The 130,377-nt window shown below is 34.2% G+C and overlaps 6 protein-coding genes and 1 long non-coding RNA gene across 10 annotated transcripts; 5 read left to right on the top strand and 2 right to left on the bottom strand.

The window, feature by feature from the left end:
* Nucleotides 1-8,172: 8,172 nt before the first annotated feature.
* LOC136271238 (cytochrome P450 4F2-like) lies at nucleotides 8,173-13,636 on the bottom strand. Its single transcript, XM_066070807.1, has 6 exons — nucleotides 13,496-13,636; nucleotides 11,383-12,075; nucleotides 10,726-10,827; nucleotides 9,535-9,714; nucleotides 8,533-8,870; nucleotides 8,173-8,397 (listed from the first exon to the last, which is right to left on the bottom strand). The coding sequence occupies exons 1-6, from the start codon at nucleotides 13,553-13,555 to the stop codon at nucleotides 8,316-8,318; spliced, it is 1,455 nt and encodes a 484-aa protein (XP_065926879.1). The 5' UTR covers nucleotides 13,556-13,636; the 3' UTR covers nucleotides 8,173-8,315.
* A 3,629-nt stretch (nucleotides 13,637-17,265) lies between these two features.
* On the top strand, nucleotides 17,266-27,509 carry LOC136271237 (tripartite motif-containing protein 2-like). 4 transcript variants are annotated; one of them, XM_066070805.1, is made up of 6 exons: nucleotides 17,267-17,377; nucleotides 17,490-17,673; nucleotides 17,989-18,095; nucleotides 19,320-19,388; nucleotides 23,888-23,988; nucleotides 25,209-27,509. In XM_066070805.1, exon 6 carries the CDS (start codon nucleotides 25,243-25,245, stop codon nucleotides 26,917-26,919), a length of 1,677 nt encoding a protein of 558 aa, XP_065926877.1. In that variant the 5' UTR covers nucleotides 17,267-17,377; nucleotides 17,490-17,673; nucleotides 17,989-18,095; nucleotides 19,320-19,388; nucleotides 23,888-23,988; nucleotides 25,209-25,242; the 3' UTR covers nucleotides 26,920-27,509. The 4 variants fall into 4 exon arrangements, with proteins under 4 accessions (XP_065926878.1, XP_065926877.1, XP_065926875.1 ...); XM_066070803.1 differs by lacking the exon at nucleotides 19,320-19,388; XM_066070806.1 differs by lacking the exons at nucleotides 19,320-19,388; nucleotides 23,888-23,988 and having other exon boundaries at nucleotides 17,266-17,377.
* A 16,012-nt stretch (nucleotides 27,510-43,521) lies between these two features.
* Nucleotides 43,522-45,198, top strand: LOC136271924 (tripartite motif-containing protein 3-like). Its single transcript, XM_066072517.1, has 2 exons — nucleotides 43,522-43,668; nucleotides 44,128-45,198. Exons 1-2 carry the CDS (start codon nucleotides 43,522-43,524, stop codon nucleotides 45,196-45,198), a joined length of 1,218 nt encoding a protein of 405 aa, XP_065928589.1.
* Nucleotides 45,199-56,764: 11,566 nt separating this feature from the next.
* LOC109620964 (tripartite motif-containing protein 2) lies at nucleotides 56,765-69,381 on the top strand. The gene is made up of 2 exons (XM_020074431.3): nucleotides 56,765-56,832; nucleotides 66,738-69,381. Exon 2 carries the CDS (start codon nucleotides 66,772-66,774, stop codon nucleotides 68,452-68,454), a length of 1,683 nt encoding a protein of 560 aa, XP_019929990.3. The 5' UTR covers nucleotides 56,765-56,832; nucleotides 66,738-66,771; the 3' UTR covers nucleotides 68,455-69,381.
* Nucleotides 59,020-61,405, top strand: LOC136271858 (uncharacterized). Its single transcript, XR_010709857.1, has 3 exons — nucleotides 59,020-59,551; nucleotides 60,775-60,906; nucleotides 61,307-61,405. It is a non-coding gene; the product is annotated as an uncharacterized lncRNA (long non-coding RNA).
* A 6,790-nt stretch (nucleotides 69,382-76,171) lies between the features above and the next one.
* On the bottom strand, nucleotides 76,172-113,496 carry LOC105346067 (F-actin-monooxygenase MICAL3). Its single transcript, XM_066070887.1, has 31 exons — nucleotides 113,377-113,496; nucleotides 109,940-110,245; nucleotides 109,560-109,767; nucleotides 109,159-109,272; nucleotides 108,200-108,298; nucleotides 107,336-107,850; nucleotides 106,683-106,888; nucleotides 106,050-106,168; nucleotides 104,563-104,713; nucleotides 101,795-101,991; nucleotides 101,524-101,621; nucleotides 100,925-101,002; nucleotides 100,506-100,706; nucleotides 99,933-100,125; nucleotides 99,495-99,583; nucleotides 99,068-99,149; nucleotides 94,146-94,353; nucleotides 93,870-93,902; nucleotides 92,627-92,644; nucleotides 90,501-90,676; nucleotides 89,988-90,292; nucleotides 89,446-89,760; nucleotides 89,285-89,401; nucleotides 86,257-88,303; nucleotides 85,555-85,610; nucleotides 84,687-84,897; nucleotides 83,483-83,579; nucleotides 82,177-82,250; nucleotides 80,748-80,813; nucleotides 79,498-79,612; nucleotides 76,172-79,027 (listed from the first exon to the last, which is right to left on the bottom strand). The coding sequence occupies exons 2-31, from the start codon at nucleotides 110,192-110,194 to the stop codon at nucleotides 78,907-78,909; spliced, it is 6,564 nt and encodes a 2,187-aa protein (XP_065926959.1). The 5' UTR covers nucleotides 110,195-110,245; nucleotides 113,377-113,496; the 3' UTR covers nucleotides 76,172-78,906.
* Nucleotides 113,497-115,956: 2,460 nt separating this feature from the next.
* On the top strand, nucleotides 115,957-119,351 carry LOC109620966 (tripartite motif-containing protein 2). The gene is made up of 2 exons (XM_034478086.2): nucleotides 115,957-116,022; nucleotides 117,998-119,351. Exon 2 carries the CDS (start codon nucleotides 118,011-118,013, stop codon nucleotides 119,295-119,297), a length of 1,287 nt encoding a protein of 428 aa, XP_034333977.2. The 5' UTR covers nucleotides 115,957-116,022; nucleotides 117,998-118,010; the 3' UTR covers nucleotides 119,298-119,351.
* Nucleotides 119,352-130,377: the final 11,026 nt, after the last annotated feature.

Below are 130,377 nucleotides of genomic sequence, written 5' to 3'. Positions count from 1 at the left end.
GCCTGAACGCTATGATTTTTCTCGATATAAATTTGATTAGTTTTTAGTATTCGATATACTTGAGCAAGTTGGTATTTATGACAAGAATTTTTCTTTATTTATATGATATATTACAAATGTATTTCAATCTAATTAAAATCGAACTTCCATCCGTTCCCCATTTGTGATACGTTGCGTAAAACGTGTACTCAGTGACAACCTGGAAGCAGAGGTAGTTTTAATTTTGATTAATCTGTTATTATAAGTATTTGATTTTTGATAATGTAATTATTAAGATAGATTAAAAGAATTGTTTGACTTTAATCCGATATATTTTTGTTATTTCGGCGATCTGTCGATAATTTTAACAAGCATCTCAAGTTTTTTTTTCTATACCATGTACTTGAATTGAAGTCATTAAATATTTCTAATCCATTTATAATTGCTGTGAAAAATTGCCCTGACTTTATTTCGATATTTCTTTAGTTTCCTTTATCGTTGCCTTGATTCTCGACTAGTTGTTATTTTTACCAGCATCTTTCTTTTTCTTTATTCATAATTCTTATGATCATTCTTTATTGCGTACTACAGTAGTACTATTGCAGATCAAATTCCCCTTGTGAATAGACGATATAAAATTACAAGCACTTAATGATAAGATAAACAATAAATTTAAGATTAGAAGTCTTGAAATCAACTGTTATATAGTTTTTGACACAGATTTTTAATCATTTAAATATTGATTCTATGATAATCTGCACTTGTTTGTATTCACAGATCATACCTACATGTAACCCGTCATCGCTTCTCTTATCTGAAATAGTCAAAATATGACTATCAGATTTTGTTTTTCCGTTAAACTATACATGTACATGTATAATATTTCTTACGATATGAACACAACTGGATATACACAGCTTATGGTGGTATATTTCTGCCATCAACATAATTTAAGTCAACATAGCATATCACGTCAAGTCGTGATAACTATAGCATATCACGTCAAGTCGAGATAACTATCTCGTCAAGTCAAGAAAACTTTTTTGTTTCTCAACTAACTCCGACTTCTATTTTGTCTAGTCTACATAAGCTATTATATTTTGTTGTGATAACTATCTCGACAAGATGAGATAATCTGTCTTGTATCTTGACTAAAATTCTTTATATTTGCAAATGCTGCCATCCACAAAACGAGATAATGCATGTATAACAATTGTATAATCGTATTTCGGAACTTATAACTCATTATTCCCTTATAAGTTTATAGAAAGGCATTTGTGCCGAGTCAAAATGAAGTATACCAAATTGTTCGTCAATTAGTGTCTGGTTAATTATCTTTTAGTTGATCTTCAGTTGCATATACATATCTTAATCTGTAATTAACAGGAATATATAAATATGCTGACTTATACAGCTTTAGGCACCTTAAATAAAAGACATTTAACGCAAGGTTTATATTGAATTACATGTTAATTAAATTAACTCATGCGATTAAAGATTAAAATAATACTTTTCAAAAACAATATCCATCAAACTATTTCTTATGTTTTAATTAGTAATAAAAACAAAACAAACAAAGACAAAGTAGAAATCCACAAAATACAAATGTAGAACCAAAAGTAAAAACATGTTTATTTTATAATTCTTACCACAACACTTTCAATCTCAAAGTAGTTTAAAGTATTAAAGACAGATCAACTTTATAAATATGATAAAATGACGTACAGTGTGTATTAATAGGGAAAAAATCAGCATATTTATTTATTTGTAAAAAAGACTTAAAATTTTCATTAATAATCCTCGATATAAATCAAAGGAGTCCTTAGTAATGAGTTCCAAAATTCCATTATCAAATATCTATTCATGACTTTTATTGTTGTGTGAATGGCAGTATTTGCAAATGCCAGGAATTTTAGTCAAGATGGAAGATAAATTATCGAGAAAGCTATCCCAACAAAAGGCGGTTTCGATTAAGAAACTAAAAATTTATCTCGACTTGATGAGATAATTATCTTGACTTTACGTGATATGCCATGTTGACCAAAAATTATGTGGATGGCAGAAATATTCCACCATAACAACAAGTCAATAGCTTTTAATGGCGATGTTTATCATTTTGTTGGACAAGTGTCCGCTCTTCACTGTATGCATGCGATTTAGCTGAGGTTTTACAAATGCTGACTTACTTATGTTTATATTTCATTTACCTTTTCACTCACATAGTTGTTGTAAACAAGACACTGAAAAATACCCGGTAATCAACAAATGAATGTTAAAAGTGATTGTAAAATATATTAAGAATTCATCTAGTAACAAAGGTAAAACGACAGCAAGGGGAAGAAACTCTGATTGCCAGAACACGAGTTGTAATCATGCAGTCGGAAGGAAAATATTTGTCAATAATTTTAAATTAGAACACTCTTTTAAATAAATATTTAAGAAAACATAGAACAAAAACGTTTTCTTTCGATAATGTTCTTCTAGCTATGTAGGAGGAACCAAGTAGCACGCATGGCGAGATCTGTACTGTTTGACAGGCGAAGCACGTGGAGTCCTGAAATAAAATCCCATTACCAGCTATTCGGGAAATAAAGTTGAAAGTTATTTTATGGAATGCGTGTACCTTTTTTGTTCAATGCCTGCATTTAATGCTAAGATTTTGTAATAATTGTCGGCTCCTGGCTCTTTCTTGTGTTTTAAAGGGACATGGTCACGATTTTGGTCAAATTCTATTTTTATGTTTTTATTATTTACAATGCTTTAGAAATGCATTTCTAATGATCAAATAAAATTTGAGAGTCATTCGTAAAGTTATAAGCAAGATACAGGGCTCACAATTCTTTGTCGTGTAAACAAGGCTCGTGCCCTGTTTTTTGTTTACATAGGTTCAATATACCAGTAAAAAATCCCTTTCAAGCTTATTTATCTATCTTTTTATTTATTTTACGCATAGATTAATAGTTCCTAACGTTTAAAACATTCGTATTAGGTTTAAAACTGAAAATTTTACTTCAACATTCAAAATGTAAACAAACACTTTGTTTATATAGCGAAGAATTTCAAGCTCTGTAAGTCGCTTATAACTCAACAAATGACAATCAATTTTCGGTTGCCTATTAAAAATGCCTTTCGGAAGCATTGTTAATATCAAAATCAGAAAAATATTTTTTGACCAAAATCGTGACCATGCCACTTTAAAGAGGATATGGCAGTGATGACGTCATTGCTTGAGATTTTAATGTGTGATCTTTGTCAACAGAATTTTGATCATACATGAAATGAATTACATGTTCAAAGTTGTTATGAAAAAAGTAGCTTTCGCTATATTGGTAAATGTTTTCATAAAACTCTGCAAACACATTAACAATTCCATTTGGTTCTGTGTGGCTTTCTCCGGTTGCATCACAGATTTCGGGATAGAATCGAGAAGATCTTGGACGTCTTTGCTTAATGAGTCTCCAAACAAGTCGCAGGTCAAGTTCAGCGGCCTCGCCTATTTCGCGATAGACAGACTGAATAAAGATTTATATTTTTTATCGTGAGCATTACTGAATGTGCGCTTATAATTGCGGTAGGCATCGTGTTGCATGCCTCTTGTTCTGCCTTCTTGCATCTAGTTTCGACGCATGGCTCGTTCTGTTGCATGGAGTTCTTTAACAGCTTTTCTCCAGCCAGGCTTTGTATATGGGCTAACCCACGATGAAGGAATACAAGATAAAGCTGAAGTAGATAAAATATCTATCAATATATGATTGTAGACTTCAATGTCATCTTTTGACGCAATATTGACATCGATTAGCTTTTGTACATTGTAACTCGATGTTGGTGCGTAATTTCTATTCCAATATGGCTTCACTACTGCCTTTGTGTCATGCAAGAACCTTGCAAGTTTGTTCCTTTGGTATGTGTTTCTGAATTGCACACGACGGATGACAAATTAAATTACATCAAAAGAATAGTTATTTAATAATACTTAAAGAGCTAACACATTTCAATGTTTACACCCAATATATTTTCAGGGGTTTCACGCCTGCCATTTCCTGTGTATAGGTACCGAATTTTATTTGTTGTAAAAACAAGGGGGTAACACATTGAAGCCATGAATTTAAAAAAGGGGTTCTTGAATAGATCGTTTTAAAGTGTCACCATTTCTGGACTACACGTGTACCTTGTGTTTTGGGACAATTAAGACGCAATCTGCGGATTATCTTATAGTGTGAAACTCCTGCTTGTAATTGATAGTAAACAAATAAATGATGAAACAGTAATCGGAATAAACATGTATGAAGTTTTTGAAAATTATAAAATATGGCCAGATTTACTATTGATCAAAAACTTTTATAATTTTTTTCTGGGATTGAAAATTATAATGTTACAAACATGCTAAACTAACCAATAACACGAAAGCTATGAACATTATTTATTTTCTTTTATAGTAATTTATCAGTTGAATAAGAATTCGGCAATAAAGATTTATTTGAAAACTAATTTTCATGTGCAGTTTTGTATGAATAAAAAGGCATCCCGCATTCCCAAAGGATTTTCTGAATTTTGTTACAATGTATTTGGCAATATCCCATACTCTAAAATGTTAGGAAATCTAAACGATGCACAAACACAACAAATTCTTAATAAAAACTTTGATTTCATTTTTAGATACTATCTTAATATATCCCAATTTGATACCCTTTAACGTAGCTCGCGGTTTTGCTGACGTCACAATAGGAATCGACGTAAAGAGTTGACCGTCATAGTAAACTCATAATTTTTTTTTTAAATGACAAATGAGATATTTAGAAGTATAAAAGAAAATATTTTAAAAAGCTTATATGCGGTTTATGACTGTTTATACAAAGATTAATTTTATAATATCAAGATCTGAAAATTTAAAGATGTCACATACATTGTCACATTTTGTTCTACAAAGATAAAGAATGAGTGTGCGTTAGAACTCTTCCATTTAAAGTCATGTTTTTAAAATAGAATGTATGCATTAACTTCGCTTTTTTTTTTACAAATATAACTTCCGTAATCTGTACAATTATGCTGTACAACTGATTAAATTCTTAAATTTCTTTTGGCTTGAGATAACTGTTTTATTCGATTACTTACTTATAATGTCAGTAGATGCCTGGCATTTTATTTTTGCATTGATTGACTCCGAGTTCCATAAAAACAAAAATAGCAATATTCTGTATCTTTACAGCCTTACATTAATTGCATTTGATAACATTCACAATAATGTCTATTAAGCATTTACATGTTCTAAAATGTGTTAAACAGCTAGTCTTGTCAATAAATGCATTTCAATTTTGGTGTTCTAAGAAGTAAGGAAATGATGACGTCAGGCTAACGTCGTAATGAAAATATAAGGTTTTGAGAAATCTTTAAAATCTTTAAAGTTTTTTTGCCAAAAATTGGCCGAGAACACATACTGATATTTTTTTATGAATTAATTCATAATTATCTCCTCTGTTTTTGTGTTGAGTATGATTAATTTCGTCTGAATCGTTTAAAAGTTTTGAGCATAGTTTTGTAATGCGTTTTTCGGTTAAAATTTGCATTTTACTATACATTTCATTGAAATGGCGTTGCTTGATTTTATTAATGACACTGTATTTGAAACACGATAACATTGTTACCGCGCAGACGAATCTTAAATAAATTTTAGAAATAAAACTATAAAACCTATGGATCACGTGGACAAATTTTCAAGGTAGGTTTTCTCACAAGCACGTAAACCCGCGAGCTACCTTAATCAATAACATGACGTAAATTAAAATGCCACAATAAATCTTCGGACACAATTATATGCACCCATTGATCTCTTGGTGAAGGTACATTATATATGCCGGTGTGATTTATTACATACACCTGGGAAGCGAAGTTTCGTGGGATACTGGAAGAGAAGTGTATTGTAGAGCGACCGATTTCACTGAGCGACGGTGTTCTAATATAAAAAGAGTGTGAACATTGAACACATCAAAACTGATTTTGTAATCAGTAGTTTATCAAATGATTATGAAATATGTAAAAAGTTATCTAGTATATGAGTGAATTGACAAACAAAGCTACGTGTATGCTCTGAATTTATAACTGAAAGGGATAACCTGAGTGCTAACTTGTTCAATCTAAACAAATATCATAGATCCCGTGCCATAGAGTGTAGAATGTTTTATCAAGCTCTTCTATGCAATAAATTAGACAGGGTGAACTGTTATATAATGACATCAACCTGTTAACTCCCTCAAAATCTAATATCACTTATTAATATGTCATTATATCGTAAAACGATATTTTCTTCTATATTACATTTACATCTATGTAACATTTACTTCTATGTTACATTTACTTCTGTTACATTTACTTCAGAATATATGTTAAATTTACTTTTACTTCTATGTTACATTTACTTCTATGTTACATTTACTTCTATGTTACATTTACTTCTAAATTACATTTACTTCTTTGTTACATTTACTTCTATGTTACATTCACTTCTATGTTACATTTACGTCTATGTTACATTTACGTCTATGTTACATTTACGTCTATGTTACATTTACTTCTAAATTACATTTACTTCAGAATATATGTTAAATTTACTTTTACTTCTATGTTACATTTACTTCTTTGTTACATTTACGTCTATGTTACATTTACGTCTATGTTACATTTACTTCTAAATTACATTTACTTCTATGTTACATTTACTTCTAAATTACATTTACTTCTTTGTTACATTTACTTCTATGTTACATTTACTTCTATGTTACATTTTCTTCTCTATGTTACATTTACTTCTAACCATTCAGGATTGTGAAAGGTAAACTAAAATTTCATAAGTAAATGTAACTTTCTCAGTTTCTTTATTTACTGCTGGTCTGTAGCTCCCGGTCTGAAAAAAAAATGGATGGACAGCCACGGAGCTACGGTTCTGTATATGTTAAAAGGTTTCAAGTTACAGCGCACTAAAATTGCACAAGTTTAGGATGGATTGAAAGAAAATGCACATTAAACAGAATAAAAATGCACAAAATACAATACCAAACGTCTACCATGAGTTTCAGGTGTACAGATTTGAAGAAATATAAAGGTTTATAAACCCGTACATGTAGCGGTGCCTTTTTATGAGCGATGTGCAGTTTTAATTGAATTAATATAGCCATTGTAATGGATTCCTTAGTGTTAGAGGAAGTCAAACAATCAAATTACAAGAGACATTCTTCAAAGTTTGTGTGATAGATATGCCCCCTCCGGATCTCTGTATCTCTTGTACCGTTAGAATTCAAGCCCACATTCTAAATATAAATGTTACTTTGACCAAACCATGATTTATGCTCTCTTAAGTTTAAGTTAGTAAATCATACGGGGATAGCAGTTGCTGAAATTGGAGGGAAAAAATCTATGCTTATGTATGAAGATAGTTTGCCAATGCTCTTTGAAATACCTATAACATTAACGCATAAATGTATTCCATGAAGCTGACAGTTCATATCACATGCCGGTCATTTCTTTAAAAGGAATACTTTATTTGTACTTTTTACCGACAATTTTACAATTATAGCGCCTTTGAAATGAGCAAATGGCATGGAATCAAGATTCAGATAAACGTGTTATAGCCTGGTTCTCTGGACTATTCATAATCACACAGGCACCAAGCCTTCTCATGCGCAAGCAGAATTTTCCCCCATAGCATCCGGTTTAACCTCGCTTAAATATTTTCAGGGTCCACGCAAACAGTAATGTCTCGGTTCAGATGGTTCCTAACATAAATCAACAGGTCAGAAACAATATCAATACCTCACATAATCACTTTGTTTAGCTAATAGCTGTATTTAGCTAATATGCCTTAATTTTAAAATACCTTGATTTAGCTTTTATAGTTTTATGTTGCTATTTTGAATAAAATTAAAAGTTATCAAACTTAAAATGTTTTAGGGTGATGTTTGATCATTTTTACACCTTTGAAATTTCAATTCCTAACACTGACATTGTCATAGAGAGAGAAACTTTAGTACATTGCAACATTTTAACCGTGAACACATTTTATAACGATACGGTATAGTGAACCATCTTCAATTATACGTATAAAAATGAAAGCAATAAACGACAATTTAGGTAATAAAATAAATTTGATATTCAGGACCATGCAAGGGTAATACAAGCTTTGAGAAATGTTTGACAAGTAATTTAGATAAATATAAGGAATGTGCTTCCGCTGTGCTTCGGACTAACTTAAAGTTCAAAATGCGGAATGCATTGTTGCAAATTAACTCGTGAATTGTATGGCATCCCATTAGTATAAGAAGCAAGTCATCTTCTAAAAGTCCCTATCATTCTTCAAGCAGCTCTACATTGACACAGTTCCTTACGCATAAATTTCCACCAACTTTATTACTTCCGTAGCCTGACATACTGTTTTGGAACACAAAGAGATGTTGAAGCACATCGACAAAAGATTTGATGCACATAATACAAATTTACCATAAGATTGTGATTCAGAATTTAATAATTTCGATCATAAGATATGAACAAATAATTCATGTTTACCTTATTTCAACATTTTTATTCTGTGTAGGAACAACTCTAAATAAAAAGTCTTTATCGGGATGAACCACAGCGTGTGCCCAGTCCACTACGAACTTCAGTTCCGGTGTCTCATGCGCATGCTCAAATCTAAATTGGTACAGCATCATGGCTATTGCGAGTCTCAGTTCTAACCAAGCCAAATGTTGTCCGATGCAGACGCGCGAGCCTGCGCCAAAAGGGATGTACATGTTACCGGAAGTTTTGATGTTGTTCAGGAACCGGAAGGGAAGAAAGTCTCGCGCTCTGTCCCAGAGATGAGTGCTGCGATGAATTCCCCACGTAAATATGATGACATCAGTCTAGACAAGCAATCAAAATATGTTTAATGCAAACCAAAGAAATATACCGTTCAATGGCTGTCTTTTTTTTTAGTTATCTAAATTTATAAAATATTTTTTGAATTAGCTTATATCTATCTTGAAATACAAGAGTTCAAGTGATGTTTTAGCCTTATGGAATACCCGTGGTTTTGATTTTGGTTGTATAAGAAATGACTCCCACGTGAATGTACATTCGTTATATTCGTTTACAATAAGGCGGTTCTTTAGCGATTTAGTAGGTTTCATTTTCCTTTATTTGAAAGAACTAAACATTTAAGTAGAATTGACAAAACGCAATAACATTATGAAATAGATATTGTAGCGGGAGGGCAGTGTTGTTCACAAATAACAGAACTATGTTGGTGTTTGATAAATACATTATTGATAAACAGTTCAGGATCCTACAAAACATATACTTGACAATAAATAATTTGCTTATAGGAACATTGATGTATATCATGTCATTTTTTAAAACCAATCTACAATAAATACTGTTTAGAGTTATTTCACCTAATATTTGATAAAAATATATTCAATAATTTTCAACAGTACTGACCAAAAATTACAACAATAAACACCCTGTCACAGAACTAGTATTACTTTACTTATCACTGATTTCACTCAAATGCTGTAGTTTACATACGTGTTGATCCAGATGAATATCACCGAGGGTAACCGGTTCGTAGTTTTGACGGCTGATGAATGGCGCAATTGGGTACAATCGGAGCACCTCGGACAGAAAGCTTTCTATCTTAGGCAGCGGAGTGGTGGGGTCCGCCATTACCGACTCAAGAAGCTCTTCCGCTTCCTGTCTCAACTCGTCCTGCATAGTGAATTGCAGAGTCCTTGATAATTGTCAATGTCAATTAAGTTGACAACGTACATTCATATATATAATCATGAAATCAGAAAAATCCGTATCCTGAAACTTGTTTCAAATAATTATGAAGCAGTTCCTGATATTGACCTGCTCAACTTTTTGACTTGTGGATAATTAACCTTACATCACGGTATGTGAACATAATTACCTAGCTAGCCGTGATAGGTTTCACTGTACGTGAACATATTTACCTAGGCTAACCTAGCTATCCGGAAAAGGCTAAAATGTACATGAACGTATCTACCTAGCTAGCCGTGAAAGGTTTGCTTGTACATGAACGTATTTACCTAGCTAGCCGTGAAAGGTTTGCTTGTACATGAACGTATTTACCTAGCTACCAGTGAAGGGTTTACCTGTAAGTGAACGTATTTACCTAGCTATCCGTGAAAGTTTTAACTCTACATGAACGTATTTACCTAGCTACCAGTGAAAGTTTTACCTGTACATGAACGTATTTACCTAGCTACCAGTGAAAGGTTTACCTGTACATGAACGTATTTACCTAGCTACCAGTGAAGGGTTTACCTGTACATGAACGTATTTACCTAGCTAACAGTAAAAGGTTTAAGAGCACTTAAACGTATTGACCTAGCTATTTTTGGGCGTATTTACCTAGCTAGTCGTGAAAGATTTACCTGTTCATGAATGTATTTACCTAGCTACCGGTGCATGAAAGATTTATTTGTACATGATTGTATATACCTAGCTATCGGTAAACGTTTGAACAGTACGTGAACGTATTTACCTAGCTAACCGTGAAAGTTTAAACGTTTTTACCTAGCTAGCGGTTAAAGGTTCAACGGTACGTGAACGTATTGACTTTTGGAAAGTTGACTTTTCCAAAAATTTAATATTCTTTGAATGGTTAAACTGTAAATATGCCTGAAAGTGTTGACTGGTGGATTGTTAAACTTTACGAGAAGTAAATGGCTCGTTGTGGGTTTAACTGTATACCTGTAAGTGAGGATATTTGACCAGTAGGTACAGGACAACAGGTATTGTAGAGGCTGTCGTCTCAGTCCCCGCCATCAGAAACAGCTTCATGTTGTCCTTAGCCTGACAAAGCAAGTCAGTCTTATACATCTCGTTTAATACTGGTTAGCGATAATATATTTAATCATTTGAAGTTGTTTAAGCTCCTGATGCTAGAAAACGAAGACGTGCTCACTTGAAGTATTGTTCTTAAATTACCCAGCGGAGAACGTTTATAAAAGTGAACTTACAAATTACAAGTGAGCTCATCGTAGTTTTATGGCTTTAATAGGCTTGTTCCTTAAAGAAATCGTCTCAAAAAGCAAAACTAATGTATAAAGGGTTTTTTTTGCCGCGTGTTATATTCGCCCTTCTACACTTGCAAACGGTTTCGCCCAGTCTTAAATTCGCTTGCTGACAATGAAGGCAAAATGGTGAAAATAAAACGGGGCCGAATATTTCCCTGTATACTGTATCAAATTTGTGTAAAATTGAATAATATTGTTCAAAACAATTCGATATTTGTGCTTACAATTATTACGTTGCTTGAATCTTTTATTGAAATATTTCAAATGTTTTGAGTTTGATCGTTTGATTATTGTCAATCATTAGTTTTTGTTAAAAAGTTACTGTACGTACCTCGTTAAATCCGCATGCGTCGTGCAGAGACTTGACCAATCGTTTGCCTTGGATTATGTCGTCATCAATGTTCAAAGCCTCTTCCAACACCGCGTGAGTGATGTAATCGAATTTTGTGTTTGCTTCTCGAAATTCATCGCCATCTGGCGTTATTTCTCCTAAAGCGTAACATCTGTGTAAAATAGTTGTCATCGCCCGAATCATTTCCTCCTGTTTCTTTTCTAAACCGTGAAAATCCAACTCCAGTAAAACATGTCCGACAATGTCTAAGGCCATCCGAAGAGACCATTCTGTGACGTTGACTACGCCGTTTGTTTCACCTCGGAATTTTTCACACATTTTCTGTATGTCACCCATCATAATGGCTGCGCGCTCTTCAATAGACGTCCTTCTAAACAGCGACGCAATGGCCCTCCTAGTTTCGGGACTTTTCTGAGACGACCCTAGGAACGTGTTCTTAAGAGGAGAATTTTCCAAATAATGTTCCGCCCCTTTCTCCAATTTATAAATAGCATGTTGAGCAAGTCGAGGATTGAATATGTAAATTTTACTCTCAAACTTAAAAAGTCCGTAATAAAAATAGTACTCAGAGAGGAACTCCAGCTTCGAGAGTTTATCCCCTCCGTACCCCAGGGTAAGTAGTGTCACGAGCAATCCCCCGGGCTCAGGAATTCTGTTCTTTTTAAGTGGAATCTAAACAAGCAAAAAGTAGCCAAATTAACAATGAATTCCCTGCAATATTAATATTGTTTACTTTATTTCTCAATGTTTATTTGTATCTTGGGTCTTTCCTTAATTTTTTTCTTAAAATTCAGCAAAATACAAGAACTCTCATATAATTAAAAGTATATGCTTAGTGTGGTTTCATTAATATTCAAGGGTATCAATTTTCATGGATATAGTAAAAATCAGTTTCGAGGATACGTAAATTCGTGGCCAATGACCCTATCAATACAACATGTTAATAGATATTGCATTTCAATGAACATTAAATTTCATGGATCAACTTAAAAACGAAATCCACGAAAATTGGTATTCAACGAATATTGATGAAACCACAGTACTAGTATCAGGCACGTTGCGTCATATCTAATTAAAGGGGGCAATCACGTCCAAAATATTGTTCATTAACTTCTTCAGTCCTCTTAATCCTTATCCAGAATATCCAGAAAGGGAGGCGGAGGCACAGTTATTGCGTGGTATCTTAAAAATGGATCTATCTGTTAAAGTAAGTTTCCACTCAGCATTACTTTGTGTAAAGTAATGGACATGTATTTTCTCTAAGTATGACATCTTGTGTTTAAAAATATCCAAACTTTCATGCATTTACTGGTTTTTTTTTTTTTTTTTGCTGGATAGACCCTCTGCATGTTCACCCCATTTTTTGTAGCACGTTTTCAGCCGATTTCAATATATTTTTTTCAGTTCTATTGAAATACATTGTTTTTTAAGCATATAGTAGTTTGAAATCAAGATCATCCAAACAGGCAGAAAAGTACACATTGCTTGCTGGTGCCATATTTTTAACGCGATATATATTCAGTATAATTCTTTAATTTTTCAATAATGATAATTACACGTTTTTAATGCAGTCAATACAGAATGTCAATCTATGGTAGGGACCCCCCTTAAGCAAACCTATAATTCTTATCACTTTAAAAACAAGTGGGGAGAGGGGTTACAGTTTGTTCAAAATCAAATTTAATATAATTATCTACATGACCGTATATTTAAGGAAAAAAGATGATTTTCTCTAAAAATGGATTAAATTGTGCCTTTCGGGGGTGGGGGGGGGGGGCACAAACTGTCCCAGCTGTTGCAACGTACCTGTCCCGCTTAATAAAATTGCGCACAGAGATTTTCCGTTAAACTAAATACCGAATTACATATTCTACATGACAACAGTTATCAAGTCTACATATATATAGAGCAATGTATTATTCATAAATATTTAGCAACGCGAACATCTCCTTAAAATTCAACCTTGAACAGGCATATCAACACATACGTGTAGAAGTAGTGTTATGTAATATTCTACGATCAGTGTGGTAACTTTATCCATCTTTTTCATCTGCAATATTCCACTTTCTCAATCAGCCTTAATCATGCTTACCAATTGAAATATCCACTTTACAACCCACAAAAGAACTTTGGCTGCGTTTGAAAAGGCCATCTCATTTGAGAGCGTGCCGAAGTTATTTTTACGGTCCACCGCTCATATCAGTACTATAGTGTCTGCTGGTCAAACATCCCCTTGGGTAAATCCCGCCATTGTTTATCTCTGTTATCAACCCGGCCTGTCTTATCACATTGTCCGCTATGTCCACTTAGTACGTCACAGTCGCTTGATAAGACTCTCTGTACTGATAAAATTTACACAGTGCTTCGATAGAACTTCACACCTTAAAATGGCATCGGATCCAGCTCTCGTGTCTACGATTGCGGTCACAACGTACGATGGAATTTTTAAAAACATGTATGACGAGAAAATCAGGGACATGTTTACGGATATTCGTGTAAATATTTCGAAGGGGAATTGGGAAAAAGCGGATGACATTCTGATGCAAGCCCTGAAAGAGTCAGAAAGAAGTCCTGGGGACAAGAAAACACTGACGATACTAGCAGACGAAATAAAACGGTACCACGCGCAGAGGATTCACCCAGGGACGATCCAGAAGACAGAGGCATCCTGGGACGAAATCCGTCGAAGGCCCATATCTAGGATTGACGTTGGCCATTTTGAGCTACCGCAAGGGGTGTTTTACCTTAATGTCGCCGTGCCCGGCTCTCCCAATCCGGTTCAAATACTAGGCAGGAAGGTCCTGTCCGACTTCTGGGTCCAAAACAAGATACCCGAGTTATACTGCAGTTTCATCTCGGCCGACATGATTCTGGGGCTCTTCGTGGATCAGAGGATTACAGAAAACAAAATTGTCGTGCATTTTTTTCCTTTCGACCAGGCCGAGAAACGATACCTTATGAACCAAGTGATGAACAATTCTTTCGGACTTCCAGAGTTGATTTTTCCGTATCCGCTTTTGAGGCAGACGACACACGAGGAACTCTGCTCCCCGCCTCAGGGATGGGAAGTTGACGACGCCTTCGACGTCATGCTTGGGTGTGGAGAGGAGAGAATACGAGAATACACTATTAAGTTCATGCAGTCCGTCAAAATCAGGAACGCGAGGCTTTACGATCCAGCTTGCTCCACCGGAGTCTTCCTGTCTACGCTCAAAAAAGCGTTCCCCGACAGTTACACCATCGGGCAGGACCTTAGCAAGCAGATGGCCAACATTTCCCGCCAAAGAGTTGATGAGGTGCATTGTGGGAATGCAATGGAACCCAAAATCGAACCAGGATCGGCCGATTACTGTTTTGTTCGGTTTCTAAATTCGGAGGTTGTGAAATCCACTGAGGCCGAGACACTGCTAACAGCGCTTCTCCCAACAGTGAAGAAGGGAGGGTTCATTATTATATTCGGCCACACCCCCGTGCTTCTGTCCTCTGCTAATTATAGAGCAATTCCAGACTTTGAAGTTGTTCAGTGCATTGCAAATGCTGTAGACAATTCGGGAATTTTTCAATATTATGTTCTAAAAAGAGTGTGAACATTGAACATATTTAGTGTTATAATTTGATTGAAAGTTATTCAAACTATTATAAAAATGTGAAAGTTTACTAAAAATTAATTAAAAACAACAAAGAATGCTTTATGTTCTGATGTAATAACTTACAAAGAAATTAGCTGAATTTGGACTTTTTCGAGCTGTACAATTATTATACACTGTAGGTCCCGTGCGATACAGTGCAGAACCTTATCAAGCCCTCCTTTTCAAATAGATTAGGCAAGGTGAAAGTTTACATAATTAAATTCACCTGTTTATTTAAAAACGAATTATTCCCTTCCTTGTTCCTCCAATCATTTTAATCATCTTTAGATGTTACTTTCTCTTTGTGAATAATGGTCGATTTGCATTAAATACGCTACTCACCGAAGAAAGACTGCATATTAGGTAGTAAAAAACTAATAAAAAATTTAAAAAAAGAAAGAAAGATATAAAAACAATGTATAACAATGTTATTTTTTAAAGTCAGTCACAAAATCAATTATAATTTCTGTCAGTCCACGTTTTTATCCTAGATAAACAAAATAATTAAAAGAAGAGTGGGCGTCTCTGTCGTATGCCATGTAAATTCTTAAAATATGTAGTTAGCAATCACGATCTCCCAATAGACAAAAAGAAATGGTATTTAATATTTCTTGGCATAATCACCGCCATGAACGAACCGTATGGTGTTATTCTTTTAATCAGTCTCAAGCTTACTAGCTGCTAATGATTGTAACTATATAAGTTTTATCACGAAACTTGATAATCTACAAGGGACATGCAAGTATCCGCGTCAATTTATGTGATTTTCTTGAAATTCAATCCTATTACATCTGGGAGTAAATAATTATATAAAAAATATTTAAAGAAGATGGGGGAATAAGGTAGCGCATATGCCCATTCTGTTTAGTCGTGAAATACCATTTTGAATTATTTTTCCCCAATTAAATCCATTCAAATATATTATAATACAAGTTTGCAAAAGCACATTATATTCAGTTTTTAATATATCTAACAAATGATACGAAAAAAAAAATTGCCTTAAATTTTGGTGGTATCGAACCCCAGAACATAAAAACGCTAGATAGATATGGTTAGTTTATGTCAGGTGCTCTAACCACTGAGCCATTTCAAATACGAGAAAGAAGGCTGTTTAAATGCTATGGATGACTTTGGCCACGAATTTACGGACTTGTATTGTTTTTTCAAAACGTTCAATCGTTGGGATACAAAATGATATTTCTAATGTTCAGTGGGTCATCTCTCCCTGTTTTTGTTGATTGAAATCGGTTTGTTTTCCATTAGACTTAATTTAGACTATGCGAAAAATATGGAGCACAGACCCACTCTATGAAAGAAAATGCCTTGAAGTTCTAAAACATGACACTATTTGCAGGTTTTAATGCGTATACGCCTGTTTGAGTCAAATCCAAGTATTGAACATATCTATAGGTTACAAATCAATGATATGTTAAGTATATATCATTTTAAATGATTTTAAAAAAATCAGATTTATTGATATTTTAATTTTTCAGTAGCTTGTCCGACCGTGTATGGGCATTTTACACGCCTTATCCACCCATCTTCTTTAAACCTGTTTCACCCAAGAGTGTATACTTGTATATATATACTTGTAATGAGCTACGGAGACACAATTAATATTTATAAATAAAATGAATTATAACTCTCGCTGTTTGACTATATCAATAATTTGGAAAGTTGTTGTTAAAAAAACCCAACTCACTATAAAGAATAATTATAATTAATTTTTGTCATCACTTCATTTTTGTATTATATACATACATGTATATATACATGTACATATCTTATCAAATTCTTCCTTACCAAATATTATTTTCGGATGATGAAGTCACACTAGATATATAAGTAAAATATGAGAACATACGATATGTCACTGGACAAAATATGGTAAAAACTTCAATTTGTTACAGAGCCTGGTTGAGAATAACATGTAAATTAGTGATGTCTTCAGAAAGGCCATGTCACGAGAGGATTAGAAATCTCCTTTCATATTGTATAAAAGACAAAAAAGCCAAAACGACGGGACTCTGATCTGCCCCGTCCAGTATATCTTATATACATGTAGTAGAAATTAAAATCGTATTATACAGTAAAATGGATAAAAACACAGTCTAAATCAATCTTTAAACTATGACATACACGGATCCAGAATTTTTTCAGGGGTGAGGGTCCAGCAAAGGATATTAAAGTTTGCCGGGGGTGGAGGGGAGTGGGGGTGGGGAGGATCTAGGGCATATCTTTGGTTATCTTACAATGTTAATTTAAGAAATTTGATTTTTTAGGAGGGGGTTCTAGATCCGTGCATGAAGGAATAACAATTCTGCTAACAACTATAATATGGATACGTACGTGCAAACAGTTTTTTAAATGAATGTTATCGCCCTAGAATTGTCTTAATGCGACTATTTTCGGTAGAAAATATTTATACTTTTAAATCTTATTAGCTTATTTATTCAGTCATTCCTTGGAAACAATATTACCACAAAAACGACTAGGGAATAAAGTTAGGAAAATGCCAAAACGGTTTGACAAAGTGGACCGAAACTTCTCGAGGCCGAATTGACCTGGGCCTAAATGTTTAAGCGGGTCACAAGACACTAGGAACGCCTGCTTGGAACATTGAGAGCAATATTCCATAGAGGTTTGTTTGTTGTAGAGCTATAGGCCTATTTTGTTTTTAATCGGTGTGTAAAGTACAATAGATACTTATATTATAAGCTACAAGTATTTTTTAAAATAAGAATTACCTTCATTTTAAAGATTTATGACGAATGATGAGCTTGGGAAAGTTTAGTGTTGATAATGTTGACAGGTGCGATAACTAGGCCTACTTTTGGCTTTCGGTGTAAAAGAATCTTTATAAACCATTTTTGTCTCTTACTTGAATTTTTTTTCATGATCATGATGATAGGCCTCATATTTAAAAATCGATTCAAGTTCCGATTTTTTGTCATAGGTAGTACAAGTCACCAGCAGTCTGCTGCACTGGTCACCTAGCCTGAGGGTGTGGGTGAGAGTGTTCCATAGACAGATACAATCCTAAAAAGTGTTTTACTTTCTCAGGTACCTAAACCTTTTGTATATTATTAAAAAGAAAAAAAATATTTAATGAAAAAAAGTTGAGGCTGCAGTATTTCCATGTAACGTGCGAGTACCTTTTATCAGGTTGGGACCAATCACCCAGACGGGATATAATAACCCGTTTGGGATATGATAGCCCAAATGGGATATAAATTTTAAGTGCAAAAAATGAAAATTTTTGATTGTTGAAATTTTTTATATAAATCCGCATTAGAATAGATGACATGCAACAACATTTGGTAAACAACTTTTTCTGGAACCATACTCTTATGGAGATTGATCCCTCAGTATATCCAAAACTTCTTTGGGATCAATCTTGCAAACTATACTGGCGTGCGACTAGTTCTCGCCAAGTACCATTTCTTGCCAGTACATTGCGACGTCATTTTATCAACAAATAAAATTATAGACGAAAAATGATGTCACAATGCACTGGCGAGAAATGGTACAACTGGTTGCACGCCATTGGACAAAAAGAAAAACTTCTTAACCAAAAGTTGGTGCATTTGATTCATATTAATGCGGATTTATATCAAAAATTTCAAAATCAAATTTTTTTTATTTTTTGCACTTAAAATTTATTACCCATTAGACCCCTTCACGATAACTGCGGTACTGCTATCTTGCAGGGCAAAATGATATACTTTGACGAAATTTCAGTATGTAGATAATTAAATGACGTAAATGAAACAATTGACGTTACGTCATATTTCACCAAACTATGTCATTTTGCCCTGCAAAAGAGCAGTACCGCAGTTACCGTGAAGGGGTTATTTGGGCTATTATATCCCAAATGGGTTATTATATCCCATTAGACATTTTCACGATAACTGCGGTACTGCTCTCTTGCAGGGCAAAATGATATACTTTGACGAAATTTCTGTAGGTAGACAATTAAATGAAGTAAATGAAACAATTGACGTTGCGTCATATCTCACCAAACTACGTCATTTTGCCCTGCAAAAGAGTAGTACCGCAGTAACCGTGAAAGGGTTTTTTGGGCGATTGGTCCCAACCTGATTATTGCCTAAAAATACACACATTTTCTCTATTACTCTCTTCATATAAGCTGTCATGTTAAAATTTCTAGGCAAATGTCTGCACTGTTCATTCATTTAATTTGAGGAATAATTTTTTTTTTATTGTCATCAATATCTATATACTTCTGGCTAAAAATTAAACCCTATTAATAACTTCGATTTACAGGAAGTTTGAGTACCCATTATTGCCGCTCATGTTTTTTCGTTATTTACCATGTAATCAATCGGAAAAAAGGTAAAAATTTTAAAGAATCTAACAATATAAGATAAAATTTACGAACATAACATAAAAACATATATCATAGAAGTAATTCAATCATATTATAAACAATATTCTTTTTGATGTCCCTGCGGCCACATGCACACAAATGGAGGAACATCATTTTAAATGATTGTGCATCACATGTCTTGGGACAAATGATTAAAAATTAAAGAAGTGTATTGTTTATTAATTTTATTGAAAGGTTATTTAAAATAAGTTTTAATGTGTCCAGTAAGGCCAAAAAAAAATATGTGTGTGTTTCCTATTTCATCAGATTTTAAAATAGGGTAGGTAGGTCGGCTTTCTTAATACTCATTACCACAAATATATTATATAGTAATTATTAGTTCTATTTTCCTAGTCAACTGACATACACATGTAACAGTGGACAATGATAACGTAACTGTAGGTGTTGAATTCAGATACAGAGGAAATTCTGGTTGATCAGACGAGGCCTGAGAATTAAATCTTTTCAATAATAAAAAAAAATGAATACATCATTAATGGTTTAAGACTAATTTTAAAAATTTCATTTGCAACTGAAATGCAGCATTTTAAAATCATATTTATAATGTGAATGATTGTTAGGCCTATTCAAAGACTTACGATGTCTGCAGTCTCTACACCCAGAAATATAAAAAAAACTTTGCCTCTGCTTTTTAGCTCACCTGAGCTGAAAGCTCAAGTGAGCTATTCTGATCACATTTTGTCTGTCGTCCGTCTGTCTGTCTGTCTGTAAACTTTTCACATTTTCAACATCTTCTCTAGAACCACTGGGCCAATTTCAACCAAACTTGGCACAACGCATTCTTAGCCTAAGGGGATTTAAAGTTGTGAAAATTAAGGATCACGCCCTTTTGCAAAGGGAGATTATTAGGAATTCATGAAAATTTTCGAGAAATTTTCAAAAATCTTCTTCTTATGAACCATAAGACCAGGAAAGCTGAAACTTGTGTGGAAGCATCCTCAGGCAGTGTAGATTCTAATTTGTGAAAATCATGACCCCTGGGGGTAGGGTGGGGCCACAATGGGGGTGTCGAAGTTTTACATAGGAATATACAGAGTAAATATCTAAAAATCTTCTTCTCATGAACTATGATAAGACCAGTTAAACTGAAACTTGTGTGGAAGCATCCTCAGGTAGTGTAGATTCTAATTTGTGAAAATCATGACCCCCGGTGGTAGGATGGGGCCACAATGGGGGGTCGAAGTTTTACATAGGAATATACAGAGTAAATCTTTAAAAATCTTCCTCTCATGAACCATAAAACCAGGAAAGCTGAAACTTGTGTGGAAGCATCCTCGGGTAGTGTAGATTGTAATTTGTGAAAATCATGATCCCCGGGGGTAGGATGGGGCCACAGTGGGGGGTCGAAGTTTTACATAGGAATATACAGAGTAAATCTTTAAAAATCTTCCTCTCATGAACCATAAGACTAGGAAAGCTGAAACTTGTGTGGAAGCATCCTTAGGTAGTGTAGATTCTAATTTGTGAAAATCATGACCCCCGGTGGTAGGATGGGGCCACAATGGGGGGTCGAAGTTTTACATAGGAATATACAGAGTAAATCTTTAAAAAAATTCTTCTCATGAACCATAAGACCAGTAAAGCTGAAACTTGTGTGGAAGCATTATCAGGTAGTGTAGATTCTAATTTGTGAAAGTCATGACCCCCGGGGGTAGGATGGGGCCACAATGGGGGGTCGAAGTTTTACATAGGGATATATAGAGTAAATCTTTAAAAATCTTCTCCTCAGAAACTAATCAGCCAAGAATGCTTAAACTTGTGTGGAAGCATCCTCAGGTAGTGCAAATTCACAGTTATGAAAATCATGACCCCCGGGGGTAGGGTGGGGCCACAATGGGGGGTCGAAGTTTTACATAGGAATATATAGAGTAAATCTTTAAAAATCTTCTTCTCGGAAACTAATCAGCCAGGAAAGCTGAAACTTGTGTGGAAGCATTCTCAGGTAGTGTAGATTCAAAGTTGTGAAAATCATGACCCCCGAGGGTAGGGTGGGGCCACAATGGGGGTGTCATTTTTACATAGGAATATATAGAGTAAATCTTTAAAAATCTTCTTCTCAGAAACAAATCAGCCTGGAAAGCTGAAACTTGTGTGGAAGCATCCTCAGGTAGTGTAGATTCAAAGTTGTGAAAATCATGACCCCCGGGGGTAGGGTTGGGCCACAATAGGGGGTCGAAGTTTTACATAGGAATATATAGAGTAAATCTTTAAAAATCTTCTTCTCGGAAACTAATCAGCCAGGAAAGCTGAAACTTGTACGGAAGTATCCTCAGGTAGAGTAGATTCAAAGTTGTGAAAATCATGATCCCTGGGGGTAGGGTGAGGCTACATTTGGGGGGGGGGTGTTAAAGTTTTACATAGGAATATATAGAGTAAATCTTTAAAAATCTTCATCTCAGAAACTAATCAGCCAGATGATTCTTTATAATTGTTAAGACTTTGGTTCCAGGACAATTCTTAGGCCTCACAAGAAGGTGCAGAGTTTGATGTAGCTTTATATCCCATATATAAACAATTGTAAAGGATCTTTTTGAGAACTGCAATACTCAACATGTGATATGACTATAAAATCATCCTGTTAGAAAAGGGACGAATGATTATAAACATAAGAATATCCAGGGGGGATTTTTTTTTTATATACAGGATCTACATGTATTATTGTACATTGTCCAGATTGTTTGTATTATGAGTCCATTAAGCTGATTTTATCATACCTATTGCTCCTCAGGTGAACGATGTGGCCCATGGGCCTTTAGTTTCATGTACATCTTTATCTTAATTTTTAACACATCACTGACCTAAAAAACTATTTATTGCATTGATAATTAAGCTAAAATAACCAAGGGTAACTTTCATCCATGCTGTCAATCTGCACTTAGAAATCTTTAAAACACTTTGATAAGCGGTGTTTTCTATTGAATTATTACAAGCGTTTTTTAAACTCTGATTTGTAAAGACTCTATTGTTTAAACCAATCACGATTGGTAATCTGGATTTGGAATAAAAAGTGTTAGGGTCGGCGCATAAAAAATGGGGTCGGTCGGAAAAATGGTAACACACATATTTTTTTTTTTGGCCTAAAAGAAATAATCTGTGTGAAAGTTAATAGCAATGCCTTCGATTTACACCGCAGGTTTGTGTGGATAAATCTTTGATCCGCTTCAGTTTGCAAACAAAATGGCGTCTTGCAAGCAAGCAGACGCCCGGTTTTCTTTTTTAAATATTATGTAATAGAAACGGTATCTTGCTTATTTTTTGTCAAATATCATAACACGGAGGTAAATATTCTTCGAATTTGCACCTAAACAAAAAATGCCCTGTCATCAGCGGCATGTGTAAATGTAATCACAAGGATACAATTGAGATACGTTTTTATAGGCTTACCTTTGTTAAGGTGAGCTCCGAGATGTTTGATGTAAAAAAATTTCATTCTCAACTCTTATAGTGTCTTGAAAATTATATTATTTATTTTTTTTGGTTTGTAGCTAAAAACAACGAATAGATACTAGTGGAAATCTTGCTGTTTTTATAACAATCGGCAATAATGGGTACTCACACGTTATATAAGTAATATAACATATTTATGACATTCTGCTTCAATATAAAAATATAAAAGGGAATGTTGATGTATTTCATCCAACAACGTTTCAATATTGAAGTCAAAGAAAAAAAAGCATTAATGCAAATGATAGTGCAAAACAGTGATGATTTACCTATTTCAAATAGCTTAATAAGTAAACTAAGTTATTAAAAATCGATTCAGCTATTTTAATTAAATACATAATGAGGCATTCAAACTAGAGTATAAAAAGTCTTCATTATCAAACCTGGATATTTTCATAATGTCAAAAAAAGAGTTGCAAAACACATTGCAGCATTTTTACAGAAAACACTTGTCGTAAGAAAGGTTTTTTGTTTGTTTGAAAAGAATGATTACATCTATGTTAATAAATAATTATAAATGGTTGAACTGCGTTTACGTTGTTATAAACAGTCACAGTGGTAAACAGTATGTGTGCAGTGGTACATTGTAGCTGTTAACAGCATTTTTATCATACACAGCCCCCAAACTCAAAGTAATTTGTGTGCTACATGTAGGTCATAAGGTTGAAGGTTACGGTCAGGGTCAACTGATTTTGATTCCTGCAATATCTTGAGAACACTCTGCCACTTGAGTAATGTCAAACTTGTTACACTTGACCTTTATCGAGCAGATGACCCTTGTAATGACTTCAAGGTCGCAAGGTCAAGGGTCAGTCTTCTCTGGACTGTGAAGTTTGTGGCTGCCACAGTATCTTGGAACTGTTTTGCTCAATGCATTGTGGAACAATTGCCTGTTTTCAATGTTACGTACATTATGTGGCATAAATGAATAATGAAATATTGTTTTAAAATCATCATTACTCATTAATTTTGACTTTTTCTCCTTTTATAATTTACATAGGAGGAACAGCTATAGAAGATAACTTTAGAGTAGAACCCAATGATCATTTCTGATTTGAAATCAGTACAAGTATATTGTCAACAGAATCTATAGTATTGAAGGTTTGTATGTATGGTATCAACAATACTTGTTGGCTAAACAGTGTTTATCAGATTGTACATGTTGTTAAGGTGGTATGGAACATCTGTCAATATTAATTTGGAAAAAAGTACATTATAATTGGAATACTCCCACTGGTTAAGAATTTTCAAATTCTACAATTATATTAAACCAAAAAATAGGTTTCAGAAATATTTGGAGAGGTAAAATTGTAAAAACCCTCACCGGGATTCGAACTCATGACTTACAGATTCATATTAAACCCTCTCACCCACTGCTCTACAATGTTAGGTAATAATATTTGGAAAAGAAACTACTTATATGATAACACTTGGTTTTATTGCTTATTTCGATAAACAATATGAAAATGTCCCTTACCATTTTCAAAATAACCGATATTTTCTATATTATGTTGCGTCTTTATTTACATTATCTTTTTTCCGAGCATGTCATTTAATTGACCAAATCCTTTCAAATGATTAGTCAGCTTTAAGGTCACAATTGTATAACGGTATTAATCCAAGATAACTATATGACTAAGAAAACTATTTTACTACTACTCCCACAATGCATTTACTCAGTCTCCTTTACATATAACATCTCTAAAATAACTCCTCAATCACGTGCATAATTCACTCCTAATAATAAAATCAACTCCTCTCTTTAAAATAACTCCTCACTATGTTTCAAAACATAAATATATTTACAATTTATGTCAGAAATGAGGAGATACATGTAATCCGATATTAATTATCAATTAAAGATTAAATATTAAAGAAAGAAATAAACCAGATAAAATTAAAATAATGGTAGCTTTGCTTCACTTGCACTATAATCACAGTACCCATCTCAAACCACATTTTTTCAACATGTTCAATATACAGTCGACATTTTTAATCATAGAAAAATTAATATATTTAATATGTGGTAAAATTTCATGCAAAATTTTTTATTGAAATATCGAGGGTACAACTATTTGGATAAAAAAGTGTGTCTCTTATAAATCATTCAAATTTATATGAAATTTAATCAAACTTGTTCAATTCATTATTTTAATATTTGTGAAAAAGAATGTTTTTGATTTGAAATAAAAAAAAACGACAAAGAATATCTTATCTGAATTCTAAGACAAGATCGTCAATATTAATAGAGAGAATAACAACAAAGGCTTTTAAATGATGATCCTGTTACGGTGGTTAATAACAATGCACATGTATTGCAGGCTCTTCCATTTCCTACTTATAAAGGACTAGACCATGGACCCTCGACGCAGTGCCCAGGATGTGGTGCGTTGTGATGTGTGTGATACCCCTGTCCCCCCACTACACTGTGACTTCTGTCAGACCAATCTCTGCAAAGCTTGTGTTGGGGAACATATGCTGGACATATCAAAAAAACATCAGGTGGTGCTGTTTCAGGACCGAGGATCCACTCCAAATTATTCTAATTGCTCAGAGCATGTCAAAGAGATGTGCAGACATTATTGTGAACAATGTGACATTTCTCTCTGTGTTTATTGTACAGCCACTGGTACTCACCAAAACCATAACTTAATAGACATTTTTAGCATCCTTAAAAGAAAGAAAATAGAATTACAAGAAGATCTAAAAGAATTAGAGAAATCCCTCTCTCCTAAATATCAAGAGATTGTAAACAGTCTCACAGTTCAGAAAGCCGATCTGAATAAAAACTCCCAAAAGTTGACAACAGCAATAGACAAACATGGAGAAGTCTGGCACAGAGAAATAGACACCATTATACAGAAACTGAAATCTGATCTTGATGAAATGGACGCCAAACACCTGGCTGTCTTAAACAAACAGGAAGATGAAATTACACACACCATTTCTGAAATCACACAGAGCATTGCAGATCTGAAGAAGTTACTGGACTCCAATGATGTCAGCCGTGTCTCTGCCTACAAATCCAGGAATGATGAATTCAGAAGATTGCCTCCTAAACTCACAGTTTCTCTACCAAACTTCACCCCTCAGAAAATTAACCCAGAACAACTTTACCAACAGTTTGGTTCCCTGTCAGCATTCTACATTACAACAGAGGAACATGGCTACACCATGGAAACCTCAGAAGCTGGATCCTCTCCTCTCAAACCACTGCTTGATGAGCCACGGATCATCTCCGCCATACAGACACGGTATGGAGACCCTCCTAAGTATCTAACCAATGTTACTTGTCATAGTGATGAAGAAATCTGGACGTGTAGTTATAATAATAAGATGATGAGTCTCTACAACCTGCAGGGGGAACTAGTGAAGTCAGTCCAAACCAAGTCAGGGAACAATCCACGGGACATAGCAGTGACAAGGAGTGGGGATCTAGTTTATACTGATTACAGAGATAGAACTGTGAACATAGTGAAGAATACACAGATACAGACAGTGATCAGACTACAGGGGTGGAAACCTCACGGTGTCTGTAGTACCTCCTCTGGTGACCTCCTGGTTGTCATGGAGAATGATGATAAACAAACAAAAGTTGTGTGTTACTCTGGCTCCACAGAGAAACAAAGTATTCAGTATGATGACAAAGGACAACCTCTCTATTTATCTGGTGACACTAAATACATCAGTGAGAACAGGAACCTAGATATCTGTGTGTCAGACTATAGAGCCCATGCAGTAGTGGTGGTCAATAAGGCCGGGAAACTCCGGTTTACCTACACTGGTCCTTCCTCTACTACCAAGAGATCATTCTATCCATACGGCATCACAACAGACAGCCAGGGTCGGATCCTGACAGCAGACGATAACAACCACCGTATCCACATCCTGGATCAGGACGGACAGTTCCTCCGCTACATTGACAGCTGTCATTTACAGTATCCATGGGGTTTATGTGTGGACACCAGAGACAACCTCTTTGTGACTGAGAGGATCACAGGTAAAGTGAAGAAAATACAATATCTGATGTAAACATACTGTGTGTGTATTATATGTAAACAAACTGTGTGTGTGTATTATATGTAAACATACTGTGTGTGTATTATATGTAAACATACTGTGTGTGTATTATATGTAAACATACTGTGTGTGTGTATTATATGTAAACATACTGTGTGTGTATTATATGTAAACATACTGTGTGTGTATTATATGTAAACAAACTGTGTGTGTGAATTATATGTAAACAAACTGTGTGTGTATATTATATGTAAACAAACTGTGTGTGTATTATATGTAAACAAACTGTGTGTGTATTATATATAAACAAACTGTGTGTGTGTATTATATGTGAACAAACTGTGTGTGTGTATCATATGTAAACAAACTGTGTGTATTATATATAAACAAACTGTGGGTGTGTATTAAATGTAAACAAACTGTGTGTGTGTATTATATATAAACAAACTGTGTGTATGTATTATATGTAAACAAATGTGTGTTTGATATGTAAACAAATTGTGCATATGTAATACATTTAAACAAACTGTGTATGTATTACATGTATATTTAAACAAACTGTGTGCTTGTATCTAGCCAAGTATATAAAATTATAGACAATACCTTTTGTGCTTTAATACTGGTAAATTGGAAAAAAAATGTCTTTTTTTTTAATTACCTGCTGGTCTGTAACTCCTGGTCTGAAAAATTTATGATTGACGACATGGCCGTGGTGAAGTAATCTTAGACTGAAGTCTAAACTTGAACACTGTCCTATTCTCTTGTAAATAAATTAAATGCTTTTGAAATGTTTCTCAGTATTACCTTGATTGTTACAAATTTTTAGCGTAATTAGATGATATATAATTATTTTGTGAATGATAGAAATTTAGATTTAAGTCTAATAATGCCTCATGATCCCGGGGCCAGGCAAGTACAGTTCCATGATTTGTATATAACTAGACAAATCAAGAAGGAACCTCTTTGTTCACCTTAGCTATACATTCAGTTTGGTTGCTATTTACCCAGTAGTACGTGTAGAGAAAATTTGATTCATATACTTAATCAATACATAAAGGTTTAAATGATCTGATAGGACAAAAAATCCGGGGATCATTCATCTGATAAATAGATGGTACATGTCTAGTACAATTATACAAGCAATTGACATCCCCGGGAACTTAATGTGGCCATTTTGAAGGGTTCGATACAACATCTGGGGATCTATTCACAAAAAATCCTACGTTTAATCGTTGACGTAGGTTAGACGTAAGATTTTTGCCTGAGATTTTGCTTATTCACAAAATATCGTACGTGTGACGTTACGTCAAAAACAGTCGTAAGTTTACGTCTACTATTGGGTTGACGTAAGTCTATAATTGATATGCTTATAGTTGAGTTCTACGTTCTTTTTGTCATAAGCAAAATTAAGAGAAGAAACTCCTATTTGATAACGCGCTATGGTTTGCCATGAAAAAACAGTGCCGGAGATCCTTTTGTATACCGTATTGCAAAATATGTTAATGGTGGTTGAAATTTATATTTCTTAATCTTATTTGAAGCTCGATTATAATCATTCAAGTATATAATCCAAAATCACCATTAAAAACCTTACACATATTGGAAAAGATATATGTTACGCGACAGCAATGCCGGTGTAACGACGAAAAGTGACCCCCATAGAATATTGACTTCGTTGTAGAATATTTGGATTACATAATAGGAATTATGGCCTGTGGGTCATTATTCTCCATAAGAGTTGTAGAAAAATGATCGTGTAGAATATCGACTATATATTATTATTATTATTATTATTATTATTATTATTGTCTTTAGGGTGGATGCAGGGGTGGTGCTGGGCCGGGGGGGGTTGCCTGTTTGATACTAAATTGTTCGAATAACCAGCTTGAGTACGCTTTTCCGATCACCTGTTATTGCTTATCATCGTTATCTTAGTCTGTCATTTAATTTTTCAAATCAAAAAATGAAAGATATAGTCATGTTTAGTTAATTAAAGTACATTGATTAAAAAATGTTTCCCTCACATTAAATCAAGGCAACAGAAGAAAAAGACGTACCTTAGAGAAATAGATAGTTAAAACAGGCGCAAATCTAGGAGAGACAAAAATAAAAAGGTTAGGGTAGTTGGAGGGAGGGGAAGGAATGACATATGTTGACATTATCAAACCATGACTGAAAAGGTATGATATCATTCTGAATGAATATAAAACACGCCCTTATTGTATGCAGAAAAAAACAGAAAGAAAAAAATGGGTGGGGAAGGGGGGGGGGGTGTCCGAGGGATAATTATATTTGCCAAGGAGGGAGGGGGGGGGGGGGCTCTAGGCCTATTATCGGTCAATTTGATGAGAGAATTTTAAAAGTTTGAATTCCCCCACTCCTTAAATCCACGATTGAATGTATCATCCTATTTTGATTTTTCTAAGAACAATTATTTTTTTTGTTACAACAGGTTTACTAAGAAGAATATATGTTAGACAAATACAATACTTGATATAGTATAATAATACAGTCAATATAAACGTCATAAATTCCAAAACTTCGAATTTAGAATTGAACAAATTTTTAAAGAAACAAAATACTTTATAGATGATTCTGTGTGAGGTTGAAATCGATCTCTATTGTAATCAAAATTAAAATGTACTTGCAAACTTCAGTATATAACAGTGATATCAAAACGCAAACTAGCAATGACACTAAAAAGGCTTAACGTGCAACACTGACTTTAACTCCTATTGAATACAACCGCGGTACTTACATGTATAAACGACATCTGAATCTAGCAATTAATATCGGCATATTCTGACTTAACATTAAACTCTCCTTTGATTTAGCAAAAACATGTATGTGTTACAGGCTTTTATACTCAATCTAGAATATCTAGAAAAAAAACAGCGGTTATTTTATTAATATTCTTGAAAAAATGAACTCTTAACTGGGTGTTAATAAAGTATATCATCTATTGGGATATTTTTGCTGATAAGTAAAAAATGAAGTCATAGTCAACATGTTGCATACAGAAAGTCCGGAAGGGAAGTCCTTTACAATTTAATTGAGGCAAAATGTATGATATGTTAGGTAAAAAGCATTCAGTCTAATACATGTATAATGTTTAATAATTTAAACTATATTTATTCTGTGAAATATTACATGTAGATAGCATAATATAATGTCATTTGTGAATCACTGCAAAATTGCATCCTCCAATAACTTAAGCTTGTTTCAGCGATGCGTTAATCGTTACCTTTTGATTAGAGTAAAGTTTCTTGCACGTGTTGTTTGTATATTTAGGAAACACGTTTTCTCCTATGGGGGAAAATTTGATATAAGAATTTGAACAAAGTAAACCAGTTTGCGACCTTTCGTGTTTGTTGGAATACACTAATTGGTCTCTGCAATTATTTTTTTTCTCAAGTAGAAACTTTTTGATGTTTTTAAGCGAGGTCAAAATTTGATGGGGCCATATTTCATCGTGTAGGGGTCGTAGATCTACAGGTCTGGAATGGTTTTCTACTGTAGAAAAAGGACCCTACTTGTCATAGCTATAGAATACTGACTCTGGGTCAGTTTTCTCCGTAGAATTTTGACCCCCGGGTCAGTATTCTACAGGGTCACTTTTCGTCGTTACACCGGGTATATCAAATCAGTATTAGTTAAAACTACGAAAATTATTTGATACTATAGGCGTTTTCTTTTATTCCTACAAATGCATTAAATCAGTTAAACAGTAGTCATATGCATACATACTAATTAGATATCAGTATGTAATGTAATCAGCGTACTACATATCATGCATGGATCGGGGGGGGGGGGGGGGGGGGGTCCGTCTGGTCCCCCTAAAAAAATATTTATTTAAGGTAGACCCAGCCTTTAAGAAATTTGTGTCTAACCTTTTTTTTCTTTGAAACAACTTTTAAACTTATGAAGCTTATGCACAAAAATCCATCATGTTAGGTCATATTTTTAATAAAAATCTAATGATAGTCATGAACTAAATAACCGCTTATTTACTTTTCTACAGAAAAAAATATGAAAGAAATATTACATTTATTCTTCAGACGACCTTTAAAAAATTCACAATATCAAAAGGAAAATTATCAATGGACACGCCGACGTGGGTAATAACACTTAGTAACTTTATTATCGCTGAAACAGACAAAATAAACCGGCATATTTAGAATGTACATGTAGCGATAAAATCAAAGTGTTTTTGACAGTATTTTAAAATTGCCACGTTTTATTACAAACAAATTCTGCAATAGATTTTTTGGAAGTTAAAAACATGATATATTTTACTATCATACAGAATTAAGATTTTCTCACATGCGTCTGACATTCAAAATTTTTCTTTTCACAACAACATTATTCCCAGGAATATAATAACACTATTATAAAACAGGGAAATATTTTATTGTAATACATAAGAAATATTTTTAACGCCAGGCACATGTGGATTTTCTTTCTGTCGATAATTGTAAACATACATACATTAAAATAGGCGTATGGGAAGAAAAGAAGTAACTTCGTTATATACGTCTGTGCTCAAAGGCGCTATAAAAGTTCCGCGAATGTAAATGAGCGAAAATACAGCGTGACGTCATTTTTCCACAATGCCCACTGCGCATGAGCATTGTCGGTAACAAAGAACTTAGACGCACTTACGACTATAACTGACCTACAGTCGGTTCAAGCATATCTTTTACAACATACACCATAGCATAGCATAGCATTGAAATCTCATAGCATAGCATTGGAATCTCATACCATAGCAGACAATCTCATAGAATCGCATTCGTCATATCATACCATAGCATAGCATACAACATTATTTTAACGTGGTTTTAAATGTTTTTATTTGAAAAAATAAATATTCACACAATAGATTTGTGGTAAACTTTGACTTCTTGTTTTTTTACTTCGAAATGTGTGGAACTCTTCTGCGTATGGAGGCGTTTTTGTTCAAATCTCATAGCATACCATAGCATAGCATAGCATACCATATCATTAAGCCCTTTAATTTCCATTTCTCATAGCATAGCATACAAATCTCATAGCATAGTATACAAATCTCATAGCATAACATTAAAATCGCATACCATAAAATTGTAAAAGATATGCATGAAATGACTGTACGACAACGTTATTATCTTACGACTGCTTTTGTGAAGAGCAGCATAAACGTAAACGTACGTTTGTCGTAAGTTGAAAGTGTAAATGTAGACGTACGAATTTTTTGTGAATAGATCCCCACTTTGTTTTTATACCCCCGCAAACGAAGTTTAGGGGGTATATTGGTTTCACCCTGTTCGTCCGTCTGTCTGTAGACGCAACTTTGCCCCCCCCCCCCCCTAAAGAATTTTTTATTACTGCATGGGACAGTCTGAAAATTTGTACACATGATGAATACCATCTGAAGATGTGCACCTGCAATTTCTTTAAAGATCAGACAAGATTTAATGACTTTATGATAGTTTTCATTTTCCTTATTCTATATATTGTGCACTGATGTTGAAAAGTAAGGGAGGTAATCCTTACAAATTTTATTAAATAATTAATAGTATTAAAACCCTCTAATATATATTTATATAAATACATCCAGATGGAGGTTTTTTGTCTTTATGTCTTAACTAAATCTATTTTTTTTATAAGTATTCTATCAACTGACAATGCAAAATTTTTGTTTGTCAATGATTAATTCTTAGAAGCTAATAAGAACATCAAAGACAAGTGTGGCTGAATTCATTTGTCCCAAGGGGGCTATTATCTGAGTCATGGTTTAGATGGAGCATGTGTTAAGGGAAAATTGATAATCTGTAACATGGGTGGTGATTTGGGCTATTTTAAAACTGTTTCATGTAAACCAAAAGTTTCTATCAATTAATAAAGAAGTTAACTATTTTCAGAAGTTGTTTGGACCAAGTGCGTTTGGGGTCAATTTCGGCCCCATGTCCAACTTAGATAATGTTCCTCAAAATACTTTAACAGAGGGTATATTTTCATAAAATCACCAATTTATAACTGTTTAAAGCTTTGTTTATGTTTTACTGAAATGTAAATGCAGTATACTTTGCGATAACGTAGCATCATTTTGACGTTGCTCTATGCAACGTCATGAGCAAGAAGACTACGTCAGATTTTCAAATAATTCATTTTTTCATGTTATTTTTTATATTAAATATTTACATTTTTCAGTGTCGTTGCCTGTGATAACACTGCGTATCTATTTTTTACTATTCAGCCCAATAAATTCAAATAACATATAATTGAGGCGCATGCGGGGTTTCCTTATTTATATTCAGATATTTAATTGTTTAATTGCTTAAAATTATATAAATGTTATTAAAACCGATTTGGCTGACTTTTATCGATGGCGTCGCGTTCAATTCTAACAGCTACTTCGTGCATAAAAAATACCCGCGCCTTAACCACAAACTTTTTTATCGGTGGATTCTGCTTAATGCTTGGTTGGCTGCTGGTTCAGACTAAATTATGCACGACAAATTATCAGAGAATGAAAAATTCACCAGGTTACTCGTGTCCGTCGAACTGGGGTATTTTTCGAAAGTGTACATACTTGTGACAAAACATACATACGGTACATATGGCTGAAGCTCTAGGAAGAAAATATGGGGAGGTAAATATAAAGCTACAGTGCATATGATACTTACGAAAAAAATTGCAATTTACAGCACAACAAATACGCTGGTTTTAAAAAGATTAACATAATCACATTTTGTGCAAATAATTTATTTTAAAAATTATTCAGTTAGTTCTTCTGTTAATAATTGTAGCTTTACTTGCCCCAAAGTTTCTCCTATTAAACAACCTTAGGCTTACTCGGAAAGCGGATCAAAAACCGTCGTTTTTATGCGTAAACAAACCAGTGAAACCACGCAACCGTATTGAGCTGGTGATCGATGGTGCAGAGACAAGTAAAAATAAAAAATCTGAGGTAAGTTGTTTGGGGATACTTTCGTATATATATTTACACCGAATATGGAAGGGCAACGGAAGAAGAAACGAATCGGACACTTTCCTAGTGAATACGCATATGTACATGTACATACCCCATCCAAATAATATTGCTGATACAGTGTGACCCCCTCCATAATATTGCTGATTTCTACAGAGTACTGTATTAAACATATTCTAATGCTTGTGCCCTCTAAATGAAACAATTGTTTTTATTTGTTTGTGAAGGGGTTTTTGCTTAGTTGCCCCCCCCCCCCTTCGAAAATAATTAAAGAAAAGTAAAGTTATGCCCTTCCCCCAATCTAAAATTATTTTCTTCAGGCGTAAAAAATATTAGGATCGTCCGCTAATTATAAGCGACTCTTGTTGAGGATCATGTTGAATACATATGTACGATTTTTATTCACATAATTTTCTTAATTTTCAAACATTTTTATCATTTCTCAATGAAAAACTTTTGTCTACGATAAAATGAAAAAAAAAAATGTTTTATTTAAATTTTTAGTCACAAATATTAATCAAACTTTCTATTTGAACTTACCAATATCATTTAAGACATTATATAAACTATGTGTCTATATTAAACGTACACAAAATACACTGAAAAAGAAGAATATTGGATTCCCCCTTCATTATACATATTTTGCATGTATCAAAATTTCGATCGTTATTCTTTAAAATCATACAGTACATAAAATGATGACTATGAAAGCAGCAAGTGGCCATTAGAAAAGTAAACGTTTACATATTGACAAGCATGTTATTGAATTTAACTTTTGATAATTATGATATGTACTACAAATCAGATATCATTTAAGAGAGTCGATTTAAAGAATTAAAAAACAACAACAAATGAAAACTACCTTTCAAAAAAATTACCCTGTCTACAATTCAATTGATACATATCAGTGATTTCATTTGACAACTTCCGTTTAATTTACTCTTCAACTAGATCTTCGTCTGACTCAGACTCGTCTACTGGTTCCGGCAAAACTGAAGCGTCATCAACGAATCTTCCCCAGTCTTGGACAGATTTAAACGATCCTTTGTAGTTACGGAGTCCTATATACCAAATAACTGCCGCGACGTGCGCACAAACCCCTACCACTCGGGCCCCAGCTTTGCACTGACAGTACCAACCCGTTATACTTGATTCATCAAAACGAATCCAAAGCAGATATGATTTCGCAGAGACATGTCTACTCTGAATTTTGATTCTCAGCAGATTCGGGTCCTCTTTGTGTATCAAGATATTGCTTCCATCTTGAAAATGTTCCGCCGCATAACTGCTAGCAAGTTTAAGCTGATACACTCCACACGTTATGTTGCGAATATCATCCTCATCCAAATGAGGGAAGCCCAAGGAATCGAGATCTTCAGGATTTCTCCACATGGCTACTCGTGAGTGCAGTTTCCTGGCTTCGACTTCCTCCTTAAGGTGGTTCACTTGTTTCGCAAGGAACTGCATTTTGGCTGCAACAGCCATATCGGCATCTCTGTCACCTGCATGAAGTTATTAATATCATTAATACATGTATTAATAAACGTTTGATATTTACTTCAGTGATAAAAAATATCTATCATGCAATCTTTTAAAATCGTATGTATGTATTACATATACGAACCCGAAGAAAGTGGTGGGTAGTATTTGTTTGATATGCTACAAACAATTTTGACGTAGTCACCAATAAATGGTATTTGGCTAGTGGGTAGAATACAATCAAGCAGTTTCCATCGTTTTATTCTAGCGTTTGCCGATTCAACAACCCATCGAATCTAAAAATAAGTAGGAAACGTATTAGTACATGTACTTAAGATATGACTGTAAATTGGTTTTCATAGTTATTGCATCAATCTCAATATACCTTTGTTACAAGTCGACTTGTATTTGCATCTGGAGTAGACATCTGCTTCTCCCCCTTTTTTATAAAAGCTGGCATGATAGCCTGAATGCCAAGTTCTTCCAGGTATGCAACAGAATCCCTGAAACCCCTATCAATAATGAAGATATCGTCTTCCCCAACCCACTTCAATACATCCTCCCTGTTTGATTTCATGATGTGCTGAAGGATGGCTGCATCGTTGTTTCTTGCGAGATAGGGTCCAATTACAGAGATGTAATAACCGCTTGTAGATACAATCACCATCGGCTTTACGAGTGGTCGGCCTTTATGCAAACTGTAGGATTTTCTTTGGAAAGTGAAGTTGGAGCTCTTTTGAATGTATATATATAGGTACCATCCAGCACTAGTAGGGCTTGACTTCCGGTTCCACCAAACAATGATTCAGCTAATGGTCGTGTATGATGTTGAATAACACTTTCTCTTGATATGTGTTGAAAACCAAGGTTCTGGGGAACAAAGTTTTCCATTAATGCCCTCCGCACTGTATGAATAGCGCGACGGATGCTTGCTTTGGAGACGTTGAAAATGGTTGACAGGATACTGTTGCAAAGGCCGGACTTCATCTTCACAAGAAAAATCCCCAGGCTATTCCTAGCGCTGCGTACAGATGTATTCTTAACACTGTCGCTGATAGGTCGTTAAAGGAATTCTTGCTAAGACCGGTAAGAGTTGTGTACTGTTGATCACTGAAAGCATTTTCTCGGTCAAAATCAATTCGAGATGTATCATATCTCAAAGCAGTTTCTCGCAAATACAGTAAAATGTCGACGATGGAGCTCCTGTTTAAGCTTGATGTTTGTGAGAAAACGGGAATCTGTTTCAGAGCATCTGAGGTAAACCTGCCATCCGGAATATGTTTACTACAGCACCTTGAACCGTATGGAATAAGGATTTTCTGATGCAGAAAAACAGAGTTTCTCTCACTAGTTGGCACAACAATTAGTTTGGGTCCGGGTCGTTTGCAAATGAAACAACGGGCATGGCTGGTGGCGGACGAAGGTAGCGGAAGAGTGACAGAGGGTGGACTCCTGGCGTATCTGGAGGAGCTTCCTTGTTGTTGTGGTGAAAATAACGTATCCTTTGGCGCTGTGTCTTTTTTCTGTATGTGTTTCTTAAGCTTTACATGGCATTTAATCCGACATGCAGTGCAAAGTACATCTTCATCAGACGGATCGGACACACACATTTTCTGCACCAATTGTTTCAGTTCTGCTGTCAGTGTTCGTCTCTCAGTTGGTTTTGTTCGCTTCCTGCATAGAATACACGGGAATTCCCGTTTTCCTGTGCCTGGCATCTGTTTGAATGAGAACAATCGTTATTACATCGATTGCCAGTTATATGCAATTTTATTCACGACATTGACCACAAAAATAAACAAATTATGTAATTTATTTTATTGTGAACCTAATTTATAATTCCCCATATTTTCTGTCTTGAAAATTCTGACACACTGTATATTTAAGGACATTTCTACACTCTTAAATATCATCAATATTTATTTTTATCCCGAAAGTTAGCACTCTCTTGTTCATTAGTTTTCCTTCAGCAGTAAAACAAACTTTAAAACGAAGAGTGTCAGTGACAGTGATTTAAACCATTATTTGCTATCAATAATGAGTTCATTGTACGATTGAAAAATGTAGTGAATGAAAATAATTTTGCCGTAAACGAGATCTGATAAAATTGTGTTCGTTATAAATGTGCTCTACTGTAACTGTATTTTTATTTTCGAAAATTGCTATTTTCCACTATGTGTTCAGTTATTGGGGGGAATACACTATGGATGCCATCATGGGACCTACATTTTTTCTCCAGTGATGTTTTAGCTCTCTCTCTCTCTCTCTCTCTCTCTCTCTCTCTCTCTGTAATGTTGTAACTATCCTCCCAAATGTTTACGGACCAAAGTCAGGGAGGCATAAACACCCCAAGTATTTTTGATGCATCACAATTTAATTTTAGCATCTCTTGAATTATAAGCGACACCTCAATTAATAGGCAAACATATTTATTTTCTTTTTCCGTAATAGGTGAATTGTATACAGGTCGGATAAATGAGAAAAATATTTTTGTTATTCAGTAATTGAAAATACACAATTTATATTTGAATCATTGTGAATGTTTATGACCAAATGAATTCCACGAAGATGACTGAGCATGCAGCCCAAATCATGCATATAAAATTTTCTTTTGAAAACAAACTTATGAGCTATTAAAGGTGTATTTACTGGTTATACAGATAATTGGAACTTGTTTCACAAAAACGTCACTCCATTGAGAACGAACCTATTAGTTGTCATCGTATAATGGCTGCCTTTACATTCAACATTTTAACTGATCGTATGGTTTTCTTACACAATTATGTTTGTTTAATTAAACAATGTCAAATGCTGAACACAATGTACCGAGTAAAATTTTTGGGGGCTGAATTATATGTAGTTTACTGATTTTTTTTAAATTGTGCTTTACACACTTAAAGAAAATCCGGATGACACGTAACATTTCCTTAAAAAATCGCTTCGTGTTGTCTTTAGAACAATAAGATATTCAAACAAAGACCAATTCTGACCAATTATTTATATCTTGTGTAATATCTGCTTCCTGTGTAAAGTGATGAGCAGCGTTCACGACCGCATATGTGGGTAGACTTCCAGCCCCGGAGGCTTTCACACCTCTAAAAATTAAGTCCTGTTCGCACCTGAGATTTCCCACCCGGTAAAAATGTTCAGCCTTTAAAATGATTTTTGATTTTTTTCTTCATTTACTGAAACCAGTATATTGGTATATTGTATCATAGCAAACAAGATAATCTCTCTCTCTCTCTCTCTCTCTCTCTCTCTCTCTCTCTCTCTCTCTCTCTCTCTCTCTCTCTCTCTCTCTCTCTCTCTCTCATGAATTTTCTAGTGCTAAAAATTGAGGCCCGGAGTCAGAGAGGAATCAGCACGTTAAAATCCCCTTATGGCATCACAACCGCCAGTTCCAGCATAGATTTTATTAACTTTTCTACGACTACATATGATACCGCATTGGCGGATTCAGAAGGGGGGGGGGGGGTTCCGGGGGTCGGACCCCCCCCCCCCCTTTATCTGGGACATATAATTTTTTTTGAAAACTTGTAATGCCTATTTAAAGGCAATTGTCCCCATTTATAATATAAATACTGTAATTATTTCAAATAAATACTTTTAAAATTGCTAATTGAAAGAATTTTTTTACAACGCACCGTAATTTATATGTACATGTATTTCTTATATGAAAAACCCTAACGATTTTTTTTATCGAAAAAGGTACTCCCCATCAGCATCCGGTGCTCACATCTATGAGTAAACATGTGGAATTTTTTAAAAAAATTAACTAAGCAGTGTCGCTAGAAACACAGATTTATAATAACATCTACAATGTATTGTCAACTCTATTTTTTATGCAAGTTAGGCTATTTTTCTGGAATGCTAGCTATACCGTACCTTCATACCCACATGAAACACAAAAGAAAGCCCTTTTTTGTTTTGTTTCCAAGAATCGTTCAGAATTTAAACATCAATGACATAATTTTTTTTTTTACCAAAAATTCATTTTTATAATAGCTTTTCGTAATAAGTCTGAATTATTTTTCGTTTCTTAGTGTTCAAAAGGCCTTGTTTATTGACAAATAATGTATTTTGCACGTATTAATTTTCATCAATTGGAACCCCCCCCCCCCCCTTTTCAAAATTGCTGGATCCGCCTCTGATACCAATACAATACAGTCAGAAAATGATATACATGTACATGTAATCTCTCTCTTTCTCTCTCTCTCTCTCTCTCTCTCTCTGTTCGTTATCTTCATATTGCTTTTTAAGAAGAATACTTTGTATGGATAATATTGTGATCGTTTTCTTTTTTGAAAATAAGTCTTTAATTCACGAATACCTCTAAATGAATTAATGCCAAAAATCTCAAATTGTATAAAAAAAAAAATTAGAGTTTAACAACAGAGTGGACAGAGTGCAACTTGGATCGTACGTTCTGAGTATTATTGGATCGAAATGACAATAATTAGACTAACAGAGATATAAAATCTTATATGTGCTGCGGAAATTAAAACTGTAAGATATATCTAATATGTTCCTTAGTTAAAATACCCACCAGGCAATAAAGGTAATAAAGTTGGTGAAAGATTAAAAAACAAAGAAAATGTAAAATCTAAAAATAAATGTATTTACCAGTAACTTTTATTTTTTGCAGGACTTTTTAAATCTTCAAAAGTACGAAATTCGAAATGAACTGCATAAAAATGAATGACCCAATTCACAAAGTAAAATAAAATATCACCTTCGTAATAAAGTATTTATAATTATGTCACATAGTCCGATAAATTGTGTACTTCTTCATGTTGTCATTTGTAAGGTTATATTTTATTACACACACCTGTCTTTCTCAGGAGTTATTTTGGAATAATTTAATTCTTGTTGTAACGCGGCATTTGATTGGATAGAAAAATTAAGTTAAATTTGTATAACCTGGTTTGCACGTCACAAGACACGTCACAATGCACTAACGTCAAAAACGTACTAATCCGCTTGACGTTACGATTGAATTTTGAACAGATTAATATCATTTTTAAAAGTAAACGGACTCAATTTGTACAGCAAATTACAGAAAATTAAATTATAAGGAATGAACTCAATATCTACCCAAGTTATACGAGTATAACCTGGGTTGGAGCAATTTACGCTTTTTTATAATCCGCTTCGCGGATTATAAAGCGTAAATTGCCCCAACCCAGGTTATACTCGTATAACTTGGGTAGATATTGAGTTCATTTCTTAATTACATGTACATCAACCGTTATTGCTTATCGTTTCCTTGCGCTACATAGAAAACTATACTTCCAAATTCTTATTCCGTTTATAATTAATTATATAAAAGTATTATTCGATCCAATATATGTGTCCGAAAAAAGTGAATCACGTTACATGGACTTGGGTGATTTAATGGATTTATTTTTTTGGAGGTGGACAATTGATGGCAATCAGCTATATATAGACTACTTAAATTTTCGGGAATTCCATATATATATATATATATATATATATATATATATATATATATATATATATATATATATATATATATATATATATATATATATATATATATATATTATAGAGAGACATTGTTACTTCAATATCATATGACTCGAGTGTCAATAAATAATGTAAAAGCATTGTGACGTCACTTTTGGAAAATGACGTCTATATTCACCGAGACATAAAGACTATATGGCCAGTATCTGATAATTAAAGGAATGTAATGCATTAATATTTTTGGCCTACAGTACAAAATACTTGAATTCCTGTGCGTATTACATGTACATGAGCATGTTAGCCCTATAATGTTTCAGATTTGTATTGATATATAACGTTATACTCATAATTATTTCTATGAGACTATTGTGATCGTGCCACTTTTCTCTTTGAGAATGACTATAATAAATTATACAGTGTGTAATGTTCAATATAATATTAAAATAAAGATAAACATTTTATTTACCTTCACTTCTTCTAAACTGATTCTTCACCCGTCTCGTCTCATTGATCTTGGTCGTGCGTAACGTTACCTGTACAATACACGCACCTTGGTCTGCTGTCGCTTAGATACGGCAACGCGGAAGTAAAATGATATGGCTAATACAAGGAAAGACGTGTGAAATATCATGTTACTCGTAACAGACCCGCTCTTCATAATATGTTTTACGGTGCTACCGTTCTGGCGAGCGCAGCAAGAATTACACATACTGTACCTTGCATCATTGTCAACTTATAGTTTTATTTAGGTATCAACGAACGTCAAAGAATTTTTGAGAGAGTATTGCTCTACAACAAGTATGCTAAATGTACTAATTTTAATGGTTATGATATAAACAGCCAAACCCCCTACCCAGAGAGAGAGAGAGAGAGAGAGAGAGAGAGAGAGAGCCCGGTACCTGTTTGTAGGTGTGTAATTTCCCACTTTTATTTAATGGTATGACTATATGCAATATCTACATAATTTTCTTACCTGTTTATTTTTTCATTTTATTCCTTTTTATTAAGTTCAAAATGTCCTATTGTTTATTTCCTCCCTACTCATATACTTACCTGCCTACTGCACGGTACATGCATGCACAATTACTTTAAAAATGGATCGACATGACAGTAAAGTATGGCCCTTGCTAGTTTATATATATATAAAATCTCTATATTAAAAAAAGATTTAAAAAAAAACATATGTCAATGAGGCAGGTATCGCAGACTATACTGAAATAGCCAGTACACTCATTACAGATGTTTGATCCACCTCTAAATTTTACGCGGGAAATATAGCGCGAGTGCACTGTGACGTCATCCATGACTTTGTTCGTCTTTGATTACGTTTCTCGACTCAATACGAAGGTATGGAAGCATGTAACAAATCTTTTGAGTCTCGCCAAAGCATATGCGGTACTCAAAACGTGTCTTCAAACTTTAAGTCACCGTAAATTACGAGTTAAAAGTCGGCCATTTTTGGCATAGCACCACGGGTGTAAACATTAGAGAGCATTATGGGACGTAGACAAAAAATTTTGTTTGATGAACTGTAGGTTTAGCTCGTTCTTTTTCCCGCGCACACTGGTTCTTAGAGCTCGCTTCGCTAGCCGGCGCTGCGCGCCGGCGAGCTGCGCTCGCTATTAGTAGTGTGATGACTTGTTCATTCATTGGGTTTATTCATCGATACTTAACAATAAGAGTATAGTATTTTGACTTTAATGCACAAACTTAATGTTTATATAACAACACATTCATATGCATGTGTATTTCCATGACGTAAACATGAACATATTTAAAAATAAAACTAGGTCCGCGCAATATCACCATCGTAATTTTTTGCATGCAAAGAGCTTATATAACGATCTCTCATGTGTAAAAGTTTTAGAGTGGTGATATCATGCGGACCTATTCAATTATGCTTATAAGTCTTTAAATTTTGTTGATTTTTCCGGAAATACGCGTTCCGTGCATACTTTGACTTGTAAAAAATAGCACATACGTAACGCATTCAATATATTTTGCTTATTTTTTTAAGAAGCATATGTTCAGCTTTTATTTTCAATGTATAGTTTTGATTCAATGTGTACTTCATTTTTAATAAATTTATGGGGCCAAATGTGATATTAAACGAATTTTATATTTACAATTTATGTCAGAAATGAGGAGATACATGTAATCCGATATTAATTATCAATTAAAGATTAAATATTAAAGAAAGAAATAAACCAGATAAAATTAAAATAATGGTAGCTTTGCTTCACTTGCACTATAATCACAGTACCCATCTCAAACCACATTTTTTCAACATGTTCAATATACAGTCGACATTTTTAATCATAGAAAAATTAATATATTTAATATGTGGTAAAATTTCATGCAAAATTTTTTATTGAAATATCGAGGGTACAACTATTTGGATAAAAAAGTGTGTCTCTTATAAATCATTCAAATTTATATGAAATTTAATCAAACTTGTTCAATTCATTATTTTAATATTTGTGAAAAAGAATGTTTTTGATTTGAAATAAAAAAAAACGACAAAGAATATCTTATCTGAATTCTAAGACAAGATCGTCAATATTAATAGAGAGAATAACAACAAAGGCTTTTAAATGATGATCCTGTTACGGTGGTTAATAACAATGCACATGTATTGCAGGCTCTTCCATTTCCTACTTATAAAGGACTAGACCATGGACCCTCGACGCAGTGCCCAGGATGTGGTGCGTTGTGATGTGTGTGATACCCCTGTCCCCCCACTACACTGTGACTTCTGTCAGACCAATCTCTGCAAAGCTTGTGTTGGGGAACATATGCTGGACATATCAAAAAAACATCAGGTGGTGCTGTTTCAGGACCGAGGATCCACTCCAAATTATTCTAATTGCTCAGAGCATGTCAAAGAGATGTGCAGACATTATTGTGAACAATGTGACATTTCTCTCTGTGTTTATTGTACAGCCACTGGTACTCACCAAAACCATAACTTAATAGACATTTTTAGCATCCTTAAAAGAAAGAAAATAGAATTACAAGAAGATCTAAAAGAATTAGAGAAATCCCTCTCTCCTAAATATCAAGAGATTGTAAACAGTCTCACAGTTCAGAAAGCCGATCTGAATAAAAACTCCCAAAAGTTGACAACAGCAATAGACAAACATGGAGAAGTCTGGCACAGAGAAATAGACACTATTATACAGAAACTGAAATCTGATCTTGATGAAATGGACGCCAAACACCTGGCTGTCTTAAACAAACAGGAAGATGAAATCACACACACCATTTCTGAAATCACACAGAGCATTGCAGATCTGAAGAAGTTACTGGACTCCAATGATGTCAGCCGTGTCTCTGCCTACAAATCCAGGAATGATGAATTCAGAAGATTGCCTCCTAAACTCACAGTTTCTCTACCAAACTTCACCCCTCAGAAAATTAACCCAGAACAACTTTACCAACAGTTTGGTTCCCTGTCAGCATTCTACATTACAACAGAGGAACATGGCTACACCATGGAAACCTCAGAAGCTGGATCCTCTCCTCTCAAACCACTGCTTGATGAGCCACGGATCATCTCCGCCATACAGACACGGTATGGAGACCCTCCTAAGTATCTAACCAATGTTACTTGTCATAGTGATGAAGAAATCTGGACGTGTAGTTATAATAATAAGATGATGAGTCTCTACAACCTGCAGGGGGAACTAGTGAAGTCAGTCCAAACCAAGTCAGGGAACAATCCACGGGACATAGCAGTGACAAGGAGTGGGGATCTAGTTTATACTGATTACAGAGATAGAACTGTGAACATAGTGAAGAATACACAGATACAGACAGTGATCAGACTACAGGGGTGGAAACCTCACGGTGTCTGTAGTACCTCCTCTGGTGACCTCCTGGTTGTCATGGAGAATGATGATAAACAAACAAAAGTTGTGTGTTACTCTGGCTCCACAGAGAAACAAAGTATTCAGTATGATGACAAAGGACAACCTCTCTATTTATCTGGTGACACTAAATACATCAGTGAGAACAGGAACCTAGATATCTGTGTGTCAGACTATAGAGCCCATGCAGTAGTGGTGGTCAATAAGGCCGGGAAACTCCGGTTTACCTACACTGGTCCTTCCTCTACTACCAAGAGATCATTCTATCCATACGGCATCACAACAGACAGCCAGGGTCGGATCCTGACAGCAGACGATAACAACCACCGTATCCACATCCTGGATCAGGACGGACAGTTCCTCCGCTACATTGACAGCTGTCATTTACAGTATCCATGGGGTTTATGTGTGGACACCAGAGACAACCTCTTTGTGACTGAACACGGCACAGGTAAAGTGAAGAAAATACAATATCTGATGTAAACATACTGTGTGTGTATTATATGTAAACATACTGTGTGTGTATTATATGTAAACATACTGTGTGTGTATTATATGTAAACAAACTGTGTGTGTGAATTATATGTAAACAAACTGTGTGTGTATATTATATGTAAACAAACTGTGTGTGTATTATATGTAAACAAACTGTGTGTGTATTATATATAAACAAACTGTGTGTGTGTATTATATGTGAACAAACTGTGTGTGTGTATCATATGTAAACAAACTGTGTGTATTATATATAAACAAACTGTGGGTGTGTATTAAATGTAAACAAACTGTGTGTGTGTATTATATATAAACAAACTGTGTGTATGTATTATATGTAAACAAATGTGTGTTTGATATGTAAACAAATTGTGCATATGTAATACATTTAAACAAACTGTGTATGTATTACATGTATATTTAAACAAACTGTGTGCTTGTATCTAGCCAAGTATATAAAATTATAGACAATACCTTTTGTGCTTTAATACTGGTAAATTGGAAAAAAAATGTCTTTTTTTTTAATTACCTGCTGGTCTGTAACTCCTGGTCTGAAAAATTTATGATTGACGACATGGCCGTGGTGAAGTAATCTTAGACTGAAGTCTAAACTTGAACACTGTCCTATTCTCTTGTAAATAAATTAAATGCTTTTGAAATGTTTCTCAGTATTACCTTGATTGTTACAAATTTTTAGCGTAATTAGATGATATATAATTATTTTGTGAATGATAGAAATTTAGATTTAAGTCTAATAATGCCTCATGATCCCGGGGCCAGGCAAGTACAGTTCCATGATTTGTATATAACTAGACAAATCAAGAAGGAACCTCTTTGTTCACCTTAGCTATACATTCAGTTTGGTTGCTATTTACCCAGTAGTACGTGTAGAGAAAATTTGATTCATATACTTAATCAATACATAAAGGTTTAAATGATCTGATAGGACAAAAAATCCGGGGATCATTCATCTGATAAATAGATGGTACATGTCTAGTACAATTATACAAGCAATTGACATCCCCGGGAACTTAATGTGGCCATTTTGAAGGGTTCGATACAACATCTGGGGATCTATTCACAAAAAATCCTACGTTTAATCGTTGACGTAGGTTAGACGTAAGACGTAAGATTTTTGCCTGAGATTTTGCTTATTCACAAAATATCGTACGTGTGACGTTACGTCAAAAACAGTCGTAAGTTTACGTTGACTATTGGGTTGACGTAAGTCTATAATTGATATGCTTATAGTTGAGTTCTACGTTCTTTTTGTCATAAGCAAAATTAAGAGAAGAAACTCCTATTTGATAACGCGCTATGGTTTGCCATGAAAAAACAGTGCCGGAGATCCTTTTGTATACCGTATTGCAAAATATGTTAATGGTGGTTGAAATTTATATTTCTTAATCTTATTTGAAGCTCGATTATAATCATTCAAGTATATAATCCAAAATCACCATTAAAAACCTTACACATATTGGAAAAGATATATGTTACGCGACAGCAATGCCGGTGTAACGACGAAAAGTGACCCCCATAGAATATTGACTTCGTTGTAGAATATTTGGATTACATAATAGGAATTATGGCCTGTGGGTCATTATTCTCCATAAGAGTTGTAGAAAAATGATCGTGTAGAATATCGACTATATATTATTATTATTATTATTATTATTATTATTATTGTCTTTAGGGTGGATGCAGGGGTGGTGCTGGGCCGGGGGGGGGGGGTTGCCTGTTTGATACTAAATTGTTCGAATAACCAGCTTGAGTACGCTTTTCCGATCACCTGTTATTGCTTATCATCGTTATCTTAGTCTGTCATTTAATTTTTCAAATCAAAAAATGAAAGATATAGTCATGTTTAGTTAATTAAAGTACATTGATTAAAAAATGTTTCCCTCACATTAAATCAAGGCAACAGAAGAAAAAGACGTACCTTAGAGAAATAGATAGTTAAAACAGGCGCAAATCTAGGAGAGACAAAAATAAAAAGGTTAGGGTAGTTGGAGGGAGGGGAAGGAATGACATATGTTGACATTATCAAACCATGACTGAAAAGGTATGATATCATTCTGAATGAATATAAAACACGCCCTTATTGTATGCAGAAAAAAACAGAAAGAAAAAAATGGGTGGGGAAGGGGGGGGGGTGTCCGAGGGATAATTATATTTGCCAAGGAGGGAGGGGGGGGGGCTCTAGGCCTATTATCGGTCAATTTGATGAGAGAATTTTAAAAGTTTGAATTCCCCCACTCCTTAAATCCACGATTGAATGTATCATCCTATTTTGATTTTTCTAAGAACAATTATTTTTTTTGTTACAACAGGTTTACTAAGAAGAATATATGTTAGACAAATACAATACTTGATATAGTATAATAATACAGTCAATATAAACGTCATAAATTCCAAAACTTCGAATTTAGAATTGAACAAATTTTTAAAGAAACAAAATACTTTATAGATGATTCTGTGTGAGGTTGAAATCGATCTCTATTGTAATCAAAATTAAAATGTACTTGCAAACTTCAGTATATAACAGTGATATCAAAACGCAAACTAGCAATGACACTAAAAAGGCTTAACGTGCAACACTGACTTTAACTCCTATTGAATACAACCGCGGTACTTACATGTATAAACGACATCTGAATCTAGCAATTAATATCGGCATATTCTGACTTAACATTAAACTCTCCTTTGATTTAGCAAAAACATGTATGTGTTACAGGCTTTTATACTCAATCTAGAATATCTAGAAAAAAAACAGCGGTTATTTTATTAATATTCTTGAAAAAATGAACTCTTAACTGGGTGTTAATAAAGTATATCATCTATTGGGATATTTTTGCTGATAAGTAAAAAATGAAGTCATAGTCAACATGTTGCATACAGAAAGTCCGGAAGGGAAGTCCTTTACAATTTAATTGAGGCAAAATGTATGATATGTTAGGTAAAAAGCATTCAGTCTAATACATGTATAATGTTTAATAATTTAAACTATATTTATTCTGTGAAATATTACATGTAGATAGCATAATATAATGTCATTTGTGAATCACTGCAAAATTGCATCCTCCAATAACTTAAGCTTGTTTCAGCGATGCGTTAATCGTTACCTTTTGATTAGAGTAAAGTTTCTTGCACGTGTTGTTTGTATATTTAGGAAACACGTTTTCTCCTATGGGGGAAAATTTGATATAAGAATTTGAACAAAGTAAACCAGTTTGCGACCTTTCGTGTTTGTTGGAATACACTAATTGGTCTCTGCAATTATTTTTTTTCTCAAGTAGAAACTTTTTGATGTTTTTAAGCGAGGTCAAAATTTGATGGGGCCATATTTCATCGTGTAGGGGTCGTAGATCTACAGGTCTGGAATGGTTTTCTACTGTAGAAAAAGGACCCTACTTGTCATAGCTATAGAATACTGACTCTGGGTCAGTTTTCTCCGTAGAATTTTGACCCCCGGGTCAGTATTCTACAGGGTCACTTTTCGTCGTTACACCGGGTATATCAAATCAGTATTAGTTAAAACTACGAAAATTATTTGATACTATAGGCGTTTTCTTTTATTCCTACAAATGCATTAAATCAGTTAAACAGTAGTCATATGCATACACACTAATTAGATATCAGTATGTAATGTAATCAGCGTACTACATATCATGCATGGATCGGGGGGGGGGGGGGGGGGTCCGTCTGGTCCCCCTAAAAAAATATTTATTTAAGGTAGACCCAGCCTTTAAGAAATTTGTGTCTAACCTTTTTTTTCTTTGAAACAACTTTTAAACTTATGAAGCTTATGCACAAAAATCCATCATGTTAGGTCATATTTTTAATAAAAATCTAATGATAGTCATGAACTAAATAACCGCTTATTTACTTTTCTACAGAAAAAAATATGAAAGAAATATTACATTTATTCTTCAGACGACCTTTAAAAAATTCACAATATCAAAAGGAAAATTATCAATGGACACGCCGACGTGGGTAATAACACTTAGTAACTTTATTATCGCTGAAACAGACAAAATAAACCGGCATATTTAGAATGTACATGTAGCGATAAAATCAAAGTGTTTTTGACAGTATTTTAAAATTGCCACGTTTTATTACAAACAAATTCTGCAATAGATTTTTTGGAAGTTAAAAACATGATATATTTTACTATCATACAGAATTAAGATTTTCTCACATGCGTCTGACATTCAAAATTTTTCTTTTCACAACAACATTATTCCCAGGAATATAATAACACTATTATAAAACAGGGAAATATTTTATTGTAATACATAAGAAATATTTTTAACGCCAGGCACATGTGGATTTTCTTTCTGTCGATAATTGTAAACATACATACATTAAAATAGGCGTATGGGAAGAAAAGAAGTAACTTCGTTATATACGTCTGTGCTCAAAGGCGCTATAAAAGTTCCGCGAATGTAAATGAGCGAAAATACAGCGTGACGTCATTTTTCCACAATGCCCACTGCGCATGAGCATTGTCGGTAACAAAGAACTTAGACGCACTTACGACTATAACTGACCTACAGTCGGTTCAAGCATATCTTTTACAACATACACCATAGCATAGCATAGCATTGAAATCTCATAGCATAGCATTGGAATCTCATACCATAGCAGACAATCTCATAGAATCGCATTCGTCATATCATACCATAGCATAGCATACAACATTATTTTAACGTGGTTTTAAATGTTTTTATTTGAAAAAATAAATATTCACACAATAGATTTGTGGTAAACTTTGACTTCTTGTTTTTTTACTTCGAAATGTGTGGAACTCTTCTGCGTATGGAGGCGTTTTTGTTCAAATCTCATAGCATACCATAGCATAGCATAGCATACCATATCATTAAGCCCTTTAATTTCCATTTCTCATAGCATAGCATACAAATCTCATAGCATAGTATACAAATCTCATAGCATAACATTAAAATCGCATACCATAAAATTGTAAAAGATATGCATGAAATGACTGTACGACAACGTTATTATCTTACGACTGCTTTTGTGAAGAGCAGCATAAACGTAAACGTACGTTTGTCGTAAGTTGAAAGTGTAAATGTAGACGTACGAATTTTTTGTGAATAGATCCCCACTTTGTTTTTATACCCCCGCAAACGAAGTTTAGGGGGTATATTGGTTTCACCCTGTTCGTCCGTCTGTCTGTAGACGCAACTTTGCCCCCCCCCCCTAAAGAATTTTTTATTACTGCATGGGACAGTCTGAAAATTTGTACACATGATGAATACCATCTGAAGATGTGCACCTGCAATTTCTTTAAAGATCAGACAAGATTTAATGACTTTATGATAGTTTTCATTTTCCTTATTCTATATATTGTGCACTGATGTTGAAAAGTAAGGGAGGTAATCCTTACAAATTTTATTAAATAATTAATAGTATTAAAACCCTCTAATATATATTTATATAAATACATCCAGATGGAGGTTTTTTGTCTTTATGTCTTAACTAAATCTATTTTTTTTATAAGTATTCTATCAACTGACAATGCAAAATTTTTGTTTGTCAATGATTAATTCTTAGAAGCTAATAAGAACATCAAAGACAAGTGTGGCTGAATTCATTTGTCCCAAGGGGGCTATTATCTGAGTCATGGTTTAGATGGAGCATGTGTTAAGGGAAAATTGATAATCTGTAACATGGGTGGTGATTTGGGCTATTTTAAAACTGTTTCATGTAAACCAAAAGTTTCTATCAATTAATAAAGAAGTTAACTATTTTCAGAAGTTGTTTAAATTTATTAGTCAAGTAAATTGATGAAGTGACCCTATAGGGCATTAATTTAAATGAAATTCAAAATTACTGATATGAATGTAGTGTTTTGGCAATTTTAAAATTGTTTGTAATATTAATTTTTTTTTGTTTTTTGGTTTTTTTTTTACATATTTTTACATAGTATGGTAATTATGGTTATGTTTTGGGAGTTTATCAAATTTAACAAGCTCATCAAAGAAAATCATCACAGGAGAAAGTGGGGAAAATTTGAAACAACAAATTGCATCTGTCAAGACTTTTATTAGAAAGATATTCAAAGTTTTATCAACAGAAGAGTATTGCTTGTCTACCGGTATTTCCATTTACTGCAAAGGGAGGGGTTATTGTCATTTTGTTGGTTTTTCTTTAAAACAATTTAATAAAAAAATATCATCAGATACATAAATTTGTAAATGTATAAATGTTATACATATGTATTTAAAGTGAAATTCTGACAATTTTTCTTTGTTTATTTTTTTTTTTTACAATTCTAGATTTTTTTGGCTATGTGTTCCAAACCTTTCTTATTCAATTCAAAGACGGGGGGAGCGGGAGGGGGGGGGGGTTAAATTTCCCGACGTCGTCATGGTTATTGACAAAAATAATTCTCAAAATTAAAAAAATGATATTGATGAGTTGAATAGTTTATATCAAAACTATATTATTGTCAAAATATGATGGCAATTTTTATTTCATGAATATTAATCATGATTACACATATTTTCGTCAAAGAAAAATAGTACATGTATTCAACAGGTCGGGGAAACTATTTTCTGTGTCGTCGAAATAAATTTAAATACTAAATGAGGCACAGACTTAATCGACAAACTGACCAATCACCTAAATGACATTCCTGGGTTGAATGCATCATGGGTTACTACAAAAAAAAATACGTTTAAAAAATATTAATTTTTCTAATTGCTTTTGGATATGCGTATTTAATTTTTTCAAGCATTCTGTACACTTAAAACAATATTTACATCATCATCTACTATTTCCATGCTCACATTTACAAACATTCATTTTACAATTGTAAAAATTTGGTTTCGTCAACTGCATTGTATAGGTAATAAGTTTATTTGTAGACAAAAGCCTTACCGTCAGCGCTGATTTTTTTTAGTGAAGACATAATTTCATAGTCCTAAGCATTCGACTCGGAGGTGTTCGTACATTGTCAGACATTCAAAAGACCTCATGTGTCCATTTAAAGCCTAAGTGTAAATGGTTACGAGATGCGTGTTTGGTGCGTACTCTTGATAAAAATCCATGTATTCTTTTGGACATTACTTACAGTTAGTGTATGCATGATCTACTCGGACTTATGGCATTCCATTAGAGCAAGTTTATACAAATATAGAAACAGCCAGACTAAAATCTACACGCCCTATTTATTGATTGGTCGAAATCTACAGCGGCTGAAAATGACAGGACTGAAATTGACACGCCCTGTTTATCGATTGGTCTGAACCTATAGCGACCTTAGTAAAATCCCGGACTGCACGAAATAATCATGACGATGCCAGACTCAAAGTCTCACAGGAGACGATTTGGCTGTTTCTTTTAGCTAACGTACTTTTGTACATTAACATTAATTTAGTGGAGTTTACTGGCTTTTCAAAATCAGTTTATTAACTAGATACGATCTCGTTACAAGTAACGAGTAGGTCTTCCGTTCAATTTTTAAACGATACGGTTAAAACATCAATAACATTTCAAAATTTCCCCTCAACCCTTTCCTTTCAGATAATGTATACGATTGTCAATATCCTTTAAAATGCTTAACAAAGCGTTTTGCTTTTTAGATACAGCACATAAAAGATATAAGATATAAGTCCCCTAAAATCCCTAATTACGTCATCAATGGGTGTGGTAATGCGTTTTATAAACTGATATTGTTACAATCAACAACTTTGCTTCTATAATGCATTACAAAATCCTGATCGTTTTTAAGGTATGTGCAAGAAACTTTACGAGTCTCTTGGCCCTTAATTTAAGGGACCAGTCCCTTTTCTTGGCTTTCTTCAAAAGATCTCTAGATTACTAACATTTTTTGTTCTTACACCCATCTTAAATTGTTTTTAACTTTTTAGATACAAATGATTGAATATTTTAGGGGCTAGCCCTGTAGATCCTTAATGGGGACAGACATTGGTGTTTTGATGAATGGAATCAATTAGATTTATCAGTACAGACATTTTCTTTTCTACAATGCTTGGAAACGGAAGACCTCAATAATAAGAAACAGTACGAAAACAATAAACGGAAGACCTTAATTAGTTAAAGAAAGATGTTAATATAAACAATAAAATGCTTTCTTTGATGATTCATGCGGGTTATGAAGGTAGCAATCGTTGCAGGAAAAATTTACATAGCCCGCTAACGCGGGTTATGTATTTTTCCTGCAATGTCGCTACCTTCATATCCCGAATGAATCAACAAAGAAAGCATTTTATTGTTTAAATGACACACACTATATAGCTACTTATATATGTATGTACATATGTACAATGTTTAATGTTCATGCGTATTGATTATTACTATTGTGTTATATAAATGTCATACACCATGTATCAAAATGAATTCAGTTTTAAATTCTAGTCAACAAATAGTACTACAGAAACGAAAAACACAAAATTTACGAAAGTCAAATACTGGAATATAATGACTTGTGAGGACTTTATGAGAGGTATTTCAACGTACTATTTAGCATGGAAAATCGGCAATGTTTGTTAATGTGAGCACGAAAAATCTTAATCAGTACCAAATCTTTGCATTTTTTACCAAAAAAATTTAAAAGTTTTATAAATTGACGTTCCCGCAGTCATTTGTAAGTCGTAAATTAGTCTTAACCACATGTTTATTGTAAAAACGTAAACATGTAGTAAATCACATGTGTTGCTTTTTATTCACTGATTAGACAGTTGTTCGTGGTACGCATCGCTCTGCACAATGACAACAATATCCATATAAGGTAGTTTCCCCGACCTGTTCAACCGTACATGATTTGCAGGGCTAAAGTAACTTCCCCATAGTGATTTGGCGGATTTTTTTTAGAAACTATCAAATGAGTATATAGAATATATACCTTAGCAGACATCATTGTTTGTCAAAATTCATCAGATACCTTAAGCTTAAAATTAAATAAGAAAATAAAGTATGATATTAAAAAGACGTTAAAAATGTAAACATGTTAACGGACGATGGATGCAATGGCAATAGGTCACCCATTGGCTCTAGCTGAGTGACTCAGGTGACAAAGCAATAAACCCTTTTCCCTACTAGTTTAATGTTGCTATCCTTGCAGAATCAAGCGACATTACTAACGCGGGGAGTGTATTTTTTCTGCAATGTCGCCACTTCCAGATCCTCTGCATGAATTATCAAAGAAAGCATTTTATTGTTTAAATGAATCCAAAGCCATCAAGATGGAGTATCCTTAAAACAGAAAACAAACCAGCGAGACTGTATTGAAATTAGCATTAATTTCTCTCTGCTCAATACATTGCATTCACAGAATCACTATTAACAATTAACATGTAGTCTGTCCAAGGGCTGCAGAAATCAGATATGTAGAGATAGAGAGAGCGAAGCCGGGGTGACCTAATTAACGAAACACAACAATAACAAAATAGTGATAGAGATTATTACAGTAAAACACGGTTATAACGAAGCGTCAGGGATGGGCGATTTTGCTTCGTTAAAGTCTAGTTTGTTATATCCGTCAAGTTTACAACATGTAATATAGTCACTGGGAATGAGAATCACTTCGCTGTAAGCATCAATTCTTTATAAGCGTGTTTTACTGTATATACTGTTGGGTCCTGGATTTCAATAAATTAACAAAACGACTGCTCTGTATTATCCTTTACAACCTAACATTACTGTTCAAAATCGTTAAATAAACATCGAATTATACGTTTATTCCTATTATTTAATGATCAGATATATGAATTTGTTTATAATTATTTTTAAAAAATTTTTTTATTATTCTTTCATCATTTTGATGTTTAATATGCATCCAGAGGATAGGAAAAAATTCAACCATATCCCCAAAATAACACTTCAAAAGTTTACCAGTCTATAAACAGTGCCTGTTTGGAAGGGTGGCAGTTGAAAATGACGCCCCCGCTTCGCATTAGTTGACAATGGTTTTCGAAGGGTGTCAATTTCAACTGTAACACTCTCAAACAGGCACTATTTATTTTATTATACTGAATATCTGAAATTGAAAGAAAACTTGAATGATGCTGATTTTAAAAACGTAAAATCCAAAGATATGGTATCAAAAAATGAACAAACATTGTTTTGTCTTTGAACATGTAAACAATAAGTCTCAGTCACAGACAAACCCAAAGAACACGAGCTTACAATGCATTAAATATCCACCATTTGGATCAATAAAAAAGAACTTTTATCAAATATTCATTTATGGCTAGTTTACATTGTTTATACAATAAGTTTCAAGAAGATTGTCAATAACGTGCCCCCAATCTGTAATAACAAGAGATATATGTTTCCAAACTACACCACACGACGTTTTATGCCTAAATCTTGACCATTTGCAGTGATAAATTTCAAACTTTTGGTATGAATGAGTCTAGCCTCCATGCTAAAAGAATTTGTATCAAAAGGATAAGTTTTCATTCGTTTTTATTTTGCATTTATTGAAGTGGAATTTAGACCCATTGTGGGTCAAAATTCGTGATTTTCACAAAAACCTGAAACTTTATTCATAATTGTCAAACTATAAAAGTTATTCACCGTGGTTGGTATGTGTCAAAGTAGCTAAGTATGATGGGCAGATGACTATAGAAAGTACCTCTTAGTTGAGTTGGTATTCGAATCGTAGTGGGCATTTAATTTCTAATTACTGCGCTTTGCTTCCTTTTAGGTAAAACTTTGTTTTCATTTGTAGTAGAATTCCTCCAAAAAATATTTAACACCCTTCAGATAGCGATAAAAATATGTATAATGTTCTTACGCAGTCGAAATAATGTCAAAATACAGTCAGAGATTGTTAGAGATTACATTATTCTGTTAAAAACAGAAATGAAACTATGGAGAAAAGTGTAAAGTATAAATGTATGTTTGTTAATGGTCAGGTAATGCAGTTCTATATTATACATGTACTGGTGCATGGTACCTTCAAATCTAAGACTCTACTATATGAGATTTACATAAGTCGTTTAAATAACGTAGGTGCGGGGAATTCGACAGGCATTGTACGCTCTTCTTCTTCCTTAAATATAGCGGTAACAATGTCATACTAATATCGGGAAATCATTGATTAACAATGATCCTCTAAACTTCATTTTTTTTCATCGGAAATCAACGTGTTTTATCGAATATTATCATAATACTCTGATCTTAAATGCAAAATGTTTTTATAAACCATGAAAAATTAGCTTGCAAGAGACAATTAAAATTGTATAATAGCAAAACTCTATTGCCTGAGGAAGGATGTTGCATGATTTTTATTGATATTATCTTATTTGAACTAGATGAGCAGTAAAAACATGTTTATAACAACTTATTACAAACGGTCCTTTTAAAGATACCATGCGACATATTAACCTCTTGTTTTTATTTATGCATGTTTATAGTAAATTTGAAAATTATAAACTTAACTAACAATTTGAATCACCAAACCTTTAAGATGACTAAAACCGACGAAAGGATACAATGTACTACCGAAAGGATTGATCGATATTAAGGACCGAAACATCTAGGGGCTGAATTGAAAGGGCCTAATCAGAGGGTCACAAGACTGTGTTTTTTGCCGCCTGCTTGGGGTGACCATATAGTGCATGGACTGAAAAGGTTTGTATTTGTGTATGCTTGATCAATGTTAAACTTAGAAGATAAAAACGTGAACAAATTACATGTATAAGCAACTTATATAAAAAGGTCTTATTAAGAATTGAAATGAATGCCTTATTGAAGAAAAAATTAAATTTATGACAAGTTTGATCCTTTGGACTTTCGAGAAAAAGGGCTTTATAAACCACTTTATATGTTTTTCTTAATTCTAAATTTGGTTTTGCAATCTATTTATTGATAAAACTTATAAATGTCAGCAAACTTATCGCAATTAGGAAAGCAATTTATATATACACGCCACTGAAACCAAGGAAACGGGTGTCTGCTGACCTCTTTTGTTCTGTACCAGTAATCGGCTGTAATCTGTCCCATGCAGATTCTGTGTCACCTTTTGATAACATTTAACGAGAACATATACATACCTATCAAAGTAACTAAAGTAGAAAAGTTATTAAATAGGACAAATAATCATTAATCTTGAAATAATTTTTTTTAAACATACCAATAATAATTTTGCTAATTCTATCCTAACCAACTGATAAAATATGTGAATAGATTCACCTTTCAACATAAAAACCAATGAGATAAATAAGTGTATAAACGATCAACAATCCATTTAACAAACAATTGTAAATAAAAGATTAGATACTCAATTCATTTTAGGTGCTTTTCATGTATAACAAAATTCATAACGAATCCAGTGGTTTGTCCCAAAACTACAGATAAGTGCTGTTATAAGGGGGATAGTTAAAAGCTGACCCGGCCTAGCTTTTATCTATTGAGAAATGAGATAAACATGTTCAACTCCCATTTACGCTTACTGTTTATAAAGCGTTAAGCGGTAAATCTAAGCGAAAAAAAAAATGAATTTATGGAAAATTGTTAAGCGTTTGCTCATCGTTTAGTTTTTTAAATCGTTATTTGAAACACCGAAGTGTAAAGATTTGATTTTTAAAAAGTTGAAACTGAAAACGACAACATCTTCGTAAGGAAGTCAGGAAATTCACTCGCCGTTTTGATTAAGAATGCTTTATGAAAATCAGAAATTGGACCCAGGTTCTACATCAGTTCTTTATAAATCCGATGAATGGAACGTCATTAAGTTTAACAGACAATTAACACTGTTTACAATGGAAAAGTCACAGTGCAACTCAACGAAGTTCCGTAGTGTCAGTTTATAGGTACAAAACTGTAGCTTTATTGTTTGAAACACCCTCTCGGTTTTGTATTCAATATGGCAAAGCAAGAACGTTTTAGTTATAAACAAACTCAGGGCATGCTATCTGATTAAAAAAACACCCCGCAATGATAACAGCTTATTTACACATCCAGAGATCACGTGCAGGATTATTTACTACATTATTACAATCGATTTCAAACAGGTGGTAAAATTTCTATTCTGGATGAAAAGTTTTACGCCTGTCATTGAACAATAGCATTGCAAAAGGTAACGCGCACCGATCCCGAAGAAAGCAAAAACGATTGACTGTGTTCACCCACTAGAACGTATAAGAAACTGAAGACGTTTTCTAGTCCACATTGAGAGGAAGCCAGAGTGCCCGGAGAAAACCCACGTGTCCGAGCGGGCGACCACCATACCCTCTCACGTACAACCACTACTGATCACGGGGATCGTACTCGGATCGCAGCGGTGAGATGTGAATGCGCTTACAACAGCACTACCCGGACATTATATCTTTTCCCATAAGTCATTTTTAAATTAATATGTAATTGCGCTTCCTTAATTTGTTGCTGATAAATTATTCAATTTGATAAAATTAAGAAAAAAACGGAATCCCCTTAAAATAAGGAAAAATCTTGGCGAAAGTAAAATTCAAAGTCGTACATTTTATTTATAGACATTGCATTTTGAACAAAGCAAATATTTTACATTTAAGTAAAATAGGTGATTAACGTAAAACTTGCAATTTTAAAAGCAATCTTTTGTAGCCATTACGAGAGAGAGAGAGAGAGAGAGAGAGAGAGAGAGAGAGAGAGAGAGAGAGAGAGAGAGAGAGAATTTTGAAATGAAATATAACTCGAATCAACGGATTCTTCTTTTAATCCAATTCATTTTACATATATATATTGTATTAGTTAACATTTTAAAGGAAAACTGAATGAAACAAAATTCTTATAATAAATAAGTAACTACCTGTTAGTTTATTGAAATTAAATATCTACACTAAGTGTCTTACATGATTCACACACGTCTTTTTTTATTTTTAATCAACCATAAAGTAATAACGGAAAATATCGAAGTCTTTAATTAAGTTTTCTTTTCTTCAGGGGGAGATCATCTCGATCGGTCACGTGGCTGACGGGATTTTGGGTGCAATTATGACATTGAGACGTAAATCGAATTTTGTATATGAATTTCTTAAGGTGGAAGGCTACATCGTCACAACATGTCTGACATCCGTTCGAAACGCCATTTTGTTCCGGATTATTAATATTGTGTCGTGGTACAAAATAGCTATACACCGTTAAATTGAACTCTTCTAACGAGGGAGATGATATAGAAATAAAGTCACCAAAACGCTTATATGTATGTCAATTTTCTTCCTGTTTAAAGCTTTCAGCTAACATTGATTATCAGCTGTTTTGTACGGAAAACGTGGAATTTAAATAATTTACTGTTTCACCGCTATTGGCAATACATTTTAGTCATGTCATCTGCAACAGACGATCATACATTTGTGACGGATTATCGATATAGGTAAGCAGATATCATATTTTCACTTACGAGGGTTGTTCGGAAATTATTGAGACAACACGGATATTTCCATTTCTAAGTGACGAATTATGCTGAAAATTGGCATGAACATTGAAGAAACCTTAGCAAATAATCAAAGAAAGTAATATTTAAAAAATGTTTAATATTTTGTTTACAACGGTAGATTAACAAATCGGTGGTCGGGGTACCCGGCGCAAGCATAAACTTGGAGAATAAGAAACTAAAACATCGTCTATCTAAGTGTCCCCAAACGTTCAGCTTATATGAAAAGAAATCAGATTATATATGTTCATTTTGCTATTTATTGTGACTAACTTTTGATCAAGTTTCACGAGTGTTTGAGTTGAAATACGGATATGGTACAGATATATTTACCAAGCAATAGGAATTTGAAAACGACAGTATATTGAAATTTGACGTGAAGGCGGCGCAGCGAATATACATCAAATTCATGGATTTTCGGAAAAAGACCTTTTAATGCCACCCAATTGCTTTAACAAAAATTATACGATGGCAAGGGATAAAGAACTTCAGTTTATCGTCTTTTTACACTAATTGTTTAGCTAGAATTCAGACAAAGTGACTAAATATCAAGTACTTTTTACACTAACTGATGTAAACAGTTCTAAAATATGTACACAGAATCACTGTTGGAGACATTTCACAGTAATTTGACTTTCAGTTAGAAATGACCCAATTTTTTTCACAAAAATCAAGAATGGAGGTAATATGCGAATCTTGACATCTTGAAATGTAAACATGATGAGAAATGAAGAATTAATTCGATATTCCCTTTCTTTGTTAGGTGTTTAAAACATAGGATCAACAAGAGGCGTTAAAATGACGTTGCGGTAAGTTTGCGGTTGAGCCGGGTCACTGGGTGATGGCAATTTGGTCAGCTTACCAGGAATGATCTAATCAAGCTATGGACAATATTTTTTTTACATTGATAAAGGCTATCCTGGTGTACGTTTTGGTGGAATTTCAAGGATTTATCTTTTTCCCCAAGGAAATAAGAGTAAATGTCTCAATAATTTCCGAACAACCCTCGTAAACTATATACATGTATGTATGATGAATATAAAACGAAAGTACCGTAAGTACGATCTCTTGAATTGATCCCAGTTTCCCAAATGTAAAACATTTGCAGTAAACGACTTGCTTTGAAACTTAGACATTAAACTTATGTATTTTTATTTAAATAGAAAAAGCTAGGTACATGTAGCAATAGCAGTGGAAGCCCGTATTTGCAAGCCAATTGAGATAGGGACAGAATTCTTAACAGGAGCATGTTTTTCATTTCCACACATACATGTTTATCATTATGGACATCTAATGTATGTATTAGTATGCGTATGGTTGTTGGTTATAATTGCTATTGTATATAAAAAAGTAAAAGGCAATTTCACTACTAATATTTTGTTTTGAATAGTTAAATATATATAAGGTGTTCATCAAAAATATAACTTTTCATCTTCAAATATTATCATAAGCACTACATATCTTATATATACAAATTCAGCATAGACTTGCCCCCCCCCCTTTTTTTCTTCGTTAATTTTATCAATTAAAAAATGGTCCCAAGATATTTGAGACCATGTAAAATAAAGAAAGACAACTCTTAAACAGGATCTTTCATAATAATTCAGTATTTTCTTTAATTTTTCAATTTCATTCAATTTCATTCAATTTCTTTTTTTCATCCTATTAACCAACGAATAATGTTTATATTTTCAGATTTTTGAGGGATTTTGTCCAGCAGTTTGCCTTAAAAGAATTTTTTTATATTTAAGTTTCATATTTATGTGGATTCCAATAAAAATCATACAAACTTCATTCATGATGATTTTGTCTTTTATTTCTAACTTTAATGACATTTCACTTTCACAAGAATTTTAAAACAGAAATGTTTAAAAAATTGATAAATAAGGGGTTATATGGAACCAGACCGGTATTTTAAAATTTCTCTAGAAAATAGAGTATTGTATTTTGAGGTCTATTATTGTTGAATATTGTGGCGAGTATTAGTAACAAATGCATGCAACAAAAATCTCCTACACTTATTTGGTGTAGAGATCCACCTTAACGTTTTTGATTTTACGACAATACGGAAATCTTTATTCTATTATTAGTAGTTTCGTCACGCACGAGTGACTTGGCGCGTAGTATAAATAGTTTTTCATGCGTGATTTTGGTCATTGCGACGTTCGTTACAAGATTGTAAGGAGTTGATAGTATCCCTCCCTGCCCGCCCTGTACACTGTATTGCACAATTTACATGTTTGTTTATATGGTATGCAATTATTTTATATTATTTGTGTCTAATTGTTATTCAATGCGATCTTGTAACGAACGCACCTAACCTATTTCATTTTGTTGTTGTTTTTTAAATTGGACAAGAAAAGATTTATTTTCGGAGGAGTGAAACGAGGGAAAAAATAATGAGTTTGTGTATTGAACACGTTCCGGTGGGTGAACACAGTCAATCGTTTTTGCTTTTTTCGGGATCGGTGGGCGTTACCTTTTGCAATGCTATTGTTCAATGACAGGCGTAAAACTTTCCATCCAGAAGAGAAATTTTACCACCTGTTTGAAATCGATTGTACTATTATCAAACATATAAAAACGGACCATAACATACAAGTAGACTGAGGTTTGTTTGTTGTTGTTTTTGTGTCTTTTATTTCTCTTAAAGAAAAATAAGAGTGGGTTGTAATAATTGATAGAGTTAAGTGTTGGATTTTTCAAACAGGTGTGTTACTCTGGACTCTCGAAAAGAAAGGTTTATATACCACTTTTCTATTGTCTTTTGATTTACTTTTGATATTAGTATAATTATCCCCTACTTTGTTCCGATTAGTTATCTATGGTGGCATATATATTAATTCTTTCTATACATGATATTCAAACCATCGGTGACGAGTGTCATCGCAGCTCTATTACTTTTTTTTCAGAATTTTACTTACCAATTACAAGTTATTGACAAAACCGAAATATGAACCTTCAATGATAAAACGCCACTTATTGATACAAATATCATTAAGCGTTGCATTATTTCAACCCCTAATGCTATTAATCTTAGAATAAGGGGTTGCCAACATCAACCGTTAATGATAAATCGGCGCTTAATGATACAATTTTTTCATTAAGCGTCGCAAATGCAAAGTAAACCTACCGCTTAATGAAACAAGCAAAAAGCTACATGGTCAGCCCCACGTGTGTATGTGTCCTTGGACTGTAACCAAAATCTTTAGTAAAGAGAATATTAAACATAACATTAAAAAAACAAAACAATTACAATGTAACATGTATGTCATTAAAATGCGTATGCCTTTAAGTCCAACTGAAATACTTATATTGTTAAAGGTTTGCACACCAATCCCTTAAAACAATAGTTTAAATAGTAGAACACATTTAAGTAAAGATAGGTTAACGCACGTTCTTTTTATTTAATGCATGACACAGTATTCAAAATATAATTTTTTATGTCCCTAAGAGAATGATTAGAGATGTGATATTACTAGTATTTTATGCCCATTAAATGATAGCACCAATGATACATTTAAACATAATCTGAACCTCTTAATCTAAATATGCTGGGACAAGTTGCCAAATAGCGATTTATGTTGCAGAATAACACTTTTGTTTTGATTAAAAAATTACAGTAGAAATGAGTGTCATATTCAGAAGGAAAGTATTGTCCCCAAGCCCTTTGAAATAAAAATTTTATCAACAGACTTACTTAAAAGAATAAAGAATAAGTCTGACAAAGTCAAGTGGTATTCGATAGAGTTAATTCATGGCTAAAGCACTTATCTAAAAGAATAAATTTGTGGAATGAGTTACATAACTGAATTCACAATGCCGTTGATGATTCAGTTGGTGGACGAGCTGATTTATTAATAGAAGGGGTTGAAGGTTGAATCTAAAGTAAAGTTCACAAACGCAATGTGCCATTTTTGAAAAGTTGTGAATTCTGTTTTAACAATTTATCACCTGAAAACTACCGAACTTCATGCGCGAGCCGAAGTTAAAATCTGGACGGGTTATACGCAGATGTCTTAGTACATATTAAATGGGTCTTTCATTGGCCTCCAGTCTACGTGCGGTATGACTGCTGTTCATCTCGAAAGGAATTTTGTACATAGAAAATAATAACAACTCTGAATTTGCCTTCTTGTTCATTGACTCTGTAGTTAACTAAACTGCATTTAAATTTTGAACAATGCATTGAAAGCAAAATCTATATAGATTATACATTTTGTGTGACCAATACATCAACCAATAGGTACAATCGTATCGATTGAGGAACCAAGTTAAATGCCAATGTTTACACTTATGTCTATACTTTATAACCTACAAAACCAGTCACATTCATAATTTAAAAAAAAAATCTTCATCAATATCTTAATGTCTGTCATCAGGAACTTAGCTGAACTTCCTCCAATCGGTTAATATCTCACACCAATATTAGAACTATGAATTCGGAAATAATTCATCGTTGGTTTGTTTTAAATATCTAATTTACCAAGTTGAAGTACATGTAAATAGAAATAGTACTTATCTCAGTTTTAAGAAGATAAAATCCGATATTAGAATACTTTATTGTAGCTCTTCAAAAAAATTATAAGAAATTAAAAAAAAAAATCAAAATGGCCACCGTGACGAACCTTGTTATTGTTATAGTACTTGGATAATCTTATAGTAAAAAGAAATTCCATTCCTTTGATCTCTTAGTGAAGTCGCATCATACTCTCATGTTGAAGCGCGCATAATTCTATCGTCAGGAGTCTGTGTTTGTTATCGGTATATAAATGTTAACTTTGTTCGGTTATTCAGCAGTTAGATAGTTTTCATAAACCTTGTGGATTTTCCCTTGGATCACAAAATTAAGCAAATCTAATAATTTAAATTTTCTACCTAGATATAGTTGTTTTGATTTCCCCACTTAGTTGTTTTTTAAAAATTTTCTTGGGGGTCTTACTTTTCCTAAAATACTCTTGTGTCAATTTTCTAAAATTATGAAGGACAGTCTCGGCTGGGACAAGGTAAAGATATCAGGCAATTGCAAAGAGCTGAATTTTAATATAGACTGAAACACCTTATTCAAAACTGATAATTTTGTGAAGCATATTCGAGGAAAATGTGGATAATTACAAATTCAAACTTCAAAACCCCTGTCTTTCAGTACTCCCAGTGCTTTGAATAATCATATTGCAGCCTAAAAGCAATGACTGTTGACAGTCACCATAAAATATTTATCTAATAATATTGTAGCATGCAAATACTGGCCACTGACATTCACCTTTAAACATTTAAAAAAACATCATTGATAACAATGCTTTAGAAAAGATTTCTAGTGAGAAACAGTCTTATAATTATAAGCAAGATGTAAACAAGGCGCATGTCATGTCTTAGTTAACACTGGTTCAATATACCGGTAAAATTTATTTTTTAAGCTGTTTTTCTCTCTAAATATAACTCGTTTTAAGCATAAATAAATAGTTCCTAGCGATTGTTACATTCAAGTTAAGTCTAAAACTTTATTTGTCACTCCAACAGTCAAAACTTGCATAACGTAAGCTTAACATGACACAAAAAATTGTGAGCTCTGTATCCCGCTTATAACACGGCGACTGAAACTCTGTTTTGGTTGACTATTAAATTCGGAAAAATAATTATTAACCGAAATCGTGACAATGTGTGTAGCATGCAATTAATGGCTATCGACATATAATGTTAAACATCAACTAAAATATATAGGCATGTAGTTCTGGCTGTACAATTCACCTTTAAACATTTTGTTAAGTACTGACTATTGATATTCACCTTTAAACATTTTGTTAAGTATTGACTATTGATATTCACCTTTAAACATTTTGATATGTATTGACTATTGATATTCACCTTTAAACATTTTGATAAGTATTGACTATTGATATTCACCTTTGAACATTTTGTTAAGTATTGACTATTGATATTCACCTTTGAACATTTTGTTAAGTATTGACTATTGATATTCACCTTTAAACATTTTGTTAAGTATTGACTATTGATATTCACCTTTAAACATTTTGTTAAGTATTGACTATTGATATTCACCTTTAAACATTTTGATATGTATTGACTATTGATATTCACCTTTAAACATTTTGTTAAGTATTGACTATTGATATTCACCTTTAAACATTTTGTTAAGTATTGACTATTGATATTCACCTTTAAACATTTTGTTAAGTATTGACTATTGATATTCACCTTTAAACATTTTGATATGTATTGACTATTGATATTCACCTTTAAACATTTTGTTAATATTGACTATTGATATTCACCTTTAAACATTTTGTTAAGTATTGACTATTGATATTCACCTTTAAACATTTTGTTAAGTATTGACTATTGATATTCACCTTTAAACATTTTGTTAAGTATTGACTATTGATATTCACCTTTAAACATTTTGTTAAGTATTGACTATTGATATTCACCTTTAAACATTTTGTTAAGTATTGACTATTGATATTCACCTTTGAACATTTTCTAATAATATTGCAGCCTGTATTACTGACTGCAGGTATATGCTCTCTATAAACGGTTAATAGATATCACCAAAAAACTTCAGAAGCGAAGTCTTCAAGGAACATCTTTCTTGAATTCATGTGATGTGTATTTAATATATATATATATATATATTATTTTATAATGCACAATTGTATCTGAAAAAAAAATGATTAAAGAATACCAAGAAGAAATTTGTTTTGTAATCATTTTCCCCTGAGTAATTGACCATGAAAAATAACATATTTGCACTTTATTTCCTATTCATATCCTACAAAACTTAGTGACTGGAATTCGACCTTATACAAAATATTGATAGATTATACTAAAAAGCTTAGATAGCATATAAAACAAAGGACACACATATCTATTGTTATACAATATTTAGCTCATCTGATCATCATAAAGAAATGTCCATTGTCTGTCGTAGTCGTTGTAAACGTTTCGCATTTTCGTCTCCTCCGACAGAATCACTAAGTCAAATTCAACCAAATTGGCACAGATCACTCTTGGGCCAAGTTTAAATTTTATTTTAAATAAATACACATGCATATATAATGTAAATATTATTGTATTACAATGAAAAAAGTGATGATATACATTTCAGACTCTTCTGTATCCCGTACATAGAGAACTTGACCATGGACAATGAACAGAAAGCCCAGGATGTGGTGCGTTGTGATGTGTGTGATACTCCTGTCCCTCTACTACACTGTGACTTCTGTCAGATATATCTCTGCAAAGCTTGTGTTGGGGGCCATATGTTGGATTTATCCAAAAAACATCAGGTGGTACCGTTTCAAGAACGAAGATCTACTCTAAATTATCCTTATTGCTCAGAACATGTCAAAGAGCAGTGTAAACATTTCTGTGAACAATGTGACATTTCTCTCTGTGTTTATTGTATAACAAATGGAAATCATCAAAACCATAGCCCAGTTGACATTTTTAGCATCCTTAAAAGAAAGAAAATAGAAATACAAGAAGATATAGAAGAATTAGATAAATCCCTTTCTCCTAAATATAAAAAGATTGTAAACAACATCACGCTTCAGAAAACTGATCTGAATATGAACTCAGAGAAACTGACATCAGCAATAGACAAACATGGAGAAGTCTGGCACAGAGAAATAGACACCATTATACAGAAACTGAAATCTGATCTTGATGAAGTGGACGCCAAACAACTGGCTATCTTAGATAAACAGGAATATGAAATCACAAGCATTATTTCTGAAGTCACGAAAAATACTGCTGATCTGAAGAAACTACTGGACTCCAATGATGTCAGCCTTGTCTCTGAATACAAATCCAGAAATGCTGAATTCAGAAGATTGCCTCCTTACCTCACATTTTCTCTTCCCGACTTTATCCCTCAGAATATTGACACAGAGCAACTTTATCAACAATTTGGTTCTTTGTCAGCAATCTCAATTACAACAGAGGAACATGGCTACACCATGGAAACCTCAGAAGCTGGATCCTCTCCTCTAAAACCACTGCTTGATGAGCCACGGATCATCTCCACTATACAGACACAGTACAGAGGCTTAGGAAATGGGTTACTTAGTGTTACCTGTCACAATGATGAAGAAATATGGACGTGTGGTGATAATAATAAGATGATGAATCTCTACAAGCCCAAGGGGGAAGTTATGAAGTCAATCCAAACCAATTCAAAAAACGATCCATGGGACATAGCAGTGACAAGGACTGGGGACCTAGTTTATTCTGATTACAATGCTAGAACAGTGAACATTGTGAATAATACACATAAACAGACAGTGATAAGACTACGGGGGTGGAGACCTCTTAATATCTGTAGTACCTCCTCTGATAACCTCTTGGTTGTCATTTACAGTGATAATGGTAAAGAAACAAAGGTTGTGTGTTACTCTGGCTCAACGGAGACACAAAGTATTCAGTTCAATGACAAAGGACAACCTCTCTATTCATCTTGTGGTAACTATAAATACATCAGTGAAAACAGGAACCTAGATATCTGTGTGTCAGACCGTGGAGCCCGTGCAGTAGTGGTGGTCAATCAGGCCGGAAAACTCAGGTTTACCTACACTGGTCCTCCCATTACTCCCAAAGGAACGTTTAGTCCACTCGGCATCTCTACAGACAGCCAGGGTCGGATCCTGACAGCAGACTATAACAACAAACGTATCCACATCCTGGATCAGGACGGACAGTTCCTCCGCTACATTGACAACTGTCGTTTACAGTGTCCATGGGGTGTATGTGTGGACACCAGAGACAACCTCGTTGTGGCTGAACACTACACGGGTGAAGTGAAGAAAATAAAATACATAATGTAAACGTATCACATTTAACATATATCACCTATTTAACTAAAAACATAATTTGTATATTAAATAGAAGAAATCTTTGCTTTGTGTAAGACAGGCAGGGGAAATAGTGACAAAACCAAATTGGATTAATATAAATATATTCCTTTTCGTTAATTTACGCCGAATAACAGGATATGTTGTATAATAATTTGATAAGAAAAAAATATCTGATTGTATTGTGGGTTATAGCTTTTGGTCAGAATGTAGGTGTGTAATGTCGGTGATAGCTTTGTGTCAGAATGTAGGTGTGTATTGTCGGTGATAGCTTTTGGTAAGAATGTAGGTGTGTAATGTTGGTGATAGCTTTGTGTCAGAATGTAGGTGTGTATTGTTGGTGAAAGCTTCGAGTCATAATGTAGAGTGGCTTTCAACCAAAGAGAAGGATTTCATCATTGTAGAAAAAGAAATCACCCGGAATACTAGAAATGTGAGTAGTGATACCAATGGTCAGAATGTATTAATGTGTTTATCCTAAATCAATAGAATTACTACATGTTTATGCTTTCTTTTGTTTATACAAATGTTATCACACATGCTTTAAGGAAGGAGTCTTTTCTGGTTTTCGACTTGTCAAACGTACATTTGATTATTTGTTCATTAAATCAAGATGAAAGGAAATTAAAATAGTATATTTTTCGTTCTTTTTTATTATCATACAACTTGGCATATAGAAAGTAATCAATGTTTAGAATCTAACAAGGACTATATATTTTTGGCGTAATATTGGCGTAGGAAAATATCACATGTTTCGCGATTCTGAATTTCTGCAGATTAATGAGTCTGTGTTAGCATTTTACAAACAATAACATTAATGTTTGATTTTTTTACTAATGGGAACTAATGATATGATACTTGGGTTTCAGAATATATTTTTAAAATATGATTTGCCTATCAAATTACATTTTATAAGCTTTCTAAAGCGCCCATTCTATACATTGATTTTTGTGGAAAAAATCACTAAAATCAGTTTTTTTCTCTTATTAAATGGTCAATGTATTAGCTTTTCTGTCAATTTATATAAAGTCTTCATTATAAATAAAAATCAGAAATATTTCATTATTGGAAGCATAAAAAAATAATCAATTTTTCTTCAAAATTTAAGAAAATTAGAGGAAATGCGGGCTGAGCAATATCAAATTTAGTATAAATATTTATTCCAATTTAGTAGTATAAGCTGATAAACATTCTGATATTCTATCATTTCATTGAAGAATAGAATCTTCAAATCTTAAACAAATGTCTACAAAACTACAAAGCGCTACACTTATTTTCATCATCCTTTACATTGAGGAAAAAGGTAGTGACCTTGACCTGACCTTTATGCGAAGACAAAAAGGTCAAATTTGATTAAACTGATAGAATCATTTGGTAATATGATCCGTTTGACTGTCTCAAAATTTCATGAATTTCTTATTATAAGAAGTATGTTTGATAACGAGAAGACTCCTTCCTTAACCAGTTTAACTAAGGGAAACTCGATCTTATATATTATGCTTTCATTATATTATAGAAATAACATGTCAAATTATTGAATGTTTTGATTGGTAACATTATAGCTGGGATTAAAAGACGCGTAGATTTAGCAGTATTTCCCCAAATTTATCAATGTAAATAAGAATGAAAAATTTGTAGCCAACTGCCACCCTCCGACGTCAGTTTTTGCAAGAAAAAGCTAAAATCAAATTAAATTATTAAAGCAGATAGCTTAGCCAGATAGCAACAGGCCATTAGACGTAGGTCAGCTCCCAATAACGACAGATATGCATTTTAGATCCCAGGTACAGTTTAAGGATGACGTTTACTCAGAATACAAAAAATTCCACTGATGATACCGAAAAACCAACTTTTGTGTCAATGACCTACTTTATAAGTAAATGGCCATTAAATATTTTTTTGAAAATTTAAGAAAAATGCCTAAAACTTTTACACTATAATTGAGATTTTCTTAATTTTGAAAATCATACAAGTTGCAAAACTCTGACAAGTGAAATAGAGTTTATGAATGACATTGACATTAAATAGATACAATGCATTAGGTTTTGATTCACAATTTTTCCACATATGTAGATATTCAAGTCCGAATTTCCTCTATCAGTTTTTAAATCCCTTCCCATTTTTGATTCAATAAAACAATCAAAGTACTGAAGTGCTGTCGGAAGTTGATTTTATCGATTATCATTTATTCAAAATCAACGATTGGTGATTTTGCATGGCAAGTAGTATCAGTAATCAAAATATTTCTGAGAATTTGTATGGATCTAGGCAAGATTGAACTCTTGTTCTGTTGAACCAAACGATCGGCTGTCTCCGTTTATCTCCGACAAGCAAGAGAGACTCTGTTTTGTCGGATATTAACGGAGACAGCCAAGCGTTTGGTTGAACGAGACTACATTGAACTCTAGCATAGGAATACATACGATTTTAAAAAATATCTAAACTGTTTGTACAATTTAAAATCTTATTATTTTCATGGTTTTAATAAATAAGTTTTCTTGAAAAGCAATGCTTCAGAATACATAGCATCGAATTTATCGATTATTTTCAAGAACTAAGTGTTGTCAGCGGTATTGATTTGTGCTTAGGTCCAAACACTGTTTCACTTTCGCTTTGCCTGAGTAAGTGCATAGCTAGGAGAGTTGATTAAAATCAACTCCCCAAAAAATGAATGATGATAATGCTAAAACATTTATAGTATTAAACTAAGTACATTGACCTTTTTCTGCTGGCATAAAATTGATATGAGGTCAATGATCAAAATTTTGAGATATGGTGTCTTTTATCATATTTAGACATTTTTCAATAGTTTTGTATGGAACGCCAAATTAACATATATTCAAATATTTGTACCTATCTTCAAATAATTGTACCTATCTTCAATTCAATTATACCTATCTTCAATTCAATTGTACCTATCTTCAATTCAATTGTACCTATCTTCAAATTGAATTAGAGATAGGTACAATTCAATTATACCTATCTTTAATTCATTTGAAGATAGGTACAATTGAATTGAAGATAGGTACAAATGCAATGAATTGAAGATAGGTACAATTGAATTAAAGATAGGTACAATTGAATTGAACCTATCTTCAATTACTAAAATATTGGCAATAATGAATACTCCCTGTATAGTACGTCATTTCCGTTACGTCACAACTGGCGCGAAATAAAATCGGGATCGGGATGATAAAATAGGCAATATGATTTTGTCAACTTTTCGAAAGATTGAGCCTTAAAAAACTCATAATAATTGTTACCGCTTTAATAAATAGGGTGATTATCAACTGAATTATACATTCTTTGATAAAATTATAGAAAAAAATACATTCTTTGATAAAATTATAGAAAAAAAATAGAGCCAGTTTTTTATTTAGGTATATAGTGACCCTAACTACGTCACTACCCTAACTCCGTCACTTTTGGGGTATTCGGGTATACATGTTTTTGGCTTACTTATTGATATACAGGTATATTTTAATAAGTTAATGATGCCTTTTGCAAATATATTGCCCACACACACACATATATATATATATATTTATTTATTTCTTCTTTCATCTTCGTTGTTGGTGCTTCCCTGTTTCCCTCCATGTTGAAATGTCTTCAAGGGAGGGTTCATTATTTTCAACATACACAAAACGAATTGAACCTAGGTATAATTGAATTGTACCTATCTTCAAATCCTTTGAAGATATGTCTGAATTGAACCTATCTTCAAATCAATTGTACCTATCTTTAAATGAATTTTACCTATCTTCAAATGAATTAGAGATAGGTATAATTCAATTGAACCTATCTTTAATTGAATTGAAGATAGGTATAATTCATTTGTACCTAGGTATAATTCATTTGTACCTAGGTATAATTATTTACACCTATCTTCAATTCAATTGTACCTATCTTCAAATAATTGTACCTATCTTTAATTCAATTGTTCCTATCTTCAAATGATTTAAAGATAGGTACAATTAATTGAAGATAGGTGTAATTATTTGAAGATAGGTACAAATATTTGAATATATGTTAATTTGGCGTTCCATAGTTTTGTAGTGTGTACCGTACTATTATCTAAACGAAAAAGCGAGATAAAACCAACAGAAACTAGAGGTACTGTGAGCAAGCTCACAATTGATACCCCCCGCTAAGATAAAAATCATAATGCGTGTATTTTTCCAATTATAGAAAATATTGGATGAATCTATTTCACCGTCCATTTTCTATAAATAACAACTGCTCTATTTTTTTTAAAACTGTTGGTCATAAGCAATATTTGTGTGAAGTAAGAACATTCAATGCTTCTCCATAAGACAATGACCTGACATAAATTTTGCACTTTTTCTGCCAGTGACCTTGACCACGCCCAAATGACCTTGGGTCAAGGTCATGACGCACCCTTTGGTCCTAAGCAATATTTGTGTGAAGTAAAATCATTCAATGCTTCTCCATAAGAAAGACAATGACCGGACATAAATTTTGCACTATTTTTCCCAACGACCTTGACCTTGCCCAAATGACCTTGGGTCAAGGTCATGACATACCCTTAGGTCATAAGCAATCTTTGTGTGAATAAAGAACTTCCAATATTTCTCCATAACAAAGATATGGACGGGACACAAATTTTCCACTTTTTCTGTCAGTGACTTTGACCTTGCCCGAATGACCTTGGGTCAAGGTCATGACACACCCTTAAGTCATAAGAACTTCCAATAACTCTCCATAAGAAAGATATTGACTGGACACAAATTTTGTATTTTTTTTTGCCAGTGACATTGACCTTGCCCGAATGACCTTGGGTTAAGGTCATGACACACCCATAGGTCATAAGCAATCTTTGTGTGAATTAAGAACTTCCAATATTTCTCCATAACAAAAATATGGATGGGACACAAATTTTCCACTTTTTCTGTCAGTGACCTTGACCTTGCCCGAATGACCTTGGGTCAAGGTCATGACACACCCTTAAGTCATAAGAACTTCCAATAACTCTCCATAAGAAAGATATTGACTGGACACAAATTTTGTATTTTTTCTGCCAGTGACATTGACCTTGCCCGAATGACCTTGGGTTAAGGTCATGACACACCCATAGGTCATAAGCAATCTTTGTGTGAAGTAAGAACTTCCAATAACTCTCCATAAGAAAGATATTGACTGGACACAAATTTTGTATTTTTTCTGCCAGTGACATTGACCTTGCCCGAATGACCTTGGGTTAAGGTCATAACACACCCATAGGTCATAAGCAATCTTTGTGTGAAGTAAGAACTTCCAATGTTTCTCCATAAGAAAGATATGGACCGGACACGAATTTTGTATTTTTTCTGCCAGTGACCTTGACCTTGCCCGAATGACCTTCGGTCAAGGTCATGACACACCCTTAAGTTATAAGCAATCTTTGTGTGAAGTAAGAACTTCCAATGTTTCTCCATAAGAAAGATATGGACCGGACACGATTGCACAGACAGACGGACGGACAGACTGACGGACAGACGGACGGACGGACGGACAGACGGACGGACAGACGGACAAGGTGATTCCTATATACCCCCCCAAACTTCGTTTGCGGGGGGTATAATTATGCAAAATTAAGCTGACTAACAAATAAAATTTTAACTTTCAATATTATAGTACGTACTACCAAAAATATTTCAGTGGAAAACAAAATCTGAAAAATTTTGTCCGAATGTCCTCTGTTTTGCTAAAAGTCAAACTTTGTTTGAGCATTATTCCACATTGTAGTAAAAATATCAAATGTTATGTCAATAAAAATTCATTTCATAAATATTTTTTGTGTTTAGAACAAAATTTACTCATGACATTGAACTTTTTAACAATCCGGATTTGAGCTCAAACCCTGCGTAAACAACGTCCTTAATAGTAACTGTTTATTCTGAGGACTCTTGGTCTAATAATGTAGTGTTTTATCTTCCTGGTTAACTGATGAAGTTTTATGCTCACCAAGACAAAGTCGTGGGAACGTGGGAGTTACATTTTACCCTCGGGGTCGGCATCAAGTATTGAGCTCTACTTCTGATCAAAACTTGTCTGTCGTTTGCGTCATCGTCGCCATCGTCGCTAACTTTCCACACTTTCATCGTTTCTATAAAACCACTGGGATAATTTCACCCAAACTTGGCACAATGCCCTATTTGGTGAACGGGATTCAAATTTGTTTAAATGTATGGCCAAAGCTCCTCAATTTGGAGATAGTTTAGAATCATTGAAAATTTGTTGGTGTTTATTTCGAAAATCTTATTTTCAACCGTCTGTCCAGGAAAGTAGAAACATATGGAAGCATGAATGAAATAATAAGGTTTAAATCATAATTTCGGAAGGGGGGGGGGTAATGGTGTCAGTATTCACATACGATTTAATAAACTGAACAAAGCATAAACAACCAAATATTGCATGAATCAAAAGTCAAGAAGATGAAATATCGCCCAAACAGAAAAAATAGCCTACGGGATCATATCAATGACTTGTGAATAAATCATGGTTTTGAGATGATTTCGGTATAGGAAAATTTCACATGCAAATGAGTTAATGGATCATGATTCTCGGGTGATCTGTTAAACTAGACAAATTGCAAGAAAACCATGGTCCAGTCCTGGTATGATCTATTGTAACTAACAACTCATATCAAAACCATGGCCCTGGTATGATCTGTTGTGACTAGCAACTCATATCAAAACCATGGTCCTGGTATGATCTGTTGTAACTAACAACTCGTATCAAAACCATGGTCCTGGTATGATCTGTTCAAGGACAATTATACAATAATTTCTTAAAGAAAAAAATGACCATTTAATTTATATTTTGCAACAGACAATTAATCATATACTTTAATATTTGAAATACATTGTCAATTACCAAATATGAAAAATAGTATACATATATGTCACATGAACTGTATCGTTAAGCCAATATAATCTGAACTAGAACGCAGGATCAAAGTCTTCCATAATTTAGATGATAATTATACTGTTATTTCAAACTCTTCTAGCAATTATTACATGAATTGTTCAAATTAAAATATTATGTATGCATTTCAAAACCTAGCTGCAGGTCTGTAGCTCCCGGTCTGAACTAATGATACATGTACATCCATGCATTAGTTGCTTGCTTCACTTAATAAATCACTTGATAGTGTATTGTGTATTGTAAATTAGTCTTTATAAAATATTATTTACCTCAAGTGAATAAGAATATATTCCCCCAAAATACTTCCATAAATTCACTTTATAAATATGCCAAGATAGAGCAAGATGCCCAACAATAACAAATTTTCCTGACATGTACATCACATTTAGGCTCCAAGATGAACATTCAAAATTTGCAACTCAACTTCCTGTTATGCAGAAATCTTAATTCTTAGTGGTCAGTTTATCTGGCAATTAACGAATCATTTCAAACGCATGCTCTGTTGCCTTCTAAGATAATAGCACATACCAGAATCACCAGAAAATCATAGCAGACTCAAAACCAAGAAACAAACCACATCAGGATCATACTTCCTTATTTGTCACCTACGATTTGGGTATGATTCATTTAATGGATCATGTCTAAATCATAGAACAAAATCATGAATTTGTGAGTTGCATATGATTTTTAAGTGATTTTGATATGATTTCTTAAGAAAAATTTTTGTTTGGGGATCCTTAAAACAGAAAACAAATCAGCGAGACTGAATAGCAATCAGCATTTATTTCTCTCTGCTCAATACATTGCATTCACAAAATCACTAACCAGCACAATTAACATGTAGTTTGTCTAAGGGCTGCAGAAATGAGATATATAGAGATAGAGAGAGCGAAGCCGGGGTGACCTAATTAACGAAACACAACAATAACAAAATGGTGATAGAGATTATATACTGTTGGGTCCTGGATTTCAATAAATTAACAAAACGACTGCTCAGTAATTTACCCTTTACAACCTACTATTACCGTGAAAAACGTAAAAATACATCACAAATATTTCAGTTGCTATATAATGATAAGATATAAGAATTTGTTACTATTTGTTTAACAAATACATTTTTTAAAAAATTCATCAATTTTCATGTTTTATCTGCATCCACACGACAGAAAGAAAAAAATCAACCATTTCCCGAAACTACACTTAAACAATTGTATCACAAGTATATATATTCTACTTGCACAAATGAAATGTTTATAATCCCTCCAGAAAAAAAAATATCGAATTAAAGCCCTTAACCATATCCTAAAATAATTACAAACATTTAGCTAAATTTAAAGTTATTGTTTTATAATAAGTCATAACTTAAGTTGATTTTATATACGTGAGATCCAAAGATATGATATCATACAAAAAAACAAAACCAAACAAACCATGCATATTGATCATCAAGATATCATCATTGAACATTTATACGTTTATCATAAATCTCCGCCAGTCACACAAACACACAAAATAATATCAAAGTTCTTACATGTAGCAGTAACAATTTCACACTAATATCGGGAAATCATATATATATAACGATCCTCTGAACTTAATTTTTTTTGCTGATTTGATCATCTGAAATTAAGTATGGGATCGAATTAATAGAGTGAATCTTACCTATTTATAAATCAATGTCTTTTTTATATGACCTACTAATATCTATAGTAGAAAAAGAGGTTAACAGTTTGATCTTTAATGTGTTTATATGTTAAATAAAAACATGTTTGTTTCTGGTTCCTGGATAAAATGTACAACCTTACATGTATGAATGTCATGAGAAATAATGAAAAATAGCACCTAGAGCAGCAAGCACTTTACTTGGAAGAGGTATGGAGAACAAGTCTTAATGCTGTGATATCACAAGTAAATTATGAATATATAGAATCATATTTGATTTTAAAACGTGGTGGGTCTGTGAACATGGCCATGTCTTTGAAAATGTGAACAAAAACAGACGTGTAGTATATCTTCTGTTTTAGTGTATTAAAGTGTATAAAATATGTGGTAAATATAACGGGGTTTGCAAGCTTCAATGGGAATATGTAAATACAATGTTTATTAATATATTCTCAAAAGAAAATGACAAAATCTTAAACTTTTTCAGTTGTGTGGCACTTATTTTTTTTTGCGACTTATTTTAAGGGACAAACAATAAGAACCCTGGACATTGTAATTACAGACACTGGAATATTTACAGGTCACAATGCAAAGCTCTGTGTATATAATTCTATGATCTTGATTAATTTTACTTCATCTGAACATAAAATTAATGGTTCAATTTTCTGATAAAACTCAAATTATTGTGACTGTAGGGAAGAAAAAAAATAGGTTAATCAGATTTGAACTAGGAACCTCTGACTAGAGCCACTTGGGAGATTCATCTTCCTTTTCCTGTCTACATGTTGTACAACTGGCCTACTCCATCACCATGGTAACAAAAAATTACAGAGACAGCAATATAAAAGTTTGATTGTTCTTACAAGGCCTTAATCAGAGCAGTTTGCTACATGTATTGGCTTCATACGGACATCATCAAATGTAAAAATATAAATTATCAACTTTTGCTAAAGTTTAATATACAACTAAACACATACCAATAATTTCAAACCATAAATAAATAGTCAAATATTTTCATATAACTTACACCAATCACAAAATTTGCATTGACAGAAAAAGTTTTATTTTACACAATGTATAACTACAGACCACTCCCCTGAATAGTAACAGTTCACTAGAGAATGCGTATGCCTTGATATAGCAGCAGTTTGTTGTGCTACAGTAACACTATACAATAACATTACACACATACCAGTTAAAAAAAATTAATTAACAAAAAAAATCACACTAGCATACATGTGTATATATATAGTCCAACCATAACTTTATATATAGATCTGTGAACATTTGAAAATGAACTATAATTCAAATGGCACATTCAGTGTTAAGTGGAAGTTGTTTTCTTAGATTATTCTTGACTTGGAAAACTGATTTTTTCTGAAGATACATAACTAGTCTATGTAATACAGATATATGTACAAAGATAAAGTCTTAAGGAAATTAGTGCTGCTTTTCCAAAGCAAGTTGTGTGCTGAAATGATTGACTATTCATCACAACAAGCTATCTTTGCTGTGACCCTGTCATGACAGATACACATAAATAGTCAAATAGACCACAACGTATACACCAACAAGTCAGAGCCCTCCTGGAGGACACAGATATATGAACAACATTGCTTTTATAGATAACCCACTGATTTGTTCACCAAGAACAAGTGGATGTTCAACATCAAAAAGTAAGAGTCCAACCCTGTTAAACTGAAACCATGTGACAGGTAAACAACCAATCAGGGATTACGAAATCCCAGGTCATAGGTCCAATAACTAATAACTCATCTGGTGGGACACATTAGCTTTGCTAGAAATGATTGAAGACTTTGTCTGTATCTCTGTTGACTAGCATGAAAGGGGGAAGTTTTGAGAGGACAGCTTGATTTTCTGAGCATAGTCAGTGGGAGCCAGGCTGTAACCTTTGGCGTTCATGATGGCTTCTAAGTCTCGGTCTTCTTCTCGCTCTCTGAAAGAATCAAACAGGGAAATTTGCCACAAATTCATAACCAAGACGGGTAACTTTTACTCAAATGTAGCATATAACTACTATTTTAGCAACACTACAGCAATAAAAAAAACCCAACACGCTCAGAAGCATATAATAAGGGAAATATGAAGTTAGAATAGGTAAATGGAATAGATCAGTTCAGCACTGAGCTAAAATAAAAAAGTATACAACATAACAATTTTTTTCAATTAATTTCATATGATGTTGACATTATTGCAGCATGCAGTAATAAAATGGCATTTCAAAATGTTCTCTTCAAATTAAAATTCTATCAATTATACTAGAATCTATGACAACAGCAAAAGTATTCTCCAGCAAAAGTATTCTCCAACAAAAATTATCACACGTTGCAAACTAATTAAAATAGAAAGAAAAGATCCTGTATTTGACCTTTGATGTGATTTGACCCCTTTGACCTTTGACCTTACCTGACCCTTTCCTCCTCTAACATAGCCACTAACTTGTCTCGTTCCTCGACAACCTCCAGTAGTTCGTCGAGAATGCGTTTTTCTTCTGCTGCCTGTGTCGGAGTTTTCTCCGAATCTGAGAAAGTTTTAGTTACAATGGGAGTTAATCAAAACATGCAAAGAGTCTACCATTCAAATCAAATAAGCTTAAAAACAAATAAACAGCATTATCAAAAGAGGGTAAAAAAGATAAACTCAGAGGAAGCACCATGCTCATACAAGTCACATGATATTAATATATTTCATTGAACTTCAAGTAAGAGCTTAAGATATCAGAAATATTTACTTACCAATATTTAAGTTTAAAACTAAGAAAATTTATGAAAAATTATAATGTTTAACTTGAATCATACAGTATTCACAATTAATATTAAACCAACAAATTTTTTCTTTACTTTACATAAATGAAGACCTGTTTATGCAGTACAAGTTGTTGCTTGCAATGAGTGGTTGGTGATTGATTTACTGTGAAAAATATTTTGAAAGATTTTGATAAACTGATCACTTTATGTATTTTTATATGTACAAATGTAGAACTTTAACTAGCCACAAATCTACACAAAGCAATTCCTCCAGAAAAAGTGAAAAAAAAAATGCAGTTCTGAATAGTAAAACCGAGCACAGATATTTTGAAACTTGGCACTTAATGATTTTTCTTTTATGAAATGGTAATTTTTTTTAACACTATAAATTTTATTTTGTTTTGCATTGCAATCTGAGTCAGTTTTAATAAAATTTAAGCATACAAAAGTGTACAACTTAGAATTCTTACAAAATCCCTTTTTTATATAAAGGAAAAAAGTGAAGGAAAAACCTGTCCATCTCATCTTGCAATACACAAAAGAAAACAAGTCATATATATGTCCTCAACCTGATATCAGAACTGTTTTTTAATCTGTTAACATAAGAATAGATTTTATTATCATCATTAATACATTGTCAAATATAGCTTTGGTAATAACAAAATGAAAACTAATTTTATTTATAAAATTAAACAAGGCAGTTTTGAAAAAAATGAAATTTTAAATTTTGACTGAGTGCCTGTGAGTGATGCAACACCTAATGAGCTTTCAGTGATCTGACAGTCAAACATGAAAGAAATATAATATTTGTAATGATATTTTAAGAGTGAAAATTAGCAGAACTATAATTCCATGGCAAGAACAACCAGCACCTAAAACCACAACAGAACTGATCACTATGCATGATACCCTGTGCTGAGCTAGTTCTGAGGATCTGAGTCAAGTTCTTCAGTTGCCCACTTTGAGTCAGAGCATCTACAGTACATCACAAAAGTTATGTACCACTGTTTCTTCTGTCACAGCACATAAAAGAATACTAGACTGTGTTTTATTGTCAGTTTTTCTAAAATAACTAACCTTGATAATCAAAGGCTGTTTAAAGTCAAGGTTCAAACGATTTTGACAAAAATAAAGGAATCTAGTTAATGTACAGTCATCCTTTTAGTTCTGTCATAGTTTAGTTTGAATTTAGCTTTTCTATTTTAAGGGTTCATCTTCTGCATTGGTCCATCATTGATATTCAAAACTCAATCCAAAAATAACAAACAAAGCTATATGGGAGCAAGATATGCAATACATCATCAATTGCAGGAAGTGATTTCTGGGTTAAGATATTGATAGTTTTAGCTGTGATTGGAAATGGGGTAGGTTTGGACTTGAGGACTTCACCAGCCAAAGGATAAGAGATAACGGTATACCGTGGGTATTGCAATAAGTTTTGAGGAGTTCTGACAGACACATCTCCTCCTCACCGTCATCTGAAGCAGCAAAATGTAGGTCAATGTCATACCAATGAAGGTCAAGGTCATTCTTATTCATAAAAAGCACATTCAACAACTATTCAAAAAGCATTCTACTACATAATGCAACATTGTTTTTAAACATTCAAACTTGTAAGATAGTCAAATGCAGGCTTATCCAAAATCTGCAATACATATTACACCATAAAGAATTTGGTGCAATCACTCTCAGGATTTGACCATTATGATTTTTTTCCCCAAATAAATTCACAATTTTCATTAGAAAAGAAAATTGACAATTTTTCATTTGCTATCTCTCCCAAAAAGTATAAACTAACAAATACTGAAAACTGGTGTGAAAACCAGTATGTAAGGTTTAATTTTTTTTAATTTTTTAAGTGTAACTATTTCTCATAAACATAATCCAGCAAAAAATGCAATTTGAAGATATTCATAGGCATTGCACCTCACTATTTAAAATCAGAACTTGCTCTAAATTAACTTGACATGTTAGAGGCCCTAGTTGGGTAAAACATGTTAATATATAAAGGCCCTATAAAGGGACCTTATTGACATGTTAAGGCTCTATAGGAACTAATATTTGGGTAAATGATATATGTTAAGGTCCTGTAGGGCCTCCTTGGCTGAGTTATTGACATGTTAAGGTCTTATAGACCCTTCTGGTTGGGTAATAGTGTTAAGGTCCTATAGGGCCAACTAGTTGGGTAATTAACATATTAAGGTCCTGTAGGGCCTCCTGGCTGCGTTATTGACATGTTAAGGTCTTATAGGCCCTTCTGGTTGGGTAATAGTGTTAAGGTCCTATAGGGCCTACTGGTTAGATATGAACTAGAACTAACAATGAGTCTGGTACTTACTGTCTATTGACATCTTCTCTCGCAACTCTTGTTCAAGTCGGCCATGTCTGTCTTCAAGCTCCATGTATTGGGCACTGAAACAGGCCAAAAGAACTTATGAAGAACTCAATATTTAAAATACTGATATACAAGGAAATTACTAATTTAATAGAAACATAAAGTCAAAATTATTCAAATTACTAATATAAGTGAAACATGAATGAAAATCTAAGTAACCAAGTTATTGATAATGACAGAAGAAATCAATAATCAAAGTATGGATATAACTCTGACATACAGTATATTAATAAAGAGCCCCGGTAATCAAAGTACTGATGTAACTGTGTCATAAATGAATGAAGAGCCAAATAATGAGTACTGGTATAATTGTGACACACATGAAAGAAAAACATTATACAAATAGTTACAAGAACGTAATTTACATAAACAGGGAACTAAGTGATCAAATAACTGATATTCCTAAATCATACATGAATGAAGAATTCAATAAATTATTCAAAACAATGATATAGCTGAGATATACAGATATACATGTATGAAAAATTTGGTAATCAAGTTGCTTAAGAAATGTACAAAGAAATCAGAAACCAAGGTACTGGTATAACTGAATGAATACATTTGTCATTGCAAGACAAACCTCATATGAATTACACCACTTGACTTATTATACCTTACATGTGTAGGCTAAAGTACACTGTCACCCAGGCCTTTTTCATACATAAATTGCCTACAACTCTCAAAAACATGAAAATGGTATACATGACGCGTTCACATTTATATACTAAAGATTACACACTGTCAGATACAATATGAAATTGAAACTATTAATAATAATTAGTGGGAAAAGAAGTAATTTCATTTTAGTTCTATTTTTTTTGCAAGAAAATCTCATTTGAAATCCTTATAATATTAAATCTTAAGTACAAGTACACCTTACAAATTAAAATTTTTGTATTTTGATATCTTTACCCAAACTTTAAATATTTCTTCAAAATTGAGCTGGTATTCAAAATTGATAAAAACTTAACTTGAATGTATGAAAGATATCACCGTACAAATTCCAGAGTGAAATACACTGGATATAGGCTTAAAGCTTATACATGAGCTTAATTTGTTACTGACTAGACCAAAGGGAAAACTTGACACAAACAGACACAGAAATATTACTTGAGACAAATCTGACTTAGGTTAAGACTTGCTACATACTTGACAATGATTTTGGAATCATATCTGACAAGAGAACTTATCTTGTACACAGACTTTAACAGAAATTTCATTTGTGAAAACTTGACTAAATAAGACTTACTTGACCATGAGTTCCGACTCGTATCTGACAAGAGCGTTTTTCTCGTACACAAGAGTAAACCATTCCTGCATCAACTCTGCTTCTTCCCGCCCAGCATCTGTACAAAGACGTGATCAACATATGTTAACACACTCTCTTCATATTCAACTACCTATAAGGGCAAATAACCCTTCAAGAATGTTAATCTTAAAACAAGTAGATGTAAGTTGTTCAAACTGTACATATTACTTAAAATAAATGTTTAATTCTATAAATGGTCAAATTCAACTAAAACTACTTAAGAATTTAGTTCGTGAAAATGTTGGCCAGTAAACTAGCCCCTCCCAATGCTCTTGCCCCCTCCCCTTAGTCCTTACCACTTCCTTCAGTTACCTGGTCTTCCCAAATTTTAATCCAGCCCTTCCCCTCTGTTTCCTAACCACTCCTCTTTAACTCAGTTGACTTGACCCTCCCCATTTCATGTTAGTTAGCCATTTTTCCCGGGTTTTCCTTAATTTGTGTACAAACTGGGGCTTCCCCCTTTTTAACTTGGCCCTTCCTTCGGTTACCTGAACCCTCCATTCTATAACTTTACCCATTATTACTAGGCTCCTTCTCAAATAACCTGGCCCAACCCCTTCATTACTGGCCCTTCCCTTCATTAGTGACCCCTCCCCTTCATTACCAGGCCCCTCCCTTTATCACCCAGCCCCTCCCCATCATTTACTTGGCCCCTCCCTTCATTACCAGGCCCCTCCCTTTCATTACCAGGCCCCTCCCTTCATTACCAGGCCCCTCCCTTTCATTACCTTGCCCCTCCCCTATATCACCCACCCCTCCCCATCATTTACCAGGCCCCTCCTTTCATTACCAGGCCCCTATCTTCATTACCAGGCCCCTCCCTTTCATTACCTTGCCCCTCCCCTTTATCACCCAGCCCCTCCCCATCATTTACCAGGCCCCTCCCTTCATTACCAGGCCCCTCCCTTCATTACCAGGCCCCTCCCTTCATTACCTTGCCCCTCCCCTTTATCACCCAGCCCCTCCCCATCATTTACCTGGCCCCTCCCTTCATTACCTTGCCCCTCCCCTTTTTCACCCAGCCCCTCCCCATCATTTACCTGGCCCCTCCCCTTTATCACCCAGCCCCTCCCCATCATTTACCAGGCCCCTCCCTTCATTACCAGGCTCCTCCCTTTATTACCAGGCCCCTCCCCTTCATTACCTGGCCCCTCCCCTCTGAGGGCACGCTCCACAATGACCCCCCTCTCCTCCAGCTCTTTCTGTTTGACGTCCACTTCCTCCAGTTGTCGCTGGATTTCCTGCGCCTTGCGCAGGCGTTTCTGTTCCTGCTGCTTCATGTGTTTTCTGGCTGCCGACTGCACACGCCGAGCAATGCGGTAATTTAACTCATCCTCTGACATTGTACGACGATCCTTCAAATCAAAGGGATGAAAAGCACTTGAACACTTTTGATAGAATTAAGATAAACAATACCTAAACATTTTATGGTATCTAAGAAACATTTGTGTTACAAAAATGACACTTGTTACTGTGGTTTCATCAATATTCGTTGGATACCAGTTTTTAAGGATTTCGTTATTCAGTTGATCCGCGAAATTAAGTGTTCATTGAAGTGCAATTTCTAATATCATTTTGTATTGATGGGGTCATTGACCACGAATTTACGTATCCTTGAAACTGATTTTCACTTTATCCACAAAAATTGATACCCTTGAATATTAATGAAACCACAGTAATTGTTGTTCATAAGAGTTCACTTAAACTATACAGAACGACTTGCTGTGTTGGCAGCATAACCAATACTGTGGAATCATTTAATTTCATGGGGACATATTTTGTTAATTAGGGGCTTTTTGCATATTTGTCGTGTTGTTATTTCGTGGATGAGTCTGCTTTTAGTAGAAAAAATAAATCTTTTATGATTGGTTTTCGACAAGGATGTAAATTTGTGGGTGAGGGCTACCCATAGATAGCCACTTCAAATTCTAGTGATTCCACAGTATCACTTATAATAATGTTTGTGTCCAATAACAGGGGGAGTTACAGACAGTGGATATTGTTTGCCTTACCTTAGATCTCTTCAAAGTTTCCATCTTACTGTCGTCTGAGTCAGAGAACTCATCCACTGCAATAAAGTCACAGATCTTAATAGAAATTCCCTTATCTTACATCCAAAAAATTACTATCCATTGTTACAGTAGTACAGTCATCATTCATCAAATTTCCTTCTATAGAAATCTGTACATTCTTTGATAACATTGAACTATGCCTTTCATTCAATTTTGACTAATCTGCCCTCCTTTCAATCACAGTTTTGAAATTTTCCTCTTTACTTTATGGGCAGAGTTAACATACTTAAGGGCCCTCAGCACCTTTGAGAAAAGTTAGCACACAAGCCAAAACTTTTAACTTAGAGGTAGGGAATTCTATCATGAGTTTAACTTGAAAGTGACATATTAAAAGAAATCAATTTTGAGGTAAAAATCAAATTTGAAATTCATAAAAACAAAAGCACTTGCTGTATTTGAAATTGGGACCTGCGGGTCAGTTGTCCAGAGCTATACCCATTGCATTACAGATATAGACAACCAAATTTGGCGATATAAATGTTTTAACAATGGGTTGAAATTGCCTTGTTGTCAAGGACCCATAACTCAGTCTTAAAGGACAAAGATAAACAAACTTATCCCATTCTTAGTTTATGGGGAACACTGCACTCAGCACTTTGGGACATAGTTGAACATATTACATAATAAAGTTAAGAAACTTACACTCAGCCTTGGGGGGAAGGGTTTTGCGTACAGCGTGCCTCCTGTGGGGGGTTGGTCTCTTCTCGCTGCTGAACCTCTCCTTGATTCCCACCAGATTCAGCTCACTCAGATCCTTGTCCAGGTGTTCAAGCGCTGAATCAGGCATCGTCTTTTTCTTCTTCTTGTCAGACTTTGGAGTCTTCTTTTTCTTCTTTGGCGACTTCTCCTCCAGAGTGTCATTAGAGGAGGACCTCTTGTCCTTCAGATCTTTGGGTGACTTGTCTTTCCCAGGTTTCAGAATCTGTAGCAGTGACCTCTTCTTCTTGGCCTTCTCCTTGCTGGTATCACCATCCGACCGCTCAGACAGAGTCAGGTCCAAGTCCATCGTCTTTTTCTTACTCTTCTTGGTCTTCCCACTGGACTTGATATGCGGTTTTGGAACCTCTGTTTTATCCACAGGCGTTGAGTGAAGCACCTTGCTGGGATCATCACTGTCCGATATAAAATCACTGGTACTCGGTGTATTGGAGGTGCTGCGCTTTAACAGTCCCTTCACTTTGGGTGTATACTCCACACTTCTGATTCCAAGCTCCTCGTCACTCTTCAGCCTGGCTCTCTGTCTGGCTTTCTCCCGCGCACTCTCCATCTCCACTTTCTTCATCTCTCTGATGATATCTGCACTGGGCATCTTCTGCACAGTCTCTTGTGGAAGCAAAGGAAGTAGCCTCTTTTTGACCTCCTTCCCAACTCCCTCCACTTTAAATGCCTCCTTCTTCTTACTGGTGGCTGGGGTGTAAAACTTTTCTTGAACTGGTTCTTCGTCACTGTCGTCTGCAAAAGGGATTTCATCGATGAAATTTCCTTTCCCTATAACCCCTGGTTTGGCACTTGGTGGCTCCATCTTGAGCTGTTCCTTCAACTGTACATCCACTGTGATCTTCTTCTTGGATTTCTCCTCCCCCTGACTAGAACTGTCCTCCAGGCTACTCATAGATTTCAGTTTGGCGTGGTCCACAGATATCCTTGTCTTTTTTCCTGCCTCACCACCACCACCACTGCCACTACCACTTGAGTTGTTGTCACCGCCAGCAGCCATCTCCTTCTGCTCAGATCGAGGCGATCCAAGATGCTGCCTCATAAAGTTACTCTGGAACTCACGCTGGTTTACATTGCTTTTAAGGTTTGAAATGTCAGGAAGCTTTCTGCTTCCTTCAGTCTTTTCTGAGGATTTCTCTTTTTTTACAACCTTAGATTTCTCACTGGCACTCTTCTCAAAGTTAGAAGTGCTAGCGAGGACTGGTAGGGGAGGAAGAGGCCTCCAAGGGGTACCATCACTGTTAAGTTTACCCCCAAGTGAGCCCCTGGGTTCACTAGTCACTACATTACTATTTTTATCAGTTAATTCCTGATTATCAGATATGGAAGAGGGAGTGGAGACATTGGACACCTTGTTGTCTGAACTACTCGTTCTAGCATCACAACTGGAAGATTCACTAACGCCCACACTGGATATTGCACTTGTTGTATTCGACCTATTACTGAGGTCATGGTCACTGATTGAGAAGTATCGTTCATCTCCGGCACTCACATCTGGAGTTTCATACATACTGCTTTTCCTGCCCTCAGATTTCATGTCTGCATCGTCCTCGATTAGCGTATTGTCCAGGTTTTCTTGCTGACATGCATCGTCCGTGCCAATCGTCCGCGGAGTATCCTCGTAATTCTGGGGAACGTCACCATGATTTTCATCATCATCGTCAAAACTTTCTCCAAGAGCGTGACTCAGAGTGAGGCAGTAGTCTCTGATCATGTCCTTGTCCGGAGATTCAAGGTCATTTTCTACGACTTCAATATCCGCGGCTAATGAACTAATGGATGACCGTAACGAGTCACTCGGGGTAGATATGGTGAAACTGGAGTCGGATCCAAATGAATTTCTATGCTGCACCCGTCTTTTCTTCCGAGCACTTCCTCTTCCTTTAGTTATGAATCGATCGTCCACCTTGAGAAAATCACTTGGTTCCTGAATGTCATGGTCCCCCATATTTTTGACACTTTCCAAAACAGCCTGAAAATACATTAAAATCAAATATTGATTTTCTTTTGAAACTTCAACAAAGGAGTTAAGACTTAAATCTGAAACACCTTTCTGAAAGAGAGTGAATTAGATCTTAATTCATGGTCACCTGGTTTTTACACATCAAAATTATTTTAACTTTTTTAGAATCAAAATCAGCCATGTAAAGTAAAGCAGTAAGAAAATAAAGCAAATTCACTGGATATTACATCACCTAATCTACAGTGGTGACTAAATTATCCACAAATTGATATTAATAAAATTAATAAATATTTCATCACCTAATCTACAGTGGTGACTAAATTATCCACAAATTGATTATTAATAAAATTAATAAATATTTCATCACTTAATCTACAGTGGTCATTAAATTATCCACAAATTCATTAATATTTCAACACTTAATCTACAGTGGTGACTAAATCATCTGCAAATTTTCTAAGGTTATCTATCCAAAGAGGAGTCAACCCACAGAAATATGTGCTATCATCAGAATGGATTACAGTTAAACTCATTTAGTATGTACATGGATATAGTAAATCTTGGATAGAGCAGTTTTTTCGAGTCCCCAGTAAAATTTTTAACAAATCTTTGCAAATTTTATGGTTATAACGAATTTGAATATAACTTATTTACAGTTGTAGCAAACTGATTTCCAGTCCCGTAGAGGTGAATAATGACAAAATTTAACACTTAAGTTTAAAAAGTTTGCACTACCATTTAACATAATAGTTTAAATGAATTTACCTTCAAATAAATTCTACAATTTACATTCTGATTATTAAAGGTTTTAAAAGAATGTATTTTCATTCTATTCAGCTTCAATTAGCAAAAATATTAGTCTGGTGAAAGAAAACATTTATAAATGAATTTCCTGTAGTTATAATTAAAAATTCGTGAACCAGATATAACGAATTACGGATATAACAAAGTAAATCAATTGCTATATCTATGTTTTACTGTATAACTCACCTCTTTTGTGGAGGGGCTGGAGTTGGAGTTTGAAGAGGACATGTTTTTGACACTGTCTAACACGGCTTGCTGGGTATCCCTCCCCGGGAACACCTCCTCGTCTTCTTCGTCTGCGGACTGATCTGCGTCGCTGACAATTGACCTCACTTCTCCCGCGTCACTGACAGAGGAGCGTAACTGACAGAGGAGCGTAACACGTCCCCTACGTCACTGACTGACGACTTCTGGTCCATGTCCTCCAGAATCATCTGCATCTGTCGACTCATGGCTGTCTTATCATCATCCTCTTCTTCAACTTCATCTTCTCCTTCTTCATCTTCATCCTCTTCTTCGGCAATGTCTTCTTCTTCCTCACCGTTCTCATCATCATCTCTGATTTCGTCACTGCCTTCTTCATCTTCCACATCTCCACCCACTTCAAGACCCCCCTCCACCTCCCCTTCCTCTTGACCGTCTCTATCACACTCATTTAATTCCTGCATTGTAAAAATCAATCACTAAATGCATTTAATTATAAGCTCAAAAGACATGTAAAATTTAAATATGAATGACTTCCTGATTAGTCACCAACATAAGAACATAAGAAAATGGAAATTGTCGCATTTTACATCATTCACCCATTAATATTAGAGTCAACAATATCAAAATTTCAGAAAATCTTATTTTAACATCAAAAACTGGAAACCCCTTAGGGAGTCCCCACCTCTTCTTGAACTTCCTCCTCCTCCTCCTCTTCTATTTCCTCCTCATTAGCTATTGCCTCATCTTTCTGGCCTTTGTCCTTCCTCACCTCCCTCTCTGGGGTTTTCTCGAACATCTTCCATGGGTCGAGTCTGACCGGTTCTGGGGGTGAGGTGAAGAAGTCAGCCCTTGCCCTCCTCTGGGGGCTGGTGTTTTGGACCAGGTTCTCCTCAGGGTTGAAATCATTGACCGGTTTATCTGGAGAGGAGTCCTCATACTCCATATCCTCCAGGTCCGAATCCCCTTCAGAGGCCTCATACTCCGTGTCTACAATACAAATTATGTTGGGTTTATAAAGAAAAAAAACCCCAATCTTCAACTCCATTAATAATACATTAAAAGAGCTTAATATCTATTCAATTTTCATCTTTCACTTCTACATATACATGTATCCCCCAAACATTCCCCGAACCACACATACGCTCGTACCCACACACACTTGCTCACATTCTCACATAAAACATAATCTACACACCTGTGTCTTCGTTGGATCCCTGCCCCTCTTGTTCTACAGCTTCAATCAGATTTTCATAGGACCTGCGTTTGAGTGTCTCCACGACGACCAGGGCTTCTTCCAGTGTCAGGTCTTTGCTCACGTTGTGTCCGTACGTCGACTCGACTGCTTCCTGTAGTTCTTCATCGTCGCTGGACCTGTGTTATCATAGCAACAATATTAACTTGCTGTCCGCATAAAAAGTTAACTGCCATAATACATGTACTTAGCAAGGTTTAAAAATCTTTATATATATCCACAGAAGGCAGTACAATTCTAAATTCACAGAGCAAATTAAATCTCAAAATTAAATTAAAGCTGCTATTATGTACTTAATATTTAGAACAAAGTTATTATGGTAACAAAATGTAATTGTTTAAGATTACATTATTTACGATTCAGTAGTCCGCATTATAAAATTGCTTTAGTTGTTGCTATCAAACATCATTCTAAACACAACAAACAAAATCTCTATTTAATTCCACAAGATTAGATTGAGATGCACATGCTCAGGTCTCGAGATATCACATGTATGAGATCAAGTTGAGTTCAAATCTCTGTCATTTTGCTGTGCTGGAGAGCCGGCCATGAAATGAGTATGTATGCATCAGTCTTAGCATATACATGTATAACAAAACAGCTTCTTAGCTCTAAACAAAATCATATTACCTGATCAGCGTACAGCTACAGTAGCTTTACAATTCTAATAAATCACAACTATATAGAAAGCTTTCATTTCAATGTAACTATTCATCACAGATCTCCAATGAATATCAAACTACAATGCTGTATTCATTACATACATGTATACATCATACAATATATTAGTACTAATTAATACCAAATACAATGTACCATACAAAATATAGAAAATTATAAACTTTGTGTTAATAAACTGTTAGTTAATTCACTGAAGTCAATAATAACAATTATGGTATTTAATTACACTGTAAAACCATTCATTTTTGTGGGGGTCAAATTTTGACATTTGGGAAGTAAAAAAAGTTGTTTTTTTATGTGTATAATCTCCTCCCAAAACAAAAATCAATGAATTGACAGCAATAATAGAGCATGACGAGTATAGCTAGCAATATCTATACCAATACAAAGTGGAAGTGAATGAATGGATGAGGGTACACATGATTGAATGAATGGATGAGGGTACACATGATTGAATGAATGGATGAGGGTACACATGATTGAATGAATGGATGAGGGTACACATGATTGAAGGAATGGATGAGGGTACACATGATTGAATGAATGGATGAGGGTACACATGATTGAAGGAATGGATGAGTGTACACATGATTGAATGAATGGATGAGGGTACACATGATTGAATGAATGGATGAGGGTACACGATTGAATGGATGGATGAGGGTACACATGATTGAATGGATGGATGAGGGAACACATGATTGAAGGAATGGATGAGGGTACACATGATTGAATGGATGGATGAGGGTACACATGATTGAAGGAATGGATGAGGGTACACATGATTGAATGAATGGATGAGGGTACACATGATTGAATGGATGGATGAGGGTACACATGATTGAATGAATGGATGAGGGTACACATGATTGAATGAATGGATGAGGGTACACATGATTGAAGGAATGGATGAGGGTACACATGATTGAATGAATGGATGAGGGTACACATGATTGAATGAATGGATGAGGGTACACATGATTGAAGGAATGGATGAGGGTACACATGATTGAATGGATGGATGAGGGTACACATGATTGAATGAATGGATGAGGGTACACATGATTGAAGGAATGGATGAGGGTACACATGATTGAAGGAATGGATGAGTGTACACATGATTGAATGAATGGATGAGGGTACACATGATTGAATGAATGGATGAGGGTACACATGATTGAATGAATGGATGAGGGTACACATGATTGAATGAATGGATGAGGGTACACATGATTGAATGAATGGATGAGGGTACACTTGATTGAATGAATGGATGAGGGTACACTTGATTGAATGGATTCCCTGAGTCCACAGACTTTACAGACAGTGTATGTATGTACAGAACCTGATTATAGAATACACAGCACTACAGCAGAGACATATCATACCCCAGGAGAAACACGTCACTGCCGGAGGACAAAGAAAAAGGCTCATTACATAATGCACAGGAACCTCTCTCACACAAACACACGGCACAGTAAATATGGACAAATTCTTCAATGAATCAGATTTAACAAATGTAATTATAGAACAAGTTTCTGTTTTTATCCGTGATGGAACTGCTAAAAATTCAAGATTACGACAAATCTAAGGGAAAAATGATTATTTTTAATTAATCTAAACATCTCTCTCTTTCTTTCTCTCTCTCCTTTCTTCTTTCCTTTCTCTCTCTCTAAAGATTTAGCTAAATCCAACATGCATGATCAGACTCCATAAGGCATACATAAACAGATTCTAGAGTTGGAATTTGGATCTCATAAAGGAAGAAATAAAATCTTTACCACTGGGGCCCATCGTTCTGATATAGATACAGTGTACCAATTTAATAAACCAAGGAACTTGTTCATTTCTAAAATCTTCTTTTTCAAATTATAAGTACATGTACAATTATTATATCAAACAGTTTGTTAAAACTTTATTCTATTCAGGTGGTATGGAACACCTGTCAATATTTATGTGGATTAAAGTACATCATAATCAAAATATTAACCGGTTTAGAATTTTCAAATCTTACAATATCTTACTAAAAATCTTACTAAAAAAATTCATTTTTAAAAATTTTTTGAAAAGAAAAAAATTTAAAATCCCCAGTGGGATTCCAACTCCTTATTTACAGATTTGTAGTGAACCCTCTAACCTACTGCGATACGCTGTTAGGTGACAAACTTGGGAAAGAAACTCTCTATAAAATTACACTTGATTTTATTTTTTATTTCCGATCGATAAAATTTATAGAATGTCATAACATGGAGGTGTCCCATACCACCTTAATTAATAAATCAGATCTTAGCTGAGCTGAATATGGCAGTGTTTAATTCTAGGTCACATGACTCATGACCAAAGGGAAATAATTCAGTTACCAGCCACAACATTTGCCTTATGATTCAAATGGGTTTCTTCATGCAGTAAATAATATCCTGTTAAGAGTCAAAAACACACATATTTCCATGAAATTTCTTTTTCTTGAAATTTCTTAACAATTGCACAGGCCATTAGTACAAATAAAAATTTGGAGGAAACCTAATATTACTTTCAAACTACTTATTATCTAGATGACGGAAAAACAGCATTCTCCTTCAAAACGAAATAAAAGATATCTACAACGGCAGCAAGCAATTCAAACTGTCGTACCAGCCCTGTAGAATGGCCGCTAGTTCCAAGTCACTGTTGTCATGGTAACAAATCATTTTTTTTAAATTCAAAACACATAAAAAACTTCTAATTACTCAAATTTACCACAAATTCTAACTATAATAGCATGTGTCTCATAAATGAAATTTTAATTACGAGAAGCTTAAACTACAATACGTGAAAAAAAAAAAAAAGAGAATAAACAGATTTTTTTCCTAAAGGCACATGGAATATTAATGAAAGATTGTATGAAGTTGACTTGGTATTTATACATACTCTAAGTCCGAGTCAGACAAGTCGTCATCATCGTTGAACTCAGTCATCATGGCGTCACGTGACATGGAAGCTCGTAGATTGTGCTCGGTTAGTTCTTCCTCCGATTCCTCGGGAAGTCCGTCGATGCTGTTCTCAAACTCGATTCTCTCTGGTGTCTTCTTGGGTTTGACATAGTCTCTGTCAGGGGCCAAGGGTGGGGTGAGAGGTGCTATAAAAAAAATTTTTTTTAAGTGATATTTTCATCAGGTGACAGACGCAAGGAATGAACATTGTATGCAATGAATATACTTATTTTCTTCAGTAAAATACATCTGAATTTATTAATATATTAACTATGTAAAAAAGCTTAAACTTTTTTGTAGTACCTGAAAACAATTTTTAAACAATTTTTAAAAAAACAAGGTCAGGAGAAAAAACCCTGTACACAGTACTGTGGTTTCATCAATATTCGTTGACTACCAATTTTCGTGGATTTCGTTGTTAAGTTATTCCACGAAATTAAATGGTCATTGAACTTCAATTTCAACTAACATTTTGTATTGATAGGATCATTGGCCACGAAATTACGTATCCCTGAAACTGTGTTTTCAGAAAATCCACAAAAATTGATACCCACAAAAATTAATGAAACCACAGTTGAACATGTAGACTAACGGAATGAAGTTTTTATGTGAAAATCAGAACTATTCCTTGAGTGTAAAACATGATTTTAAAAAAAATTAAATATGAAATCTCTTCTTAGTTAGAACATGAAGATTATTTTCCATGCTGTAGAAGAAAAAGCAGTTTGTAAAGAGTAGAACATGTCAATAACATTAAATAAATCAAGGTAAGGTTGAAAGATCTTCTTAGTTGGTATATGAAAATGGTTTTATAACAGCTAGACAGAAACAACTCCCATTATGTACAATATGAATGTAGAAAATAGCCACTACATATCAGAGGAGGTAATGTTTTCTAATTAAAAAATTCTTTTAGTTTCAAAGCACTGACAAACCATGTACATATATCATTTGTAATTTGTGTTGAATTTGTTGTGGAATAATCAATAAATGTTATAATTCTGTACCGTTAATAATGTACATGTTTACTATCATATAATAAGCATAATGAATAAACAAAATTAATACTACTGTCAGAGTCCTGACCTCTAGTTCTATAGATCGATATCTCCACTTGATTCTAGTTACAGGTAATGGGAGTTAACTCTGTGTTAGACAAAAACAGTGAACAACAAGCTATACAACATCAGACAAAGTGAGGGACAACCATTTACCTATAATCGCAATTGCTCCGTCTCTATACTATGACGTCATAAAGGTGTGACGTCATATACGAGGGTCAATCAAAAAATGCGAAGACTTTTGTCATAGTTATGTTACTTAACGTCATATCATTACTAAATTTGGTCGACATAATTTAGCAATAGTTTCAAACAATTTGCAAGAAAAAAAGTTAATAAATTCCTTTAGTTCTAAGAATTGTTTAGAATCTAATCCTGCAAAAATGAGGTCACGGCGCACGGTCAAAATTTGTGTTATGTCAACAATAAACCATACAATGTTGAAAGTAATATCTCTATAAATTGGGCTTAAAACCAAATAATATTGAAACCTAAAGTTAAGTTTTGTCTTGGTATTCTATGTTCCAAATAATGACGGGATATATTATTTTGTCGAACAGATATTAGTAACTAAAGACAGATAGTCCTCTTTAGAATTGACTAAAAACATCGACGTCGTCGGACGTCACGGCGCAACGAGAGGTACAAATAAAATGGATTTAACCCCGGAAAAAGCCGACACAAGCTGTGAAAATGCTCAATGGTGCAAAAAATAAGTCAACAATTATTTGCAAGTTTGTGTTTAACTGTAATAAATTTTTTGGGGGTGGTGGTAATTGCATTTTGAGTATAAAACAGTCCGAAAGAGAGTAGAATATCTGTAAATATTTGGTCAAAAAATGAGTAATGTCAACCGACGTTCAGGGTTATCCTTACTGTAAACTAAGAAATACACGGTTAGAAAATGAAAACTTTGAAGAACTAACTTATGATTCTCGAACAAATGTGTGCAAATTAGATGTTAAGTGGTTTAGTGCAAATGTAAATTGTAAGGAGAGGGGCACAAGAGACTAAGCGTGATATAAAGATGGGATATATCTATAAACTGTGCGTGTTTAATCTTGACGTCATGTTTTGAACTTTACCGTGCGCCGTGGTGACAAAACATGTTGTTTTTAAAAAGGGGTAACAAAAATACCGTTTCATCAAATGGACTAAAACTTCGCATATCAATAACATAAGTATTGGTGCACAGATTATTCTGTTAAGTATGGCTTTCATGAAAAATATATGATAGACAGCCACATTGTCTTCGTATTTTTTGATTGACCCTCGTACTTTTCCATGAGGTTATAGATTTAAACCACTATACGATACATCATGTGTTTTTCTCCAACTCCATAAAATTGATGTATCTAATATTAAAACCTGTCTTATAATAACATTTTAAAAGATTTACTGTTATAACATACTAGTATCATTGATTCTGTTAACAAATCTATGTGAATTAAAATACATTACAGTCTGAATGTTTATTTTTGATGCAATAGCTAAATGTCAAGGTCTAGGCTAATACAGGGCATTTGCGAGTGGTAAAATGCAAATATAAGTAATAAACAACGATTATTTAGTGAACATGGCGTTCTGAATAGCAACTGCTCTGCTGGCATATTTTCCATGATGCGCTAGTGCGCATCATGGAATATGCCAACAGAGCAATTGCTATTCATAACGCCATGTTCACTAAATAACGTTGTTTATTTCTTAAGTACACCCCATCACTCACCTGTCATCATCAAACCTCATACATACCATCACAATCAAATACTCTACAGCATTCAAATCTCAATAACCAAGCAAACACTTCCCTCATACATGCATACAAAATCAAATACTCTAGAACATTCAAATCTCAATAACCAAGCAAAGTTGTGATTACTCCTCCTCCTTAAAATATCGGTTCTAACAGGCAACTTAATCCAACAGTTAGAAAACAAAACAAGCTGAACTCAAACCAGCTCTTTGTCATGCATGTAGAAAACTAAACTTTAACCAAATATTGCTCTTTCTCTCTCTCTCTCTCTCTCTCTCTCTCTCTCTCTCTCTCTCTCTAAATTAATAAACTTAAGGTGTGACAAAACTTCTTTTAAATCTTGTTATTTTTCATTTAATTCTCTTTCTATAATTTCAACATACTTTTGACATTAAAAAAATATGTTTAAATTAATGTAAAGCGCTTGTTTTCCAATATATCACATTACAATTTGACAAGATCCTGTGCACAGTTAGTGAAGTTAGGATTAGCGATTAATGAAGAATTGTGAAATAAAGGTTGATCATCTGTTGAGTGTCAATCAAGTTACAGTCTCAGTACAGTAGTCCTTTACTCCGTGTAACTATGCTTTGTGCTGCTTCAATCTATAATCACTTGTCTTTTAGTAGAGCAGAAAAGTACTAAAATCAAGGCCATCATTTGTTAGACTGATCCAAAAAAAAAAATAATCTTCCCTATACATTCAATAACTTCTGGCTAAATTATCAGTAACTCAGAACAATTTCTGGTGCATAGTTCTTTGCATAATTTGTTGCAAGGCAAACTGAATATACATCAAAAACTATTTTTTTCTCCAAGTGCATAAACTAGTTCTTTAATATACAAATATTTAATAGAAATCAAGCTTTACAAAGGCACTTTTGAGGCACTTTGCAATGATCATTCAGCTTAAACTTAATGAGAAAATGAACCAATCAAATTGATTGTTACACTTGAGGGAACCAATGAGATTTTTCCTTACAACAGACACAAAGCATTCTGTAAGACACATACATACAGAGGAAGGTGATGGTGAATTATCAACTTACTCTTCCCTTCCTTTCGTCCTCTCTTAGAGACTGTAAATTTGTAGTTAGAAATAAACTATTATAATCAACAAAGGTTAATGTAAAACAAGGGAGGTTATCAGAATCTGATTGTCAAATACTCACAACAAGTCTCGCATAATCTTACTGATTAGAGGCCAACTCACTAACCTTCATCTCATGAATGTTCATTATTCTCAATATATCAATAGCCATTAGAAAGCCAAATACTTATGGGGTTTTTGTTTGTGGGTGTTTTTTTTTTTTTAAACTTATTTTATAATAACAATTAACATGATAATGGAATTAGGCAGCAAGTATGCCTATATAAGCTTCTCGTTAATGTGTTCATGTTTTTGAAGGTATGGAAATGCAAACAATGTTAAAAAAACACGAAATTGCATGTAAATGCATGAGTTAGCATTTCATCATTTGAAGAGATTTCTTTCACAAAAAAGATGAAGGAGTCAATAGGAACTGAGAGAAGGTGAATGGGTTGGCCAACAGTTGGTCAGTAAGCGCGGGCACGTCAACTGGATGTGAGTTATGACTATCAGATTCTAAATATCAAATTTTGTTATTACTCAGTTAATGTTTAATTTCAACTTCAATGTGAACCTTATTAATAACTTACACTGTTCTAGAACTCAACAGTTAGAAAACATCCAATTATTATTTACATTAATTTCACACAACAGTAATGTTATGTAAATGAACCTACCAATAATGTTATCAATGGCTAACACTTTTTATTCAGTGTACAAAAATTTAATACATATTTGTTTCAAGCACAGAGATGCCAAATGATGAATTTTTTTCCCAAATTGTTCATTCTGTTGTATGTACTTAGATGATATGATAGCTTTAAAATCATACTAAAAAAATCTATGTAGTATATAAGCTATTAAAAATGTATTATATGTAGAGACAATGATGTACAGAATCAATTGATCAGCCAGGCAGGTGTTGTCTCCCATTATACATAGGAAATAATTCTTACCTGGGATCTTTTTAGGGTAATCTCCAGAAGTTTCTTTTTTGGGAAGTTTTTCTCCACTCTCCAAAATCTTAGGTATATTCTCCTAAAGAAAAATATCATCCAACAAATAAGTCGGTGACAATTTCTCTTCCATTGAAAAAAAATATCTAATTTGTTCATGAAAATTCAAGGCACACACTAAAAGTCTTTCAGCAAGATTTTGGACTTATACAGAAGACATTTTCATTGTTTTTACATGAACATGTACATGTAAATTTAATAGTTAATATGCATTAAATTTGCTGTACTTGTCTTTGCTTTCTGCAATCTGTTGAAGATTCTGCCTTGACATTTAATATCAATCAAAGGTAAATCAAAATACAATTAACAATTCCACTGACTAGTTGGGATCGTTGTCGGTAACCCCATGGTTACTATGGATACTCACTTTGGGCGTGTCATCTTCGAAGGCTCGCTTCCTCTTGGCACGGCCCAATCTCATCTCGGGCTTGGAGTGTCGAAAACAATAAAACTTGACTGAAAACAACAAACAAAGAACTCAACATACCATAGGTAAATGACAACAAAGTGGGATGTCTACAAATTTTGATAAAAATGATCTATAAACTCAATTAATAGAGTCACGTATTAAGTAAACTCTGTCATATCACACATTAGTAAAGTATCGAGTTGAATTTGCATTCTTCCTCTAAGATCAATAATTAACAATTTCCAAATTATTCCTGTTAACAACCCCCACATCTCCCTCTAGTAACACTTTGTTTATTGAATGATTTTTTACCGATCCTTCATTGCTTTGAGCAGGAATTGACCCCAACCCACCACAGTTCAGACCCCTCCTCCGCCCCACTCCCTGACATCTTACCTTCTCCCCCAGGGAGTCTATCACAGGCGTAGTTGTTGACCCTGAGTCCACACTCACAGAAGTCACACTTCAGACACCCGCGGTGGAAGAACACGCTCTCTGCACTCATTCGCTCCATGATGTACACTCGCTTCTTACAGAAGTAACAGAACTCGCTCTCTGGCTGGGCGGCCAGCAGAACACCTGTGGTCTTCTACAACAAAATGACCACCCAATCCTAAGTACTATAAACCAACTTTAATGGCTAGTGAGAGATAATTTCGCAAGGTTCAAGAGATCATCGTCCTTGTCGAAATTTTTTGCTGCGAATCAATCCTCGATCGTCTCTGGTGTTTTATTTTAAAGAATATTCAAATCTTGATCTTGAAAACTATTCGCAAAATAAAGTTGACACAAATAAAAGTTGCCATTCAGTAATCATTCATCTTTGAAAATTTGAATTTTTGTTTAACATGAATTATACAAAATTACCAGATTGGATATAATTACAATATTATTGAAGCATAATTACACCACAATAAATTGGACTAGTGCAAAATTTTAATTTCCTAAAATCAGTAAAACATATCATACCACTTTTTGTTTTGCTGGAGGCTCCAAACCTTGTTTGAACTTTGACTTTAGAATTTCGGCCATCTGGCTAACCTTGACATTTGACTGAAGGTCATTGTTCAGTTTGGCATTAATCTCATCTTTCTTGTCCACCGTTAATTTGTTGGCAATCTCCTCCATTGGTAACTTGTTATAGCGGGTAAGTTGAACATTGCCATTGTGCTAAAAAACAAAATTCAATCAAAGCTGATTAAGCTTTATATCTATTATAGCGTTGAAATTTTCTTTGACTAAAATTTGTTCCGTCTATATGTTTCAGTATTTCAAAATCATCTACTGTACATACACATGTATACACATGCTAAGGTTGAGAGAGAGAGAGAGAGAGAGAGAGAGAGAGAGAGAGAGAGAGAGAGAGAGAGAGAGAGAGAGAGACTGACTTGTTTAATGTCGTCTCTGTACTTCTTTCTACTGAGTGAGGTATTGTGTTCATTCTTCTCTTCCTCGTGTTTAGAGTTCTACAACAAGAACCAGATGATTAAGGTTAACAGGAAATCCTCATTTCTGTATCAATTCATATATCTTAAGTTTTCGATTTCTTTCATAACAGTAGCCAAGATCAGATTTAGGAGAGCCTATATTCTAAAATACTTTCTCTTGATGCGCCTTTCAAGTTCAATGAGAACACCTAAGTGTTACTGTAAGTTCCTAATCAAAAGCAAGGAATTAATATCTGCATAAAAAAATCTCGCATTAATTTTTCAGAGGCATGTAAACTACATGTATAATAAATAATGATAAAAATTTGGCTTTCACGATTTCATATTCTTGCGATTTGATGAAAAACAGTAAGATCATGGAATTAAGTACTTGTGTAAAATAAGGAATCTACAGTATTTTTAGAGATCATGACATTTTGGCCCAACAGTGCATTCATATTTTAGGAGCCAACACAGACAAATTTCAGCTTTTAGATCAGGAGGATAATGTTATTTTGTGTATTTTTCTTTAAGTTTTAGAGGCTAACTGAGAGACTTACTCTTTTTGATCGAGAGAACCGGGCACTGTTGCGTATTTTCTGTAGGAGAGATCTGTGGAGCGGCGACTTATGACTCTCTCTGCGAACTGGGGACTCCACTGAAAAATAAAACACAAAATATCAGTAACAGAGCTAGACACCAAAAGTAAAGGAGTTCCCACATCAGTCCCTACCAGTAGCCCTACCGCTGGGCCAATTTAGTAATAAAGCCTGATACCAGAAGTATGATAAAGGAGACCACATTTATCCGTTACTCTACCAGTAGCCCTACCGCTAGGGTTCCTCTCCCGGTGGAACTTGTGATAGAACTGGGACAAGTAGCTGACCATAGTTAGTTTGTCGGGGGCGGAGCAGGTTGCCATTTCCTGGCCGGACATCACCGGGCTGATCCCGAGCTCCGTGCGAGCCACGTCAAACGCCAGCTGGCTGTTCTTAGCCGTGTCCAGTGACGACAGCGAGTTGAAATCACTGAAACAGCAACACAGAACAATGTCAATTAAACAAGCCTGGAGTGCACATAAATTATAAAGTTTGGGTAGGAAAAACTGACTTGAACCATCTTTTATATGGAAAAAGTGTTTTAAAAACTGGATGGGAAATATTATGTATACCCACGTTAAACTATGCTTGAAGGTCAGAATTTTTAAGTTCACCCACACAAGAGTTAACTAAAGGCTCAAAAAGTTAATCATCTAGAGAAAACTTTTCTCACAACATTCACATTGATTAAACTCAATGTTTTGAATTAACGAGTGCACTCACAGAAGGTTATCATTTAATTGTTTTAATTAATGGATTCATATAAGACTAGATAAAAAGGTTTGGTTTAAAGATCAAAATTATCGAGTACACTCTCATGAGACTAGCCAGTAGGTTTTAAGATGTGATTTATTTAAAAAACTCACCAATAAGAGTCATTTCAAAGATTATAATCACTTATTACTCTCACATGAAACCAGGTATAGAGGCATGAATTATTGAGTACACTGACATGAGACTTCGGTCTGGGGTGTGGATTAAAGTACATTATAATTGAAATACTCTCACTAATTAAGAATTTTCAAATATTACAATATTTAATAAAAAAATTGCTTTTAAAAATATTTTGAGAGGTAAAAATTGTAAAACCCATAGCGGGATTCGAACTCATGACTAACAGATTCAAAGTAAATCCTCTAACCTACTGCGCTACGCTGTTAGGTGACAATGCTTGGTTTTATTGTTTATTTTGATAATCAATGCTTCACAACACGTGTCCAATACCACCTAAAATGTGTGAATTATTGAGTACACTCACATGAGACTTGGTTTAAAGGTGTGAATTATTGAGTTACTCACATGAGACTTGGTTTAAAGGTGTGAATTACCGAGTTCACTCACACGAGACTAGGTTTAAAGATGTCAATTATTGAGTACACTCACCCATGACTCGGTTTAAAGGTGTGAACTATTGAGTTCACTCACACAAGACTAGGTTTAAAAATGTGAATTATTGAATTAATTAGGTGTAAAAGCGTGACTTATTCAGTACATTCACACGAGACTCGATTTATAAAGGTGTGAATTATTAAGTACACTCACATGAGATTTGGTTTAAAGGTGTGACTTATTCAGTACATTCACAAGAGACTCGATTTATTAAGGTGTGAATTATTGAGTACACTCACATGAGATTTGGTTTAAAGATGTGAGTTATTGAGTACACTCACATGAGACTTGGTTTAAAGGTGTGACTTATTGAGTACACTCACATGAGACTTGGTTTAAAGGTGTGAATTATTGAGTACACTCCAGGGTTGGCAAAAAAGCGGGAAATACTCATATTTCCCAGGACGGTGGGAAATACTGGTAATTCCCGGGAATTACTGGTATTTCCCGGGAAATACTGGGAAATAAAGTACAACCACATATTATAGTACTTCATACTTAGACATTAGTCTTAATTAAATCTGTAGGGATGTAGACAATAGTACACCTTGTCAGCTTCATGACATTTTACAATGTTCTTTTATTTTAACAAGTTTTGACTGGTCAGTAATGCATTAATTATCCTCTTATGAATACTCAAAACATGGTTCATTCATACACCATTGTTATTTTAATTGTTTTTAAGGCTTTAGTCAGGTATAGGTGCATCTGTACAGTTATCATAAACATGATATCAAAAGTTCCATTTTCTGGTTATTTGGTAAATGTGAAAATGGGGCAAGAAAATTGTGAAAAATAAAATGTGACTGTGTTACTACCTCAGTATGCAACACACCTAAGAAGAAGCCAATCAGCCCCACTGATTAGTATATATCTCCTCAAAACAGGAGCACAAAACTGTCAAGTGTCAATTATTTGTTAAAACAACATGTGTGATTATTAAATTTTTACTTGTAACACCAATACTAATTATAACAGTTTATTTTGTGCTTTGAATTATAAATCTGTAAAACACAAAGCTTGAAATTCAAAAAGCTGGTCAGGACTAAAATTTGTACATTAGCAGCTATAGAAGTCTTTTAGAATAGGTGATCTGGTGAATTTAAGATTCATAAACTTACAGTGAAATGGGAAAGTATGATAAATTGGTTTTTGATCCTTAGTCAATAGTGTTAATATCTTATATCCTAAACATAAGTTTTACGTTGAACTTACTAAAGAAATTAAGATTATAAATTTGTATTTCCCAGTATTTTCCAGTTTAGTGAAAAACAGTAGTATTTACCGGGACGGGAAATACCGGTATTTACCACCGGTAATTCCCACCACTGGTATTTCCCGGCCAACCCTGGTACACTCGCATGAGATTTGGTTTAAAGGTGTGAATTATTGAGTACACTCACATGAGACTTGGTTTAAAGGTGAGACTTATTGAGTACAATCACATGAGATTTGGTTTAAAGGTGTGAATTATTGAGTACACTCACATGAGACTTGGTTTTAAGGTGTGACTATTGAGTACACTCACATGAGACTTAGTTTAAAGGTGTGAATTATTGAGTACACTCACATGAGACTTGGTTTAAAGGTGTGACTATTGAGTACACTCACATGAGACTTGGTTTAAAGGTGTGAATTAAGGCACACAGCGCCAGCCCACTCCTCCAGGAGGTGGTCAGATCTATGATGTGGACGTTACGGAACTTGTTGTTCAGGACTCGCTGACACCAGTGTAATAGAGTGTAGCTGTCTATACACTCTTCTGTAAACAGATTAAGCATACAGTCATAGCTACATGTATATCACTTACAACTGATACACTAAGAATACACCAAGTACTGTAGATTCCGAAATAAATGCAAGTAATATTTATCCTCGCAAAATCGCGAGAAGCAACCCACGCAGATTTTAAATCTGCTTTAATTTTCAGAGAGTTTTAAACTGTAGGAAATTTTAGCAAAAAAATTAGGCTCTTATGATTTAATATTCTCACGATTTGATACAAAACAGCAGAGGCACGGAATTAAGTACTCACGTAAAAAAGGAATTACAGTATACAGTTAAAAACAACAGAGTTAAGCTGTCTATATACTCCTCTAAATAAAAACATTGGTAAGTATATAGCTTTACATAACTAGAGGTACTGTGAGCAAGCTCACAATTGATACCCCCCGCTAAGAAAAAAATCATAACGCGTGTATTTTTGCTATTATAGAAAATATTTGATGAATCTATTTCACTGTCCATTTTCTATAAATAACAACTGCTTTATTTTTGAAAACTGTTAATTTTTAGCTTCTAATATTTCCATTAATACAAGACATGACACAGACAGAATTTAGATTTTGTGAAACAATGACCTTGATCTTTCTCAATTGACCTTGGGTCAAGGTCATGACACACCCTTAGGTCATAAGCAATCTTTGTGTGAAGTAAGACCTTCCAATGTTTCCCCATAAGAAAGATATGGACCGGACACGAATTTTGCAATTTTTCTGCCAGTGACCTTGACCTTGTCCAAATGAGCTTGGGTCAAGGTCATGACACACCCTTAGGTCATAAGCAATCTTTGTGTGAAGTAAGAACTTTCAATGTTTCCCCATAAGAAAGATATGGACCGGACACGAATTTTGCAATTTTTCTGCCAGTGACCTTGACCTTGCCCGAATGACCTTGGGTCAAGGTCATGACACACTTTTAGGTCATAAGCAATCCTTGTGTGAAGTAAGAACTTCCAATGTTTCTCCATAAGAAAGATATGGACCGGACACGAATTTTGCACTTTTTCTGCCAGTGACCTTGACCTTGCCCGAATGACCTTGGGTCAAGGTCATGACACACCCTTAGGTCATAAGCAATCTTTGTGTAAAGTAAGAACTTCCAATGTTTCTCCAAAAGAAAGATATGGACCGGACACGATTGCACAGACAGACAGACAGACAGACAGACAGACGGACAAGGTGATTCCTATATACCCCTCCAAACTTTTTTTGCGGGGGGTATAATAACAGGGTAGCTTGATGTATGTCTAGGATCTTGTCAAACTCCCATTCCTTAACCCTACCCCCTGCCCTGATTAGAACTGTCAATATTCATACCACTTTTGGGTCGTTTGGTGGGGTGGTCGAGGATCTCGTCCTCGTAAGACTGGTCCCCACAGTCATACAGATGTCGCACCTGGTCCATCCGCAGTAACTTGGTGTTCAGGTTTGGGTATCTGTTGAACAACAGAGACAGCACATCATACATGTAGCTCATGTTGTATCAGAAAAACATTTTCACATTTATCTTGAAAATTATGTATTTTAAATTAATGTACAGTTTATTCTTTTACTTGTGTAATTATTTTAAGGGAGTGAACAATTTGAAAAAAAATAATTATCACCATAATGGTAGCTACTTTTTTGTATGGATTATATGAAAACTTTTGCAGATCTTTTATTCTGGATAATGAAGTACAGTAATCATTCTCCCCATTCAAACATTTCAATATTGTATAACCGTAATTTTCCCTATAATCTAATTTTCCCTTTTTTTGAGATCACTTATACATAGCAAATTATTGAATATCCAGAAATTTTATCTTCCATTATTTCCCATAAGAAACTTTTAAAATGCAAAAATGACTGACACATATTAAAAATGTAACACATTCTCCCCATATTCATGAATTTTGTGACCAGCCAAAAATTCCAGATAACCATTATGTGCAGGAGCGTAACAACAGGTACCTGGTGTTGGGGTCAATGGTGTACTCATTGAAGTTCTTGTTCAGGTTTTCCGGGGTGGTTTGAGACAGGAGCTGGTACACGCTTTCTCTCTCCGCTATCACCTGGAGTGGGGTCATTTTCCCCGAGGCCCAACTCCGAATCATCCAGGCGGCATCTAATCCTCCCAGGAACCCCCGGGCACATCCTGATCCGGTCGGCCAGAAAGGCTGGAGGAAGATGGTCAAATACAACTTTACAGAATATTTTTTCTTCTAAAATATAATCTTAACTGGTAATTAGATCTATAAAAAATCTCATGATCATGTCGATCACAAACTTTTATTAAAGAAGTGACATTTATCATGTTTATAATCCTGTGCTACATTTATGAATATGTTAGTCTGCCCTCTCCAGCTAACAGTCATAAATTTAGAACAACCTTAAGGTAGATGATTTTTCCACTTATTCAAGAGCAGTTGTGTATTTGATACAGATGAGAGCTTTCTAATACACTTACTTGAAAAATCTACTTACTGCAGGTTAAAATACTGTGACAGAAATGAAATAGAAAGATTTTTTACATGTGCCTTCACATTGATAAGACACTCTTCATGAGACAAGGCAAGCTTGACACAAGATAATTTTACATAAATGACTAAGTCTTTAAAACCTACCTCCAGCAAGCTATCTCCTACCAGGCCCATCAGCAGACGATGTCCGTGCCTGTCAATCACTCGGGAAGCATTCAAAGCCGCAAACATGGACGTAAAATCAAACATGGCCACGTCCGGCTGTCCGTAATGATTAATTGCATATTCTAAATTCGGGAGAGCAAAGTTCGTTGAGAAATTTGCCGCCTCTTTTGCGTATTCCAGTAAAGCATTTCTATCGATATTATCGGGAGACAGCAACAAGGCCGTTTCCGAGCGGTCCTCGCGGAGCACCCCTTTGTCCAGCAAACTCGTCTTTTTGGCTGTCATCACAAAGTAGTGTGTGTCGTCCTTGTAATACACAATGTTCTCCAGATCAATTCCGGTTTTCTCGTTCAGATCTTTGAAGAACTTCTGGTTGAAGATGAACGCCACTCCACTTATCTCCTCCACCTTGGCTTCCTCTGTCGTGTTTCGGTTGATGAAGTTGGCTGTTATTGCAATTGCCAATTTTCCCCGAAATTCTTTTCGTCTGAACCCTTCAATGATACATTAACAGGTCAAATTTTAAAATGTCATTTCTTTGAGGAATACATGTAAATGGAAACTAATGTTTATTGTAAATCAAATCAATTAACAAAGCGATGCTTTATTTCATCCCTTTTTCCTTTCTATTTCATAATAGATTTACCTTAAAATGTTCTTTCAGCTTTATCAATGACAAACATTCAAAATTAAAATCTTAAACTTCAGCTAACAGCTCCTTTATCAAACATTAAGTTCACTGATCACTACTTTTGACAATCTACCTCTTAAAAGGGTTTCTTCCTATACATTTCATACAAAAAAAAGAAATAAATGTGTAACAGAGGAATAATATATATTTACCTTGCAGAGTGTTCCTTTTGCCGTCAGCTCCAATCAAAACGTCGAATTCGTACTCAGAAACAACATGGTCCTCTGGGGTGACAGTACACCTCCATCCCACTACAAACAGGAGGAAAAAACTGTAAACCTGTTCTCACGCAATCCTAGCTAAAATAGTGACTTCTTCTTGAAGACAATTAAAATAACTGACAAACTTTGTTCTTGTTGTTGTTGTTAAGTTAATCTACACACAGCAAAACTCGGTTATAAGGAAGTCACTGGTACCTAAGAAATTACTTCGCTATATCCGTAATTCGTTATAACCATATAAGAAATTCATTGAATTTACATAGCTGGGGATCCAAAGATGACTTCAATATATCCGTGAATTCGCAATATCAGTGATCGTACTAAACGAGTTTTACTGTATATATATCATTTAATAAAGTGGTCTATAAATACCTGTGATTGTAAATTAAAATTAACACTTAATTAAAATAAATTAAAATATAACACTTAATTACAGAAAATCAATTAGCAAGGATGCACCCTAAAATAAAATAATTCTAAGTGTCTATTGATTTGTGCACATACATCATGCATGTACATATACATTATGTCTTTCATAAAATATGTACAATATGTACACAACAATACACATAAACTGAGTCTAAATAATTTAGGTGTGGACCTACAATAAGGCAACATAATTTAAGGTGACTCAACAATTAGACTACCTGAGGTGTGTTCAGCAGAGCAGTGCTTACGAGTGCTCACCAAATCCCTATACCTGCAACACAAATTTTGGCAAGCACTCGCTTGCACCCGCTTTGCTGAACAAGCCTCTGATTTAGGTGTGGCTCTTCCTTTAGACTACATGACTTAGGTGAGGCCCTACTTTTTGACTACGTGATTAAGGCGTGATCCTACCATTAGACTACATTATTAAAAAGATTTAATAAGACCCTATCTTGCCCTACCATTGGGTTGATCCTCAGTGGGCTCCAGCAGGCCGTCAAAACTGACGTTGACATGAATCTCCACCCCGACAAGCAGGGCCACCTTCATCAGGATACACTGTAATTGTCGGATACCTACAGCAAAATCAAATCGCTCTTAAAACTAAAACAAGACTGAACCTTATATAATTCTAGACACCATAAAAAAGTCATAACTGTAAAGACCCTGTATAAAAAATATTCAAGCCCTACGATTCCACAAATACTTGCTACACTTTCTGTAGTATTGCACACTGATTTTTTATTAATATGTAACTGTATTATGATAGAATTCTTCTGTTTCTTTCACAATTATGTTTTTGTTGATGCTCTTGAAAAAAAGAAAGCATCAAATTTTTATAGAATGAAGTCATCACCCTTACTTATATGATCTATGGCACCAGCGCAGAATTTGCCGAAAAACTTTTTGGCCCCAAGGTTTTTGAGGTCGGTGATGAGGAATGGCCACAGGTGGAGGACATTGTTACGTGAGAAGCTGTCTCGTTTCTCCAGTAGCACCACCTTACAGCCCAGTAAGGCGGCCTCTATAGCGGTCCTCAGTCCGCAGGGCCCAGCCCCAATCACCAGCACCTGTACATGTATAACAGAAAAAACTTATAACACCTGTACACATTGAAATAACTTATAACACCTGTACACATAGATGTACCTTATAACACTGTTACACCTGTACACACACAATAGAAATACCTTCTTACACTAACTCTTGTATTGACACATGCCTCCCTTTTCTTACACTTACCCTTGTATTGGCACATGCCTCCCCTTTGCGGTACTCCCGCTGTGCCATCCTTTTGTTGAGTTTGACCCACACAGTCTGAGCCTTCCATGACGTGAGTTGACTACTGAGGCGGCGGTAGAACAGGCGGTGATTGGTGTGCTTAAGTTCGAGCGCCTCACACAGCTGATGGAAGGAACTCAGGACAGTCTTACAAGTCCCCGCCTTCAGGAAGGCATCGAAGATGTAGTCCGCGGGGATGTCTCCGTGGGTCCCCATCACTCACACATCCCCCCGCTGTCACCAAACCATAACTGTTCCGTGCTTTATCTGCAGTAAACAGTTCTAACATTGTAGGGTTGTAACACATGATGTGTATTAAAGTGATACTATTAGTATTTTAAATAATATGGAACATTTTACTTTGAAGTTTATAGGCAATGCTTCAAGCTTTGTACTATGTTGTTGTCCAAGACAAATCATTGATTCATTAACATACTGAGGAACTCTCCATTTAAGGAGGTACAAGGAGAGCATTACAGAGCATACAAAATGAAAACTTTGATTTAAGCACATTGAACTGTAAAAATAAATGATGTTATTACATGTATAACATAAAATAACTATCAACAACAGAGATATATGAAAATGACAATGCTTGACCTGCAATTGACAACTCTTGATATGTTACTGTAATATAGCGTATGACAAACAAGATATCTGTGAGCCAATGCTCACTAGTGATACCCCCGCTCTAATGTGAATATGCAAAATAAGCAAAGTCGTCATTTAATAGGAAATTTACACCCGTTTGATACAGAAATATATCCCACGATATGGCATGCCTATACAAATATTGTGCAAAAATTTCAAGCATCTGCGATAAATAGTTGCTGAGAAATTTTTGATGAAAATTTGTTTGAAAATTTTGGTTAAAAAATAAGCAAAGTCGTCATTTAACAGGAAGTTGACGTCCGATTGATACAAAAATATATCCCACAATATGGCATGCCTAAACAAATAGTGTATTAAAATTTCAAGCATCTGCGATAAATAGTTGCTGAGATTTCTTTGACGGAAATTTGTTTGAAAATTTTGGCAAAAAATAAACAAAGTCGTCATTTAACAGGAAGTTGACCTCTGATTGGTACAAAAATGAATCCCACGATATAGCATGCCTATACAAATACTGTGTAAAAATTTCAAGCATCTGCAATAAACAGTTGCTGAGAATTCTTTGACGGAAATTTGTTTGAAAATTTTTGCTAAAAATAAACAGTCGTCATTTAACAGGAAGTTGACGTCTGATTGGTACAAAAATATATCCTACGATATGGCATGCCTATACAAATACTGTGTAAAAATTTCAAGCATCTGCGATAAACAGTTGCTGAGAATTCTTTGACGGAAATTTGTTTGAAAATTTTGGTTTAAAAAAAATAAGCAAAGTCGTCATTTAACAGGAAGTTGACGTCCGATTGGTACAAAAATATATCCCACGATATGGCATGCCTTAACAAACACTGTGTTAAAATTTCAAGCATCTGCAATAAATAGTTGCTGAGATAAATGCGACAGAAATTTTTGTTAGGACGGACAGACAGACAGACACAGACAGATGGACACACAGACAGACACACAAGGGTAAAACAGTATACCCCCTCTCCTTCGGAGCGGGGGTATAAAAATGTTAGTTTTTAAAATAAATTTTATAATATTAAATACCCCAAGAACTGAAGGACTATATATTGAAAGAAGAAATTGTGACACAATGAGTTATTTTTAAGTGGCTCTAACTGGTAGGCAAAAGTTTGATTTCGTTATCTAATTAGGTTGAATGTCTGTTATCATACCAAATGTAAACAAACAACTTACACTAATAATAGATATATGCCAATGCAATAACTGAAATGTATGTAATTTTGTGTTACCTTTGTTTTGAATTGAAACAGATTCAAATGATCTAAGAGATTATTCATGTTATTCCGAGTTGTAGAAATTGAAAACTCTTAAATAAATAGGTAACCAAACATTCTCCTTGTTCTATTATCAAAAATAAGAGGTCATAAATGATTCTTATAGCAAGACCATATGCATTTTGACAAAATGGATAACTAGATTATGCAGACCCACTTAATATGATATTCATGGTAATTATAATATGACTTAATAAAAAATCGTTCAATAGAGTTATTCCAAATCATCAAATGTATAATTATCAATAAAGGTGATCATTCTCTCTCTCTCTCTCTCTCTCTCTCTCTCTCTCTCTCTCTCTCTCTCTCTCTCTCATAATATTGTTACAAAGAATGTTAGAAACTTTGGCCCAACAACATCTTAATTCACCTATTGACATTTTGGCCTATAGTCTGTCCCAAGATATTTATGCTGCACATTTGGACGATTTTTAATCAAAATACACTTACCTTTGAAAAAAGTGCAATTGAAATAGTTGAAAGGGATATTTTCCAAGATAATTTCATTGACACATTATCATCTTTCACTCGAAAAAATTCACAGGAACGAAAACAGATTCCTTACGGAGATTTATAATGGGGAATGTTTACATCTTTTCACCATTCGGAATACATCGCGCAATATTTCAACGTTATCATCCTGGCTTGCTGCAATACAATTTTTTAGCATTGTATTGAAACCTGATAAGCTAACAGGGGCGTTTTGACTGAGAAATCTTGGAAATTTTTCATACTTTTGAATGAACATCGTTTGAATCCTGAGGTATTTATGAATATCAAACAATTAAGCCAAACGTGAATCCAAAATATCTTGGGACAGAGTATAATGACCCTCAGCCCAAAACTAAAGACACTTTATCCCATACCTAAGATACCTTGGTCCAATCAAAATGTGTGACCTAATTAAATACTAAAAAGTATCTAATGAAGAATATGTTGGCGGTAATCAAAAAGAGAAGCTAGGAACCTTGCATGGGGTACTGATTTACATTAGCTATATAATTTATACTCTGGGCCTGTATGAATAATGATGAAATTATCATTATTTAATTTGTAACAAACAATTTTTTGTGACTGACTCACATGGCAGTACCTTATTTGATGCAATAAGCCTGGGCGGTTTATGAATGCACATATTGCCCATAGCTAAATATTGTATGATTCATCCCAAATATATCAGTCCCTACACAAACTAAATGTAAACAAAGGTCACTTGTTGATGTCTCGTTTACATTACCGATAACGTAAATAGCAAATATTAAGTGAAAACCAACAGCACTTGAATTTTTCCAATGGTAAATAATGAGGAAACTTTACAAATATACATTAGATAATTAAGAACTCTACAGATTCTTCCGTGAGTCATAGTTCGGTCCATCAAATTCACTCGCCATCTTATTGTATTTAATATATTACGCATTCGCTCAAACAAAATAAAATATTCACTGTAGATTTGCATAGTTTTAAGTAAATGTTTTTACTCACTGCAATGACTGAAGATCGGACATATGTTCCTTCAGATTTGTTGAGTTATTTTATAAACAAGTTTGTTCTTTTTTGTGATATAACCGCCATTTTGCCTTTTCTGTCATTGTAGAATTTCGATCCCGACTTAAATATATTCCCAACACAGATACAATATATATTGGGATTTTTGGGATTATGGGGAAAGAGGGAGGAGGGAGAAACTGTGTAGGTGTCCGCTAATTTGAAATAACAATTTTTAATTTTTATTCAAAAAGATTTATAATTATAAATTCATTAGTTCATTAGAATATTAACACAAATTATTAAAAGTATGTGGAATTCAAAACCTCTTTCTGTTTTTAACACTCCTTTATAAGGAACCCCAAAAAGTTCTTTCTCTCACAGAATGGACAGTATTCGGATTACATAATATCTAATCATGATACATATATTGATATTTGGCACAGTTTGAATTACTATCTCTGTGTCAATGAAATATTTAAAAAGACTTTCTGGATTAACCCCACAGAAATGCGACTTTCGTTCAGAAGGTTTTTTAAAACTTAATTTTAATACATTTATATTAGTTGCTAGTCTATATTATATGTCGCTATGTAGAGCAGGGAAATTCAGTCGTGAAAGAAAACGAAATTCTATCGTCGTTTTTGTAATTCTTTAATTATTTTATTAATTCTTACGAACCAAGCAAGACATAGTTTCCGTTATTTACATATATGAAATATTAATAAAATATCCATATAAATGTGTGTAAACAATAAAGTAAATGTCAGAGCGTGTCATATAACGTTTTAAAAAAAAATGAGAATTAAAAAAACCGGGGGGGGGGGGGGGGGGGAGGGGGGGTATAGTTAATGTTTAAACAATGTTAAATGTTTAATCATTGGTAAAAGGATCTTACCCCAAATTTCATAAATGACTCATCCGCATAGGCAGACACGGAGCATCAGGGTGGGTGGGAGGGGGGTGGGGGGAGGGGGCTGCCACACATTTTCATCACAGCAGGCATTTTTCTTTTTCATTAAGTAAATGGGATTGTGAATGAGCTGCAACCACCACCACCCCACTTACACACACTTTAGAGCATGTAAATATTACAAAAATTGAGAAAATTAAATAACATTAAAATCTTCGCACTACCCCCCCCCCCCCCCCCCCCCCCCACACACACACACACAGATTAGGATTTTGGTCTTTTGTTTTGGTTCCTGAATAGTGGGGAGAGTTAGACCACTGTAAACATTTCAGGAATCGCATTAATATGGAACCTTTTATTTTACAGTAAATTCTACCACACGTATGTTTTTTAGATACTTAGTCAAAGATTTTCATTTTTATACTATATATACGTGTACTGTTCTATGGATCAAAGGATCCTTTCTATTACACGATGTTGTGTTCAAAGAAGGATATATATGCTCTCTTAATCATTTAATACTAATTTTTATAAGACATTGGAAAATTGTTTTAGTTGCAAATTACACACTGTAGAGTTTAAAATTTATCATGAATATTGTCATAATATCATGTATTTATTCACACCAAATTTTGAGAGTGTGTTACTTGCAACCAAAACATATTTTCAATTGTCTTATAAAATACAACAACAAAATATCGTATAAAATAATTAAGAGCATATATTCTTCTTTGAACAATAAAATCATATGTTTCATAAATGATACGTTAACATTCCATAAAATAAAATTTGGGTGAAGTTTTCCACCTTAAATCGTTTGAAACATATCTACCTACAATAGTACATTATGAAACTATTCCCCGATGTATATTCTGTGTACAGGCTTTGATGCACCTTGTTCTTTTAATAAAGACTTCTATAATAGTGATTAATATAAACTGGTTTTTACAGCCATCATTGTTTTAGAAGAATGATAAGAACTATGACTATTATTTTTTCAATGTCCACTGAGTAACTGTTTGCAATAACATGGATTCATTCATCTTTATTTCTAGAGAAACATGCTGCTTTTCTCATATATTAAACCGTTGATCAAACGTTGCGGTTTCAAAATGAATAGAAATAATATTTATTACGATCTGCCGCGATCAAAATAAAAATTCATACACAGATATATAATGGGTTAACTTTTACACCATTTTGAACTTTGAAATGATACTATAAAGCATGATGCGAGCTGCTTTTGTTTCGTTTTTCAGGGAGTTGAAAAACAATTCTTATAACTCATGAAGAAATATTGCAGCTGGTACTCCATCACAACCAAGATCAGCCCCAGACTGTCGCTTAAATCTCCCCTCCTTTTTTTTTGATGGCGGATCCAAGTCCCACCGGGGAATAATAATACACGTCTATACATTGTGTTCATGTCTCTACAAAACTTCTAATAAAAAAAACCCTCGGTTATATTTTTTCAGACACTCATTTTTAGAAAATAAAATTTGCTTTTATAGCGCTGTAAATGAATATTTTTTTATCATACATTTAGTCTTACGGTATAAACTTACTATCTGTTCAATGGAAGAAATCGCGTGATCGTTTACAAGTAGATTCACGAGAAGCCCTCAAAAGATAAAACACTTGATAACACATGGAATCGGCATGTTGGATATTAGAAGTTGGTTGTTTATTGATTATTACATTCAAACGTATGCATCTATCGTGTGATCTGAGTAAGTACTTCAATTCATTTATATTATCTTATATTTTCAATTCAAGACCCGTCTGTGAAGTTGAAATAATAGAACTGCTATGTGATGACCGTAATTAATACATATGTCACAATAACAATTTAAAGGGACTTGGACACGATTTGAGATCAAAAATTTTATTTTTATTTTTTATGTATAAAATGGTTTATTGGTGCATTTTAAATGATTGACCAAAATATTAAATGTTAAAGTCAAGTTACAAGCGAGATACAGAGGTAAGAATTGATTGTTATGTAAACAAAGCTCGAGTCCTATAGTTGTTTGCAAAAAGGTAATGTAGAGAATTACCATTTCTTAGACAAAATGGCATGTAAATAACAATTTAAACTAATTCAATAACTTCTTAAATAATATTTTCCACAAAAAAAGTTGTATTTGATTGAAATTTATCCCAATACAACGAATATGTAAAAAATGACAATATTCGAGTTTTGTTTACAAACAAAGAATTATAAACTCTGTATCTTGCTTATAAATTGATATTTGAGTTTCAAATTTTGACATGGCATTATAAACTTCTATATTTATCAGTATAAACATTGAAAATGGAAAAATAAAATTTGAAAATTTTAAGTCAAATCGTGTCCAAGTCCCTTTAAAACCCATCTATTGAAAACCTATTAACTATAAAAGTTAAAATTTCAAAATTAAAATATTAAAAGATAAATTTTGAACCGACCAAAGTTTATGAATGTACGGAGGCGGGGGGGGGGGATCTAAGTTTATGAATTTGGGGGTTAGGGGAGGAGATGTGTCCACACTCTCACTGGAAGAACTGTTTCAAAATCTAAAGGTCTTTAAAAAAAAATTTGAAACATTACTAGTAAGCGGATACTAAGAATAAATAATTTCTGGGTTTTTTTTTTAATATCAAATTTGGGAGAGTTATCACAAACATTTGTCCCTTGTTTTATCAGAAAGACACCGGGATTCCATGCAGAGTTGATTGAATATATTTGTACTTTTAATAATCAGAAATACAGCTGATAAAATTCTATTTTTATTTCTTTATCTTGCAAAATCTTCACGATTTGACACCAAGTGGCATGATTTGCTAAAAATGAAACAGGTAGCGGGGTAGACACTCTAATGTAATGAAACCATGGAAACATGCCTCATTATATTTTTTATTCAGAAAAATAAAACCCCGGAAAATGCATGATAACAGTTAATCTTTCAGACCAGAAATTCACAGGTAACATAATTATGTAACTCAGTAATTAAGACACAGAGCGTGCGTAGGCGTGGGTCTAGATCCTGGCTCAGTTGACCGGAGTCTAATAAGTTTCTCCCTACGGTCTATTATTATATAGGGGGGTACATTTTATTATGAAAAAAATACATAACGCGTCTTTGCAAAAACCACTGACGTTAAATATTTTTTTCATAGTAAACAAATATAACCCTTTCCAAATATTTTAAATAATTAGGTGTGTATTTTGTTTTATCATGAGAAAATATATATAACATCAGGTGCAAATATAATACATTTGTATGTAAATTCTGTGAGTGAAATATCAGACAGGCTTTTTTAAAAATAAAATTTACTGAATTAATTTCAACATGAATATTTTTTAACATTTGCGTGTTTAACTATTTGTCATCATTGACTGAATGAAGAAAATTAAAAATTACATTGTGTGCACCTCACTTATTTTTATTGTACTACAATAGCACCTAGAAAATCTCTTTAAAAATGATCTAGAAAAAAATACATGGTCAAGACATTGGTTGGTGGAATTTAATCGAGATAAAATTGTAAATGTTAATTTTACTTCATCAAATACAATCTTCCACTGGGTCGCATGTTGACTTACGTTTTTCATACTAATTTTTAGACCATAATTAACAACCAAAGTGTCTACGGACATCTCAGTTTTTCCCAATATGTTCATCAAATCAATTAATGTTTTGGGTTCTCTCATATTTTATACAGAAGGCATTTGATTATGGACCCTCGAAACACTGCCCAGGATGTGGTGCGTTGTGATGTGTGTGATACTCCTGTCCCCCCACTACACTGTGACTTCTGTCAGACCAATCTCTGCAAAGCTTGTGTTGAAGATCATCTGTTGAATGAGTCTAGAAAACACCAAGTTGTTCCGTTCAAACATCGAACTTTAAATCATACTACATGCTCAAATCATGCCACAGAACGATGCGAACTTCAGTGTTTACAATGTGATTCTTCATTTTGTACGATTTGCGTTTTCTGTCATGAACATGAAGAACAAAACGTAATTCCAGTTCAATGTTCTTCTAAGAAAACCAACACAGATCAAAATACAGAATGTAGATCACTACCAGTGCCCCCTAATACAACAGAAGATCACAGCAAAACAGCGAAGACCTCTGGTGCTGGGTCCCATCATCTCAGACCCTTGCTCAGTGAGCCACGGATCATCACCACAATACAAACACAGTTTGGTGGTACTCTTAACAAGTTATGTAGTGTTGGCTGTCACAAGGATGCAGAAATCTGGACGTGTGGCTCTAGAAAAAATACCATCGAACGTTACACGCTCCTCGGAAAAAAAGTAAAAAAAGAATCAATCCAAACCAAGTCAGAGAAAGGTCCATGGGGCATAGCAGTGACAAGGAGTGGGGAACTAGTTTATACTGATGACAAATCTGTGAACATGATAAAGAACAAACAGATACAGACAGTGATCAGACTACAGGGGTGGAGACCTCTCGGTGTCTGTAGTACCTCCTCTGGTGACCTTCTGGTTGTCATGAACAGCGACGATCATAAACAAACAAAAGTTGTGCGATACTCTGACTCAAATTTGCGTTACACTGGTCCCAAAGAGGAACAAAGCATTCAGTACAATGACAGAGGAGGACCTCTCTATTCAACAAGCTATAGCAATAAATACATCAGTGAGAACACGAATTTCGATATATGTGTTGCTGACTATGGGGGCTGCGCCGTGGTGGTGGTCAATCAGGCCGGGAAACTCCGGTTTACCTACACTGGTCCTCCCTCTACTACCAAGGGATCATTCTATCCACGCGGCATCACAACAGACAGCCAGGGTCGGATCCTGACAGCAGACTGTTACAACCAGCGTATCCACATCCTGGATCAGGACGGACAGTTCCTCCGCTACATTGAGAACTGTGATTTACATGAACTGTACAGCTTATGTGTGGACACCAAAGACAACTTGTTTGTAGTTGAGTCGATCACAGGTAAAGTGAAGAAAATACAGTACTGCATGCAAGGACATTAATTTAACCTTGAGGAGTAGAGGTGTGGTGTTTAGTACACAAATATATTTATTTCAATTGGCTACACACTTCACCGAGAAATTCAAAATTGAAACTAGTAACAAATTAAAGGACAGGTGACACAATCACAAAAACATTGACCAACAAGTTGATTTGTGAGTGGGATACAATTTCTGCAAAATTTTCCTTACTACTCCCATCAGTTTCACAGCTATTGCTGAATTACTGAGCTGATAAGACGCGTGACCTCAATATGCATATCTGAAGCCTCTGAGATCGGAAACCTTCGGTGCGACGTAATAGCCGACACACTGCCCATTCGCTGTATCTTTGAACCATAGGGATTTCTGAATTGCTCTTATCTAAAATCTGAAGTCATTAACTTTTGCTCATTGCTATTAAAAGTTTGAGAACCCAATACATAAACAGAGTTATTCTAAGCTTAGAAACCCCATTTCTGTTTCCTCAGCAATTATGAATAAGAGTAAAAATTGTGACTAGCTGTACTGTTAACTTTTCATTGATCTATATACTTCATGCTGGATAAAATATGTCAGATGTTGGATTTGTAAAAGATAAAAATCATCAAAACCATGGAATCATTGTTTCTGAAGAAAGGATTTTGTTTTGTCAACATCTGAGTGAGTGATAATGTATAGAGACTTTTCGTAACCAGGAATTTCACTGGATCTTAAACCGTAAATAAACCCTAATTAAGTTAATTGGACTCATTAAAGGATATTTTGATTTAAGAAGTATTACCAGAATACCTGGTACCTGTAAGCAAATATATTTGTAAATTTCTTTAGTTCCACAAAATCAGGGGTCTACCTTAATCTCAATACTAATAACTGAAACATCTTTTAATTTCATTTTTTAGTATGATATTTGATCATGTTTGTTTATTGAAATTTAATTAAAAGAACTATATATATACCAATTTTCATAATCAGTAAATACTGAAACAGTAGTTTCTTAACATAGTATTCAGGTTTTAAAATCGTATTAATCTCAGACTCCTTGAATTTTATCCAAATGTAATTTGATCTTTCTTTTAATAGTTTATGAAGATCATTTTTTGGTAGTACTTCTGAGTTGTGTATAATTTATTCTCTATTGATCAAACCTAAGAAAAAAAAGCCCAGAAACGAGCTGTTATGCACACTGATTACTTCTTATATACTGACATTAGATTCAGAGTGACAATGGATTATTTTTTTTTTACAGCAACACCAATTGTTACAAATAGTACACAAAAAAGGATTTATATGTGATATAATAAAAATCTAACTCATCGTGCTCCCAGTTGAGTTTTTTTTTAGAAAAAAAAATATTAAGATTAATATCAACTTATTCAAATCAATGTGTTGGATCTGCGAGATTGGATTAATATGCATATTATTCAAACAATATATTTCAAACTTTACTGAATACTGACAATCTGAGCAAGTGGTTGCCTGTCTGGCTGACAGGAAGATAATCTGCAATAAATGATTATCAATCACAGAATCTTCAGATTCATTCTAATTTAATTACTTTTTTTCAATTCCTATTACCACTATCTTATGTACATGTAATCTTGTATATTCTATAATCTTATTGCTTTGTTTTTAGGAGAGGGTTCATACACTAAACTTTTCAATAAAATATGCTTTTAATAAATTCACTTTAATCTGATAGTGCTTTATTTCAAAATCATCATTTGCAACACAAATACACTATCCTGTACGTGTAAATAAATCCTCGTCCATTGCTCTGTTTACTATGTAGCCGATAGCTGACTATGTCATCTTTGACGAATAACGCACAGGGGTTTCTTATCTCATTAAAGATCGGCAAAACTCGGAGATCTGCTGCAGCTGGGATTTTCAGCACACTTAATTGAGCTGTGTGTTCTTATCTGATGCTAGTCAAATGGAAAAATTGTTATAAACTGATTTATATTTATCAAAGAAAATGTTTTTAGAAGAAAATGATTTTGTGTCACCTGTCCTTTAAATACAAAGTTTTGTTGTGAATGGTTTGCAATCTGAAATATGTCTGTATCTTTGAGTTTATATGTCAATTTCAACCTGTGTATACATGCTTTTTGTCGTAATCTGGACAACGGAAAAATCCTTAGAAAATTCGGTGATTAATAAAGTATGACAGACGTCAGTCAGCATATGCTTTAAGCCTTATTCACAACTGGTTGCACGTGCTTCTACGGGCGGATTTTAATTAAAATCTTGAGAGACACGCAAGTGCATCTTACAGTTTTGTAAGGACGTACGCTTCCCCGTAAACACGCACGGTGGCTGTTGGACATACACAACAATCACCACGGTGTCCTGTGAGAACTGAATACGTACGCTACACTTGCGCTTCACTCAAGGAACCCTGGAGATGTTCGTACGATCGGATTTGCACGAATGGCGTAATTAAGGTTGTACCATAGCTTGGCGAGTTTTCTATTGTTAAAAGTGTGGGTTATATGTGCATACCCCACACTTTTTTTAAACTCCGCCCACTATCTCGAGTAAAAACAACATCAACAAAGTTGTTTTAGCGCGTCCATAATACTCCACAGTAAGAGCTTCCTCCAGATCAAAATTGCCAAAACTCAACACGGATAAATGACTCGACTAACTTAGATCGTCGTATAAATCTCATTTTTAGCTCGAGACAAAACAATATCGGCAATGGCTTTGTCAGAAAGACTCTATTTTAATATTCCTTTCCATGTGTGCGGACAAGTAGAGCAACGTGTGTTAAATGAAATAGGAGTATCCTGTTTAAAGGTTTTATAGAAAGTCAATCACGTGATAGGAAAGCGTTTGAATAGAAAACTTGTTTTGTGGACAGAGTGAATAGCGATAGCCAATCGAATTTGACATTAACCATTCACGGTTTCGCGACATTTCTCAAATAATATTTTTTTTTTGGCTGAAATTGATTAATTTTGTTCATAATATATATGTACAGGTTTTTTCAGCCACATTTAAAAAACATACATTGATACAGAGTATCAAATAAGATTTTAAAAAACTAATCACCTTCATCAATTTAAGTTTAATTTCAATTGTTTAAACAGAAGCATTGCACAATTTAAGGTTCGTACATAGGAAATTGTGTTAATACGTTTAATTATTTGAAGCAAATATCGATACTAAAAGTCGGAAAATGAATGAATATGAAATAAAAACAAAACAATGAGAAGTCGATCTATTCATTAGGGCTATGAATTTTTTTTAAAAAAATGAAGAATAATTACTCTTTGTCGGGGATAGAAAGTCATTTGGGAAATTCACGAAGTACAATGTACATATATAAAGACCAACGCATTGGCACCGTATTGTTTAGAGGCAGGTGCACTCCCGAGATTACTATGATAATAAGATATAATGAATAATTGTAAACTATGGTACAAGTAACTTACCCCTTATAATAATGTTGATTATCTGCACATAACCAACAACATTATATGGGGTAACTACTACAAATCTCATTTGTCGATCCTTTATACGCGCGTTGACTGTAAGTAACATGTGCTCACCATTAACATATAAATTGAACACACAATAAACGTACGTCACACTTACGTCATTCGTACACCGCTTGTGACTCTAGCGAATTGTCCATTACCAAGATTTTTATTAAAAACTATAATTTAAAAAACCTTATAAGGAAAAGAGAATCAACAGTTGAAAATCAAATCAAAGATTCTAGCATTCAACCCATTTCTACAAACCAAAATCAAACAAACGACGGACCCAATTCAAGATTTCGCACCTTTGCGCAGAAATCCGCGCATATGCTATGAATCTGACTGTCGTTGAAACGTACATCAAAATAAGAGAAAAATAATATTTTTTTTACATTCTACTTAACATAATTTGTGATGTCGAAATATTGTAAGTGGAGAAAAATAAAGAAAAAAAATTAGTCCGAATTTCCTCTGTTTGCGACAAGTCCGTTGTACATGTATTTCCACGGTTAATAAGTCCTAAAACGCCCAAAGTCAGTTTATAGTCTTAATATGTTTTACGGTGCTACCGTTCTGGCGAGCGCAGCAAGAATTACACACACTGTACCTTGCATCATTGTCAACTTATAGATTTATTTAGGTATCAAAGAACGTCAAACAATTTTTGAGAGAGTATTGCTCTACAATAAGTATGCCAAAAATAATAATTTTAATGGTTATGATATATACAGAGCAACCCCCTACCCAGAGAGAGAGAGAGAGAGAGAGAGAGAGAGAGAGAGAGAGAGAGAGACCGGTACCTGATTGTAGGTGTGTAATTTCCCACTTTTATTTAATGGTATGACTATATGCAATATCTACATAATTTTTTTACCTGTTTATTTTTTCATTTTATTCCTTTTTATTTAGTTCAAAATGTCCTATTGTTTATTTCCTCCCTACTCATATACTTACCTGCTTACTGCACGGTACATGCATGCACAATTACTTTAAAAATGGATCGATATGACAGTAAAGTATGGCCCTTGCTAGTATATATATATATAAAATCTCTATATTAAAAAAAGATTAAAAACAAATCATATGTCAATGAGGCAGGTATGGCAGACTATACTGAAATAGCCAGTAGGCCTACACTCATTACAGATGTTTGATCCACCTCTAATTTTTTCCCGGGAAAAAAAGCGCGAGTGCACTGTGACGTCATCCATGACTTTGTTCGTCTTTGTTTACGTTTCTCGACTCAATACGAAGGTATGGAAGCATGTAACAAATCTTTTGAGTCTCACCAAAGCATATGCGGTACTCAAAACGTGTCTTCAAACATTAAGTCACCGTAAATTACGAGTTAAAAGTCGGCCATTTTTGGCATAGCACCACGGGTGTAAACATTAGAGAGCATTATGGGACGTAGACAAAAAATTTTGTTTGATGAACTGTAGGTTTAGCTCGTTCTTTTTCCCGCGCACACTGGTTCTTAGAGCTCGCTTCGCTAGCCGGCGCTGCGCGCCGGCGAGCTGCGCTCGCTATTATCTGGTAGATATTGAATTTATACCTTAACCAAACAATATTTATGTGCATAGAAGTTAATGTAACGTCAGGCAATTTTTTATTATGTCCTTATTTTAATGATATTTCTGAAGAAAAATGAACCACGCAGTGAACTTCGACACAACCCCTAAAAAAATTTAGGTCGATGACCTACATTTTTCTTACGTTCATTGGTCAGCTAATTGACTTCTTAATCACACAATTTGATTAGAGTTAAAAATTCTTTGCAGAATTTTTAAAATATCAGTTTTTACACCACACCCCAGAAAATGTCCATTACTTTTAATTATAGCTGAGGATTTTCGTACCCAAATTTTCAAAAGCCACCAGTAAAATAAGGAAGTCGATGATCATGTAATTTTTTTTATTGATTTTCACTTACCATTAATTGATTAACAGTATATAAAACTTTGGATAAAAAATCTATTGTTGAAATGAATTGGGTACGCCGTCCTTAAATGCGTTCGTTTTGACAAAATGATGGATGGCAAGAACTGATAATAGATATTAGAAGTAAAAGTAGAGAAAAGGCATGATAAGAAATTCCAGTCACTTCGACCTGCAAGCGTGCCAAGATAGAATCATATATTTTCGGAGTAAGGAGAGGAAAAATGAAAAATTATACGCGCAGAACGATATTCTTAACGAATATCATTCCAACTCCACAAAATGTTCCAGTACATCCTTCTGGAGGAAGTTTTTGTTTTCGTAAGTATTGTAATTTTTGTTTGTAAACATATCAGAAAAGAATTAGTAGATTTTGAAAAAAATGTATGAAGTGTAAATGATGTCACCCATTTAACAATAAAATTTGTAAAAGCAAAGTAATCCGATGTGATTTTTTTCCTTTCGATTGAAAGTTTCGTCACAGTGTTTTTTTTCGAAGATAAAGTTCATCCAATAGTTAACAAAATTATAAAATCATTCAAAGATATAACAATATCCAGAAAGATTATCAGTTGATAATCAATTGGCTGAAATTCGAATTAGCGTAGACTGTCTTCTAGATTTGAAAGAAGTTTTAAATATTTTATGGTATTAGATACGAAAAATAAATTATGTTTCAAAAACATTTTTCAGTTATGTCAAACAGTTTAGTTAGTCTTATCCCCAGAACAGCAATTACAGACTACAATTACAGTCTTCTTTTGACGTTTCAATGTTAACTTGCTTACAGTAGATATTTTTCAGTTCATTTCTAGAAAAAAAATGTTTTTTAATTGTCCGTGCAGCTGTCGTGGGGCACAGAAAGACGTCTGGATGATTGGATTGCGGATGACCTACAACGCGTATGTTATTACTGCCGTTTGCAAGACAAAAGTACGTTACCGTACGGACATCGCACGTTGCAAGTGGCAACTCGTCTTTAAAGAAACCTGAAGGTGCCACCTACGACTGGCACTCAAACGTCCGTTTGTCTTACGTTGCATTCGCAATCACTTCAATTCGATTTTTAACACTACGATCAGCCACGGGAGCCACGCCTGGCAAAACCCGTAGCACACGCACGATCACCAAACACGTACGACCAGTAATGACTGAGGATTTAGCGAAAAATTGTATGTGCTGACAAGGCTGTTTTATCGACCACAGATCCTCCGAAATTATGACTTCAATCGACACTATTGATAATCTTGTTTTATCAACTTGTTTTTATTTATAGAGATATTGAAACAGTTTTATTTATGTAAGGCTGCTCAAAATTAATTCTACGTTTAACGTCACTTCAAAATACAAAACCCATAAGGGAGGGCAAAAAAATTTAAACAAACAAAATTTTCAAACAAATGATCTTAAGAAACCTGAAGGTGCCACCTACGACTGGCACTCAAACGTCCGTTTGTCTTACGTTGCATTCGCAATCACTTCAATTCGATTTTTAACACTACGATCAGCCACGGGAGCCACGCCTGGCAAAACCCGTAGCACACGCACGATCACCAAACACGTACGACCAGTAATGACTGAGGATTTAGCGAAAAATTGTATGTGCTGACAAGGCTGTTTTATCGACCACAGATCCTCCGAAATTATGACTTCAATCGACACTATTGATAATCTTGTTTTATCAACTTGTTTTTATTTATAGAGATATTGAAACAGTTTTATTTATGTAAGGCTGCTCAAAATTAATTCTACGTTTAACGTCACTTCAAAATACAAAACCCATAAGGGAGGGCAAAAAAATTTAAACAAACAAAATTTTCAAACAAATGATCTTATTCATATACATTAATATAAAGACAATGAGTATTCAAACTACTTGTAGGTTATCCCTTTAATAGTGATCCTCCCTGTATTAGTATTAACAAATTAACTTTGGACAGCCTAATTGACGATTAAAAGTTATGGTACCAACTGACCCTTTGCTTATTGCCTTTGTGTATGAAAAGCTTGTTATAGCTACTCCTACTGTTAATAATGTGTTAAGTTCACTTAGAGGCTTCTTCAATCTATTCAGACCAAAAGGGTCAAGACCCCCTTCTAGCAGTTATTGCCCCTGCAAGTTTTTAACATTCAATAAAATTACTTTTTTACCATACCTCGTAGAGATATCGAACCACCTGGAGTGTCTACCTTGGCCGATCAAAATGACATAAAAGTCAAAGGTCAAGGTCATTTGAAAACTGTGTATTGATGAGTTTTTATATATCTTTTGTTAATGAAAGTATAGAGAAACTTTATCTTTGATGTAGTAGAACTTCATAAGATATCAATAAATACATCAGTGAGAACATGAATTTCGATATATGTGTTGCTGACTATGGTGCCTGCGCCGTGGTGGTGGTCAACCAGGCCGGGAAACTCCGGTTTACCTACACTGGTCCTCCCTTTACTACCAAGGGGTCATTCTATCCACGCGGCATCACAACAGACAGCCAGGGTCGGATCCTGACAGCAGACTGTTACAACCAGCGTATCCACATCCTGGATCAGGACGGACAGTTCCTCCGCTACATTGAGAACTGTGATTTACATGAACTGTACAGTTTATGTGTGGACACCAAAGACACCTTGTTTGTAGTTGAGTCGATCACAGGTAAAGTGAAGAAAATACAGTACTGCATGCAAGGACATTAACCTTGAGGAGTAGAGGTGTGGTGTTTAGTACACAAATATATTTATTTCAATTGGCGACACACTTCACCGAGAAATTCAAAATTGAAACGAGTAACAAATTAAATACAAATTTGTGTTGTGAATGGTTTGCAATCTGAAATATGTCTGTATCTATGAGTTTATATGTCAATTTCAACCTGTGTATACATGCTTTTTGTCGTAATCTGGACAACGGAAAAATCCTTAGAAAATTCGGTGATTAATAAAGTATGAAAGACGTCAGTCAGCATATGCTTTAAGCCTTATTCACAACTGGTTGCACGTGCTTCTACAGGCGGATTTTAATTAAAATCTTGAGAGACACGCAAGTGCATCTTACAGTTTTGTAAGGACGTACGCTTCCCCGTAAACACGCACGGTGGCTGTTGGACATGCACAACAATCACCACGGTGTCCTGCGAGATCTGAAAACGTACGCTACACTTGCGCTTCACTCAAGGAACCCTGAAGATGTTCGTACGATCGGATTTGCACGAATGACGTAATTAAGGAAATCTCTTTTGTCGATCCTTTATACGCGCGTTGACTGTAAGTAGCATGTGCTCACCATCAACATATAAATTGAACACACAATAAACGTACGTCACACTTACGTCATTCGTACACCGCTTGTGACTCTTGCGAATTGTCCATTACCAAGATTTTTATTAAAAACTATAATTTAAAAAACCTTATAAGGAAAAGAGAATCAACAGTTGAAAATCAAATAAAAGATTCTAGCATTCAACCCACTTCTACAAACCAAAATCAAATAAACGACGGACCCAATTCAAGATTTCGCACCTTTGCGCAGAAATCCGCGCATATACTATGAATCTGACTGTCGTTATAACGTACATCAAAATAAGAGAAAAATAATATTTTTTTACATTCTACTAAACATATTTGTGATGTCGAAATATTTTAAGTGGAGAAAAATAAAGAAAAAAAATTAGTTCGAATTTCCTCTGTTTGCGACAAGTCCGTTGTACATGTATTTCCACGGTAAATAAGTCCTAAAACGCCCAAAGTCAGTTTATTACGGAAGCCCTGGGAGGACATTGACTTACTTCTTAATTGTTATGAGCCCTGGAAGGACATATTGAACTATTTCTTAATTGTTATGACTTATTTTTTTTATGACAACATGTAACTATTATTTGATAAAAAAAATTTGAATTTCGAGCAATGAATAACACGTGGCGTTGGTGTACCGCTCAACATGGACACTGATACCAACACTAGTTCCAGCAAAGAAGATTACTTTTTATTGATATAAAGAATATTTTTTTTATAAATGCACCCGAGATCGAAGTAATTTTATAGGGGGACATATATGGTTTTGATATTTCAATCCGTAATTCTGTCACTGTCATGTGCCAACAAACTTTACCTTTATTTTAGAATAAATACAGTAAAATTTTGTATGAGAACTGAAATATTTTTTATGCTACACCGGTCTTCATTTTTGCTCATTTTGAGGGCAAAAAAATATTCTCTACGCGTACATAGATTTAAATGGGTAAAATTCAATTTTTTTTAAATTAAACTTTAACCTCGGGATTGGTATTGCCGTACATATGTGAATACAGTCTAGTATCGTCTTTGGTATTGACTTGTTTATTTATATAGATGGCTTCTTTCTGGGACACTTTGTTAAATTCAAATTCATCTTAATATTATTCTTTCAAATTGTTAAAAATCTGAATTTGCTGACTTTCTGAGGGTAAAAAAGCAGTAACTGCTTTACATTCAGGATCTTATCTAGCTTATAAATCAGCTGATATGTAAAAAAAAAACAACTGCTCATGATGTATTAGGATAATTCTTTTTACTTGTATATGCATTTATTTTACAAAATCTTGAATAATAATTTACACTGACTAACAGTTATTCATTTGAATATTTTGAAAAGTTCTTAAACAAGGATAAAAAATATTAGAAAGTCAAAAGATAAAAAAAAAACAGAACATTTTATACCCAAGAAAAGGGGTTATCATACATGAATATTTTTTAAGCGTTATTTTTAAACTTTGCATGCATGTATCTAGAAGGTTGAAGATCCAGAAAACAGTTTAAGATTATAAGTTACCCTCACTTTTGAAAAATTTAAAATATCAAATTTGCATAGTAAATTAACTAAAAAAGATATTAGACTCCAAGCCAACCTCCAGTAAAAAATTGTTCCAGGCATAATTTTGGGTAAAACTGTAATGGGCTGTACTTTCAAGAAATATATACTTTTACTATGCATACATTTACTAGTTGGCTCGTACAGGAAAGATGCTTTTTTTTATCCAAATGAGATGTATTTGAAAATTGATTCTAAACATAAACTAGATGCTGTCATTAGACAGTAATACCCGCACCATGTGTTTGCCCCTAAATAACACTGTTTTGTACCAGTTTAATTAAAAATGAAGGCTATATGCAAGCTCCGGTAATACAATTAAAATTTATAATTTTCATAACTGAAGGATGAGATCCCTACACATATGATAATACACATCGTGACATGAGCAGCACTTTATGTGCAATTTGGGGTAGAACTGTTTGCATTGAATTTTCAGTTAATCAATAATCTTAACATTTTATGTCATAGAAAGTATAATGGTCTATATAATTATTACAAACAAAATTAAAAATTAAATTATGCCCCCTCCCCGTGGCGGTTGCCGGTTTTAGATTTCTTGTGTGCCTACATGAACATCATCGTGTGCACAGATTTAGCAAAGGGGTGGGAGTGAGGGGTCCAGACCCCCCCCCCCCCCCCCCCTCCCCATGAAAATTCATTTATATCAATTGTAAAAGTACCAAAAATACACCTTGGACCCCAATGCTCTTACAGACATGTAAACGCTCAAACCCATTGCGCTTCAATGTAAGGTAACATTATTTTGGGGGTAAATATTTAATTAATATTTGATATACTTTATTGTTTATCTCAATAGAAAGTATACATGTAC

The sequence above is a fragment of the Magallana gigas genome, chromosome 9 (genome assembly GCF_963853765.1).
Source record: "Magallana gigas chromosome 9, xbMagGiga1.1, whole genome shotgun sequence".
Taxonomy (NCBI): Eukaryota; Metazoa; Mollusca; class Bivalvia; order Ostreida; family Ostreidae; genus Magallana; species Magallana gigas.
Note: the sequence above shows the minus strand (reverse complement) of the source record. Positions and strands in the feature narration are given on the sequence as shown.

What these genes read in the sequence shown, in the direction of transcription:
- LOC136271238 (XM_066070807.1), bottom strand. Translation starts at nt 13,555, where the DNA reads ATGGCCTTTTCAAACGCAGCCAAAGTTCTTTTGTGGGTTGTAAAGTGG. An exon ending in TCAAATATCCTCACTTACAG is followed by an intron (nt 9,715 to 10,725) that starts GTATACAGTTAA and finishes TTCACTATGCAG; the next exon opens with GACGAGTTGAGACAGGAAGC. An exon ending in AATAAAAATGTTGAAATAAG is followed by an intron (nt 8,398 to 8,532) that starts GTAAACATGAAT and finishes GTTCCAAAACAG; the next exon opens with TATGTCAGGCTACGGAAGTA.
- LOC136271237 (XM_066070806.1), top strand. Translation starts at nt 25,243, where the DNA reads ATGGACCCTCGACGCAGTGCCCAGGATGTGGTGCGTTGTGATGTGTGT.
- LOC136271924 (XM_066072517.1), top strand. Translation starts at nt 43,522, where the DNA reads ATGGACCCTCGACGCAGTGCCCAGGATGTGGTGCGTTGTGATGTGTGT. An exon ending in ACATATCAAAAAAACATCAG is followed by an intron (nt 43,669 to 44,127) that starts GTGGTGCTGTTT and finishes GAAATCACACAG; the next exon opens with AGCATTGCAGATCTGAAGAA.
- LOC109620964 (XM_020074431.3), top strand. Translation starts at nt 66,772, where the DNA reads ATGGACAATGAACAGAAAGCCCAGGATGTGGTGCGTTGTGATGTGTGT.
- LOC105346067 (XM_066070887.1), bottom strand. Translation starts at nt 110,194, where the DNA reads ATGGGGACCCACGGAGACATCCCCGCGGACTACATCTTCGATGCCTTC. An exon ending in CACTGAGGATCAACCCAATG is followed by an intron (nt 108,299 to 109,158) that starts GTAGGGCAAGAT and finishes TCCTGTTTGTAG; the next exon opens with TGGGATGGAGGTGTACTGTC. An exon ending in CCTCAGAGGGGAGGGGCCAG is followed by an intron (nt 83,580 to 84,686) that starts GTAATGAAGGGG and finishes GTCTTTGTACAG; the next exon opens with ATGCTGGGCGGGAAGAAGCA.
- LOC109620966 (XM_034478086.2), top strand. Translation starts at nt 118,011, where the DNA reads ATGGACCCTCGAAACACTGCCCAGGATGTGGTGCGTTGTGATGTGTGT.